At 45.9% G+C, this 101,942-nt stretch overlaps 4 protein-coding genes across 5 annotated transcripts; 3 read left to right on the forward strand and 1 right to left on the reverse strand.

The window, feature by feature from the left end:
• The first annotated feature begins 3,263 nt into the window (after window positions 1–3,263).
• Window positions 3,264–17,536, forward strand: LOC144124292 (uncharacterized). The gene is made up of 5 exons (XM_077656928.1): window positions 3,264–3,380; window positions 7,794–7,945; window positions 11,170–11,237; window positions 14,847–14,927; window positions 17,403–17,536. Exons 1-5 carry the CDS (start codon window positions 3,264–3,266, stop codon window positions 17,534–17,536), a joined length of 552 nt encoding a protein of 183 aa, XP_077513054.1.
• A 9,329-nt stretch (window positions 17,537–26,865) lies between these two features.
• On the reverse strand, window positions 26,866–29,003 carry LOC144123517 (uncharacterized). The gene is made up of 2 exons (XM_077656334.1): window positions 28,763–29,003; window positions 26,866–27,244 (listed from the first exon to the last, which is right to left on the reverse strand). The coding sequence occupies exons 1-2, from the start codon at window positions 29,001–29,003 to the stop codon at window positions 27,201–27,203; spliced, it is 285 nt and encodes a 94-aa protein (XP_077512460.1). The 3' UTR covers window positions 26,866–27,200.
• A 4,615-nt stretch (window positions 29,004–33,618) lies between these two features.
• LOC144125562 (uncharacterized) lies at window positions 33,619–85,446 on the forward strand. 2 transcript variants are annotated; one of them, XM_077659051.1, is made up of 5 exons: window positions 33,619–33,889; window positions 67,359–67,594; window positions 79,375–79,518; window positions 81,673–82,995; window positions 85,138–85,446. In XM_077659051.1, exons 1-5 carry the CDS (start codon window positions 33,801–33,803, stop codon window positions 85,287–85,289), a joined length of 1,944 nt encoding a protein of 647 aa, XP_077515177.1. In that variant the 5' UTR covers window positions 33,619–33,800; the 3' UTR covers window positions 85,290–85,446. The 2 variants fall into 2 exon arrangements, with proteins under 2 accessions (XP_077515177.1, XP_077515178.1); XM_077659052.1 differs by lacking the exon at window positions 33,619–33,889 and adding an exon at window positions 61,252–61,495 and having other exon boundaries at window positions 85,138–85,443.
• On the forward strand, window positions 54,494–57,086 carry LOC144123518 (uncharacterized). Its single transcript, XM_077656335.1, has 2 exons — window positions 54,494–55,164; window positions 56,500–57,086. Exons 1-2 carry the CDS (start codon window positions 55,153–55,155, stop codon window positions 56,914–56,916), a joined length of 429 nt encoding a protein of 142 aa, XP_077512461.1. The 5' UTR covers window positions 54,494–55,152; the 3' UTR covers window positions 56,917–57,086.
• Window positions 85,447–101,942: the final 16,496 nt, after the last annotated feature.

Genomic DNA, 101,942 nt, shown 5'->3' on the forward strand with positions numbered 1-101,942 from the left:
AGACACACAAGCGTAGCGCTGGCAAAAACTCTCGAGAACACTGTCACCTCGTCTTCGTCTTTTCAAATCATCAGACGCATCTTCTTCTTTAGCCTTACAATATTTACAAAAACTGGAGCTCTTTAAGGACAGTGACGACAAATAGTAGGTAGCCTCACTTAATAGGGTACGGCCGTCTAATAAGGAAAATACCACTTCCACGAAAGCTGAGCTTTCATAACTTAGAAAAAAAAACGAAATACAAAGACGAAATAAGTGCAGAGACTATGAGAGGTCAATCCATGTGCTTTTGTTGATGAGCGCTTGGTAAGAGTTTTTATAACCTGAGAATGAGCATGTGGATGTGTGGAGCTCTTTTAAACTGTTTTGCCGCGTGACGCAGATACGAGAGTGTGAGAATTAACTCAACCGCTGTTACAGAGAGTGGTTCATTGTGGGACCCGGTGCATGCTAGTAGCCTTAGATCTACTTTTAATGCAACAGCAATACATGCCTCACTGTACGAAAATCACCGCCGTCATCAGAAACCCATCGCCGAAATGCGGCACACAAATGACCTCATCGACCCTCCTGGAGCAGTAAATCGCTGGGTCCCCAACCCCACGTGCCTGAGAGCGCGATTGAGATGTCTGCTCGCCCAGTGATCCAGTTCCACTTGAAGCCCGCGGCCGAAGCGTGGCGCGCAAACGATGTCCTCACCCCCCCTTGAGCAGTAGGGCGCCAGCGTTGGGAACGCCACGTACGTACTTCATAGGGCGATTGATGTGTCCGCTGACATCGGAATCCAGTTATCCGCCTTTTTCTCCCTAAATTAACGGAATGAACGCCGTAATCTTGTTTTATGCGGGGGTTACTATAGATTCCTACCCAAATCAAGGCAAGTTGCCTAGAGGCAATCGCAAACGCGTACTTGTGCGAATTCTTATATGGATTTACTCATGCACCACCTGGTATAACAGTCGTTGATGCGATTTTGCAAAATTGCAATTGATGCATTTTTCAGAAGCTAATACCAAACAAATACTGGACAAGCGCCCTATGGTTTTACCCTGAGGACTCCAGCTCTGAAGCCAAAATCAGTGGGAGACTCCATTGCTCAGTGCGTATCCCGAACAAAATCCCGGAAGTTGAGCTAGGCCTTTCCGCCACCTGACGCCACCATGAAGATCCACGCAAGATACTTAAAGATGACATAAAACCTCTTACACTCATTGTCTTTATGCGAATAAAAATTTGTCACCAACACCGGCGCTGGTTTTGAGAAAATGAAAGGTGCATAACTTCCTCTTCTTGTAGATCGACGGCACCGAATACTCACAGCGCGATCGAAATTTCCACTCACTCAGTCAGCAGTTACACTTGCTCTCACATTTACATTTTTTTATTAATTGCATGGTTATCCTCATATAAAAATGAAAATTGGATTTTGAGGAAAGGAAACGACACCGCAATGTCTCACTAATCTCGGCGAACTCCCGAACCGCGCCGTAAAGGAAGGGATAAAGGAGGGAGAGAAAGAAGAAAGGAAGACGGTGGTGGTGGAAACGTTTATTGCCAACGATAATGTAAATGTTGGGGACGAAGCCTCCTGCATGGCACATGGATGCTTCCTCACTGTGAGGAGGTACCCCTACAAAGCGAAGGAGTAGCCCTTGTAAAGCAATCCTTCTCAAAGCGCTGGAGACGAGCCGGCGCTAGTTTTGAGAAGTTTCGGTCATAAGAGTCTCCCAGTAAGACTGGCCACGGTCGGTGATGGGGGATGAGGGGAGGTGGGGCATGTGAGCAGAGTGTGTATAAAGTCTCCTGGTTTGCCGAAAAGTTTGCGTGACGAGGGGATGGTCTGGGTATCGGGCAGGTAGTAATATGGGGTATGGAACAGTCCGAGTTTGTAGTCGTCGCCAGTGTGCGGCCTGCGCTATGGTGAGGGATGGGACTGGGGGTGCGTACTCCTTTCGTTGTTCCCGGTAGTACGAGAGAATATCACGGAAGAAAAGCAGGCGCTCCTCAGCCCGTACAAGGAGCCCAACTCCCGCCCGGAATGTGAGACTTCGGGCTAAGCAATGAGCCTCCTCGTTGCCAGGGAGGCTGGGATGTGCTGGCGTCCAGATGAGGGTTATAGGGCACCGGGACTGCCAGAAGCGTAATAAACGAGCAGCAGTTCGGGATATGTAGCCATTGGCATAGTAGAGAATGGCAGATTTAGAGTCAGAGATAATTTTTGTGGCAGATGTAGAAATGAGAGCAAGCGCGATGCCTGCCTCTTCTGCCTCTATGGTGGAATCGGTGATGATTGAGCTGGAGTTGAGAAGTTTTGCTTGATTGTCGGCTACCGCCAGGGCTATACGCGAGCCTGACGTGTACTCCGCTGCGTCCACGTAGACCACGTCATGGTCGTTGCCATACTGTTCGTGAAGGGCCCGAGCCCTTGCAAAAGTGCGGCCAGCCTCTGATTTGTATAGGCGGGATATTTGTGCCGGAAAGGTAGCTTCTGTGAGTTCCTCAAAGGAACTAGAGGCGCCGTATAGGAGGGGCTATTTCGGCTACCTGGGGATCATTAACGCGCACTGACGTTGCACAGCACACGGGCGCCCTTGCGTTTCGCCTCCATCGAAATGCGACCTCCGCGGTCAGGTTCGACCAAGGATACTGCGGCTCAGTGGAAGAGCGCCTTAACCACAGCCTGTCGCTCCTCATTTGCAGAGCACCACCTTCTTTGTTTCCCTCCTCGTAAGTCTTTAGCGAAAAAAAAACTCGCATTCTAAAACTTTAAAACCTCAATTCCGTCGCAGCTAACACTTGAGCACGTAGAAAACCGTCCCTTCGAAAGCCCCTCGCAATCACGTTCAGGACAGATGTCACTAGATAGAGGAACATTCGCGACAAAAATACGCCACAGTGAATTCGATAAATTTCTTCATTCCTTTTTTTTCTGTCAGAAACCAATAATTACCAAAATTTTTGCTATCGTTTTCGAGGCATGGTCTCGGCTATGGAACAGAAATGACAATCAATAAACGGCACTTCACAAATTGCCTTGCTAGCGCACCGTGCAGCAGGAAGATGTTGTAGAGACAAAAATGACAGCTGCTTTAATAGAACTCGCAAATGTCTACTACATCAATACACTTTTTACGACAACATATTTTTGTCACTGCAGCCCTTGTCGGGAGAAGTGGCGTTTTAATCCAAAAATCACGTCCCAGCCATTGCTGGACCATTTGTTGGATACAAAAGACACCCAGCTAGCACTACATTGGCTAAACATGCAGCTTATTCGTGTGGTTGCGCTTGCGCTTTCCTGCATTTCCTTCTTTCACATACTTTTCTGTGCTGGCAAACCTAAACATGAACTTCGTCATGAAACCGCAGAAGTTGGAAAGGTACGTGATAAGAAATTCTCATTTCACCTCTCTGTACTTCGCAACTTTGAACATGCACCAGACTTGTTCAGTTCCAGGTGGCCTGTCCCCTTTCCGGTGGCATGCAAATAGCTAGGGGCGCGGGTGTGACTCGTGACGCTTTCCTATTCTTGCGTCTCACTCTGCCCGCTTCCGGTCTCTTAACGTTACACCTATCATTTTTCTTTCTATGGCTGGCTGCGTTGTCCTTAATTTAAGCTGGACCCTTTTTTTTGCCTCCACATTTCTGCCCGATAGGTAGGTACCGGTAAGATACAAGTGTTGTATACTTTTCACTTCAGGGATAATGCTGAATTACCATTCATAATTTGAGAGAACCTACCATATGCACTCCACCTCATTCTTATTCTTCTAGTTATTTCCCTCTCATGATCGAGATCAGCTGTCACTACCTGCCTTAAGTAGACGCATTCCTTTACCACTTTCAGCACCTCGCTACCAATTGTGAACTGCTGTTCCCTTGCTGGAATGTTGAACATTACTTTGGCTTCCTGCATATTAATTTTTAGACCTATCGTTCTGCTCCGTCTGTCTAACTCAATGATGATGCTTTTAGTTCATCTCCTGAGTGACTCCTCAAGGCGATTCCATCATCGAATCGCAGATTATTTAGGTATTCTTCATTAACTCTTATCTCTAGCTGTTCCCAATTTACGCCTCTGAGTACCTCCTGTAAACATGTATTGAATAGCGTTGGCGAGAACGTGTCTCCCTGCCTTACGCCCTTCTTTATTTGAATTTTATAGCTAAATTTATGGAGGACTATGGTTGCTGTGCAGCTGCTGTAGATATCTTCCAGTATTCTCACATAAGGCTCCTCCTCTACACACTGATTACGCAATGCGTGCATGACACCTATGGTTTCCATTGAGTCAAATGCTTTCTCGTAATCATTGTAGTCTATACGTAGGTTTTCGGTACATTCTATTCATTTCTCTATTGTGAGTATTGTGAACAGTTCTCTAGTGTGAATATGGTGTATTGTGGAATATTCTTTACGAAAGCCCGCCTGATCATTTGGTTCATTGAAGTCTAAGGTTGCCCTGAATCTATCAGCGATATTCTAAGCGAATACCTTGTAGGCAAAGCAGACAGTAAGGGTATTGGTCTGCAATTTTTCAAATCCTTGACGTCTCCTTTCTTATCAATTAAGACAACGTTAGCGTTCTTTCAAGTTTCTGGTACGCTTCGAGGTCAATGCGTTGCGTATACAGGGTGGCTGGTCTTTATAGCACAATCTCTCCTCCGTCCTTCAACATATCCGCTGTTACCTCATCCTCATCAGCTCCTTTCCCCGTTTGCATTGCTCCTAAGGCATTCTTTACATCCTCTTTCGTTAGTGACGGGATTTCCCACTCCTGTGCGCTAGATTGCCTACTCTACAGATTTGCGTGGATCTCGGCGGCTTCTTTAACTATCTTATCTATATTGCTAACGGCATTGCCCTCTTTGTCTTCCAAGGCTTATTTCTGGTTTTTGCCTATGCCTAGTTTCCTCTTCACCGCTTTCAGCTTACCTCCATTCTTCAGATCATCCTCGACTCTCTCAATATTAAACTTCCTTATGTCAGCTACTTTGCGCTCATTCATTAACTTCGATAGCTACGTTAGTTTTATTCTCTCGGGAGGGGTAGACGCCCTCATAATTTAGCGTTTGTCAATAACATCTTTCGTCTCCGGAGGTAGCTTTCCGGTGTCCTGCCGAACCATCCTACCGCCTACTTCTACAGCGCCCTACGTATTGACAGCCGTGATATTATCGTTCATTCTGTGAACATTAAGACCGTCTTCCTGAGTTAAAGCCGAAATAAAACACAGTTATAGGATATATAGACCTGTATATTTACTTCATATCAATCGAATATACGGAATCTCTTCGGGCGGATAACGTACGGCTCCTTCGTGCGCTTCAAATTTTGAACCCACATTTACTCCTCCTACCGCGTCCTACAGTGCTCTCCTTAGAGGTGCACGGTACAATATTTTATATGCCTCCTCGGTGTAATTATCATACAATATTCACTACATGACACTGTAATGAATGTTCTGCGGGCCCACACTAGAGCTACGCGGCCTGCCATCGTAGCCAATATATCTTGTTCAAGAACCGACAATTCATAGACGCGCAAAGCAACTCGAAACAGTCGCATACAACAATTTCTATAGGTACCGCAAAAGGTAGGCCACGTATTTGTGATCATACACCGATCGCTATGTCCGGCCCTAAAAGAGATTTTAATAATTTACCCTTGTAAAGAATGCCGCCCAAAATTACTGAGCATAAGTATGGTAACTCCCCTGAAAGCAGGACTCCGAGTAAAGCATAAAGGTGACCAAGTTGATGCTTCGGCATGTTAAACTTGGCACGAGCGTAGAAGCAGAAGGCCTAGAATAAGCACACAAAGAGAAGGCTAGACAGGCCAAAAACAACAAAGTGTCTGTCCTTTGTCTTCGTCTTCTACGATGTGGCCAAGTTTAACCCTGGAAGCAGGTCTTCCTCATCTGTAACAAAGATGACGCAAAGAATTCAACACGTTGTTTCTATTTTGTTGTAATACATTTAATGCTGAGTGTACAGGACAGAAATCGCTACTGTATTTAATGTCTGTTTCCCGTAACTACGCAAATAACAGACAACAGATTAGGACTCAGATCCACAAGCTTCCGCTGAAGTACAGCGAATGAAACAGATGGCCGAACTTCTTAATTTCATTAGAAAAAGTAAGCAGAAAAGAACCACTAAGCAGATTGGGAAATAGAAAGTTGGCGCGTAAAAGTAAAACAGGATCATGATTACAATGCGCTGCAACGTATATTTTAGAGGTTCGATAGATTCGTCTACAGCGAACCGAGTGGCCCCTTAGCTGTGGCCACCGTCAGAAGTGCCGGCGGTAAAATTTCGAATTGCACCCCTTCTGTACGAAACGAATGTAAAAAAGAAACATTTGCAAAGGAAGGCGAAGCCGCAGCATGCAAGACATTAAGTTGCAAGTTATTCTGAAACAGACTCAATCCGGTGTATGAGTAGGCATATCCGCGAAAGTGTAAGTCTAAGCAAAGAACCTTGACGCGAAATCCAGCGAGAGTTACCTCGCATCGTGAGATAACGCAATAAGAGACAATCCATGAGACACAAAATTTGTTCATTATCGGACAACACCAAAGTTCATGATGTGTGCGAGATTCTCTTATAATAACTGCCTAAGGCGGGCTCCAATTACAAGGAAAATCCGTGGAAGAAAATTAAAAATGAATCCACAGAGGCTGAACATCGCAAAATACTTAGCAAATGCGACCTGCAGAAAGAGTAGAGAAGCGCCCAAGCTATCACAGCGCACATTCCGTCTCTTCCTTGTGCCCAGTGAAGCGCGGAACAGCGTGCCCAAAAATTGAATAACATCTGAGACGGGATAACCACATGATTTTAGGTTTATTACAATTACAACATTGCTGAGGGCTCTTTATTCTCATAAGAACCAATAATGGTGGAAGGCGTTGTTACACAGAGTGTTGAGCGCCAGGTACTGGACTCGGGATTATGTACCTGGAATCTAGAGTGTTCATTTAATTTCACTTGCGACACACAAAATGGCGGATCTCCTCAGTTAGATAGCACCGCTTTTTTGAAGTGGAATGCGATTGGAATAGGGCTTCCTTATTCCTCAGCACATAGCTAAGTACTAGCCGGCACTTTGGCTACATACGTTCCGATTGGGTGATACTTATATGCTGCCGTTCATAACCTGATAGTGCCTGCCACATGCATCTACACCAGGCTTATTCTGCTGGTAAGTAAATATGTTCCGGGTATGCAGACTCTGCCTGGCCTCAACACATGTGCGGTCAATCTGCACTTTACTAATATCCCTAGAATGTCTGCAGCCAGGTTGTTCAGCACTCAAGCATTGAATACGGTTCTCACGGGAGTGAAGGTACCGGCGTGCGTCTGTATAGCGCATACTGCCAGCAACGCCATCTGCAATACTCTAATACAGACGCGGCACAGTCTTCGTTGCTAGTGCTTTAAGTACCCCGACGCGATGCCAACGAGGCCGCCTCGCGTCTACGCTCCGACTGGGCGATTTTGAACGAGATTTTAGTCGACATTTTTGGCAAGCGGCTAAAAATTAGTGCTAACGCTAATCCTGTAGCATGCAGGAGCTGTCCATGACTATGACGTCGATGACAGCAGCGACTTCCTAGCAAGTCCTCCAGAAATGACAGGACTTCTCCACATAAGTTGAAAAAAAAATTATTTTCGTTTGCAGCGCATGCACTTGATCGAGAGAGTAGTGGGCCACCCCTTACATAAACAAATGTCAGGCGGGGTCAAATTTCACTATGAGCCCTAGCAACACTACATCTCTACTTGCAGGTTTTTGAGAGCTTCCCTCATCTTATTGCTATGTTTGACATCGACAAAGACGGGGACCTCGACTGCGTATCAGCGGTGGGGACAGACTACGACAGCAGTGTGCCACGATTGACATACGTATGGATGTTTCCAGGAGTCAATGGACACGAACCGTACGTATGGCTTCAGCAGAACTGGAAGGATAAAAAGTAAATCAAATAAAAACAACTATTTGAGCTCAATATACACGTCATTAAGATATTCTGAGGTCGTCGGTTCGCATCCAACCGGTGACATGTGGTTCTTTCTTCTGCTTTCTAATCTGCTATTCTCCAGAGATAAGTTACTGACGCTATTATTTCTTATTTAATTAACAAAAGCAAACCATGTAATATCAAGAGAGAAACATTCTCCTTTGGTACCTGGTTTCCGTGAATGTTGGATCCCGTTATGTGATTGAGATACTATGAAATCTCACTCGCTAAAACGAACTCGCCTTTTTAGAGCGTATTTGCAAAAACTAGAGCTCTTAAATGACAGTGACGGAAAATAGTAGCTAGCCTCTCTTAATTGGGTACGCAGGTCTAATCATGAAAAGGTAACTTCCACGAAAGTTGAGCTTTAATAACCTAGAAAAAAACCAAAACAAAAACAAAATACAGGTGTCGCGATCACCGCCTGATTTCAAAATTAAAATACCTGCGTCGAAGCGATTTTTTTTTTGCTTATCCCGAGGCAATACTATTCACTTCAAACAGTGGCAAAGTCTTCCTTTCATAACGGGCGGCGCTAGTTTTATTCGACTGGTGGGAAGTTATCAGAAACAACTTTCTCGCCCATAATTGCGTCCTTTCGCGCCGGACCGAGGGATGATTAGCGAAAACAGGCAGAGAGTCACTTCTTACTGGGAAATAATTGGACTCGGTGGTCGTCAATGTTTCTTAACTCGCAATTTTTCGGAACAGCTCGGTGTAAATACTAATTTACAAGAGCATAAGGCTGGAACGACCTGACTGCAGGTATTTTCAGCCTTCAGAAATGTAAGATATAGCGTAATAACGAATGAGATGGCAACGAACGAGTATCGATATGATGCAGAGAATGCAGCTGACTCTTTTTTTATTCTTACAATGCCCGCAGCGCATTGTAGAGGGGGAACGAAATTTCATAAAACAAATCCACGGTGTAGTGGCCAACCACATAATCTGCGAACACGTTCTAGTTGCTAATGGCACGACGAAGAAATGATTGTCTGAACTTATTTACGCCACATTATTATGGACGAACATTTTAATTCTGATCATTTCGTAAGAAATGTAATGCGGTTCATGTAAGTAAATTGAGGGTATAATTCGGTTGTCTTTAAGGTTCCGTTTATGGTTTATGGGGGTTTACCGTCACAAAGCAACTCGAACTGCGAGGGACGCCGTAGTGAAGGGTGCCGGAAATTTCGACCATCTTGGGTTCTTTAATATGCGTTAACATCGCGCAGTACACGGACCTCTAGAATTTCGCCTACATCGAAACTCGGCCGCCGCAGCCGGCATCGAACCCGCGTCTTTCGGGTCAGCAACCGAGTGCCATAACCACTGAGCCATCGCGGCGGCTTCAATTTCTTTATGATAAATGCTAAAGAACCACTCAAGTCAGATTTTTCCGGCGTTCATTTAATTGCTACCACCCAGTCTTCTTTTCAAATTGGCAATAATGAAAATTTTGTCGAACTGCTCAGTTACAGAGAGTACAGCAACAGATTGTGAACGTGCGGATTAGTCAGCACGCACACGATGGAACGGGACGCACTCGGGGCAGGCATAATCCAATATCGACCTCACATAAACCATATATGCTGCCTGTTTTACTTCCACGGACACATTCTTCCGGCCTTGCCAACGCTACGATAGATTTTATGAAAGCATTATTTATTGTCTAAGGACATAAAGAGGGTATGAATGATGGTCGCAAGAAATCTACTCAATATTATTCGCAGTAAGTATGGTCGTAGACAACCCTAGTGAACGACTCCGCAGTCGTGGCGATCTGTATGTTCGTGAAGAACTTCCTGTGGGTTGTAAGCTTACTTGCTCACGATTCCTGCTAGTGTGAGCCGTCGTGTGAAGCGCCAGCACAGTAAAAAAGCATGCTTGATGAGCTATACTGGCAGTTACTTTTTCATTAATGATTCAAATGAGAGGCCACTGTAAATACATGTGCAGATATTCGCAGATATTTTTCTTCATTTCTCTAAGCACACAAGCCTTTTCACTGCTCCGAAAACATTGAAGACAATGCGGTCGCATCGTGCTTCAAACGGTGACGACGTGCATAAGTCCACGTGTCTGCATGAGCGCATACTATAAGAAAAAAGAAACAGATATAATTGGCTTTTGGGGAAAGGAAAATGGCGCAGTATCTGTCACATATATCGTTGGACACCTGAACCGCGCCGTAAGGGAAGGGATAAAGGAGGGAGTGAAAGAAGAAAGGAAGAGAGAGGTGCCGTAGTGGAGGGCTCCGGAATAATTTCGACCACCTGGGGATCTTTAACGTGCACTGACATCGCACAGCACACGGGCGCCTTAGCGTTTTGCCTCCATAAAAACGCAGCCGCCGCGGTCGGGTTCGAACCCGGGAACTCCAGATCAGTAGTCGAGCGCCCTAACCACTGAGCCACCATGGCGGGTAAAAAATAAACAGACACTTTGCAATCTCAGAGGCCAGCAACAACAACGTCCGGAGCCCGCTGTATTAAGAACAAGACTGCTTCATGGCCTGACTAGCACGTACAACATAGCCCGAACGCCATTGAGAGCTTGCGGCTCTGAACTTGCGAGCAACGGCCACGAGCAGACTGAGCGGACGGAAAGCGAGGCCCAAGATTCAGCGCTCGTCCCATTAACGGCAAAATAACGTTCTGTCAGAAAAGGAAGGGGAGCTGCGAGCTACCAAACGAAACCGAAAATCAGATGCGGGAAACCATAGTGCGGGCGCGTAAAGAACGTGGAAGCAATGTTGAAACGATAGCGCCACTTAAAGTGGTGGGGTTTTAACGTACTTAAACCGAGTAAACGTGCGATTCGTACTTACCAGCGCAAAAAAAAAAAAACGAGGACAAAAGCGAACGACGAGACACAACACTGCGCTTGCGTTGTGTCTCTTCGTTCGCTTTTGTCCTCGTTTTTTGCGCTGCTAAGTATGAATCCACACCAACTAGCCCAACTTTCTGTTCTTATAGACGTGCGAAAGCATATAGCTCCAAGCGTAAAAGGTACGGCCTCATATCCAACCCTCGGAAACGTTCAGGCAGCCAAGACTCCAGCTTATGCAGCAACTGTTTCTATGTTGCGCATTTAAGCACGCTGATTTTTATTTGCAACATGTTTTGTTCACATTTCAGGAGAAATATTTCCTATGTTGTTGTACCCGGACCGAGTCCTGACACGTTCCGCTTCTGGGACAAAAATGGTAAATATGTTTCGGTCAAGAAATGTGGCTGCAAAGTTCGGAAGGTAGCCAGAAAGTTGCGAACGACACTTTATCATTGAGGAGAAAGAAGCACGAGCGCTACGTAAAGGAAGCAATAAATCTTTTGAGAAGTATTCGTTGTTCGGCATGTCATCGAGACGTGATGACGCCGCCCGAAGTACAAACATAACTGGCCTACCCAGGGTTGTTAAAGGAAATGCTGCTGCCACTAACAGTGCTTACTAAGTTCAAAGTAACCACTGAATGAACTTGTTGCACTCGCGGATTTTCCAGTATTTGTGTGAATATCGTTGCGGCAGTGCAACCACTTAAGCAGAGTTTGTTATGCACTCTGAAATATTTGCGCAGATAACACGGCAAAGAATGCTTGCATTTATTTTACAAGCATTAACATCCCGAAGAGACCCAGGCTATAATGGACGCCGTAGTAAAGGCTCCGTATAATTTCGACCACCTAGAGTTCATTAACCTGCACTGACGCCACACAGTACACGCTTCTCCGCCATTTCGCCTCTATCGAAATGCGACACAGCGGCTGTGATCGAACCAGCGTCTTTCGAATAACCAGTCGAGTATGATAACGACTGAGCAACCACAGCGGCTTGAGACTTCTTGATGAAGCGGTGTGTGGCGCACTCCATTATAAATTCAGATGAAGATCAAGTCAAGCTCTATGTTGAGCTTAATCGCCTATTCAAGTGGTGTAGTACGTGGCAGATGTGTGTGAATTATTCTAAGAGTGTTGTTTTCACCATCCCAAATAAGAAGAGCCCATTGAAGAGTCCATTGAAACACGGAAATCAACTTCTTTGTGTTTCTGAATACAAGGAACTATAGGTTTTCACATAGATAATGATCTGCGCTGAGACCATCATATTACCCACATTGCTAATAACGCCATAACAGATTTATATTAATTGAAGCGATGTCTTAAGCTTCTAGCATACAAGTCTCTCGTTTTGCCTCTTCTAAATTATGGTAATATAATGTGGGATTCATTTACTTCTGTCAATATCAGTAAAGAGGAAAGGGTGCAAAGGAAAGCCATGAGGCTCATCTTTAATCAGCATGCCATTACGTCAATTACTCAACTCCGGAATAGAGCAGGTTTGAGGCCATTATCCGACAGAAATAAGACTGCGCTCTTGCGTATCCCCTCTGAAGTTGTGAAAGGTGAACTAAAAAGCAACGCTGATGAATATGTCATGTTTTCGTGTGGCTGGGCTACGACATACATGAATTGTTTTACTTTGCTCCATTTTCAGCCAAAGAATAAATGTTTTCAAATACTCATTCTTTCCACTCTCGGTAGTTGAGTGGAACGTCCTTGACAGTATGTTGGTTGAAATGGATTGCGTGAAAGAATTTCAGGCGTTTGTTTAACTATGTGGTGGGTGGCGGAAACATTTATTGCCAAATACAGGGGGGGGGGGGGGGGGTAAAACACCCCAACATGGCACGAGGCAACTCTTAGGGGGATGCCCTTACAGGGCAAAGGACAGCCCTTGGAGGGCTATCCGCTTCAGGGCGTCGGTAATTATCCGGCGCTGGTAAGCAGCAGTGGAGCTGGCCAGGAGAGTCTCGCAGTATAACTCCGGTGTGGTTGGGGATGGAGGGTGTGGGAAGGTAGGACATATGAGGAGGACGTGAAGAAAGTCTCCCGGTTTCCCGCAGAGCTTACAAGAATAAAGGAATTGATTGGGGTAGTGGGCATGAAGGAGAGTAGGGTAGGGAGCAGTTAGGGTCTGCAGTCGGCGCCAGTGGGAGGTCTAGGTTAAGGTTAGGGAGGGAGCCGGTGGTGCGTAAACGCGCCAGGTATCTCGGTAGTAGTTAAGAATATCTTTGAACGTAAGCAGACGCTCCTGGAATGGTGGAGGAAGTCCAACTCCGGCCCGCAAAGTGAGACCTCGGGCGAGGGAGTGGACCTCCTCTTTACCCGGGAGGCCTGCGTGTGCGGGGGTCCAGATAAGGGTTACGGGGTGGGTGGGGTGCCAGAAGCGTAGTAGCCGAGCCGCGGTGCGGGATATCAGGCCTTTGGCGAAATTGGATAGGGCGGATTTTGAGTCGGAGATAATTTTGGTGGCAGAGGTGGAGGCAAGAGCGAGTGCAATGGCCGCTTCCTCTGCAATTTCCGATGAGTCTGTGGTGACGGATCCTGATGCGATTAGTCGGGCCTGAGAATTAGCGACGCCGAGAACCATGCGGGAGCCCGACGAGTACGCTGTCGCGTCCCCGTAGGCTACCTCGGAACCGTTGCCGTAGACCTTGTGCAGGGCTTTGGCGCAGGCTGCCCTGCGTTCTCCGTCGTGCTCGGGGAGCATGTTCTTAGGGATTGGATGGTTGATGAGATGGGGGCGTAGGTCTGGAGGTAGGGGAATCCCCTCGGTAGGATGGGAGATCGGGGTGATGTCTAGCTGACAGAGTAGAGTGCGGCCTGCCGCGGTACTCGACAGGCGAGTCAGCTGTGCTGTTAGAGTGGCTTCTGCCAGCTCCTCAAACGTGTTGTGGGTGCCGAGGTTGAGGAGCCTGGTAGTAGAGGTGCTGGGGGGTAGGCGGAGGGCAACCTTCGTGCAGCTCCTGAGGGGCGCGTTGATGCGGTCCCACTCCTTCTGCTTTAGGGGGAGGTAGGGGAATGCGTACGCCGTGCGGCTCGTGATGTAAGCTTGGGTGAGGCGGAGAGTGTTCCGCTCTCGCAGACCTGCGCGCCTGTTCGCCACACGCCGAATGAGACGGGTGGCTTGGTGGGCTTGGGCCTGGAGAGTTTGGATGGCGTTGCCATGCGCGCCGTGGGAGTGAAGGACGAGGCCCAGGATGCGAATCTTGGAGACCAGGGGAATGGGGTGGTTTCCTAGAGTGAGTGAGATGGGAGGGTTGGCGGGGTCGTGCGGTCTGGGGCGGCAGAAGAAGAGTTCTGATTTTGAAGGGGAGCAGGCTAGGCAGCGCGCGTGAGCGTATGAGTCGATCGCGCGCGCGGCCTAGCCTGTTCCTATGTGGAGCCTGTTCCTTATCGTTTAAAGTGTTTGAATGCTTTGCACTTCCATTCAGGTGCTTAGTTTTTTTATTTAGAGTATCGTTTTCAAACGTCGTCGTTTATTGTCAACTTTGTACCATCTCGTTGTTTACTGGTGTATTTCCCAGCCTGCCACGACCATTTCTTGGGGCAAGTAATATTATAAATTTAAAAAATAAAATAAAATAAACAAAATTTAGGCTTTCTTGCACATTAGTATTGGTGGTACGGTATAGTAGAGCGCATAAGCAAAAGGCAGAACAGCGTGACACAATACCTAAGATTTCTTAACAAGTGTATAGGCCTCCTTTCTGCAAACTCTGGATAAGTACCACGTGGGCCTGTGCTGTACGATGACGCTATTATTACCGCTACATCGCAAATAACATGTTAACAAGAGACTTCACTCTATTTTCGAGGCCACCATTTTTAATGGGCTCAACTAAGGAGCGACATTCACCATAGATATGAAAGCCCTGAGAGATGTTGACTCAGCCAGACAATTCGGCGACAGAAAAAGGCTATTTCCAAGTGAGCACCTGCCAGTATTGTTCCTCACCGTTATCATGACCTTGCAGGAGATGGGACTGTTCAGACCGGCAGATATGTTTACACGGACTACAAGGAGTGCCTCATTATAGACTTTTACGACATGAAAGGTGAGGAAAAAGCGACGAACCACTCTTCATAAAGCGCATGCTATCAAACTTAGCAGTGAAAAGTCAGTCTGTATTTTATTCTCATATGAACAATCTGTTGTGTTCCTTGTCTTTAAAGCATATGCAGCTTTACACCCACAGCACAGAAATGAGAAGGTGCACTGATATACGATGTATGATGTATTATTTAAGCTGTCCTCTGACAACATAAAAAAACTAAATGAAAGTAAGAGGAAGCCCGTACAAAAAGGCCTTTACCGGGCCTAAGCTTATGTTATATAAACGAAATGAAGAAACGCACTCAGAATGTAGATTAAATAGAAAACCATGTTCCGAAAAATCAAAACAAAACGACTGCCTTTCCCAGAGTTAAAAGCGCGAAGTTGCAGTTTAAAACAAATACAGAAAAGTAAACATGAAGACACAGCAAAAAGAACAAATATCAGGAAATTATGACACAAGCAAGACAGGGGGAACCAGCATATATATAGAACTGAAAAACATAAACAAAACAAAACACGGGCAAACGAAGCAAGTAACGTAGTTTAGTGTGGGCACACGGTGCTAACGAAGCAGTGAATGTGGCAAAAGTAAAATCAGAAGGAAAAAATCGGCTACTCAATAGGGTTAGAGTGCACAGACGTCATGGTAACTAACCGCCGAATTCGATTCAAGAACGCGCCTCGCTTCGATGCTCCAAATCCACTTTGTGGAGCGGAGGAAACAGCAGCTCCGGCAGTCGAGGGAAGGTTGGGATTCCAAAAACGCCGCTCGACGCATCCAACGATGAGCCTTCCTGCACACGAGGAACCTTCATGCTCAGGCCTCTCTCGAGGAGGCTTGAATTGCGCATGCAGACGAGATTATGACGGAAAGCTGGCCATAAGCCGGCATGTAACTGCGTAATGCATACATATTTGCATTTATTTATTTATTTATTTATTTACATTTTTTTTTATTTTTTTTATTTTTGTTTGTTTGTTTGTTTGTTTCGCGATACTCTAAATCTCATCAGGTATTTTTACTGGAGTGTGCTAGAACCGCCTGTATGGATTGCGATACTGGCCTTCGCATAAGTATGCGAAAGGGTAACGGAAAAGAGGTTTAAAAATAAATGACCTAAGTTACTAGTTGACTAGGAAGCGCAAAAAACGGACGAGGGACAGAGTAGGGGACACAAAAGCACGTTCACGAGCTTTTGTGTTTTTGTGTCCACGTCTTTTTGTGTACCCTACTCCGTCCCTCGTGCATTTTTTTGCGGCCCCTAGTATACAACATGCATCACCAACTAGCCCGGCAGCTTGCTCTCCTGAACTAAGTTACTAGCATTGCGTATGTCAATAAGACTGGATAAAATGCTGTTAGCATACATGCTGTTAACATAGGACCATTATTGGTCCTGTTGTCAGGAGTTAACAACGAACCAAAACGTTTTCGCGTCTGGCAACCTTCACCGTCCATGGAGCAGCGTCCGTGTGTTTGTGAAAAAATAAAAGACGATAGAAATAGTACAGGCAGACTCAACAAAGGAGGCACGTATGGGGCTATAGCAGACAGAGGTGAGATGTCGCACTTAGCTGTGATCCAAAACAGAGAGCGATAATTATGGTCACGTGGCCAAAAACTAATGAATACGAAAAGAGTCAAATACAAAAGAAGCTGTAAATAAAACTCAGAGAAGAAGAAGCTGAGCGAGTGTACAGGCTAAAGGTAAAATGTTCTTAATCAGGAGGGAATGAACAGAAAGAAGGAATGGTTGTTAAAAAAAAAAGCGAACATCATTGTCATAGTCCTGCCCAGTGGGAATAAGACTAAATTTTGCTGAAACAGCTCAAAAGAGATAAGACGCCAAAACAAGGAGGAAAACGAAAATAAAAAATAAAGTTGTTGCAGGGAACTTAGAGGAAGAGCTCCTCGAACGAAAGAATGTAGCCACGAAAATGAATGCAAGTAGCAACGGTGCGGAAAAATAGCGACGTCTATAATTTCTTCAGAATTATACAATTCAAGAAAATATGAATGAAAAATATTAGGGGAGGGGGAGGGGATAACAGAAGATATAGAAAACGCAAACTTAGACATGTATATACCCAAAAGCAGACGCTGAACACTAGCAGCAGGATGGAAAATGACCATATATGTATGTAAGCTTTAAGGAAAGGTGTGAATGCAAGGAAATAGCAGGGGGGGAATGAGACAACCAGGAAAGATATAACATAGAGCCGAATGTCAGGATCAAAAGAAAACAAAACGATTCACGATGAGGGAAGTTCAGAGTCCCAAATGGTTCCCGTCTGCACATATGGAAGGGAAGCAGCAAGGAATCCGGCAACTGCACAGTGACCAAAGTGCCTCCATTTGCGTGAATGACATCTTGGTCTCGACGTAGCTTTGAATGCGCCGACGCTGTGTGCGCGCCGTACATTTCTTGCCGTCCCCTCATTGCGCTGGTGCTGCCTTTTTTTTTATTCTCAGAATGCATGCTGTGGACTTCCTGGGATGTGAAAGACGCCTTCTCGCAAACATGCATGGATCAGTACGAAGATAACTGCGACGTCGTAAACATGCCGTACGACCAAGAAACGTGCAGCCCGTTCTTCAATGTTTAACAAGATATCAAGAAAGGATATGGTATATTCATAAACTAGCTGGCTTTGTCGTATTGGTGTTGGTGACATCTTTCACAGATAGTTTTAGTTGATATTTAACTCTTAGTGGAATGTCTTTATAAGAAATTCTACTGCTCGTCCGCGTTGGTTCATATAGCATTAAGTATTCCTTGGAATGTGTCGCAGCAGGTTTGGTGGTAACATCGAGAGTACATGACCATATTCGCAATAAAAATCAGTGTGCACTAATGCGTAGATCCATTCATGACCCTCTTGACACACTTGTCAGTAGAGCTAAGAACGCGAAAGAACAATGTCGATTCATTTATTAAGACGAATGCCAAGGAATCTCCACCATGGCTCAAGCATGGACAGGACATGGGCCACGCGCGAAGTTAAAGTTACAGATCACAAAATTTAATAAAATTCTCACCTCAGTGAACTGAAAATTTTCCTTCAGCTGGCGCGTAGCATATCCGGTCAAGAATATTCACCAGAAAAAAAAAATTCTTCACTCGCAATTCGGGGCCCATTTGGGGTATGGATCGAGCCAGCCATACCCCTAATTAGAAAGACTGTTCTTAATACATGTTCGTCTTGGGAGGCTTTCAATAAAATTCACTTCATGAAGTATACTTTGTGCATGAGACTGCGTTACCCTACGGCGAGCAAGCCATGAGGCGGGTCCGACGCGAAGTAAGAATAAAGAAGCCAAGGTTTCGAACTCGGCGCTCGCCGCGTTGGCGCGAAGAGTCGTCCCTCGTCAAGTCTTCGTGAAATGTCCTGTGGTATGTCGCATAAACTAATACGCGTCGTGGTCCATGTATGAAATGAAGCCATCATTTTTTCTTGCCTAGACTGCCATCCTTTTCGGCGCTCCATTCAGCAGTATCCCGTTGCGTTGTCATGCCGCTGATTAAATGCTGAAATTCGGCCATTCACTAAAAAAATAGCCAGACTTTTTTTTAGAGGTCAGACGTTTAAAACAATTAGAGCTACATTCGCTACTTAACGGCACGGACTTGAGCGTCAGCAGGCATTACTAAGTATGAAACCCGCTATGACACACATGTGGAACCACTCAGCTCGTGCATAACACCGCCTGCGCTCTGGTGAGGCACAGTCCTTGGCCTCGACGGTGAGCTCTTGTCCGGCAAGTACACAGCCGCTATATGAAGCTTGGAGAGGCAAAAATTGTGGGGGTTATTCTTAACGAGACTTAAGAGGCACAGACGCATGGGGTCAACATTTCGTAATAATTTTTTGTTATTACGCAGGCAGTTAGACCATAATACCTTAGGTGCATAAGAATAATGTGACTTGAAGCAAACAACTGCTCCGATAGGAAATATGCGCGGATCTCCACAGTTCCAAGTTCACAATTATTAAACAGCAGAGCTCCGCGTGTTAACTTTCTGGTGTGTAATCATGTGCGTCGTACGCACATTTATGTAGCGTACCATACGCTGTTTTCATTTTCATGGTGGTCATTGGAAACACTTCACAACTGTTGTGCCAGGCAGACTGGTAGCTTTTGCTTGAAGTGCGAACCATGCAGTGCGCAACAGTATGCAAGGCGTGCATAGTGGCCAGTTCGATCTGGATAGATCTTTCTGCAGGATCAAGACGCGCATTAGAGTAGTTGTTGAACTGCAGCATTTAACAAAAGTTTTGAGCCTGAGGGATTTGATTCCGTGCAATGATGGCTCTTAATGCACCGCCAGCGTTCTGGATCGCGTAAACACGAGGGGAACACTCAACCACCCACGTCTGGAATTTCGGACTTCTACGTATACTGCTAGTACTGCACTACAATTCTTGAATCCAAAGCTCCTCTTTACTTTCTCTAAGAATGTATTTCAACAGCCAAAAACACACTTGGCTCAATACAGAAAGAAAAGGTCATAAGCAATGAAAATATAGAAAGGTAGGCTAATGCTGGTGCGTACTATTGTTAGACCTCTTGAACGTTTTGTAGAAAAATGCTGTAAAAAAGCAATATATCAGCACCTTCGCCTTGCGCGCTCGAAAGTTGCCCCGTTACAAGCCTCGGAAGCTTATATGAGATGCAACAGCTGGGGGGGGGCATGTAATAGGCTAACACAACTCGCATATCGTTTTTACACTTTTCGAGTAAGATTGTACGAACGAAAAGTAGACAAGTTAATCTCTCTCGAAGAATACGATGACAGCGAAGAATGTTTAACAAGAACATCTTGCACATTTAAAAAATCGAGGTTAAAATCGGGGTGTCTTAGTTTATTAGATGATGAGATGTCGGATGAAGTGCCTAAAGTGGAAGGTGCTGCTTAAACGCTGCTCCGTTCCTCCACGATAGTGGGCAGAGTGCCCACTTTGGCAGCTGGCAGTTAAGTTACTGATTGATCGCTCGAGAAGCGTAATCCGGGCCGCACAATTTAAGGCCCACAGCTTGGAGCACCTGCCGTCGCAGGGCAGTGGCGCATCGCTTGACCGCTGCACCGCTGCCCTAGGAGGAATATGAGGACTCCCAGAGATCTATGAACGTAAATTAGAGAATGACCAATTCTGCATATATGTAAATTAAGCCACTACGCTATCGCGTCATAACCTTAAGGTGGAGCTTGAGTTTCCCCTCCACTTTTTCCGCACTTTGTGACAAGTGGTGTACATATAGGGTGGCTGCTGTCTTTTATATTCTCCTAATGTTTTCTTTTGTATAGGACTAATTTCGTTGACCGTGAGCGAAAAATCCCCCAGAAATCCCCAGAGAAGTAACCTAGGAGGCAGGTGACCTTGTGACGTCATCACAACCTGCCCTCCGGATTGTGAGAAAACAGCCCGCCGTGGCCGGTGGCAGTTAAATTAATGAATGATCGCGAGACGTTCCTGGCAGGAGCAACCTGGATCGCACAAGTTTCACCTGCCATCGCAGGGCAGTGATGTATCGCTTAACCGCTGCACCACTGCGCCAGGAGCGATATGAACACTCCCAAGGGAGTATAAATGTTAACTAGAGAATGTCTAATTCTGCACATATATTATCTATCGCGTCATGCCCTTAAGGCGGAGCTTAAGCATCCCCTCTAATTCTTCGTACTGACGTAGCGGTGTTCACAAAATAGTATGGTCATGCTGTGAGATACAGCTTTAACAACCAGAGAGCAAGATGAATAGAGGGAGGCTATTCAGTGAGCAGCTCCGTTTTCGTGTGCAGAAAACTACGTGCCGAAAACTAGATATGGAAAGGGGAATAAATAAACACAGAAACTAAAAATGCAGCAATCATGGCGTGCGTGCACCAGTTTTTACATACTGTGAGAAGTCGCTTCGGTACACGCTCCGCGGTTCACTAGCGGACAAAATATAGTAGTCATCTAAAACACGATATTATAAAAAAAAAACACGCCGACGAATTGGTTACATGAAGCCCGGAGGTCGCCTATCAGGTCCTGTTTTGTGGGGACATGTGTATATCTTTCGGGAGTGTCCGTTGTGGAAACGCAGACATAAAAGAGCTAAGTATACCTGTGCGCAAAACGTTGGCTCCCACTTGGTGACGCCAGCAGGAGCTCCGCTTGCTGTCCTGCGTTCGAGCGAACAGCTGTAAAATTAGCCACGGGTGTCACATGGCCAGAGAGATAGTTGAGGCTTAATAAATAAAAAAGCAGCAAGACATTTGTGTCACCAAACTATCTGTTTCTTTACGAGAACGAGGAAGATGCGTGTCCGGACCGGGGAGGCACGTGACTTTTATTCCTGTGCTCTTCTGCCTTTCGCGCTCTTTAACCAGTGTGCATGTGCACTTGTTATTACAAAAGGCTCTTTTTTTCCTCACAAATATCACGGAGTAGTTCAGTGGTTCTAGCGTCTGGTGTTCTTCTTTTTGTCTTTAGCTCTTTAACCAATTCTAGATGTATGATATATAAATACAGAATGAGTTTCTAGACAGCAGGGTATGGTTTCCATGCTGTAAATTGTTTCTCTAAGTAGCAAAATTAAGCTGGGACAGTACGTTATCTAGCGTTTTTTTTATATACAGTCTGAATCTTGCGGCTAAGAAAAATATGATGTATTCCAGGAAATAAGGGCACATTTGTCTATTCAAATAAGTTCGGCTAAAGAAATGATGAAAGATACAGCCGAGATGCAACCGTTCACGAAAATTAGTTATTAACGCACATTGGTGTTTTGATAATGTGATCAGAAGGCCTGCGAGACTCTTTCCGGGGGAAATAAAAAACAGCCAAGATCTTTGTGTTTTTACATCTTTAAGAGCGATATTCGCTCTTAGAGTTGAGAACCCTAGCCCACACCGCCGATAGTCCGCACGCTCCTTTGCACTGCGTATATCAAGCAATTCTGGACAAAAGCATTTTTGAACCGGAAACCAAATATGAATTATGAACACAATTTTTTCATATAATGTAAGATATAACTACAACCATAAAACACTACAACAATAAAAAACCATGTCATGCTGAGCCACCTGGTCTATTTACACCTCCGTTTATATGCAGAGGCCAATTATCCGCCCCCCCCCCCCCCCTATCTCCCCGCCGCCACGAGATCAGCTTCTTAAACCACCGGATAAAAGTGCCAAGCTAGTCGCAGCCTTCTTGGGGCCAAAGGAAATTATATAACGAAATTAAATTAAGCTCAATGAGCGACTAAAATGGGGGGCTTGGAACACGGGCGTTTTGTCTCATCACTCCAACATCCTTGTCAGCTGTGCACGCTCGACTAATCGTCAGAGTCGGCGAACCAGGAGTCGACTGCCATCAAGACTTACAAGGCGCTGTTTTGTTTTTCACAAACTACTGCCTTGATTGACAGATTGTGACTGTGTTTCCCGTCCCTTCCATCTTCCCTCTTTAATCCCCTCATTCTTTTCCCCAGTGCAGGGTAGCCAACCAGAAACCTTTCTGGTTAACATCCCTGCCTTTCCTCCCTCTCTGTATCTATCTCTGTACACGGGGGCCGTTCGCACCGGCAACGACTTTTATTCGACCATCACTCTATTAGCATTCCTCCGGCGCCGCTTGACTACAAGTTTGACAAGCTTACCGTGTTCCAGTCTGTAGCGTTACAAAACATCTTTGGTGAAACGTCGCTGTCCCCGACGCGCACCGTGCGAGCGTCTATACGTGACAAGCATTGCACACCTCTGAATAAACTGTACTCCGAGGTCCAGATAGGCGATGACACAAAGAATAAATAAAAAAATAAACGTAATCCACTTCAGAACGCGACTGTGCGTTTCCGGTGGGGCGAAGTAAATGGGCTAACGCATTTCGGCCGTCATTGCGGCCTTGCATCTACCTAGTAACACGAAAGCGAAAAAGCCATTAGCAGCTCGCGAGGAGAGGGCTTTCGCGCAGACTGCCTTTCCGCGCACTAGGAAAAACATAGTGGCACACAGACACAAGCGGTATTAGTCGAGACAGTTCCCGCTGCTTATAACGACGCTTACAAAACAGGATAGGAAGTTTGTCGCTGCACAGATAATCTGTTCTGCACACACAGCTCTGCTTAGAGTGATTTAGGAGACCAAATTAAGAGTACATAATCGTGTGAGCTTACCGTGAGTGGATAATTGAGTTGGATTTCGCTGAAAACGTAATCCACGAGAGAACACGCCGACTTCACCGGCGACGCCGAACCATCCGAGAACACAGCTGTTTGCAGTCTGAATGATTTTCAGCCGTACCGCGATAAAATGCATAAAATGTGTAACAGAAACCGATTTCACAGCCGTATCTTTACCATTCGAACTCTTGCCGTGTGCAGATAGACCCGGTATCCAAGGCCACACAGGGCAATTGATTTACAAATTCAAATTATCCACTCACGTACGTTTTAATACCCGTATTGTTTTCGCGAGAACAAAACCTAAATCTTTCCGCTTTGTTCAAACGCCCGCGTCTCTCGAATAGCGTGCGGCACACTTTTCGAAAAATAATAAAAAGTTGCATGGCATAAAGTCATTTTTTGCGTATGTGCTTAGAAAGCTGGCGTGGGCGACATCAGCGTGTCATCGGCTACGAAGCACTAGGTATATGGGGATGAACGGAAAAATACTCGCTTTGTGATAGTTTCGTCGCAGCTCTTTTTCGCGTGATTGCAAACGGCAAAGGTATAAAGAACAGATGTTAATCGCTCAGAGGACCATGCTCTTTGACACTCTCGTAACAATGTTTTCAAGAGGGGCACGTCCTTAAATTCTCACAGCCGTATGGCCCCCCTTTATTTTGAGGAAGTATTGAAGAGAAATGTGGAGTCCCTGATGAAACGATTCTGGGTTATGTGAGTTGCACAGTAACAATGAAAAGATGGAATGGAATTGTCTAGAACGATTCCTTTAAGGCAGACCGTGTTCGTTTGATGTAGAATAATTTGCGGGCACTCTTCCTTCAGGAGTGACTACCTTTCCTCGCTGTACTTGTCAGCACTGAATATTCGTTATTTGTGCTTACAATATACGTCACCGTATAACGAAAAGGAGCTTTTCAAGTATTGTAAAAACAATATACAGGTGGGAATTGCATTGTGCTCAACCAATATATTTTTTTTAATTCCTGAAACAACGAAGGAGGTTGAGGATTCTGGTCATATTTGCGCTCACCCGCTGTCGAGTTCTATCCGGAATGCAGTGAAAAACAAATTGAATTTTTTATAAGTTTAGTCGAAAGGCAGTGTATAGATAGTCGACATACAAAAAGAAACTGGGATTGTTGTAGACGTTGGTCAGTAGATAATCTATTGAATGTCTATAGACAAGAAAGCTAAGGCTATTATAAACTTTTGTCTGTAAATAGTATATAGGCCGTCTATCGACAAAAGGAAATTAGAGCTGTTATAGATTTTAGTCTATGGGTAGTCTGCAGACCGTCTATAAAGAAAAGGAAATTAATACCGTTAAAGACTTTGGGCAATAGACGGTCTATACACAAAGGAAAATTAAGGCTGCTATAGACTTTAGTTTATAGGTAGTCTATACACTGTCTATAGACAAAAGAAAATTAAGATGGCTATAGGCTTTATTTATATAGATAAGCTACAGACTGTGTATAGAGAAAAGGAAATTAAAGCGGTTATATACTTCAGCCTATAGATAGTGCATAGACCGTCTATAGACAAAGAAAAATTAAGGCTGTTGTAGACTTTAGTCTATAGATAATCTATAGACCGTCTGTAGACAAAAGGAAATTAAAGTGGTTATATACTTTTGTCTATAGATAGTCTATGGGCCGTCTATAGAGAAAAGAAAATTTAAGTCAGTTATCGACTTTAGTCTATAGATAGTCTATATACCGTCGCTAGAAAAAAAGAAATTAAGGCGGTTATAAACATAAGTCTATGGATAGTCTCTAGACCGTCTATAAAAAACGAAATTAAGGCGGTTATGGGCTTTAGTTAAGGTACTCATATACTGTCTGTAGACAAAAGGAAATTAAGGCGGTTGTAGACTTTAGTCTATAGATAGTCTATAGACTGCCTGTAAAGGAAATGAAAAGTCTAAAGGAAGTCTGTAGAGTCTATAAGAAGTCCAGAAAGTCTGTCGACCATTTTTATAAGGATATGCAGCCATGCCTAAGAAGCCAGGGCTGCGAACTTGGCGCTCGCCTCATTTGCGCGAAAAGTCGGCCTTTGTCAGCTGTATACAAAATGCCGTGTCGCATGTAACATAATCTAGGTTGCGTCGTTATACACATATGAAAAGAGGGCATTATTTTATCTTGCCAAGACTGCCATCCTTTTCGTTGCCTCATTCTGTACTATCCAGTTACGTTGTCATGTCGTAATTAACAGCCGAAAGGCAGGAAATCGCACAAAATTATTAACGGTTCTTCTTTAGCTGTAGGCGCTTAAAACAATTACAGTGACACTCGCTTCTTAGTGGCACGGGGTTCAGCGCCGGCAGTCACTAGTACGTATAAAACGCGCGACGGTTACGCATGTGGAACCACACAGCTCGTACACTACACCCCCTGCCCTCTCGTGACGCAGAGTCGTTGGCCTCGACGGTGAACCCATGTCCGGCAGTTACGGCTGGTATATTAAGCCTGGAGTGGTCGAAATTTGGGATTTATTCTCAATGAAACAAAACAGGCATTGACAGATGGGGAGGGCCCTTAGTATTTCTTAACAGTTTCTTATTACGCAAGCAGTTAGACAATAATACTTTAGGGTCATAAGAATAGTATGACTTCAAGCAAACAAATGCTTCAATAGGAAATCTGTGCGGACCTCCATAGTTTGAAGTACACAGTAATTAAATAGCAGTGTTCCGCTCATTAACTGCACCGTATATAGGTACGTGCGGTGTGTGCAAATATGTGCAGCGTCCAATACAGTTTTTTTTCTACGCACATAAGTTTTTTGCTATGTACACTTTTTTTGCCATGTACATGTGCAAGTCACGCATTGCTCGGAAGTACAGAAGATGTACATAGCAGCCAGTACGCTCTGTATATAATTTTGTGCATCATGAAGACGCGCATTAGGGTAATCGCTGAAGTAAAGCCTTTATCAAGTGTTTAGAGCCTGAGGGGCTTTATTTCGGGCAATTCTGGCTCTTAATGCATTGCCAGCGTCCTAAATCACTTAAGAACCAGGAAAACTCTCCACTATGTTCCTCTTCAAGTTGGTACTCCTACGAATGCTATAAATTCTGCACTACATGACCTGAAACCAATGCCTCTTCATTTTCTACAAATGCTCGGTCTGAACAATCAAAAACATGCTTCGCTCTATAGACAAAGCAAATGCCACAATAAATAAAAAAAATTATAAGGTACGGATAATACTGGTGCACATTATTGTTCAACCTTTGCACGTTTTGTTGACGAATGCTGAAAAAAAAACATAACAGATTTGCCGTGCGTACTGCAAAGTTCCCCGTTGCAAGCACCAGGGGCTTATATGAGACTCCACACCTAGGGGCATATGATAGGCTAACACTATTCGCATATTGTTTGTATACCTTTCCTATAAAATTATGTGAAGGAGCAACCACCAAAGTAATCTTATTCAAAAGGTATAGGATATCAGCCAACAATGTTAAACAAACACATATCTTGCAAAGACAATCATACGAAGTTAAAATCTGCGCGTCTGAGCCTGAATGATGATGCGATGTCGGATGAAGGGATCCAAGTCTAAGAGGCTGGTTAATCGCTGCTGCTCAGTACCCCTTGAAAGCAAAAAAGAATGAAAAAAAAACGCAAAATAAAATGATGTTCCGAAACTTGAAATATTGGTCTCGTTGAGACGGTCCACTAGAGACATTTTTTAGAACCAGACATTTAACTGCAGCAAACTAAACGTAGTATTTGTCCCTAGCTTGCACACAGAGAAGATGAATCCCTATACATGTGTTCAAAAACAAATAAAATTATTTTTGCTCATCATATCACTGAGGACTGCAGCACAAGGTAAAATGATTCGCCAGGCATATTCTTTTTGAAATGGCTGTGCCTTCAACATAGACGGCATCCGCACCGTACACATCGATGACAAGAATGCGCTCTACGCAGAAAGTTACAATGCGTGAACGAGAAAGTAAGGACAATGAGCAGCAGCTCAACTGCCAGCCGCCTGGAGAGCGTAAGCTGTTGGTGACACTCTGTCCCACGAGGAGGATGGCGTCTTTGAACGCCGTTCTCCGGACAGTTCCTACTCATCACGGCGAGTGGCGCCGCTCACGGGTTCCGCTCGCAGATGAACCTGCGAAGGAAAAAGAAAGAACAAGCAACCAACTAATCTTATTACCCTCGCCAGCTATGATATCTATGTGGATACTTAAAATGATATGTTCAGCGCATAATCACGACGCTGCCCACGCGGCCATGAAGAACCAGTTTATAAGTACTGCCTTTATTAGTGTTCAACGTAACGTTCATGGAAGTTAAAATGTATGCAGCGAAGTTAGGGAAGAGAAAACGTTTATCGCATGGTCCACGTCCGTGTTGCTGTCTAAAGTAGGTGAGTTTGGGTTGAAACTTGGCGCGGTATGGTTGTTATCCAGCACGTAGGAGACAAGGGAATCGAGCAGTGGATGCAGTCGTGGAAATATTTCGAAACAAGTGGCCTCAACGGCGCTACCTCTTTTTTTTTTTGCCGGAACAAAACCAACGCAGCTTAACATGGTGATGGAACGTACTGCTTTATATCTGTTTTCATTATTAGAACATTCCATTGCAAAAGCTTTGGTCTAAAATGAACATTTGGTAAAGGCAGCGCTCACGTTGGCCGCTTTTAAGCAGTATTGCGACCCAAGCACGGCACCAAAAAGTAGCTTTTTCCTCTTCAAGCCTGGCCGATCGAAGGCGGGGATATAGACATTACGGAAATTATAGGGGCAAGTAAATGTGTTCCAGAGTTAAAGAACAAGATCCGACGGGCATTTATAGGCACGAAAGTCGAAAAAATAGAGCACTCTCGCCTTGTAGTTCATGGCGCCAAAAGAGGAGGACGACACGCAAAAAGTAAAGTAAGAGAGTCCGGAACTCGCACAAGTTGTTGGTGACTGTGGGGGCAGCTACATGGTCGTACAACTTAAACTAACGGAAATTAACTGCTCTCTACGTGGTCTGCGGTCGCAGGTGCACGACTACGGGCTCAACTCTTCCTGTCGTTCAGGGCATTATGGTATAGGATGAAGCATGACCCCAACATGCAGTTCATTTTGCACGACGGATTCTGGTCGATATTATTCAGTAATTTGCAACAACCTGCCGACCTCTAAGCTTTTCGTCATAAATTTTTGGTATATAGGATTTAACGTCTCAAAGAGACTCGGGGTACATTAAATTTTTCCTCCCATTTTGTGCCATCCGGAAATTAGGATCAACAGCGATTTTGCCAGTGAGATTCACCAGCATATCTGTTTTATACTGCATTCGATAGGATTCTGAAGCATATCGAAGCTTTGAAAAAAATTGGGCATTGTAATATGACCCAACAACCGCCGCAACAAGCTTTCAGACGCCGCCTCACTGATAGTTTCTACCTTTTTCATAGCCTCGTATCACGCTTCCTTTTAATGGCAGATAGATAGTAGAGCTCCATATTACTACGTTTTTGTATCAGGAAACTGGAATGATGATTACTATATAACTTACTCCTTATCCACTGAGCTATATACAATGCTTGCACTTGCCTTATGCGCAAGACGAAAAGGCGAGGATACAAATAAGATTCAGTATGTTCAAATCTCTAATGATAATACAATTCTATCCTCACCTTGCGAATCTTCCGACTTCGATGCTGTTTCTTCCGTTTGCCGCGTACGGCAGGCACGGCTCATACGCTCGAGGTCTTGGCTCGTGGCCAGAATCAGCTCGAACGGAAAACCAAGGCCCAGTTTGGCACCGCGCGAAACCACCCGCAGGCTCGGCAACACTTCTACCGTGAGCTCCAGCGGCCCCAGCTCAGCCAGCAGCCGCGACGCAAGAGCCAGCCAGGCAGCGGCCAACACCGCCATCGCTGCCCCGTCGGGTGTGTGCTCGGACGGAGTCTTCTCTCGGGCGTGGCAACGAGCGACGCCATTGTCAATGGACTGTGCGACATGTCGTGCGTGAGAGAGGGACTGAGAGAGAATGCCACGCGACGCATGAGAGCAAACGGGGCTAATAGCATCGACAAGAGCGCCCTTTTGGAGGCCAGGCCTCCCTCCGGACTCCTTGTACCGTAACACTGCCGGCATGCTGGCTCAGTGGCGACGTAGTGCGGCCGCCATTGGGGCGCCTGACGTGCGTGACCAAAGTCATCGCACGCGGATGCCCCTGTCGCTGGTGCACGGCACGCATGCACCGCGTGCTTACTGGCGCTGAATTGAGTTTCTAGACTATAGGCCTTGACAGCGTTACCTCAGCTACCCTTCGGTCCTCTGAAGAATGTCGGAAGAAGGAGGAATAGTTCAAGGTTAATTTTATCTTCGCCAAAAACTTAGCCTTGTGTGCTTGTCAAGTAGCAAACGATGTTATTCACATCAAATGAACACTTTCCCCAGTGGAACGCACTTGGCGTAGCATTTCTCTTTTCCTGACCGTACTTGTTTTGCTCAGTCCCATTGTCCTGAAAAGCGTCAAGCCATAATTAGGCCGCGAATACTGAAAGATCCCTTGACATCAATTAGCATGTTTTAGCAAAGAAAACATAGAATAGGAAGTGAATCGTAAACCATTTGTGGTAAGCAAAACACATACTATGATGATGCATTGACCGGTGCCGCGAATACTGGAAACACTGGGCAAACCGATTTTTACTTCGAGCCTCACTTCTTGAAGGTGCGAACCAACAAACTGCTCATTAAAGATATAATTTGCTCTGCAACATTTAATACCTTATAATGCAGACGTCCACATGAGGGTGAGGCGTCAAGGCTAAATAACATTAGGTTTATATTCCATGTATTGCCCATTTGAATGCATTGACTGAATATTCAACTTTCCCTCTAGAGTTCGTACATCAACATTATGAATCAAAATGCACCTTTTAGTACAATATGGCTTCTGTGAAATCCTTTCCACAAAGTGCTGTTGCATGCAGTAGCCACAACGCGCGCATGCCCCAAAGATACAGCATTCGTCTGCTGTTTTGTTTTTTAATAACTACCTGAACTTACCCCAGTGGTCTATGTATCTTGGTTAAAAAGTGTATGATGCTCACGTGCGCTTACAAACGTGGCCATAAGAAAAAAGGAAGCGATGCAGATAAGGAAATGACGCTAAGACCGTACTGAATACGATCCATGCTTAATATAGCCGCGCGAGTAACTCGAGCGTTTCCCGCCACGGGTTTCGCGGCTACTCTTTGCTTCAGTGCGCACCGCGCCTACACGCGTCCGCATTCGCCATTCGTACGTGGCTTTCTTAGCAACCCTGCGCACCGAAGTATGTTCAGTGTGGAAAAGGAAGAGGCTCATATAACAAAACGTGAGCTGCGCAGCCAGCAGGTAAAGTTTGCGTGCATCATACAAAGGAGTGCCTCAGTAACATCTTCCGCGTGTTCCTTGCACAAGAAAAGGCTGTTTGTCCTTGAAAGGACGTGTGTTGTGACCCTAGAGCTTAAACTCAGTCAGTTAGGAATATCATGTGATGGATTGGACTCAACAAGTTGGTTTTACACTCGAGTTGATGTTGATTCATGATCTACTACAGTTTGAGAGCTGAGAGCGGAATGAAGACACACGGCGCGTGTGACTCCCGAAAATGACATAGTCTCGAAGCGCTGAAAATCGTCTTCGGAGATTATTAAACGAAATGACAGATAAGGAAACGTTGTTCAGAGGGCGACTAAGACTGATATGAGACTTAATTTTATCAACTAGTTCTATGGCGTCGGACGCTGTCAGCCTTCTTCGTGGATAAAAACAGATATATACGTCGTTTCACCATGCAGTAGCATGGTTGGGTTTCCTATTTGAATTTGCTGCTATTTTTCTTTTCTTATCAGTTCATTATCATTGTCATCTTTGCTGTGTGTGATAGTGCAATTACACAATTGTTCAACTCTTGCATTCCTAATGTTGTCGCCTGAAACATTATGCGCCTCCTTGCGTGACAATGACATGTACTGCGAATGGTTTGCACTTTTATTAGCCAATTATTAAAACAGTTGTTTCAAGAAACTGTCGTGTAAAGGAAGTCGAGGCTGAATCAACCTTGCCTGAAAGCAACTTTTGTCTCCGGTTCTTGCATTTTTTTTCTGCACAAAAATGCCAGAGATAAAGATTGCATCGAAATGAATGAGTGAATCGATTAAAGAATGCAAAAACAAAACCGTGGTTAAAGTTCGTAAAACAAAAAAAAATTGAGGTTTTCTCAAGACAGTTTCACTGTTTGCCCTATCAGTCCAAGGCCAAAGCAGCAAAATCCTTCATGGTTGCATGGAGAACTGTAGGAGCCTAATATCGCCAACAGCAGTTTTATTGTTTCACTCTCGCCTCCTTCATGATCAATGCATCACCAGAACAAGCAATTCAAGCGCTTCTCTACACCTCTGTTCAGCTCTTTAGCTTTTCTGCCAATCGCAGCATGCGCTGCTGTCGATGGCGCCGCCTGCCTGCGCCGTGCGCGAGGGTGGCGGGATACGCCGCGCGGCGCCGCAACACGGGCGGGGAATTGTCACTGGATATTGGATTGTAAAACTTCATTTGTTCAACAGACGTAGGGAAGGTTTCAACCTTCCCAGCTAGTCGACAGCCCGCAGTCTTGGGCCGTAGCAACGGCTTCGGACAGTCGGACGGTCTTCAATTGAATCTCCTAATCGAAGTTGAGTAAGGTCTCCCATTGGTCTAAAGATATTATGCTTCTTCCCTCAGAGGGCATTCCGAGAGGATTTGATTCAGATGAGCTCTAGCTTTGATAGCTTACACTGGCTAGAGTGCTGACCCTGGTAGTAGAGGTTGCACGACACCGGGTTCGGTAATGAGTTGACTTGCAAGCGACGCCAAATGGTGGCCTGGTTCGTGTTTAAGGATGTATCTGCCGGGCCTCTAGCATTTCGCCTCCATCGGCCGGGATCGAACCTGCGTCTTACGGGTCAGCAGCCCAGCACCATAACCATTGCGCCACCACGGCGGCCTTTGTTAATTATACTCGTTTGTCGAGGTCCTCTTCAGTAGCCATGGCAGACGCGGGTTCGATCCCGGTCGTGGCGGTCGCATTGCGTTGAACGCAAAATGCTGGAGGTCCGTTGGCTGACGATGTCAGTGCTCGTTAAAGAACCCCAGGTGCTCTAAATTATCCGGAGCCCTCCACTGCGGCGCTCCTCATAGCCTGAGAAGACGAGAACTTCTTCACCGCGATCCCTCCTGGGTCCTCCTTTATTAAAATAAATGTTTATTCTCTCTCTCATAGCCTAAGTACCTATGGGACGTTAAGTCCTGAAAAAAACCAAACCAATGTCCAGTAACAATGATGGCATACCGACCTCGCTTCTATTGACCACCTTCCACGCCTGTTTTCTTAGCCACACTGCGCACGTATGCCTCCAGCGTCAAGCAAATATGAGGGAAACCCGTCGGAATTTTACACGGTCGAAAAGTTTCTGAGTAAGAGTACTTGGGAGCAAAGCGATGCTGAAGTCTGTAAGCACCGCCGTTTTGGCAGCTGAGCCAGAACGGGAGTGCTGGGACAGGAGGGCTTTTACCCTCCACCGTGATTAGGGCCCCCCGTGATTAGGGCAGACAGGAGGGCTTTTACCCTCCTGTCCCAGCGAAGAGCGTGTTGCGTTTATCCCATGAGTCTACCGATGATTGGCCCTTCCGACGCCGTCGTATCTTGTGTCTAGGTAGCCTCATAGAGTAGGGCACTGTCGCCCTCGCGCTGCAGCGCTCCCCATGTGAACACTATCAGCGGGCAGTTTCTTCCGTGGCGGGAAGTAAATGTCAACACCAAAATATATTCTCACACTGTTCTCTTACCCATGTCAATAAATAAGTACTGACGCTCTAAAACTGCCGTCCGTCGCCCCAAGCAGGCCGTAACTATTTCAAGAAATAAGTTCACTTGGAGACTTCTGTAGTGCACCAACCATACTCGCTGGCGCATGCATTGTGTATGTTGGCTTGAAAACTTCGCTGCACTAATTTCCATCGATGAGTTTCGAAAGAGGGAGTACTTCTGCGGGCCATTTTTCTAGCGTGAAACGTTGCAACGTCGGAACTTCACTAGTTAGGCAGCCCACCGTGATTAGAGAAGAAAGTCTCTAGGCAGCGGCCGCGCGTGACTTGTTGTCGTTGCTTCACAATCCACGCAGCAGCTGCTGGTTGGGCCATTTACGCCTTTATCATGTTGTTGTTGCTGTTGCGACTGAAGGAAGAATGATAATGAAAGTACACGAGCCTGACCACTGGCTCGAGTTGAGCCACAATCACTGCCACGTGCAGACGGAGTAGAGTTGACAAAGATGTGATAGGAAAGATTGAAAGAAGAGGCAAGCGTCGTAACAATCGCATTCGCTGAAGCGACGACGACGGCTTTAGGAACAGATGCCCCCTTGTGGCAAGGAACCCTAACCACAATCGGCGAGAGGCCCCATAGAAACGGCGAAGTGCAATTCTAATACCAGCGGGAGCCTTTCAATATCTCTAGATAAGCAAGTGCACACACAGCTCCACCATGCTACAACAGCCACTTCACCACCTACTGCTGTTGCCGAATGACAGCTGTTGCCGAACGGCAGGAAAGCAAGGGTAAAAACAGTTTTTCCTAGGCACGTGCTCAAAGAGCTGCGCTGCTTGGGTATAGTTTGCGCTTGAATATAGAGCACATGCATGTGCAGGCCATGCTCGCAACAGGAACAGAATTCTACAAGCTTTCGCTCTGCTGAAACAATATGCTTGGATGCCAGATTTCATTCAAGGTACGTAGCCTTTTGCTTCGGACATAGTTAAGCAATCAAGTTGGAGACTTAATCGTATATCGTGTGACTTATTCATAATTTTAGGGGGCTTTGTCGAGGATTGGTCAAATATTTCAGTAAAACTTGTATTTAGACTAGTTGGTCATTCACAGCGCAGTTATGTCTTTATGTCGCCCGTCTATTGAGACTGCGTAATCTGTACTATCGATATATTCATAACACGGCTTCTGTATCGTTGTGATCAGCGCGAGGATGGTTAGCTAGACGACCTATGTTAAATGAGGAAGGTAGTATAAGTGACAAGTTGCTGTTACCTATTAGGCTGATTATGATCGTCAAAGTAAGTTCACTGCAGGACAAAGGTCTATCCGCCAGATGGGGGTTAGCTATGCTCGCAAACTTCCTAATGTGAAGCGCCTACCTGTCTTTATGCCACTCCCTGCTATATTCACCGTGACGGCACAAAGGAAGCAGCAGCGACAGCCCGGATAATTCATCCTGTTCATGTTAGTTACGTTTCGTCTTGTCGCACAGTGTCGATAGTGTTTGTCGGGCCCCTTGACTCAGCGTCATGGTGTCCCATTGTCTGAAGACATTTTTCTGAAACTTGACTGCGGCTCGCGTCTTGGCAGCAGAATGGAAGCTACTCGAGCGCGACACGAAAACGGCACTGGCTTATATGTGTAAGCAGAACTGCGGATTTATAAACTGCCGCGGTGGCTCAGCGGTTATGGGGCCTAGCTGCTAATCCGAAAGACGCGGGTTCGAACTCAGCCGCGGCGGTTGCATTTCGATGGAGGCGAAGTGCTAGAGGTCCGTGTTCTATGCGATATCAGTGCACGTTAAAGAAGCCCAGGTGGCTGAAATTATACGAAGACCTCCAGTGCGGTGTCCCTCACAGCCTGAGTTGCTTTAGGATGTTAAACCTCATAAACTAACTTGGATCACCTTCACACTTTCATGCTTCATCTCCAGGAAACCTCGGATGGCTTAACTCTCGAAGTAGAAGTTTCACCACAGCGGAATGTGATTACAACCCATGTCGTGTCAAAGTAGCCGGCTCACCTGCGTACTGTCGTCGTTGAATTGTTTCCGGGGGGAGCGCTCCGTTACAGTGTGAGCATTGTTGTAGTCGCCAAGGGTGCTTTATTACTTTACTAGAATCAGTGGTAGGTGTCTCCAGTCGCGTTCTTCTGCAAATGTTTTCGAATTTTTACGCTGGCAACCACCACAGGCACGTCAAACTTACTGCTGCTTTCCTGCCTTTCTAAGCACTTGAAGATAACTGGCACACGTCTCTAACGTCGTGCTACGACGCACCGTTACCTGCAATGAGTGCTAAGATCTCTTTTAAGATAAAAGCCTGATCGCGCCAGCGTTCCACGTTACAAACTTGAATAAGCGGTCTTACGGTGCCCACAGCGTCGAAGCATTTGTGATAAGGTGATCACTCATATCGGTGTTAGTGTTTGCCAGGTCTTCCGCAGACAGCGCTGGAAGTGCTTAGATAAAGCACGCCCGACTAGTCGCGAGGAGCAAGGAATATTTGCAGTCAGTTTGAAGAATTCCCTATGGTGTTCCTGCAAGGCATCCAAAAAATTTTCATTATTATTAAAAGATATTCCCCTCTTCATCATCTAGTTTTCTATAGAGCGGTAGAGAGAACCCAAAGCAAACCTGGTCCGGTAATGGTAGTTGGTATCATGGTGCGCTGTCTTGGATGGAGAGGAGGATGGAGAATGTTTACGATGGAGAGAAGATTTTCACACTATTTACAATGCGTATATACACGTGTCGAAGAGATGCTACAAACCGCGGCCGGCCCAGCCGACCATTGAAAGTTGATGCCAAGAACGCGGCGTCCAAACTTCGAAGTCTGGCGAGCCCGCGCCAGCCCTCCCCGCGCTCGGCCTGCGCGAGCTCGTGACAGACAGAAGGGAGTGAACCGACATAGAGAGATAGTTCCTTCGTTAGTGGTGGTGATAGCGGAAAACATTTATTGCCAAGCAACATAGACGGGGGTAAACCCCCCTGACATGGCACGAGGCAAAGCTTAGGGGCTGCCTTTACAGGGAAAAGGACAGCCCTTGGAGGGCTATCCACTTCAAGGCATCGGTAATTATCCGCCGCTGGTTAGCAGCAGCGGAGCTGGTCAGGAGAGCCTGCGGAGAAGACTCTCCCTCGTTAGTGTGCGGAGCTTAAGTAGACCCGCCACTCTGTCGGAACAACAAAAAGCAAAAACCAGTAAACCCTTCCCCTCTCTGCATTTTAGAAGGGACGGAAAAACCGCTAGGGACACTGAACCCCCGCGTCAAGGATATGACGCGATAGCGTAGTGGGTTGATGCCGATATATGCAGAATTCTCTACATTACATTCATAGATCCCTGGGATTCCTCATACCACTTCTTGCGCAGTAGCGCAGTGGTTAAGTGATGCGCCACTGCCCCGGGGATTGCATGTGGTGCGTGAGGTGGACCTTGTGCGACCCAGATTGCTCTTCCCAAGCGGCCAATCATTAATTAAACTGCTACCTGCCACGGTGGGCAGTTTTCTCACAATCCGGTGAGCAGGTTGTGATGGCGCTGCAAGGTCACGTGACTTGGATGGCCCACCTGCGTCCTAGGCTGCTCCTTAGGGTGATTTTTCAGAGATTTTTCTTCAAGGTCAAGGCCACCGACGACAACGTCGGATTTTCTGCAACACGAGCTCCTTAACGCTGTCACCTTAAAGCGGAGGACAGGAAGGAGAGTCCAATGTAGTTGCACCATTGTGCTGCAGCCCCTCAAGCCTGTCACATGCAAGCTGAAATGTTAGCGAATCCTGCCGCCGAGGCGGAAAAACCTGTTTCGAGTCGTCGCTGCGATGAGCGGAGAGGTTCCAAGTTGGAAATTTTCTCTGGGACGCGCCGCTCAATCACGCAGACGCTTGCATATGAAACAGCCTCAAAAGGGAGTCATCCCTCGCGTTTTCGAGCGCGCGATGAACCGATTGCACCCCGATATGTAAAGGACACGGCCAAACATGTGCCGTGCTTTTGCCACACACGTGCCGTGCTTACATCCTGTTTGCTTGAGCGCCTAGTCGGGTACCATGACTGCAGCTTACAGCAGCTCTTTCTTCTTACTCACTGGCATAGATTGACCTCCACAACCGCCTGTACGCGCTCATTGTCGGGCACGGGTCTTCTGCCACTCGAAAAACACTTACGATCGGACGTTCTTACTCGCCTGCCTTCGCCTTCGTATTAGGGTAGACGGTATAAACGCACGGATTCAAAACGAGAGAAGCCAAGGATGGGACTCTTGAATCCTAACCCAAGAGTATTCAATTCAATTTAATGTTTACTTTCCAGAAAGTGTCTGGAGTTGTCTCCTTGGCTAAAAGCTGCTCATGCAGCTTGACTAAGGCCAAGAAGAGCGTTACATAGCAATATCAGTAACATCATAATATATTTAAAATAGACATGTTACCTCTAATTTGCAACAGTGAATACAAGTTTTATACGAGATTCTGAGCACTGAAGTTATAGCAGGTAAACAATGTAAGTCAGAAATCATATCTCCCAAAAAAACACACATTTAAAGAAACGTGGCAAAAACGTTGTACAATCAATTTTCTGAAATGAAGCGCAAGAACAGAAAGAGAAAAACATAATAAAGTGTAACAACACAAAGTATTACCCGAGCATAGCAATTACAAAAAGGGACCTCGAACCTCTTCTATTCAATCCTAAAGTGTGTGTATTTTTGTTTAGTCCAAGCGGGAGGTTATGTGATAACGCTTGACACATATAAATTATATAAAGTGTGGTTGAGGCGACAGTATGGACGGCGACAATTCTGATAAGCTGGAGGAGGCCTGGAATCGACAGCGGAACGAGTTGACGAGGAAACCAATCGCCCAGGAAACAGACGAACAGCACGCCGAACGACTGGCTAAACGCCGCCATGAATATGCCGCCGCGAGACAGGCACGTTTAACGTCCCGTGACTCGACCGCTAGCAGCAGCGACAGCAGCCGGAGGAGAGACCTGAGTCCTGCTTCACTGAATATGGCCCATGATGAACCATGGAATTCGACCGAGACTTCAGCGGCGGGCTCAAGAAGCCGAAGAACAACGTGCCGTTAGCCTAGAGAATAGGCGTAAGAGTGACGCGACCCCTTTCAATTCTTGGATAGCCTCGGTGTTGAAATCAAACATGGACCTAAGGGTCATAATGTACGTTTATGCTTGTGCTTCATACGTTGTGGAATATGTGAACAAGGCCAACCGGGGAGTTTTACACTTGCTTTCGCTACATCTCTCCTGACATAGCCGAGCTAAGCCACTGCCATTTTTTAAGGCGAAAGCCTTTAATGGCGCATACTTCCGGTCGAGGTTCTGTCCGTCCATTACATCCTGGAACAGCCTCCCCCGCACTGCCGCACGCCTTCCTCGCCCCTCGGCGAGAGGTGGCGGCACCAAAGCGCATACCCTCCCCCGCACCGGCGCACACCTTCCTCGCCCCTTGGCGAGAGGAGGCGGCACCAAAGCGCGTGCCCTCCCCCGCACTGGCGCACACCTTCCTCGCCCCTCGGCGAGAGGTGGTGGCACCGAAGCGCATGCGCAGCTGCACATAGCAGCAGTGACGTCACCTGCACCTGCAGTCGCAGTGAGTACGCGCTGCGACAGCGCTCCTTCGCCAGGCGCGTCGTTGTAGTCGAGTGAGTGAGTCGGATGGCTCCCAAGCGGCCCAGTGATTCCGCACCAAGCGGTTCAGACAACCGCAGGAAGGCGGATTCCCCCAACACCAAGCGGAGGAAGATACATGAACGAATGTGTCAACGGCGGCTCGTGGCTTCTCCTGGGACTAAGGCGAGAGAGGCCTGGCCATTCGACTGTTGGCGCCATGCACAAAGTCATTTAAATAGGCAGTGTAGTGGCCACAGGTTTTCGCCGAACACATTTTAGAATTTTCAAAGTGTCCTCCTAATTTTTTTCATTCTTCTTACGCTGGACACTGAGAACGCGTAATAGCCTTTACCGCGTTTACTCGAAATGTGCCACAGGCAGAAATGAGCCAGAGGTTTTTTGATAACTGCATATTGATATTGTTACTCCTAACATGAAACCCTATAACCCAGGCAGCACAAGAGCATTGGACGAACGCCAGGCGGTCATTGGCGAAAATTGGCATGAACGGAGGCCCTACACTGGCATTTAAGCAAAGCGCTACCACTTTGACACATTGGCCGTACTTTCAGGCCAGTTTTGCGCCAATGTTCGGCCGATCGAGCGGCCAACACAGGCCTGCCGTTCGTTCTGCGACATGGTCCAGTAAAGACCTCGGACTGGCTTTCCAGCTTTCGAACACTGGCATGCAGCTTTCGAACACTGGCATGTAGCTTTCGAACACTGGCATCTCGAGATTTCGAACACTGGCATCTCGAGATTTCAAACACTGGCATCTCGAGATTTCAAACACTGGCATCTCGAGATTTCAAACACTGGCATCTCGAGATTTCAAACACTGGCATCTCCAGATTTCAAACACTGGCATCTCCAGATTTCAAGCACTGGCATTTCCAGATTTCAAGCACTGGCATCTCCAGATTTCAAACACTGGCATATCCAGATTTCAAGCACTGGCATCTCCAGATTTCAAACACTGGCATATCCAGATTTCAAACACTGGCATATCCAGATTTCAAACACTGGCATCTCCAGATTTCAAACATTCGCATCTTCAGATTTCAAACATTCGCATCTCCAGATTTCAAACATTCGCATCTCCAGATTTCAAACATTCGCATCTCCAGATTTCAAACATTCGCATCTCCAGATTTCAAACACTGGCATCTCCAGATTTCAAACATTCGCATCTCCAGATTTCAAACACTGGCATCTCCAGATTTCAAGCATTCGCATCTCCAGATTTCAAACATTCGCATCTCCAGATTTCAAACATTCGATCGCATCTCCAGATTTCAAACACTGGCATCTCCAGATTTCAAACATTGGTATCCTGCTTTCAAAAATTGGCACATGCAACATTACAATCCACTAGCCAGTGAATGGCACTGTGGATGTTCCATCCTACTGAGGGTCACAAAGAATTCAGGAAAAAGACCGGTTTGTTACAAGGATCACGCTTCTAACGCACGCAGCATGGCTAGCGCTACCACCAGCCATCCTGGGAATTACAGGAAAGGAGGACCCAAGAGTATGGTGGCAGAGGCTGTGGGAAAATCATTTATTTTACAAGTTTGCTGCGTGCCGATGATTCAGGTTGGAGAACGCAGCTCGGCAAGCTGCCGTGGCACGGCTAAGGCATCCATAGAGTGCTTCACGGAGCTGTTCTCCGGTGAACTGAGCAGTCATATCGGAAGTAATCGTTGCACTCTTCTTGCGCGGCATTCAAGCAAATTCTTCGTCCAGCTCTTGTACAATGACCTCACGTTGCATCGAGACTGCAAACAGATGCATTATGTCATGATGAGCCTAAATATGGCCGTAACAGGACAAAACCAAAAAGGATTAAGTAACACTGAATTATGTGAGGCATAGTCTGCGTGAACACAACGCAACACACTTTACTGGACAATTTGTAATGTATGCTTGAGAAATAAGGCCGCATTAATTGCCCAAAGTGGAATTTAATTTGCCTCGTACCAAATGCTCGCACCCCCAGTAAACCTATTTAAAGAGGCTGTCAAGAGCACAGCTCATAGATGCTAGCAACGGAAACCTGCAAGAGTATATATATTCAACATTTATCCCTATAACAAATGGATTGTTTTCATATGTCAGTCTGTAAAAAATACTGTGATTATTTCGAATTGAAGTTTAAAGAGCCGAGAATTTGATTCATTGCGCACAGGTATATACTAACACAAATAAAACATGTTTCGCTTATACACTTCGCCAAGACCAAACCTAACGAGCTCCTAACCACGCAGCTCGTACTAGTCCGATAGATTCAAAGAACTTCTATTTGGGCTAGATGGTTCATTTTGATCCAGAAACGAAAACAGTAGCGCCGAAAAAACACACAGTAGAAGAACGACGTAGAACAAGCGCTAACTTCATCTGACTATTCCTTGAAAAGCGAGCAAATATAATGAAATCCAGGCATGCGCAGACAGAAATCTCACGTGCAATCAACAAAACCGTTCAAGATACGAAATCTCAGCTTTAACAAGGATCAGAGATGTATCGCTGACACACCCTTTCCCTCTTTTTCTGACGTGGTACGCCTCTAAAACTTCTCGTGCCTTACTGTCACCGCTCGTGCCCAGAATCTTTATCTCATTAAGTCGTAGTTTGCACTTTCTGCAACGATTGCAATTTTACCCCGCCGAATGTTCAGCCGCTCGGTGACACACCTTGCACTCTGCGCAGTGTTTGGGTAGATGCGCTCCTCCTACTTTTTTGAGCGAACGCGCATGCTCTGCTGCACGGTCATTGATGCACCTGCCCGTTTGGCCCACATAGGCCTTCCCGCAGGTCAGTGGTATCTCATAGACCACACCGGTGCAGCACTTCGCAAATTGTTTTCTATGTGTTTTGCTGCAAGCGTTCCTCATTCCATCGCTGGCTACGCGTGCCCAGAGCTGAGCAAGCTTCCGTGGAGCCGAAAAGACGACTGGCACGCCATGCCTATTAGCCACCTTTTTTGCGTTGTGGGCGACCCTGAGCACATACGGAACAACTTCAGGTTTCGCAGCTTGCTTCTTCCGCTCCGATGACCGCTTAAACATGGCGCCCTTGTCTTTTTTGTAGGACGGCTTCAGCAACGCCTGTGATTACCGAGCTTGGGAACCCGGCCCCACCAATCGAGCCACTTGCGTATCAAAGCTCCCTTGCATACCATGCTGACACGACTTCACGAGTGCCGATTCTAGGCAAAGATTAGCAATAGCGCGTTTAACTGTCTTTGAATGAGCCGATGCATACGTCGTTCTTCTACAGTGTGTTTTTTCGGCACTACTGTTTTCCTTTCTGGATCTAGTCCGATAGTCTCTGATATGTTGGCGCCTTGCAAATTAGTCAGTTGCAGCTACGCCATTCCAGAGACGCTCAGACTCCGCAGACTTCTTTTAGCCTTTGGAACCTCCAGCAGCCAAAACTGGTTCTTAGTCCGACGAGAAATTACCTGCATGTGTCAGTCACGTAGAGTCTAAATTAAAGTTGAAAAGTCAGAACGCACTATTGTAGACCAAAGTCACTTATGCTGACAGCAAAATCTGCGAGTGGTTTCAAAGCCGGCCATGCAAAGTCAATAAAGGATTTCCTCGAGAAAAAGGCAACAAGTGCCTCTGCTTTTCTTTTCTCCCTCAGTTCCCCCCCCCCCCCCAAAAAAAAATTCATATTTCCATAGGGTATATATAAACTTTATATCAATCCGCATTACCACAAAACTGATGCGCCGCCCAATAACCGGCATACATTTTCAAGGGTGGAAATTCGGGGGAGTCGATATCGATGACCAATGAATGAATGAATGAATGAATGAATGAATGAATGAATGAATGAATGAATGAATGAATGAATGAATGAATGAATGAATGAACTTTATTTCCGTCATCATGAGGCCTCACGGTCGGGGCGCAGCAATTAGGAGGGGATGCCTCCCATCCGGCTCTCAGCACCGGAGACCGCGGAGAGAGTCTTGTAGTAAGCTGTCTCCGCCTGACGGATGATGAGTGTTTGCTGATCCGGGTCGTGGCTCCGGATCAGCTCTTCCTAGGTGGCAAGGTCTGGGAGGCTTTGTGATTTAGCCCCAGGAGAATCCTGACACTCTCAAATTAGGTGATTTTGCGAAGTCATTTTGTGACAGCTACTGCGGAGCTCAGGCTCCCCAGTGTCTTCATCGTGTAGTATAAAGTACGGAAATAATCTGTTGACCTGAATCCTCCTCCAGGCCCTGCACTCCTTCGGAGTGAGTGACGTATCCAGAAGTGAGAGTGTCCTCCTATCCAGTCTAGGTGTTTCGGTTATTTCTTTGTACGTTATGAGAGGTTCTTTATTCTCACTCAGGGGCACTTCCAGAGCGGCCCAGATGAATAATTGTCGGGCGAGGCTACGAGGAGCCTCATTCCCCGGAATGCCCCCATGAGCAGGAACCCATATGAGCGAGACCTCTCTGCTTGAGGGGTATGTTCTCAGTAATTTGGCGGCTTGACTGGACACCACCCCCTTACAACAGTTGTGAACAGCTGCCTTACTGTCAGCGAAGATGACCTTGGCTTTGGTACTGACGCACGCTAAGGCAATAGCAGCCTCCTCTGCCACTAACGCATTCCTAGTGTTAATCGATGCTACAGTCCCTTTCTCCCCATTCGCATCAATGGCGGCAATGACGGAGGCGCCATCGGACCCACAGGCTGCGTCACAAAAGGCTATGTTACCCGGCGGGTCCCGGCTAAGATTGTTCCTTATTGTTCGAGGATGGCTGATGACAAAAGGGCGCTGTGTGTTTTTCGAAAAGTAGCGCGAAAAAACGAGGACACAGAAACGAGGACACAGAGGAGGAGAAAAGGCAGACGCATCACGAGCGCTGGTGTCGTGTCTGCCTTTTTTTTTTGTTGCTCAGTGGGTAGAGCGCCTAGTTACCGATCCGGAGTACCCGGGTTCGAACCCAACTGCGGCTGCCGCGTTTCGACGGAGGCAAAACGCGAAGGAACCCGTGTGCTGCGGGATGTCAGTGCACGTTACAGATTCCCAGGTAGTCGAAATATGCCCCGCCGAGGTGGCTCAGTGGTTAGGGCGCTCGACTACTGATCCGGAGTTCCCGGGTTCGAACCCGACCGTGGCGGCTGCGTTTTTATGGAGGAAGAACGCTAAGGCGCCCGTGTGCTGTGCGATGTCAGTGCACCTTAAAGATCCCCAGGTGGTCGAAATTATTCCGGAGCCCTCCACTACGGCACCTCTCTCTTCCTTTCTTCTTTCACTCCCTCCTTTACCCTTCCCTTACGGCGTGGTTCAGGTGTCCAACGATATATGAGACAGATACTGCGCCATTTCCTTTCCCCCCAAAAAAAACCCAATTATTCCGGAGCCCTCCACTACGGCACCTCTTTCTTCATTTCTTCTTTCACCCCCTCCTTTATTCCTTCCTTTACGGCGTGGTTCTGGTGTCCGCCGAAATGCGAGAACGATACTGTGCCATTTCATTTCCCGAACAACCAATTTTCTAAACAGGTTTCCTGCGCATCGAATGATATTTCGCCGAAGCGATTTGACCGAATGTAACTTTGCAGGAATATTCAACCATCACTTCAAGTTTCTAAGTAGTTTGCAATCACTGTATATGGATGTTTCATGCGTGCAAGCTAGTTTAAACACACCGATCGGTTCACATGTGTACTGGAGCTTTAAACATGTAATAGTGCTAAAGACGTTTGAGTAAGTACGGAAGATGCGGCGCAGAACCGCTAGGTCTTACCTAGTAAAATGAAAATGGGTCGTCAGGAAAGGAAATGGCGCAGTAATTGTCTCACGTTTCGCATCCATCGAAACGCGGCCGCCACGGTCGGGTTCGAACCCGGGTACTCCGACTCAGCAGCCGAGCGCCCTAACCTCTGAGCCACCGCTGCGTGTACCTTGGCCTGCTCTAGTTAATGAGGTCGAGCCCGTGCAATGCGGTAGTACTCCCTTCCAAGCGGGCACATTTCTTGAGGGTCCAGATACTCTTCCCTCCTTCTACGTACGTTGTAAGCTCTCCATGATGAAGAGCGCATCTCTCGTGGCAAAAACACGGGAGAGGTACAAGAGACACCTGATGTAATGAAATTCCCTAGTTAATATCAACATTGCCTCCTTGGCAGGATGCTTTCTGATCATTTCGTGTCTTGCCATACTCATGACGAATCATCAGTAAAAAAAGTTATGTTCTACATCTATTGAAATTCGCACCAATCGCATTTCGCGCTTCTTATCCGACCTTTGTTTCAGGAACGAGCTCTATTTATTCCAATATAGATTAATGTTCTCCATTTCTTCTTTTTCAGGCCTACCTGGCCCACTGTAAAGGGATGCGGTATCACATCGCTATTTTCTGTCTTCTCTGTGCCTTGGCCACTATCATCCTTACAGTGACCTATACTGGTCTAAAACAACCCGACGCGACACCAAGCGCATACCTAAAGGAGGCTGGAGGAGAAAACTCGCGAGAACCTGTCAAGATCTTAATCTGGACGAAGGTTTTCGAATCCTGGGAAAAGCATTTATCTTCCACCAGTCGCGGCCTAGTCCCTTACAACGGCTGCAAGGTTCCGTGCTTCCTGACAAGGGACAGATCTTTGATCAGAGCGGTGGATGCCATCGTGATACACGATCGGGACGCCGATGGGAACGATCTTCCGAAGTATCGGGCCGCACAGCAGCGATGGGTGTACTGGAATTTGGAGTCACCCGATAATAGCCGAATCAAGGGAATAGGTGCACTCAAGGATGTCTTCAACTGGACCTACACATACCGGCATGACTCGGACGCACACCACCCTTACATCACCGTCCGACGACGCGCGCATACGGACAGCAGTGCGCCACCTTTCGTCACGTCGACGAACCGTTCCAAGCTAGCGGTGTGGGCAGCGAGCAACTGTGCAACTCGTAGCGGCCGAGAGAAGTTCGTAGCAGAACTCCGGAAGAACATTCCCGTCGACATTTATGGAAAATGCGGCGATTTGAAATGCCCGCGAGGGCACGAGTGTCTGGTGCATTTCGGAAAGACGTACTTCTTTTACCTGGCTTTAGAGAACTCATTATGTCCTGATTACGTCACTGAGAAGTTTTACAATGCCCTTCATTATGGAATGGTTCCCGTAGTGCTGGGAAACTATTCCAAACTCGCTCCTGCAGGCTCGTACATCAACGCTCTTGAGTTTCCTTCACCCAAGCACCTCGCTGCGTATTTAAAGATAGTGGCGGCCAACTCAACAAGATACAAGCAGTATTTCGCTTGGAGAAGATACTACGATATAGACGTGCACCGCAGTGTCGAGCACTGCCCGCTATGCGAGGCGCTACATATGGCGGGGCCAGAGGACCGGAAAATGTACAAGGACATCATCCACTGGTGGCATGGCAATGGGTCTCTGTGCACAACTTGGAAGCCAGTAATGTGACCGCCGGAGATAACCGCAACGATACAGTGCACTCTGCGCTATAACTGGAATTATCTCCAACATAGACTGTCCAGCAAACCTCTCGTTAATAAGCCCAGCCAGCATTTCACAGAAGAAGCGAGATCTGTGACTAGAAACAACAGTGGCCCTCGCACGCCAGAAACGCGTTCGTATGAATAATCCTAATCAGACGCGCTCGGACACTACAGTACTCAGCGCCACAGTTAGCGAAGAAAGGTGGGACACACTTTTGGTGGACATAATGGGTTCACAAACGTGGTTCACATAATGGTTGACAAACGTGGTTCACATAATGGGTTCACAACGGAGGTAAACGTGGGAAAAGTGTTACCCTTTTGGTAATATTATCCCTAGTTCCACAGACTGTTTTGTCTAAATTTACACATTAACTGGTGGCGTTAGCGACCAGGCGCTGTTTAAAGAGATTATCTCTAAATACAGACGCGATGGTTTTCGCAAAAGTAGCGCCCAGCCTCAAACACACCACTGTTACAAAAACTAGCCTCTAAAAACTGAGACACGCCGAGCTGGGTGCGGGCTCCGCTAACGTAGCTTGGCGGAGGAATGAGATTGGTTTTTCATAGTAGTACCGGCATTACTGCAACCACTCGATGTTTTCAAAGGAAAAGCATCCGCAGCGCATTCAAATCGAAATGAGCGAAAACAATAATACTTCTTCACTACAACGTTATTAATTTGAGAGTACTTTTCAGAGTAGATTGAAATGGCTTTATTCATTGCTCGTAGGGAGATTCGCCTTCATGATAAGCAACGAAGTCGAGTTATAGAATTCCCCCCCACAGCGGTTGTATTTCGGTGGAAGCGGAATACAAATATACCGCTATGTTGTGTGATGTCAGTGCGTGTCGAACAAGCCCATGTTGTGAATACAAATTTGTACCCCTCACTACAAAAGTCTCTCTCCCTCTTTTCATCTCCTCCTTTATCCATTCCTCATGTCGCGGCTGATGTCCATACTTGGTGAGATGATTAGTGCTTATAAATTACGAGGCGAATCTTTAATTTATTTTACCTTGGCTAATTGCACATTCTTGAAGAAAATTATCTCCATTATTATTTGAGAATAGAGTATGTAGAGCAAACGTTATTTATTGCTCACTGTGAGCTGGGAATTTCGAAGATCTGGATGTTACCATCCAGAAGTTGGCCTTCCTTCAAAACTCTAATTACAATAATCGCTTATTTTGTAAATTTAGAATATATTTTCAAACATACGTAATAAATTTATTGTACCAGTCGATAAAAGAGACTTGTTCAGAATTGAAAAACATTGATCCAAACACATTTAGTTCAGTAGATACATTACTGATGTAATAAAATGTGGCGAAAAAACAAAGGCGAATGGTGTCTCTATTGCGGAGAAATCTTCCTTGCATGCTCAAAACATTGTGTTTTCAGACATTGCTCTATGAAGTCAGTAGACGCGATTATAATCCTGACATGTGCCTGGTGCATAGCCTTCTGCGTTGTATTGAAATGCCGCATGAAGCCCTTGCTGGCAGCTGGCGTACCACGCATGCAGGGCACCGGTGGGAAGGGGAGATGGAGGAGTCGCATGGTCGGGGCCAAATGGCAGTTTATTCCTCCTCCTCCTGACACATTCCTTCAACTTCGCTTTCTTCTCGTTTTCACCACAGGCCCGAAGGTCTCCCCTTGCTATCAGGGTGTTGTCATGCGTTCCCTCCTATACGTTCCTTCCTATAGAAGAGACTACACGCGCAGTCTTTGCCAGAAGTGACCGGGCAACGGTGGTTTGTTTCTTAGCCGCGTAGGAGAGCACTTATGGCAGCCCTCTACTCTGCGTTTGTCTAATGTAAGGTGAACTCTTGTCCTCACGTTATGACGCCTTTCGGTCTTAAGAGTTGCCGTAACGGCTCCGTTGTACGGTTGAGAAGCAAAAACCTGTGGCTCGGTTACTTTTGGGAAAGGGGGTGCATCGCTTGATTATGTGGGCGCATTCCTAACACACGGCCTTCCCGCCTGCCTGGAAAGCACTGGAAGAGGCTGCGGCAAAGTGCATCTGGCGTCACTCATCGCACTCGCACAGCGTCGAAGTGCAGAATTAAGTGGCATCGTCGTTGCTATGACTCACCCATCCAGTCTGGTGCTCTCCTTCTGGGCGTACACAGTCTCGGCTCAATGGCGCTGGAGCCGATTGACGGGAGTTGGTGATCCGCTGGACCAAATGGCTACTCCAGCTCTAGGCGGGTGAACGTTATAAGACGTCAGGGCGTCATGACTCATCGATAAGATGGAAGACGAAAGATGGCGAACGGTGCTACGAACACGTTATGGCCAAGCGAAGGCGATGTTATGGCAGTGCGCGTAGCAGTATCTATAACCTTTTCTAGAATGCGCTCACTTGATCCTGCAGAGCATTTCATGACAAGACTTACTCTTAGTGACGACACAGAGAGTAACGATTTTGACCATTTCGTTTATAACAGGATCAACGCGGCAGTGAGTTTGCATTACTTTTCTAGTATTCAGTGCTTGATGTCTGGCTCCATGGAAGGAGGGTGTCTAGTTTTCCAAGCACAAGTGAAGAGGGAAATAAAGAGATACGAAGAAAAAGCTTCTTGTGGCCTGTTTTGCACATCTTTTTATACAAAGGGTAGAAATCAGTTTTAAAGATCGTTGTTTGTTCAATTTATGATACAGGCCGGAAAGAAGCGATCCACAAAATCTGCTATTGTACTCGTTGTTGTGTGTGGTTGTTGTGTAGCCTCGGAGCTGAGTAGTCAGCTCTGGAATGATTCGTGCTAGGGAAACACTGGAGTCCCTTTTTCTTTCAGCCTTTCTGTGGTACTGCCGACTTTTTATTTTTTTTAGTCTCGAGTTTTGGAAAACATGGTAATAATTCTTACTTAAATCACAATGAAATTTTCGAAACTATATAAAAGAAATGTTCCGACCGCCACTGACAAGAAAAATAAACAATTGTTCCTCTCTTCGGATTCATGCAGTCTGTACATTCTAGCATCGGGGGTCTTAGATCCTTTGTCAGTACTGGTGGGAGGTCTGAGACCTGCCGAGAACCCCTTAGCTGACCTTGAGCCCTGGCTGTATTCTTTGTTTTCTAATATCTCCCACATTCTTACGCTTCCTTTCTATTTCAGCAAGTTTGGTGATAGGCTTAACTAAGGTCAATGAGTGCAATGAGACAAAGCGAAAATTCACTTTGAAAGCACGATCTACTTGCAACTTTCTCAGAGATGGTGGCTGGTACTTAAATAGCAGATATTTGCTTCGAACCGTGAAACACAGCCACCACAATTAAACTATATTTGAACGGCAGTTGCTCTGAAGGAGCAACATATATTGCGCCTTTCTCTAGAAATCGATCGAAGCCCGAATTTTTACGAAATCGAAAAATTTCAAGCCAAAGCATCCGATGTGCGTGCTGACGCTTCAAAATTTCGCGAACTGCAGCCGAATACGATTTCTAGAGCCCCTATACAGATGCAACTGTACTCAACGTTTTATAAATAGACCGCAAGGTAGCGCGATATGTCCATGTATTCAAAGTGCAGAAAAATTTCGGAGGAAGCGGTGAATCCCCTGAAACATGCGGAAGCAGATATGGGGACCAGCACAGGAAAAAATAAATCGATACATTGTCTTCGGACTAGTAGCACTCTTTACCATTTGCGACCGGAGGCCAAAAGAATAAAACGCTTTACGATTAGAAAGCTGGTGCTGCTGGATAGTATGAATTGATAGTAAAAGCGCTCCTTAACACAAGCGCAGTACACAAGCGCAGTACCTCTTGAATGATAATCACAGGACTCCTTTCTAATTTCTCTTTTTGCTCTGTAATTCTTCCATGGTCGGCTTCTCGTGAAAAAAGCGTCGTGAACGTCTTTTTGTGTCCTCTCCTCAGTCTCCTTACCCATCGAATTAACACAATTCTTACCTTCTACCTCTTTGACCATGCTTTTAATACTCTTTATCATTCCGTTTTCGTATCCTCCATTCTTACTGGCTAGGTTTTTGTTCGGTGCCTTCACTCTGAGACGACATGCGAAACACAGTGCTATCTCATTCGCTCATAGAGCTGAATCCGCCATGTTGGTAGGATTGAGAAAACAAAACCGCTGCGTGGCGTTGGGTCTTCGCGAATTGACCAATCGATGCGACATGTATGTGGCGACGCAGGCAGTAAACGACGAGTGGAGATTCAATAGCACGCCCTCCTCGTCAGCCGATAGGAAACCCGTTAGCATAGCGCTCATGGAACTGAAAAAAGAACGATAAAAGCGAACAGGAAACCAAACCTCCACGTTCCGTAGTGCTTGTCATCACAGTTACATATTTCATAAATCGGCTTCATGCTGTAACGATCGGATCGGAGGATTGGACGCATTGCGAATCTCCGCCGTGGTAATATTTCGTCTTTCCTGGTATCTAATGTCTCCTCTTAAGTTGCAGCTCTTGTGTTGCTACTTGCCGTTGCTATCGCAACGTCGGCGCACATAAACAACGGTTACAGCTTTGATCAGACAGCATTTCAAGCTCATGTTACTAAGTTAAAGCCAACACTAAATGCGCGTTGGCTTTAACTATGACTGTCGGCATTCTCGCCGCATCTTTTATTAACAGGCCAGCGGCTCCGGGCTGAATCTTAGACCGCGCGCGTTACTGCGACAAAGGCCAGTTACGATCGTTCGCCTGTATGGCCGTTCGCCGCAGTGCAATTTTATGCAGTTGAAGCATGAATCCCCTATTTTACACGCGTGGGCTGCGATGAAACCGACGCCAGGCCGACACGACAACCGTAGCAAGCATTTTTATTCTGAATAAGGTCCGCTAAGGGTGCACGCCTGGCAGACGAGCCCACACAAACAACGGCGGGTAAGCAGAGACGCGCGCTGGAAGGTATGCGGTGCTCGCTCGCAAGGAGGTGCCACGTTGGCACGGACGAGCTCCTTCTATAGTTCATATGCGTCCACATGTGTCAACTAGAATTGACAGTTTTGTCGGCAGTCAGACTAGTGACAACAATCGGCGAGCTGAACGCCCCCCAGTTCCGTGTTTTTTTTTTTAATTATGATTCGTAGAAAAACTGTCCAATCGGCGGTGACAATGGCCGCTTGTAATGGGCTCATTTGGTCAAATGTTTGCGTGCTGTTCATATCTTATCAACTACAGAAGTAGAAGTAAATAATAAATTACACGCAACACGTCGTATCCGGAATTAGTCAGCCTTTAATAAAACAAGGGCCATTTGGATAAGCCCAGATTTTAATCTTATGATCTTGAGCGCCGTTTATGCGCCGTTCATCAGTCTTGCACAGAGCGTACTTCTAGGTTGTTTTACACAAATGATATATCCTGAAGTAAAGATGAAGTAAGCTTCGCACAGTAAGGAAACGGTATAAAGAAAATGAATGACTGATTTTACACATATTACCATCTCTGCTGCCATCATAAAGGAGCGTATAGACTTTTTCAAAGTGATACTGCATGCCGATATGTCACAGAAAACTGATGCGCCCAACCTTCCTTAAGTAGCATACCTAAGAAGTCATTTGTGAACGTTTTCCTCGATACCTGGCAATTAACTGTGAAGAACGATTTGCAGCTGCACTACGGGCTGTCAACCACAAAACAGCTGTCAAGCAGAATACGATAGAGTACCCGAGCAACCTCGTGCGGCCAATCATTAATATAGCCGCAAACTGCCAGGATGCATGAGAACGCCATCTTTTATGGTGGCACGATCGAGTGTTCACCCATGTGCACACACACACGCACACACATAAAATTTTGCTCAATGGTGCAAGTAACGCATAAACATTGAAAAAAGAACATTTATGGCAGAGAAAATTGAATTTAATGAGTTCACGCCACAGATCTAAAACGTCCAGCCCGAGAGCGACTGGTTTCCGCTGCTTTGAAGTGAATGGCCGTGTAGCATTGCTTCTTGTGTGCACGCACACAGTTTTCTTACAAAATCGGCAGGTGATGCTGGCTCCAATAGTTTCCTCTTTTGTTCTTTTAATTATAGCTTATAGAACCTCCGTTTTTGGCGAGAGTGCCCTCTATGTTAGAACACACTAGTCTATCGATACAGGTTAACTTCGATATCCCATCAGGATCTCTTTGACGGATAATCGTAACCAGGACAGGAATTTATCAACAAAATAAAGTTCGGTCATTCACCTCTCAACCAATACTTTAACGCGCGTCTGGACTCCACCACAGTAACCGAACGTTAAAACAGTTGCGTAAAGAAAACCACACACCTTGAAAAGCGTTTAAATATGCGCAAATATTTGAAATATTTAAGTAATGTCGCCAGAAAATGATGACGTGTGCCCTACTGGGAAAAAATAAAAAATAAAACACAACACCAAGTACCCTGGTAATGAAAACTTGTGACTCAACGTTGACATAAGGCTGCCATTCAATTTGTTCACAGTTACGGACAGCTGAGCTGCTCACAACGAGCAACGGCTTCGTACCGTACGATGTCATTAGCTATAGTTAATCTCCGCTCTTCAACTCCAACCTCAGCTGACTTCCGCATTCCTAACTCCTCCCTCCACATACCGAACCTGTCGGGACACGCTTTCCGCTCCAGGCTTCCACACGTGGCGCCTATAGTGATGAGATGGCTCGGTAAAAAAAAGAACTTTTTTCTGTATTTTCTTTTTCAGGAAAGCAAAAGTGGAAAAAACAGACATGGTCTAGAAGGTCTGTAGATGTGGTATTGAACAATTATTGCAATGAACAATCGAACTGCAAAGAAAGGACTAAACGACCAAGGCTCCGCAGTTCTGTTGTACATGAGAATGCAGATATGGCGAAAATTTTTGAGCATCATTTTTTATTAAGCTGCTATTTTCTTGTTAGAGAATATATATGGCTAAGAAATTTTCTTCCTCAACAAACAAAAAGTGAGCGTGCACTCTTTTTTGGGCCTGGCAACTTTACGACACTAAATTTCTCATAAATGAGAAATTTAAGAAAAATTATTAGCCACTAGGGCTAATTGTAGTGATGATAGAGAAAAAAAGTGTGATTACATGAGAATCCTCCCCTTTACTGCAACATGTGAGCATGCGACGTGAGATACTATTTTATCATTTGTTCTGCTGCATTCCTCATCACCCCTTCAAATCCAACAGCCGAGAGTCGCCCTCTTCGCCAGTGCAATTTACGGCAGCCCGATTGCGAGCCTTCCAGGCTCGAATGACTATATCGTTTAAGTCCGGGAATCATCAAACACTTTCGCGGACTCTGGTGCCACTCAAAAAATGTTTCTGAAACGAACTCTATTCGGCATCTCTGTCAGCTTCCATATTTTCTTTGCTGTCGTCAGCTTTAGAAACTTTCCCCCGCATGATACAACTTCCTTAGATCGGCTTCTTAAAGACAGCAGCCAGACGCGATCCTTGCAACATCATCGTGTGAAGACTGAACAGATGACCCCCCGGTGGCCATTTTTCCTACCTTACAGAATTGCTCCGCACATGTATTCTTTCGCTCACAGTGGCTCCTCCGAGTGCTGAAAAGAGTATCCTGCACCGCTACCACACACCAGCAAGTGGCAGTCCTTGGAAACGCCTGGAAACAGAGCACATATGCGAAAAAGAACCAAGGAAAATGTATTTTCCGTGTCAAACTTTCGGTGTATCTCGATATAATTTGTCTGCACATTCTCGTTCTCACTGTGTCATCCTAATGTTTCTAATATTTCCAGAAGCAACTTGTTACCTCGTCTTTCTCCTTTCATCATTCAAAATATCGCTAGCCCTGGCGCCCCCCCCCCCCATTCGCGTTCTCTGCATGGCCTAGATCACGAAAAGTCTCGAGAGAGGTCTTCTTTTCCAGGCGTCTGGTTTAATACAGTGAAATGAAAGTCAGGGTAACATCAATTGGGAAGAATTCAGCAGGCATGCGCCCCGCATTGTGATGCGAGCGAGCGCAGGTTATCCAGATGCGCCTGTCCATTCTTGCAGCAGTGCGTGATGCAGACAGCGTCCCCAATGACACCTTGCGTTTTCATATGTCGGACTGTCACTAGCGCTGTGAAAGAAAAAAGAAACGCATGTGCGATATACTTCGCCATCACGAACAGTATGTGACTGTGACAGCTGTGAATAACGTCGCGAAATCTGTGCTTGAAAGGGTCTTGAAAAGAATGCAAGCCGATCAGGTTTCCACGAAGGCTACTTACCTCGACGCGAAAGCACACCGCTTAGTGAAGTGCGCAGTACTTTTACGGTGTGATAAACAAGAAAATAAATTGAACGACGAAGATGTGTGTTGTCGTAAGCATCTTTTGTTGGCTGCGAACAAGAAAAAGAAACTTTTCGACTAATACGTGGGTGAATTACCCTACTCAATTTCATGCAGTAGGGTGATCCACACCAGTCTACCGGAAAGCGCATGAAATGCGGAACGGCATTTTTTGCACGGTAGGGTATCTTTTAACTGTGTTTCTCTTACGGTAGCGCCCATAGAACAACGTCTACTCTTCTTGCCAGTCTTCGTCCTCTATTTATTCTTTCTCGTCATATGCTTTTCCGATCTTCACCTCTACAAAAATTAATAGTCCGGTCTCTTCAAGAGGTAGCCATGCATGTAGTGCACGCTATAGTTGGTCATGTACACCTTCTGTATTTATGAAGGCGTAGGTCGCATTCATTTTTTTTTCGTGGGGCGCTGTTTTGTAACTATTCATTTCATGTTCCCATCTTTTGATCTTAACGTCGGTCGTAAGAAATAAACACAATTGGAGGGAAATTCGTGAAAAAAACATAACCGTTAGGGCGAAAGTTCTCGAGCAAGAGTCTTTGTGCTTGAAGAAAATGCCTGCCATCCGGTTGAGGCTGTGACTTGTCGGTCACCAGCCCGCTGAATCGTTCCCATGCAGGAAGTGGTTTAACGGGGACTCCACGCAGACGCGTGAGGCTCCTAATGACCGTAGAAGGACTGCTTTTGAGGGGAAAGGGGGCAATGTGGTTTTGTTTGTTTACGCAACAAACCCTCCCTGGCGCCGCCTCTTCTCGCCTGCCTCCTTCCCCTCAGTGAATCGCTTCTCCTGTATAAAAGGCGCAGTATCCGTTCGCAAGTCACCACTGGTCTGCATCAGAAGCCATGCGACAATCGGTGAGTAGGCACAGACACCTCTGTGACGTCTCGGTTCTGTCGATGCGAGGCGCATTTGAATGGTGCGGTTAGTTAACTCAAAATCTGCATACGCACTGCCTGCATATATGCGACAGCTTGTCTTACGGGACCTCGGTGCAGCCAGCTGTCGCATAGTCCAGATTTCTGCTAATAATCAATGCAGCAGGATGTTCTATTCTGAATGAGATGGCGATGAGGGCACCCATATTGAAATAAGGTAACCTTGTCGGTTTCTAGAGCTTTGCTGACTGTGATATAAACCCATACTCGTGACAGTGCATATTATAAAATAAATGCGCTTATAAACTGCTTGCTAAAAATAAACGTCTTATGATTCGTTGCTTAACCTGATCTTCTGCAAAAGGACATTCTATTGACAGTAGGTGTTTTTCCTGCACAAATATGCATGCTGCAACGTAGTGGTGACGGCAGTATCTAGAGTAAAAGAGCAGCAGTATACTTTCGAGACAGCCTTTCGCATTCTCTTCTCCTCGTCTAATAATAACTAAGGGCTTAAATTTCCTCAGTATGTTTATAATCTTGAGATACAAATGTGCATAGTTCTGTAGTTTACTGGTAATTATGGCTTAAAGTGGCGTTCTAGAAAGCGCAGTCTGAAGCACTTTGACCGCACCATCAAGTATTCAATGGAGGAAAAACACCACGCGATTCTAACGGGGATATATTCCAAGCCTTCCTATATTCCACACTGCGGGAGGAAACAAAGGGTATCGAAAGATGGAAACACAAAAAAAAACTTAATGTGGTCGGGCCTTGATGTGGAAAATCAGACATGCTAATCCTGCCGCCAAACAATTAGAGTGACGACCTCCATTAATTTCCGAATATTTTCTTTTCTTTTTGCGGTGAATGATAAAAGATCAGCAAAAGTCTTCTCCCAGTGTACGAATCGAATGAAGGTTGTTGCTTGAGAGTAATCGGAGTTAGTGGCACTAAAAACATGAAGTTCTAAGCACCAGAGCATAGCGGCACAAGAAGCCGATGGACGCACTAGTTTTTTCTTCCACCTATATACAATTGAACTTCGTTATAACGAACTTGAAGGGGCCCGGTCATTACTTCGTTATAAGCGAAGCTTCGTTACAGCCAGTGTTTACCGGACTTCCAGGGGGAAAGTCATTTTTAGTTATATCCATCATTTCATTATAAACAGTTTGGTTGTGACGAGGCTCGACTGTATATAGAGTGCCTTCGCGAGGAAGTATCACGTGCGTCCAAACGCAAGATATCCGCTCAGTCCAGACATATGGTCGTTTGCATACCGATGACAGCAAGTTCTGATTTTTGTTCCAGATTCTCATAATCTTCGCCCTCACGGCGGTTGCCTCCGCTGGCTTGTTGGGCGGCGGCGGAGGCGATTATGGAGGCGGCGGCGGCTTCGGCGGCGGCGGTTTCGGTGGCGGAGGTGGCTTCGGTGGCGGCGACGACATCGGCGTGGCTTCCGTGTCGTACGTGAAAGCGCCCGTCGTGAGCGTCAAGTACGTGGCCAAGCCGGTGGTCAGCTACGTGGCCAAACCTGTGGCCACAGTGTCGCATGCCTTGAAGCCCGTGGTGACATACACGACCATCTCGAGCGGTGGCGGAGGAGGATTCGGCGGCGGCGGCTTCGGTGGAGGAGGCGGTGGTGGATACGGCGGCGGTGGTGGATACGGCGGCGGTGGTGGATACGGCGGTGGTGGTGGCCACGGAGGTGGTTGGCCCTGGTCATGAGGGCGGACCTTTTGCGCGGCCGTGTTCATCTCGTGATCAAGTTTACGAGCAGCCCGTCGACAGCCTTTGATTACGACAACGTCAAGACACTGCTGGTAGTGACTGGTGCCGTCCCTGCAAATCAAACGGGGAAGAACGAAGACTTACGATGGAAAAAAGTTCATTTTGAAATAAACAACTGGCTGTTTACATTTTCTGTCTTTCCTCCTTTAGCACCAAAGAACCACTTTGTTAATGGCTGCAGATTGCTCTGTAAATGGTGAATTAACCATAAAGTTAGCCAGCTTGTGAGTATGATTTCAATAAAAACAGCCACAAAAGAAGCGCACTAAATGCGCCAACTTAGATATGTCCTTCAGTTGTAACATACATTTTCCGAGGTTCGCCGCCTGTTCTGAGCCCCCTACTTCTGAAAGATTAAATAGCGAATGTATAGAACGCTAACGTGTGCAGGCTGCTATCATATATAATTGCATGACGGCCGAAGGATACGTCGTAACCACAAGAATCTCGGCATAGCGAGGGCTTTTAAATGGCCGAGAAGAATAAGTTTTCTTACACAGTAGGTTTACAAAACCTTCGTTACTACAATGTGTATACAGAAAGAGGAAACGCCAGGAGAATGAAGGTGAACACAGGCACGATGCTATTCATGCTGGTTCTTTTAAAACCACTGGCATGCAAGTGATGACTTTCAAATATGGCAACCTATCCCGACGGCTAAACAGGTGGGGCGTTTTGCTCCTGAGAGTGACGATGAGCCCATGAGTTGGATACCAAACATTACGAATGCTGCCGATGCAGGTGAAATGCAAATTTTACGAAAACGCAAATGATTGAAACCTGCTGTCGACCTGTACTATTTTTTTCATTCCCTTTCCGCACTGCAAAACGAAATAGATAATATGGAAGCCACACAATATTTTCAACTTGAAACAACAAAAACGGGCAAAGTTTTTTTCGTTTCAAACTTGCTCAGTTGCACCTTATTCGCTTTGAGCGAGTGGATTGTGGTCCATCTACAATAATCCGGTAGTTCGCAGACTGGAACTAAGAAATATTTTTTTTAGTTGAAATATAAAGAAAGCCAGGAAATCGGGAAGAATGCACCAAATTGCTCAGGTAAAATTAAACTAACGTAAAAATTATAATGCTTACAGGTTGCAGAGGTGAAATTACTGCTTATTATCGCTCTTAAATAGTGCTCAACGAACTCCATGGAACACTAGCCGATTTTCTGCAAACATTGATGGAAATAAATACTCTCATATTATTCTGCCTTGTTGACAAATCAAGGTGACTGAACGCTTTGCAACACTGCCTTAAGTTAAAACAGGAACTCTCGGGAGGTCTATGGTGGGTCATTTGAATGCAGTAGCATTCTCTATTGCTCCTGATTCTGTCATAGCTCAATCTTCTGGGTATGACGCGATCGCGTTATGCGGAATTGGTCCTTATGTACGTGCTATGCATTCATAGATCGCTGGGAGTCTCATAGCAATGCCGCGGTTAAGCGACGCGCCACTGCCCCGGCAGGTGGCTGTTTCCACAACACAGCCACCGGTGGGCTTGTGAGACCCAGGTTGCTCTTCCCGAGCAACCTCTTGCGCCTCATCATTAATTTAACTGCCATCGTCGTGGTGGCCAGCTTGCTCACATCCGGTGGAAGGTTACCTCCTGCCCCTTTGGGCAAGTTATGATGACGTCAGAAGATTCGCACCGCGTCACGCGTGACGGCGGTCGATATTTCTGCCTCCACAGATCCTTCGAATGCTAATTAATAAATATCGTGAAGAATTAGAGAGAAGCAGATGGCAGACCATTTGGCTTTTTGGGTTGCATATTTCCTTTTCTCTACGTATTCTATTTCCTGCAGTGTCTGAATCACGAAATGTCACCTGAGCGTCAGAAGGCTGTTGCTGCATGGTTCCCGTAGAAATTTTCAAGCAATTGACTGATGGTCAATACGGCAGGACTGATCGCGTCGCTACCGCTACGCTTCTTGCGATTCACCTTTTTTTTTCTTACAAGCCCCCATAGATCATATGGATAGCGTAGCCTTTATACTACGCCGCCATTACTGACAGTTTACCAATATCCCTCAAGAGAAAAGTGTACAACAGCTGTATCTTACCGGTAATCACCTACGGGGCAGAAACGTTGAGTCTAACGAAACGGGTTCAGCTTAAGGACAACGCAGCAAGCTAAGGAAAGAAAAATGATAGGTGTAACGTTCAGAGGCCGGAAGCGGGCGAAGTTGGTGAGGGAACAAACGCGCGTTAATGACATCCAAGTCGCAATCCAGAGGAAGAAATGGGCTTGGGCAGGCCATGTACTGCGAAGGCAAGATAACCGCTGGTCCTTAAGTGTAACGGAGTGGATTCCAAGAGAAGGCAAGCGTAGCAGGGGGCGGCAGAAAGTTAGGTGGGCTGATGAGATTAAGAAGTTTGCAGGCCTAGCGTGGGCGCATCTGGCAAAGGACAGAGTTAATTGGAGAGACATGGGAGAGGCCTTTGACTGAAATGGGTGTAGTCAGGCTGATGATGATGATGATTCTGCGCTGAAATGAATGAACAATAGAGTATATGTGGTCGTCTGTACAATGTGTGCCAATGCACATGTGCTTCCTCTTTATTGTTGGGTTGAGTTTATGGGAATTCTTTGTTATTCAGGTCCGTCGGTGGACGCACGGGCGGTCGAACGAAGGGACAAGAAAGAGAGGCCTCGCGGATAGCGGTCATATTGAGACCTGACACCAGGAAGTGAAACACAGCCATATGCATTTCGTGCATTCAGATATGTGGACACGAGTGAGGGACAGAGAGAGAATAAGTCGTGTTAATGCAGGAATTCATTTCATGGCTACACTTTCCCCTGTCTTTATCTGCAGATTTCTGTCCAGTCGTCCACACCACGAGAACACGAGTATTTCCAACTACGCCACTCTCACTAACCACGTCCGCCAAAGCAAATGCCGCAAGGTTTTGGGTGCCCCTCCAGAAGTTGAAGTTGCTGAAAAGAAAAAAAAAGCCAACGACTCAGATAATTCGTGCCCCTTACCCTCTAAAAAGGACGAGGAACTGAGATCGGCAAATGCACCCTATGCTACCCATCTGTGGAGACACCACTGTTTCCACGATGACAATACTGCCGAGAATCTTTGCAGTGTTTGTTCGTTTTTCAAATCTGCCGCCACACCACTTTATCGCTTTGTTTGCGACGCAAGACGCGACTAGATTTATCTCGATTGATCGCAGCCAGGCATGGCTGATTCTACGGTGTTCCGGAATGTTCTAGTAACTTTGCACGCATTATCTCGAAAGTTCGCTATCAGCTTTAAATTGAGCAAGGCCGACGGCGGCGGGCATTCTGTTCGACGACCGCTGAACACGCTTATTGCTACGCCGCCGCCGAGTGATTCAGGGAATTCTAGGCGCAAGTCAGCCCAAATAAAGAGTTTTGTTTGGAGACCATTTTCGCAGCCTTTCTGCTCTCCGGAGTGCAGTCACCACTTTGTGACAATACGAATGGGACATCGTGTAAATTGTCTTTTGCCCATTGTACATGTTCCTGGGCCTCCCGAATCGAATTCGTTTACGTACCAGTGCACCTATCCCTCTGACAGCCAATTCAGTCTGATGTACCGAATGTATGTAGCACGTCTTCAGAGTCAACTATACGGACTACAGGGTCAATGAGCCTCCTCATTCACTCTGCTCTCACCACCGCGGTGGCCTAGTGGTTTCAGCACCCGCCTCCTACCCTCGCTAGCCTGTGCCGCCAGGTACCCACCGTTGCGTGAATGGGCAGAAGCTTCTCATAATATTCTGATGCTCGGCTTCTCATGAATGAAATGCTTGAAAAATGGGTCTATGACCCTGCCTCGTGTAGACGAAAAATACCTTGTGTCAAGGCGCTCTTTCGCCAATATCTACAGAGTTGATGTTGATGAGCGAATTCACTCATCTTCATCAACTTTGCTCTCAAATTTTTATCAAAACGACTGTCCATCACTACACGCCAGACTGCAACAATTTCACTAAATAACGGTCTGCAGATTTTTCGCAGATTTTTTCTCTACTCGCTGGCACATAGATACTCTTGCGCATTAGGTTGAAAACTTGGTTGCGCTCATTTCTTTCTATCTGTTTTGAACGCGATTCGCGCTGCATCGTGACTCAGTCAGAAAGACTTCCGCGGCTGCACGTGACTTTCACTCGGTGTGACACATTCTACGTGGCAGCTTCTGGCTTGGTTGTTAATGCATTTATCATGCCTGCCGGAAGCTTTCCCGTTCAGGCAGCTCTATTCCGTGTTACTAAAGTCGCTTCGCAACCTATCGGCACTGGAAACGCTGGCGGAGCGCACCAGCGGTGCCTAGATACCAGACAGTTGGCGCAAAGCAGGCAAGGACAAAAAATATTTTTCCCCACGCACCTGCAGAAAGAAGCGTATTGCGGGAGGCCATGTATCGGCGACTATAGAGCACAGATGTAGGCTGTGCTCACATCGGGGACCGAAATCCAAACGCTCGCACTCTGCATGAAGCGCCATATTTGGACGACAGATTTTATTCAAGGTAGGTAGCGTTTTGCATGGTGCTTCGTGCGTCGCGATAATAGTTCTTTGGGGCTTTGGCTGAGGCATGAGTGAATATTTGTAACTTTTCTTATTGGCTCAGATATGGCCCAAGTATTGTTGTGAACGTGGTAACTGATCGATAACTGATAGATGATTGAGGCATCCTCCCTTAATTAGGTAACATGAGTGATAAGTTCGCAAGAGGTATTAGGCTAGTCATCGTCATCAGCCCTACTACGTCCGCTGAAGGACAAGGTCCTCTCCTACTAATCTCAGAGTCCCCTTATCCCGGCAAACTTCTTAATCTCATCTCCCGACCTGACTCCCTCTCGCTCCTTGTAACGCTGGCCTTCCCTACGAATCGAATCCGTTGCCCTGAGCAATCATCGATTATAATTGCTCTCGCTATGACATGCCCAGCCCTTTCCCATTCCCTGGTTTTTTATCTCAGCTACGATGTCATTGAGTCGCGTGTCCTAGCTCGCTCTGCTCGCTTTCTGTCTGTTCACGTTACGCCTGCAGTATTACGCCTGCATTGTCCATTCCGCAGTTCGCTGCGCTTTCCTGATTTATGCTGACTGGCGTTAGTTAAACTCACGCATCTGTTAGTGAGTCTGGGCGGTCCAATACTGAGAAGAGCTGTCACAGAATTGCAGGGATCCTTATTGTTTTAAAGTTGTGCAAAGCATCGTTGTAATTTTAGTAAGTTGACCGCCCCCTCAACGTTTTCCCGCTGTTGCTTTCTCTCACACATACGGGATTGTTGCCCCACCATCATTTGACCCGCGCGAGCGGGACGGTCTGTGTGACGGTCGCTGGCAAAGTCCTGTAAGCTGATGCCTGCACTTGTCATTGTGTAACCACGTTGTATCGTAAGAAACTCAGAAGACAGTCTTACCCTGAGTCAAGGAATGAATCCACGAACTTCCGTCAATTATTCTGCGGCTCCAAAAAAGCTGTTTTAGCGCAGACCGAGCGAAATAAGAATTTGGATCCCGGATGCCAGATTAAGAAATTTAGTATGTTATCTGATCAACTGTAGTTTTCAGATCGCGGGGCGAGCCAGCTTCTCCAAACGTTTCGCTGGATGTCTTGGAATGTATAGGGCTTCTTGGCGGGCTAGTTTGTGCATGAATTCGAGGGAGGGAAACAGCGCAAAAGAGAAAGACGTGACACGACAAGCGCCTGTGTTGTCCCTCTCTTTTGCGCTGTCTCCCTCCCTTGAATGTGTTGAGTATTAACGATCATGTACGGGTGCTCTCCCATGCCATGCATGTTTAGGCCAGTAGCCCGCGCAGTTCGGGCACGAAGGGTTTAAAAGTTGCCGCTGTGCGGGTGTTGGGGCTCAGTGGCCGTTAGTGTTCGATATGAGGCGCAGCTTAATTCAGCGTTCTTTATGCATGAATCTTACAGTGGCGAGAAACAGCCGCAGTGCGCTTGCGTAGCTCTCGAACACTAAAAGCAGTTTACTAATTAGTTCTCCAAAGACCGTATTTCTTACCAGGACCATTACGTTCCAGTTGCTACAGTTAAAAAGAAGCATTACAAAGCATAATGTGAAGTTTTGAAGATTGTGCCTACGCTTTGTATGCAAGTTACGTCCACTTCTATTTTAAAATTCAGTTTAGGTTTTATGAGGGACGCCGTAGTAAAATGCTCCAGCTAATTTCGACCACCCCGGGGTTCTTTATGATGCACGAACGCCGCACAGTACAAGGACCTCAAGGATTTCGCCTTCTTCGAAACCCGACCGCCACGGACAGCAACGAAATCTCGTCTGTCCGGTAGTAAGCCGACCACCATAACCGCTGAGGCTTCACGGCATCTCTAAAATACACTGACGCGCTACCATACTGCTAGTATTTGAACAGCGTATAAGATAACGCTTCCGCAATAGTTTTAAATGTTTGCTTATTTGGTCTGAGTTGTACTTCACGTACAACACAGACCAATTGTGAACTGTTAACTGAGGCATCAGGCGGCATAATTCAGGAGGGTAGGTGCGCACAATGCGTAGACACTGCACGCTACGGCCAGAGAAACGCGGCGACGAAGAGCCCCGGCACAAGTATACTCCTACTGCAACTTGAGGCATCCGCTGCAACAGGGCATGTCTGCACACACTCAGCGATTCTCGTGGTGATGCCCATAAGGCTGAAATTTTTTCTAATTTTTTCTGCGGTTTCCAGGTTGGTAATAAGACGCGAAAACAGCGTTTCGATCGACTGTCTCCATATTTTTATTGTTACTTTGTTCCGACTGCTGCTCGTGGCCGAATAGGGTACACTAGCTTGAAATTAAAATCTGAATTAGGCTTAAAGGAGGACAAACATGGAGGACAGACATGGTGGCCCGCTTTTTTACTTTACAATGATGCGGAAGACACTACTGTGCATGAATCACCATGTGGTATTCAACGGCTCAATAACTTACAACCGCTAGAACCGCTCAAAAATTTATATAATCGAATTTTTTTGTCACGCTGTTCCGGTTTCCGTTTCAATAACCGAAAGTTGGCTGTGATGTCAAAGTGTGGTTGTGTCACGTGAGGCATAAAAAACTGCGATATAATCCCGGTTGTATCGTTTTAATTCACCACAGTGCGAAGCCAGCCTTCATCAAGAGCCAGAATGAGAATTAAAGCAAAATAACAGATTGTATTGCAGTTTTTCACGCCTCACGTGACCTATAACCTCTCTTTTACGCCACAGTGATCGTTGGGCTGTTGAAATCGAAACCGAAAGAGCACGAGGTAAAAAAAATTGATTATAAATTATTCAACGGTCGTAGGAGAACACCAAGGGGTAATCCATGTGTAATAATACCTTACGAATAATTACGAAGAAGAAAACACGCATGCTAAAGATAGGTGTCTATACTCCTTTAAGTGGAAGCAGACCTAAGTCTCCAAACGGCTTTTTTTTACTAACGTCATGTAAAAAATAAAAGTTAAGCATGGGAATAAAATCTAGTCATATTACGCAGATGGCGCCTCAATTGGCGGCGGGTATACAATAAGTAGATAAACCGCGTTTATTTCCCAGAGACCGAATACATGCGTAGGCCATGGGCGCTGAAACAGTGCGTGTACCTTAAAAGCACCATTTCAGAAGATTCGTGTTTAGGGTCTAGATATGCCGGGGCATGCCTGCCCCGCATGCCCCCGCCTCTGTGCGAATATTTCTGTCTTAAAGTTGACGCCGTTATCTCCCTCGTAAGACTATGTTCCACAACGCGAATCAACTGGCGGAGTCACGGCGATGGAACGCCGGCATGTTGCTCTCTTTCCTGTAGCGCAACTGCAAGTGTGGCGTGTCACAAAAGCAGAAGAACTTGCTTTGGGGCTAGTTGGTTCATGATAGAAGTTCTGAAAGGCGCAAAAGACACACACACAGGAAAAAAGGGGGATGTGTGTCATCCTCCTTTTTTCCTGTGTGTGTATCTTTTGCGCCTTTCAGAACTTCAGTCACAAAAGCCGTCGGCGTTTGCGGGATTGCGTCCCCGCTGAACAGTATTCCCAGCCATAACGCAATCGGATGCATTTTTCCTTCGTCGCGGTCATATGGTGGCGCAAATACACATATTTCAGTGGTTCTGTGTCCATATGACGTGGCAGCAGTGTGCGAATATATCACTGTACTAAGCTTCTCCGAAGCGAACATTCAAGCCCCGTACGAATTATGGATCGCACGTGTAAGTTGACCACGCTCAACTCTCTGCCTAGCGCAGCGAAACCCGTGTTTTAAGAATGCGCGCTTTCTTAAATACTTTAGCGTCAAATGAGCTGTCAAAAACATTCTTCAATATCTGTGCGCTCATTATGCTGCTTTTATGATGAAGCACAGGGAGAAACTTGTTTACATTTAGATCTGTAGATAAAAGAGTAGAGGCGCTGTATGTCACAAGAGCGGCGCTTGCAAGCATTTGCATTTATTGAAAAATTGTATTTATACCTCTTATTATCCATTCTTCTCCGTCTCTTATGGCCCACTTTGAATAAAGTCAATTTTCTAATTATTTTCTTTTCAACTTAACAAAAACAGTGAAGCTCATGCTATTTCTCAGTAGCTTTGCTAATCTTCTCCCAAACAACGAGCTCTGTGCAGCAAGAACTTTCCCTGGGGCATCCATTGCGAAGACTTTACAGTAGCAACGAATCTATACCGAATTTCATACCAACGGTGGGCGCTAATGCTCGATACGTTATACAACGTCATCTTGGTGTTAACATTGTTAAATATTTCGCGATACCGCGACAAAGTGATGGCCTTGAAGTGCAGGGGTATTCCTAGAATATAGCGCAAAAAGAAAAACTAGGGGTATTACATTTCGTCTTTTTTCGCTAGCAGCACACCATATAAAACAATCCTCCTCTTTTATGTCAGTTTCTATGCAGTTTTAAGCATATGGAGTAGTGTACTTAAAGAAAAAGAGAATTGATTGGAAAATAAGAGAAACAAACCTCGGAGTTTGCAGAATGTAGGTCCAGAGAAACGTAGCAAGCGTTATATATATATATATATATATATATATATATATATATATATATATATATATATATATATATATATATATATATATATATATATATATATATATATATATATATATATATATATATATGACTGTCCTTGCGAGATTCTGCAGGGTCGCATACCCTGCCAGTTTTAAATTTCTTACGACCGACAAATCGAGCGTGAAATGAAATGAAAAGAAATTGTTTTTTATGGAAAAGAAATGACGCAGTATCTGTCTCACATATCTGCGGACACCTGAGCCACGCGAAACCTGTATCACTTTTGATGTGAAGCTTATGACAGGTCTGTGATATGAGCTTTGGTATGTTTACTGAATGTATCTACTTTGTTGCTGCCTTTCTATCTTGATGTTGTCTACACTGCCTGACGCGATTTACTTCTAATAATAGGTAGATTTTGTTGAGCATGATGCCTACTCATGTGCTAGGCACGAGAGAAAAGCGAAATTTTGATCATGATATAAGGCTTAGAGTTTCGTACGCAGTGAGGAAGCAATGCCTTTAACTTGCACGTTGCGTACAATTAGCACAGTATCGGGCCATAGTCCGCGGTATAGTCTGTGCTATATAATGCGTCTTAAGGCGAAAGCCTTACTCGCCCCATTAGACGAAATTCTGTCGGCACCGTCGTTGTTGAGGACGAAGATCGTCGCAAAAAGATGGCGCTCCATTTGGTCATACGGCATAACTGGGGGTTCTTAATCTGGCTCCAGTTTTCCCCACTTTCGTACCAAAATTTCGTCGCACACGACTCACGACGTACCTCCAATTGTATGCCTTTCCCAACATTAGTATGAAAATTGTGGCGTAACCATGCGTGCTGTAATATCATTTCTCGTTGCACATAGCATACGTATCTTAGTGAAGTTGCAGACTAGTTCTTGACGGGGATTCCAACCGATACCTGTAGTAGTATGCCCTTCTCCCCGACTTTCGTTTCACTGTTGTGACACCACCATTCATCGTAGAGTGCTCCGGGTGGTGTCGTATACTACTTCTCGTTGCACATAGCATAAATCTGCCAGCAAAGATTGAGGTTAGTTTGCTAAATGGATTTCAACCAACCAACTACATATAAACTCACGATGACACATTCATGCTTTCGCCTTCGCGGCAAGGAAGCAGACTTAAGTTCCCTCGCATTTTTTTAAACAAACGTTGATGCTTGTTTTATTAAGGTGATGGTATACGTACAGGTTCAGTAGATTTTCACCATTGGCACGACACATATACGACTGCAACTGACCAGTGATCGAAGCTTGAAATTAACTACCTGCGTTAAGGAAATCCCTCATGAGCAACACGAGCCTGTTTTTTCCTGCAGGGTGCACAGCCGAGGCTTAAATTTTCCATCGCATTCACCAAATAGCCTGGAAATGAGGAACCGTGTGGACGGCAGATGGGACGTGGCTGTTGTTGCACTACTGGCTGGTACGTTCGCCATAGCGACTAACCGCAGCATCGGCTGGTTCTACGTGGCCTACATGGACGAGTTCAATGTGGACCGCCAGACAGCCTCCTGGCCAGGCTCTGTTCTGCTTGCTGTGTTTCGGGGCGCTGGTATGTATGTGCGGCCTTTCTCAGAAGAATCCGGGTAATGGGAGTTGCGTCTAAACTATGAAGCACAGCTCATTTTACATCTTCAAGTGCCGTAAATATTTTCAGGATTAGACGAACTGTATTCGCTGTCAGTCATCTAGAGGTCAGAAGCTGAGGGGCGTCACTAAAGACCCGGAACGTGGGCCTTCAGTGGGCCGTGTGGCGTGTATATTTTTTTGCGCAGCTTAACCTGATGACGTAGGCTATTTGGTAGCCGAAATTAAGTCTGCAAGCGTCGTACCAGCTGGGCTTATATTTTGTGATAGAAGCTGATGGGCGCGCGCTTCCGAATGCGCATTTTTGATACTGTGGCTCACAGCCCTGCACAAGAAAATCCGTACATTCTCGTTGCCCCAAGATACCAAAGCATTCAAAATGAACACGAATCCGCACAAAACTACTCACGACAAGACAAAAATATGTGGATAAAATCCACGCTGTGAAGGTGGTTGGACAGCGAAGCTGTAAAACGGCACCCAATTACCCATGGCGACGTCACTTGAAAATTCACACACGTGGCTCTAAGCATAGTGAAAGCAGAGACAAGTGAAGCGTGCTTATGTTATCCTTTATTACTTCACAACGACATTAACCACTGCTTTATAATCAGTATGATATGCACTACGATTTTCAATTCTAACTGTACAGGTATTCATTGCTAAGGTTAAATCAATGTATGAACTACGAATGGTGGTTGTTAGAGCTGCATTGGTGAAACGGTGTTCCCATTGTTCACACGCACCTTATCATCCATCATGTGGTTTTGATGCTTGTTTTGTGTTTTTTCTTAATGAAAACGAGTGCTCAGCTGTATACCGTATGCCTGATTTCAAAGAAGATTTACCCTTTATATGTTTTATTAGTAATGTTTTATTTTTATTATTTTTATTTTCTTTATTTTTTATTTTTATTTCTGATGTTCATTTAATTTTATTTCTAATTTCTTTTTACATTACGCCTGCTTTATGAGCAGTATAATATACTTTTTGTATGCTCTTGAGTACTTTTGCACTCGGAGTAGCATTCAGTTTTAAGCCTGGCGTTTTTCCTGACGACGCCGAGTACATGAAAATTTTCTTGATCTCTGATCCTATACGCATGGGCTGTTGGGGGACCCCGCAGGGCTCGGCACCCTCGCCGTTCTTATTTAACCTGGCCCTCGTAGAACTACCGAAACACCTCGAGGCCATCCCTAATCTCAGACACACTTTCTATGCCGACGATACTACCCTCCGGATTATTACCCTCCGGAAGGAAATGATGGGGAGATAGAAGAGACCCTACAAAGGGCCGTCGATACCATAGAAGCCTACGTTAAAACGGTAGGACTAGAATGTTCTCATCCCAAATCGGAGCTCTTAATTACAAGAGACATTCCGAGAGGACAGAAATCCAGCCTCCCGCCAGCCAACATAAGCATACAAGTGCAAGGAAAAGTAATTATACAAGTGAGTTCCATCCGAATCCTTGTAATGATAATCCAAGAGAACCGCCAAAATACCAAAATAATCGAAACATTGAACGCCTCAGTTCACCAAACCATTAGACTGATCCGACGCATAGCGAACAGAAAAACAGGAGTTAAGGAAAAAGATCTATGTCGGTTGGTGCAAGCCTTTGTCATCAGCAGGATGAATTAGGCCCTCCCCTATTTACAGTTATACAACGCTGAGAAACTCAAAATTGAAGCCCCGCCGCGGTGGCTCAGTGGTTAGGGCGCTCGACTACTGATCCGGAGTTCCCGGGTTCGAACCCGACCGCGGCGGCTGCGTTTTTATGGAGGAAAAACGCTAAGGCGCCCGTGTGCTGTGCGATGTCAGTGCACGTTAAAGATCCCCAGGTGGTCGAAATTATTCCGGAGCCCTCCACTACGGCACCTCAGTCTTCCTTTCTTCTTTCACTCCCTCCTTATCCCTTCCCTTACGGCGTGGTTCAGGTGTCCAACGTTATATGAGACAGATACTGCGCCATTTCCTTTCCCCAAAAACCAATTATAAGGCTCATCAGGCAGGCCTTCAAGGCAGCCCTAGGTCTACCAGTCAACACTTCCACTGAGAAGTTACTGCAACTCGGCCTACACAACACGCTAGACAAATTGACTGAGGCCTATCGTAGAATGCAAGAGCTCAGGCTCACTAGAACCAATGCGGGTAGAGTAATCCTAGAAAGGCTCGGAATAAACGCGGAACCGCTCAACGCGGATACTCGAAAAATCCCGTCTAACCTCCGAAGGACCATCACGGTAAAACCATTACCGAAAAATATGCACCCCGTCCATCACGAAGGAAGACGCAAGGCCAGAGCAAAAGCCCTAGCTAAGAAACTTGAGGGCCAACAGGACGTAGTCTACGTAGACACGGCAGCTTACCCAACACCCGAGAAAGCATTCGCGATAGCCGTGGTGACCGAGGAAGGCCAACTCATAGCAAACGCGACGGTACGGACTAACTCTTCAGAAATAGCCGAAGAAGCTGCAATCGCCTTGGCGTTGACAAACCCGCGAGCAGAAGTGATTGTCAGCGATTCAAAAAGCAGCCATTGGCAATTTCGCCAAGGGCAGAATATCTCCCATCTCCTTGGGAATTCTCAGGAATTACCCGAAAGACAGGACAGACGTGGAATTGGTTTGGGTACCGGCTCCCTCGTCAAACCCGGGGAACGAGGCAGCCCACGATAAAGCTCTAGGATCTATCGGCCGAGCTGTGGACGTTAACTCGGACGTCGAAATGACGAGAGACGGCCTTAATACCTATCATGAGATTACTCGGCATTATAGGCTAGAAAGGCTAACCTTCCCTGCTCCGCATAAAAGCCGAAACAAAGAACAGGAGGTACTGTGGAGACAACTTCAAATAAAAACGCTCCCTAATCCAGCTGTCCTAAGTCTTGTGTACCCTGATAGATTTAAGCGGAGTGCTGCAAATGCGGCGGCAAAGCCACCGTAGACCACATCTTCTGAGACTGTCCGAGAGATCCCCCACCAATATCGCTCAAGAGGCTCGCTCTCCCGGGCCCGTGGGAGACCTTGTTGCTCAGCTCCGACCTGGAAACCCAAGTACAGGTGGTGACGAGAGCCGAAGAGGTCGCCGCCAGTCTCCACTGACGGCCACCTAACAATATCAACAAACCCATTTATAACTTAAGCCGATAATAAACGTTTTCCAATCCAATGGACGGTAGGGGTATACAGTTTCACTGTAAAACCCTGACAAAAACATACGCGGCGTGAACTCACAACTGTTTTTTACCTTGGCTTTAAATGGCGTAGTGAAGCTATCGCTTCAAAACCTCCTTTGATTGCGTTCCACACATTCAACACATCGGCTACTGATCCGGTGTACCCGGGTTCGAACCCTACCGCGGCGGCCGCGTTTCAATGGAGGCGGAACGCAAAGGCACCCGTGTGCTGTGCGTTGTCAGTGCACGTTAAAGATCCCCAGGTGGTCGAAATTATTCCGGAGCCCTCCACTACGGCACCTCTTTCTTCCTTTATTCTTTCACTCCCTTCTTTATCCCTTCCCTTACGGCGCGGTTCAGGTGTCGAACGATATATGAGACAGATACTGCGCCATTTCCTTCCCCAAAAACCAATTATTATTATTATTATTATTATTATTATAACGAACCGGACCGTGTGGGAAGAAAAATGAAATGAACAATTGCTTTTAAGGAAAGGAAATGACGCGTGTCTCACATTTCTCGCTGGACACCTGGATCGCGGCGTAAGACAAGGAAAAATCGATCGATCGATCGGTCAATCAATCAATGATCCATCAATCCTTAACGCTGTCGCGTTAAAATTCCCTCGGTTACGGCGCGGTTCAGGTGTCCACCGAGATGCGCCATTTTTCGCTCACGGCCAAAGACGCCGAAGCCGACAACACCGGCTTTTCTGCGACACGAGCTCCTTAACGCTGTTGCGTTAAAATCAGCGGCGTCTAGAAAGTTGTCAACGCCAACGCCAATGAACACAATGAACGCTGCTGCTGTTGCTGTTTCTGTCAGGAAGAATGCCAAGTTAAGGCACTGCTAAATTTTCCATCATTCATAGGTCGGGCTATTGATTTTAGCAAAAAGTTTGGTTGGGTACCTTAAGCACCGATATTTTACGGCTTGACGTATGATTTCATTTTGAACTTAGCGATCTTTTTTCCTAGAAATTCTAGTTTACCTGGCGCACTTGTCCCCGCTCGATACGAAAGCATTTGGTAAGGAAAACAAGCCGCTTGGTTCTGCTAATCGCAGTCTGTGCCGTGCTGATTCTTTTCGCATCTTAATGGCTGGAAATTTACGCCGAAACGTCTATAATCTTCAGAAGCACGAACTACGGCCAGCGAATCTACTGAAGCGATGATGGGCAGGAGAGGCACGCCGCAAAGACTCCTCTTCAACATAGAATTCGTCAATTTCCCACGATTTTGCAGTCTGGTCCTCGGCGGGAAGTATCGGAATGACGGAATACCAGCTACAAACCACGGCCACAGCAGTGGATAAAAAGAATGGCAGTGCCTTAGCTCAGCTATGCCAGGATATACGTAGCGAGAGCTGTAGTTCCCCGCTAGTTACCCATGTTGTCGAGTTTGTTGTGACTAAAATGTTAAGAATTGAAGAAGTATTCGGTGAGACACATTATTTATTCAATTGGTTTGACAGAGATAAACACTACCCGATGATTGGTAAAAAAACACGCAGTTGTCGCAGTGCTACCTACACAGTATTTAGACAGGTTGCTTTCTCTCAGATACACAAGGTCAATCCTTGCGGTCCAGGATCCGGAGCACCCAGGTTCGAACCCGACCGCGGCGACTGCGTTTAGATGAAGGTAAAACGCTAAGGCGCCCGTGCGCTGTGCGATGTCAGTGCACGTTAAAGATCCCCAGGTGGTCGAAATTATTCCGGAGCCCTCCACGACGGCACTTCTTCCTTCCTTTCTTCTCTCAGTCCCTCCTTTATCACGCCGGTGCACTTTGATGCGTTCAGCGGAATGGTAGGTGTGATCCATGCGAGGCCTGCCGTGGAGACCGACACCACGGACCGCGGCCGTAAGGTTAATAATAATAATAATAATAATTGGTTTTTGGTGGGAAGGAAATGGCGCAGTATCTGTCTCATATATAGTTGGACACCTGAACCGCGCCGTAAGGGAAGGGATAAAGGAGGGAGTGAAAGAAGAAAGAGAGAAATAGGTGCCGTAGTGGAGGGCTCCGGAATGATTTCGACCACCTGGGGATCTTTAACGTGCACTGACATCGCACAGCACACGGATGCCTTAGCGTTTTTTCTCCATAAAAACGCAGCCGCCGCGGTCGGGTTCGAACCCGGGAACTCCGGATCAGTAGTCGAGCGCCCTAACCACTGAGCCACCGCGGCGGGTTAAGGTTAATAATAATAATTGGTTTTTTGGGGGAAAGGAAATGGCGCAGTATCTGTCTCATATATCGTTGGACACCTGAACCGTGCTGTAAGGAAAGGGATAAAGGAGGGAGTGAAAGAAGAAAGGAAGAAAGAGGGGCCATAGTGGAGGGCTCCGGAATAATTTCGACCACCTGGGGATTGGACGGACAAGAAACGTTCGAATGCGAGTAGTACGAGCTAACGCTCTTAAAAGATGCACTCAGTCCCATTGCCATATATTCATAGGATAACTCATGGACTAAGAAAAAATCGGCTGCACATACAATGTACCAGTTGTTCTTACAGCTCTTTCAAAAGTTTATCATTATGGCGTCTAAAGTCAGTAGAAATTAAGAACAAGAGAAAAGCACTAATGCGAAATACCCCACAGAAACAAATATGTAAAATGCGAAAAACGCATGATTCACTAATTTTAATCTCATGCGGCCAGTATTACATCGGCCAGTCAGAAAGGGGCATTAATAAAATAATCTGCGAACATTCCAGGCACTGTGCGCCAACACGCACCACGAAAACATGGCAACGCACTGTGCTTGGCACAAGTGTAATCGATTGTTTGGAGATGCCAGCGTAACAGAACACAGAAATGAAAGAATAGAAAAAGATTTTAGAGAGTCGTGCACAACCTTCGAAGTAGATCCTGAAAAGATCGTTAGTTACCCTTCCATTGCCTTAACAGAAAGAGAGATCGACGTACACAATCAAGAACGGATACATGCGGAGCGGCAAGTGCATCATTCATGACAAAATCGCCGGGCACATAGTGCGCTGCATAATGTATAAAAATTGGCGGTGGTTTAGCTTTGGTTAATTCTGGAGTTACGCGATAGCTACAGCTGGCCGAGTGGAACTTGGTCGCGTGACCAACCACGTGACGAAATACGTGATCAGCCACGGCGCCGCGCCGCCGTCAGATGCTCCGCACCACGTGACAGTGTGGCGGCGCCGCCACGCTGAAGGCTCGAAATGCTACCGTAATGTAGCTATCGCTACAAAATAAACCACTACATGTGTTTGGTTTATGGTTTATGCGGGTTTAATGTACGAAAGCGACTCAGGCTACGAGAGACACCCTAGTGAAGGACTCCGGAAATTTGGACCACCTGGGATTCTTTAACGTGCATTGACATTGAACTGTATACGGGGCTTTAGAATTTCGCCTCCATCGAAATTCGACCGCCGCGGTCGGGATCGAACCACCTACTTTCGGGTCAGCAGCCGAGCGCCATAACCACTGAGCCACTGCGGCGGCCACTACATATGTAATAAATATTTGTGAGCACGCGCCTGGTATGTACTTGTCTCCTTCTTTGTCTCATCGTCAGTAGCGTTGCTTAGTAACGCGCAGTCAGCCAAGATGCAGAGCAAGCTGGCCCCTGTTTTAGCTTTGTCTGGATGCTAACAGTCAGTGTGGACTGTGACCATCTCGTGCTTTAGGAGTCCCGTGCGAACCGTGGAAGAGAACGCACTAGTGCATTTGACGAAACAGCTATCATATAATTCCCTTCCCTAACTCCGGCGCAGCCAGCGCCCGTCGACTAACAACGTAGGTACCCTCCAAACTAATTCGTGCACCATACAGAAGGCCTGTGAAGTTCAACACAGCCTTGGAAATGCGTGCCAACAGCTGCATTCACATTCTGCATTTTCTCTGTTTGGGGAAAATACGGGCAGCTGCGGAACGCCTCCATAGAAACACCAGAGTTTTCAAACCTTTTGGAGCCGGCGCACTGAAGAGTTCCGCTGGTGCCGCACACGAGACGAAATATATGTATATCTTACCAGCGACAGCAGATATGTACGATCACCAGCGACATCGACCTAAATACGCCCACTGCAGGACAAAGGCCTCGCCTATACCTCAAAATTAATCCTGTCCTGTACTAGCTAGCCGCGGCCTCCTTGTCTCCGCAAACTTCTAAATCTCAACAGGTCACTGAACTTTCTGTCACTCCTTGCTATGCTTGCTCTTAATCGGAATCCAGTCCGATACCCTTAAAGGACATAGGTTATATTCCCTTTGCATTACATGTCATTTATTTAAAGGCATTACAGGCTTTCTTCGTTTCCTCTTTCATAACTAGCGCAATGTCCACTTACTCTGCACTACAGTGTAATGATAAATGGCCAAATAATACGATGGGTCCGATCGTACAAGTTTCTAGGTGTCATAATCGACAGGGACTTGTCATGGAGCCCACACATATCATACGTGAAAAAACGGTTGACAGGCATCTGCCACCTGTTCAAGTTTTTCGCTGGCAAGACCTGGGGAATGTCGCCTAGCGTCATGTTACAACTGTACAGGGTGCTTTTTCTAGGATTTCTGCGATACAGCTTGCCAGCAATAAACAACACAGGCAAAACGAATCTACGCACAATACAAAGTCTCCAGGGTCAAGTGCTCCGGATCTGTCTAGGCCTGCCTCAGAGTGCTTCAACAGTGGCTACGATAGCAATCGCTAGAGACCACCTTGTCAAGACCCGCATTGAAATTGAAGTACTCAGGACCCATCTAAGGCATCTAGCCAGGAATCCTCGTCACCATTTAGCCTCTCTACCAGCGGACAGGCCACACACATCTTTCAGCCAAACGATAACTGCATATGAAGAATCATTGCCAGCTTGTTTCACTCCGGCTGCGAGACCTTCGATCCCTCCATGGTGCCAAAAATCCACCTCGCAATACCTGGTATCTCGAAAAAAGCTGATCTGTCATCACCAGCCCTTAGACAGCTCACGCTACTACATTTGTACGAGAACTACCGTGACTCAACACATATTTACACTGATGGATCTGTCCTTCCAAGCAGCTCCGCGGCGGATATCGTCATTCCAGCGAAAGCTACAACAATCAAATTTAAGACGACCCACGCGACAACATCGACGGCAGCTGAGCTCGCAGCGCTCTAAAGTCCCCTTCATCACATTGCTGATGAACCGCTACACAAATGGACAATATTCTGCGATTCGAAGCCGGCACTGCAGTCTCTACTGTCATCTCTACGACGCGGACCGCACGAACAACTAATCTTCCATATTACAGCGACGTTACACCATATAAGTGATGCCGGCCATGAAATAACGTTCCAGTGGCTTCCAAGTCACTGCGGGATTATCGGCAATGAACGGGCGGATCACGCTGCCCGCTCAGCCCATACTGAGGAGCGCCACGTCCCAATTCCTCTTTTTAGAACTGACGCGGCACGGAAGCTCCGCCTACTTGCTCGGCAGTGCACCGAGTCGCAATGGGATGAGCCACATTTAAGAAATACGCGACTGTACTCACTTGATCCAACATTAAGTCTTCGAGCGCCATCACAGCTTCGCCGTAGAGACGCCACGCTTTTATATCGACTTTGGTTGGGTGTTGCCTTTACTAAAGCCTATGCCTTCCGCATAGGGATGACCGACACCCCAACCTGTGACCACTGCGGCCATGAAGAATCAATTGGCCATATATTGTGCTCCTGCCCGCAGTACAGTCCACAGAGGGCATGCCTTAGCCACGAACTTGACCAACTGGACGACCAACCGCTATCTGAAAAAAGAATTCTACAACATCGAAAGGACCTACCGTCGCAGAAGAAGGCCGTGCAAGCGCTTTTGCGCTTCTTACAATCTACCGGCTTGTGTGAAGGACTTTAACTGGAACGCCTTGTGTGTGTGTGTGTCTCCATGTGTGCACGTTCCTTTTTTTTTTTGGCGTTTTCCTCTCTGTCATCTTTCTAAACCCTATCCCCCATCCCCAGTGTAGGGTAGCAAACCGGAGACTCACATCTGGTTAACCTCCCTGCGTTTCCTTTTCATTCTCTCTACTCTGCACTACTGTCTCTTACATGAACGTCCTGATTACTTTGGGTCCTGTATAGATTTGTGTAAAACTCATAGGCTACTTTGACTATCTTTTCCAAATTTCTAATGGAATTACTCTCCTTGTCTGTTAGTGCATACATCTTATTTTTGCCTATATTACAGTTTCCTCGTGACCGCTTTTAGGCTACCTCCGTTTTTTAGTGCATACTAGATTCTCTCCATACTATACTTCCTTACGTAGATGACCTTGCGCTTAACGATTAGCTTGGATAGCTCTGTAAGTAGTATTCTATATGTGGGGTTAGAGGTTTTTTAAGCTTTGTCGTTTCTTAAACAGATGTTTCGTCTCCTTGGAGAGCTTTCGAGCATCCTTTCTAGCCGTTCTACCGCCTAACTCTATGCCGCACTCCGTAATAATAGCGGTGAGATTGCAGTTCATTGCTTCCACAATAAGGTCGTCGTCCTTGGTTAAAGACATTAAAATATCTGTTCAGCAGCTTGATCCTGAATTTTCTCTCCTACTACTAAATTCATCATTGATGGGCTTCTGCCCCACTAGTTCCATTCGTTCGTTCTTCAAATCTCTCAGCTCATTCGAGGCCTTACCACTTTATTGTCTGCATCGCACCTTTACGGGAGTGTCCACATCCTACAATATGCCAGGGAGAGGACACAATGTAAAGTCTATTTCATTTTTAGTCACGCCACCGCGGCTGTTCCGCGTCCACTTCCTGTTCTGCCGTTTGCGAAAGGAGCTCTTCATGATCCGTAAATTATTCCCCTTTGAGAAGTGTACTAATAACCCCCCCTCTGTTATTCCTCGAGCCACTGCCGGATCTCCAGCCGCTTTTTGCCTGCCTTGGTATCGAATTCTCCCATCATTACAGTGTTCTGTGTCTACTTTATTCGTTCTCGCGATTCCGCTTCTTCATAGAAGCTTTCAATGGTCTGGTCATTATGGTTGTATGCAGGCGCGTAAGCCTGTACCATCTCCAGTTTGTTCCGCTCATTAGGCTTCATTAGGACAACAGCCACCTTCTCGTTAATAATATAAATTCATCTATGTTCTGAAATATATAACTTTATTGATGAGAAATCCCAAACCTATTTCTCGACTATCCGCTAAACCAATATGGCATAGTACATGCCCGCCAATTAGCACAGTATGCGCCTCATCTGTGCTCCTAACCGGCAAGTTCCTCGAACTGCGCGCTATACTCACCTCGCTGGATGATTTGCTGGCGTTAAACGTTGCCAGGTTAAGCTTCCAACATCATAATATTATCTTGCTCTGGACAAGCTGCCCTCTAGAAACTACAACATGATTACCATGCAGGTACTTCTTGAGGGTACAGTGCTACATATAAAATCATCTCAAATTCAGGGTTGTGGCTTCATAAAACGGCGTGCCAAGTTTTATGCCGATACCATGTGCATATGCGACCTTCGCATTCTCAGGCTGCTGCTAAAAAACATGAGCGACACGGTTTTTACTTTAATATTCTTAGAATTTCTAGCCTTGTGTGCGAATTGATGTTACCATCAGCACTGTTTTGTCTTATTTGAGAAATATTCTGGCATTGTAGCGTTTCTGTGAAATCATATGTGCTCACGGTAGCGAAACATAAAAATTCAAAGGCATCCAGCCTCCCAGCACGTGTACACTCGCGGACAGAATAATATGGACCACGCGCCCAAGTTTAAACTCATCGATCGCTCTGCTTAATCAATCAATCAATCAATCAATCAATCAATCATTTTATTCAGACATGAACTTGTATGCACAGTACATGCCCACGAGATGAGACAAAAGGAAGAAGCTGCTGGCATTCTTCCTGGCGAGGCCTCACCCCGGGTCACACATCAAAGGCAGAATGGTGGTTACATTCATTAAAACTCAACAAGCTCTTTAGTTCAATTTTCACAGTAGTTGAAAGTTAATGAAGGCACATAGGATAACAAAGAGAAAAGAAAAAGACCAGTAACGCTACAGTTCGCAACACAATAGAAAATATGACAGGAGTGATGGAAGCATAAATGTATGTAAATGCATAAATGTATGTAAGCATATGATGGAAGCATAAATGTATGCTGCCCTAAATTATGTGGAAGACCAAAAGTACATATTCCTGACATATGCATCAAACATCCATTACCTTTAGCTAAGTAACGCGACCGAAGACTTCAACCATCAAATAGTTGTCGACAATCTTTCGTACAAAATTGTACGTCAGGCTGCCGCGGTGGCTCAGGGATTACGGAGCTCGGCTGCTGACCTGAAAGATGCGGGTTCGATCCCGGCCCCGCCGGTCGAATTCAGATGGAGGCGAAATTCTAGAGGTCCGTGTACTTTGCGATGTCAGTGCACGCTAAAGGACCCCAGGCGCTCGACATTTCCCGGAGCCCTTCACTGCGGCGTCTCTCATAGCCTGAGTCGCTTTGGAACGTTAAGCCCCATAAACCAACCATAAAATTGTACGTCAACAAAATCTCTTCTCATGTCCGTGCAGGTATTCTCGTCTCCGTACTCCACAGGCGCATGTCGCTGTACAGGATCAGTTTAATAAGCAGCTGTCTGCTTTGGGGAGGCATAGGAGCATCTGTCTTTGCTCCCAGCATAGCATGGATCACTTTTACCGTCGGGTTTCTGCATGGTAAGTTCAAAAATGTGCTCTAGCCTGCAATAAGTGCACTTGTGTGTGTTACTGTTCTGTAATGTAATTGTAATGTGTAATGTAAGTGTACTGTAATAACTGAGGATGAAACTAGGAAAGCAGTTCGTCCGGCAAAATTTTAAGGCAGGAAAATACTGGTGTGAAATAAATTTTAAAAATTATTGCTCGTGTTGCTTACGACGGAGCAAGCTTGCGAAAATATCAAATCTAAGCAGAGGCTCGCTAAGCCCGTACTTAATATTGAGCTTTCCGCAAGTCTCCTTCGGGGCAAAGCGCAGGAGCACAGAAAAGCGGCTGTCGCGCACGCCAGCTAAAGATTTGGCTGGCTGTCCATGTCTTTATACTGTCTGCAAAGGCTCACAAAACAACATTCTTTGTACAGCAGAGAGGCGACACGGAGGATTTACAAATCAATCAAAAGTATTAAGGAAGGCAACCGTTACCGAAACCAAAGAAAGCATAGCGGAATATGTGTTTTGATATAATTTGCAGTAGAATTAGCGGTATGAAAATTACCAGTGTATTCACATTATGGAAAGTAGAACGAAGGAAAGCAAGAAGAAAATAAAAAGACGTAACTGTTGGAGCACCAGCGGCGTCATATGTGCTAAACGCAGAATTAATCGCCTCAAGAAAGCTAAGTTAAAACAGTGTGCGAAAGCAAGGACCAGTTTTAACACCTCAATACAAATCATGAAAAAATCAATAAACGATTCTTAATTGCACTACTTTACTAACACCATCAAAAACTTTATAGGAATACCGCCATAAAAATTTTTGTGTTACCTAAATCCGAAAAAACAAAATGGTAACCCAGCCTCAAAAGAACAGAACTTTAATATAGCTAATTCATGGAGTAATTATTTTGCGTCAGTTTTTACTAATGGTACTGATATAATTCCTCCCCTGAGCCGACGAACAACGAAACAAATTCAATTACTTATTTTGATCGAGAGTCGGGGACTTAACCTGTTAATGAATATGGACAAGAAAAAGGCACCAGGATCAGCGAAAATCCTAAAGTATTTTCTAGAAAGACAAGCCAAAGGGATGGCTAAATATTTGTCTTTAATTTTTAATAAATCACTATCAACGCATACTCTTTCATGGGAATCTAAAATAGCCGAAACTATCCCAATACACAAATCAGGAAACATGACTATTGTTACTAGCCACAGATTCATTTCAATCACCTGCGTAGCGTCTAAAAAATTTATACACATAATTATTAAACAAATAATTTTTATTAAAAATGAAATCTTTTCCTCCCCTTTCCAACACTGCTTCCGTCAGGGCCTTTCACTGGTCACGTAGTTATTAGAATTAGTCCACAAACCAAAAAGAAACAAACCTAATGCGACTACATTTTTCGAAAGCATTTGAGACTACCAGAAACAAACAGACCTCATGCAACTGCCTATTTCGAACGCATTTGATCAGGTTACGCACAGTAAAGTAATTATTAAACTTGAATAGATACTAGGACGTGGCTCTGTAATTAATTGGATTAGAAGTACATCTTATCAGAAATTAACCATCAAGCCTCCCATATTGTACAAGTTGTGTCTAGTGCGCCAAAGGGCTACGTGATGTTGCCTGTTCTCCTTCATTTTCATATATGATTTAGCGACCAACCTTAACTTTGATATACGGCTCTCAGCAGATGATTGCATAATTTATTGAAATATTATTGCAAAATATGATCATGAAGCCCTCAACAACGCACTAGAAACGGCAACTATGTGGTGCACCTACTGGCAGAGGGCACTTAATTCTACTAAATCTGCTGGTGTGACTATCTGCAGAAAGAAGAATGAATCGTACTTTAAATACACTATTAATGACACATCCCTAAATGCAGCAAGGGACCATAAATATCTTGACATAATAATAACCCACGACCCCAGATGGAATGCTCTTGTGGATAGAATTACCTCAACACCTCTAAGACGACTCTTAATCATTAGACGACGCCTGAGATTAGCTCCTTATCAAACTAAGCAATAGGCCACCGCAGTGGTAAAAATCGGATTATTATTTGTTGCTACAAATGCAGATTCCACACCACTATGCTTCATACTTTAGGGTAGTTCAATCCTCATTTCGTCATGGTGATTCATTATTTCTATGCAGGAGTTGGCTGCGGATTGCTTCTGATCTCCCATATGGTGCTGATCATGCAGTACTTTAAGAAATACCGTGGCCTTGCAACAGGCGTCCGGCTCACAGCCAATCCACTCAGCGGCCTAGTGTTTCCTCCTGTGCTGTCAGCGCTGGGAGACTCCTATGGTTTCCGTGGAGCGATGCTCATCTACACTGGCATCATTATGCATGTGACCGCGCTGGCCTTATTCCTGAAAGAGCCACCTTGGCTTGCACCGAGGAGAACGAAGGAAGACGAAATGGATCCATCAAAGAGCGACAGCGAAATTGAGTCAAGAGATGACACCGGATGCGACTCCTCTGCACTCTCAAAAGCAGATGAGCCAGCTGGTGCTGCGTTTTCTATTCACGTCGTGATTGAAGAATCGCGTAAACGCAGCTCCTCTATCTTAGAAGCGGAGGCTCTGCTTCAAAGCAGCCCAGATGAGCTGGGCGACGCGAAGAGCAAGAGGACGGCAGCTGATGTTCCAACGTCAAGGGACGAAATGCATATAGAGGCTTCAGACTCCAAGAACTGCAGCGCGAGGGAAAAGGTTAGCAGTTCTAGGAACGAAAACTCATGTGACTGCTGGTCATCAAGAGAAAAAGCAGCTCTCGAGCAACTGTTACCAGTCATCCAAAAGGAAGACAAAAGCCTCGACATGAGGTCTATTAGAAATGGTAAGTGTAACGTGAAAAAAGACCCCTTGCTACCGGCTTCCGATAAACTCCAAGAAATTGCAGGAAGAAACGGAAGCATCACGTTTGGTTCCGACGGCACTCAACCCAGAGTCTCTAGGGCTAAACTTCCAGCTCTGACATCGCGGTGGATACAAAGGCAACTGCGGCGTGCGTTACCAGCGAGGACTCCGTTACCGAGATTTCTTACGGGTGTTCTGGGTTCAATGTTACTGGACTACGTCAACTCCGTGCACCTCTTCACAATGGTGGACTATGCCAGAGACAAGGACGTCCCACGCAGTCACGCTGCTATGGCCCTGACTTATGCGGCAGGCCCAGAGATCGTGGGACGTGTGTTTCTTCCCTTTGTTGCTGACCTTGGCTGGGTGAGCCGGCCGGCTATGACATGCGGAAATTTGTTTGCGCTTGGGCTGCTGTTAGCAGTCACACCTCAGACGGGTGGCGCGATGCATGTGGTGCTTCGGGCCCTCACTTCGTTATCCATCGCGGCGCTGCTGACCATGAAGCATGTGCTGATAGCTGACTACTTGGGTTCAGAAGCCGTCTCCCTCGTCTCAGGATCGTCTGGCTTGCTTCTTCTTCCTGTAATCTTCTGTAACCCGTTGATATTTGGTGAGCATGACTGCGATATCATATTTTTTATTGTATGCATTCTTCATAGTTCCTGTTTTTTTATTTTTTGAGAGGTAGGTGGTGAGAAAGAAGTTTATTGGTCCCAGAATATATGCAAAAGATCATAAGTGTACAGACGATGGTCCCATACTGAAAGACTGTACCGGGACCCTCGATAGATCAATAATACAAGAAATAATTACAGCACATTCAGCGTATAATTATAAAATATAGAAAATAACAAATCAATATCTCGAAACAGAAACTGTCTAAAAGCACAATAACCCAGGTAATATACATATACAAAGAGAATGAAACATCAGCATTCCAGCAAAACTACCCTGAGCTTATTCTAGAATGCAGAGTGGGCGGCAATGTATTCCGAAATGAAATTGCTTTGAAAGATTTGTTTTTTGCTCCAAATCTGGTAGGGCTGTGATTGATCAGCAGGATGGGGTCTACAAACTGAAAATGTAGGGTGCCATATAGTAATCTAAAGAACATGATTCCAAGGTGATATAAAAAAGCTGGCGGACTGGTAAAATATTGTGCTCATGCAATAAAGAACGATCATTAGTAGAGAAAGGGATACGGGTAATAATGCGGATGGCCTGGTTTTATAAGTGTTGCAGAGACAATAAACGGCAATGATAAGTATTTCACCATTCAATAATCCTATAAGTGATGTGACTATGTATGAAGGCATAATACAAAGATAGGAGTAGGTTGCATGGAAAATATGGACGCGCCTTAATTTGCGCTCTGATGCCAAACATAGATCTCTTTTTTTACGATCGATATGGACGAAAAATTTAAGAGCTGTATCAAGAGTAACGCCAAGAAATTTCGTGTTACCAGAAGCCGGAAGATTACAAGAGCAAAGGGTTAACATAGGAGGACACGAAAGAATTTTCTGGCTACTTTTGAAGACTATGAATTTCGTTTTCGCAGGATTAATCACTAGCTGATTATCAGAACATATTCAAAAAATTTTAGCTAGTACCTTTCATCAAGAGAACATTTCATTTAAAGTTTTATTATCTTAAACTAGATTCAGTGTACAAATTAGGTTCATGGACTATAACTGCACAATCACATCTGCCCCCTCCCCCGGTGTCAGTGCTGAGATAGGTGTCGAAAGGAGGATGGGACGCGCTGTACTTCTACTGAATGCTGCATTTCTTGATAATTCCACATGCCGATCGATTTATATTTAGAGGTTATTCTTGCACCTGTTGTAACAGAGGGCTTCGTATTCATATCTGTCTGCGGATTACTCGGGCCTCTAGAACTGAGTCAGAACCAAACTTGTCGGATGTGATTATTGGCTATACTCTTAGTTTATTATTAGGAAAGTAATCAAAACAGAACAAATTTTTTTATCTATTTATCTTCCTGTCAAGATTCAGATAAGGTGTAGAAGAACATGAACACACCTGATAGTGCAGTTCTCTAAACAGTGTTTATTGTCTGAGAGATTCTTCTACTCTCCCTATAGCGCCACAAACGCCACATGTCTGCGTCTCAAGTACTTCGTTCGCACTTCCCTTGCTCGGGTGGCTATCTCACTCTGGTCATTGCCATACCGCTCAGAATTTGCCGTTGAAGCACTGCTATGAGCTTGCACTAGCGGTCTAAGTCTTTTTTTTGATTGAGGCATTGAATACTTTGTTGAAAAAGAAAGAACAGAAAAACTTTCAGGGCGGAGGTGGTGTGATCGAACTTGTGCCAGAGGTTTAGGACAAAGAACCACTCAAACTGTTCCCCTTCACCAGCGGAGTAGATTGTGGTAACATCTTTACCACATCACCTCCCGTTTAAGTATAACTAGTATTCGCATATTGAAATCAACACAAATGGAACGTTCTTAAAGAAGTTTTCGCCTGCGAATTACTGTGACGCCGCAAGCGCTTACCCCGAAGGAAATACATCTTGCATCTCACGCTGTAAAATCTGCAGCTGGGACAGCCTGTTCAGTTCTTCCAAAGACTAGCCTAGTCAAGTAGAATATCCGAAAAAGCTTCTCACGGAAATAATGCGGTTTCGAGAGGTCACTGGCAACGCGCGTGCAGTTTTTGTTTCATAACTTACGGCGAGACCATTTCAAATATCTAACTGGCATCTGGTTTTTTTTTCTTGCAGGCTATTTTCGCGATACTATGGGGTCCTACGACAACCTTTATCGCATCTCTGGAGGAATCCTTCTGTGCGCGGCATTCGCAGTGTTTGGACGCTTGTTGTATATAGGCAACACCAGAACAAAGGTCACAGACACCATTGTAGACGAGAAATAAAAGTGTTTGCAAATTTTTGGAACTTCACTTTCTCTATAGACGCATACCACTGCCTTGACAGTAAAAAACAAACATTATTATGCACAAGAGTGACCTGAAGGACCTGATGTTAAAATATAAGCGAAAGTGACGACCTTCAGCGATTTTCCTGGACAGTGTTGACTTTTTAATTATTTATTCATACCTCAGAAGCTCTATGCTGCGGTATTACATGAGGTGAGTGTTGTTTTATGTTATTTATATATTTGCTTTTCGGGATGAGTCATTTTAAGCGAGTGGGGGCTAACGATAAGCTTTAGTGCACAATACAGGAAAGCAACACCGGAAAGAAAATAAAGCCTGTCAACCCCAAATTACCGACTGTTAGCTAGAACATTTCGAAATCGCTCATTATGATAAACGGCAAAGATGAGTTTATTCGTGTGATGTTCGAGATAAAAAAAATAATGATGGAAGCTCTTTGTGTTATGGGGTCAACAATAGGGTCAACACGACGAGAAATAAAATGCGGCTGCAAAATAAATTGATCACCGAGGACCAGGGAGTAATAGAATCTGTGAAATAAATTTAAGCAAAACGGCTTACTGCGCACTGCCAATGAGGGAAGGAAAATATTTGATTTCATAGGCGTTAAACTGGAAGTGCTGTTTTAACATGTTAAGATTAATTGAGTAAGTTCTTCAGTGCCAGTTGAATTAAAGTTACGCGTGGGCGATTACAGAGTGGAGATGATTTATTTAAATAAATGACTTGAAATGCCCAGGATATTAGTAGTGTCCTCGCGCATTTGTAGCACGCAATACAGAACTCGCCACTGTAGTGCTCGCCAAAAAAAAATACAGCAGTGAAATAAGGACAGTGAAGCAGTTATGCGTATTGCACGTCATTGTTCTGCTTCACGAGGCAGCCTTCATTCTTGACATAGTGTTTTTATCGGTTGGTTTATACGGGTTGGACGCGGTTCGGGTGCATACAGGTTTTTTTTTCCTTTCTTGCTTTCTTTATTTCTCTGACTCTTGGGACAAACCGATGGACTAGCTGGTTACGCTTGTCGATTTCATCACAGCGCATAATAAAAAAAAACAAGGACCGACTGAGTAGACACCACAAAGCGCTCAGACTGCAACTAGTTTTTTGCCGCGCATAGCGCCTGCATATACAAGTCTATATATATATATATATATATATATATATATATATATATATATATATATATATATATATATATATATATATATATATATATATATATATATTAGCCCCTCGTTGAAATTGATGATGAAATAAAGTTAAAAGAAGCCGAGGAAAAAGAAACAACCTCCATGAGCAATGACCTTGATAAAGCGCTGTTTTTTTTTCGCCCACATGCTCGCCTGTGCGCATTGTTAACATTCGTGCATTCTTGCTCTTTTCATTTTTATTTTCTAGCATACTCAGCAGCTGTGACTTGGCACGAAAGCCTAATAAAAAATGGCCAGGCTTAGCTTGGTTGAGCCAAGAATGCGTTGCATATCTCGATGGAGTTCCGTGCTGCTCCGTTGACTCGATAGGCTGTTGACTCGATCGCCATTGAAACTGTCCGTGTAGCAGCGCTCGATCGCCTTTGAGTCGATAGACTATCGGTTCGAGGGCCCTCGAAATGCCCGTGTGACAGGGGTATAAGACTGTCCCGGCGAAGGAGCGCAGCTCTTTTATACATATGCCATGACGTCAATCATAGCGCAGCGCCCCTAGCGGAAGGAGCCGGAGTCAGGTGGTGGCTGCGGCCGCGCGCGACCGCGCGAGTTGGGGTTCATCTTTTCCTCCGTGACGCCATGCGCCGGCGCAGCGCCCCTAGCGGGAGGAGCGGGAGTCAGGTGGTGGCTGCGGCCGCGCGCGGGCCCAGCTTTTCCTCCGGCTGTCGTGACGTCACGTCACGTGGTTTGGTGGCTGCCCGGCCGCGCCCAAGGGCTGAACTGAGTGAGTGCAATATGCAACGCATAAAAACATCCTCAAATGCGAGGCTTGTCAGCAGCCACAAGCTCCTGACCGAATGTTCTATTTCTTATGCAGCGTTTGTACCGCTATCAAAACCTGAAAACTTTTCGGCATCTACGGCCGGTACGCATCACTATTAAAAGCAATGAGTGTAGGATGAATGGCCTGGCGTTTTTTTTTCACTCTCGAAGAACCGTTGCGCAGGTGTGGCGGTAGTTTTTTTGTGTGGGCACACACTACCCGATTGGTTATGGAGTGGTCACCTAAACGATGGGGGAACTGCAAGGTACAATGACTCCTAGATGTATTGTTGTTCATACAGTGTCCACACTGGGAGCCATGCTTCATACAGCACGCATGTTTCACTAAGCGCTTCGTATGCTCTCTTCTTTGGTCGTCCTTGTCTTTTTGAGCGCTTTCACTGTTAGAATGTAGTAAGGTTACGCTACAATGACTCTCAAGTCGTGGTGTACCGTTCTGAGAGGAGGCGTTCCTACATTGAACGATATATGGGACTTGGTAAAAAAAATCATAAAAGTGGTGACTATTTACGCGACACGAAATAGTCTGCGTATCAATAACTGCGGGAGCCTCTTCGAAGACCCCACTCTTCGAATACAGTTGATCGCGCACTCTAGGACACGCCGCGGGTGCTGCCAGCACCAGTCTCACCAATCGGTTTCCCCAGTCTACATTGTTAATCTTTGTTATGAGCACGTCATTCTTTCATGTCCATTAAGCACACGGCCCCGTCGTTATGGTGTTACCGGTCGCTTAGCATTTTCAGTCTTCCCAATGCTACTGGTTTTCTTCCTGGTTTTCTGGTTGCTATTCTTACTTCTGCTTTCGGTGCTTAGCGCGGTAACCGCTATGTTAATTGGCGTCAAACACTCGACCCGCGTGGCCAAGGGTATAGACCAATTGCCTTTGCTCTTTCGCGCACGTACTTTTCTGAACCACTGAAGTTTTGAGTTGATAAAGCTTTCGAGCAAAAGGCGCCCGCGTGTTTTGAGATGCCAGTGCACGTGAAAGATCCCCAGGTAGTCGAAATTAATCCGGATACCTCCACTACGGTACCTCTTCATGCCTTTCTTCTCTCAGCCCAACACTCTTCCTTATTTTGTGGGGATGTGCGGTCAAACCAAACAATCTGCAGACGGAAAACAGGTCTTGTAAGCGGTGGGAGGCGCTGCTGACCGGCGATAATTTGGAGGACCAATGGGCTCTCATCTAATAGTTCCGCAGGGCAGCTCAAGCTAAAGACCCCTCGAATAAAGACCCCACACATTAGCTCGAACAACTCCACTTCTTTTTAATAAAGTTTTCCTCCTCCTCCTACTCCTCCTTCTTTATTCCTTCCGTTACGACGCGGTTCACGTGTCCATTGAAATGTAGGACAGATACTGTGCCACTTTCTATCATCAAAAATAATTTACTATTATCAACATTTAAATCACAAAATATGAATTATAGCGTCTGCCTAACGAACTATAGTCGGCAAAAGCCTTATACAATGTAGGCGGGCCTTCGCACTTGAGCTGGAACGTGCCTGGCCCGACGAGTCATCGGAGAGCATGTTGAACATCGGGGTGTCCACACTGGCGGTGCTAAAGGCTAGAGACCGGATACCTACACTCTAAACAGAAAGTAGTAATAACGGTGTAAACGGTCCTCTTGCGCACTCCCTTTTACAAAATGGTGTGCGCTAGAAGGCACTTTACTCTCTTATTACTCCCATATAGGTGTATTCGTGCTTAGAGTGTAGGAGAGCGCGGTGCCGTATCGTGAAAGCACCGCCCCGTCGTCGCCAGTAACACAGTTCTTAGCACCACCTCGACCTGACGCAGCATCCGCAATGCCTGGAAACTGAAACATTCCTGTTAGCAATGTTAAGAAGGCAGAACTATGTACACATATTTCCACAAGGCTGCAACTGTAACACAGTCCCGAAGTCGCCCGGCGCATAAATCTTAATCTTATTTTCTGTTTCACTGCTTGTTTTCGCAATATCAAAAGCTCAGACGTCCGGCCAAATGGATTTAGATTTTCAAAGGAGTGTAAGACCGCACAACCACTCAAGGTTTCTCTGCGCGTTGCCAACTGTGACATAATGTTCCTGCGTACATTCCATTTGTGTTTGTTTTTTTCATGCTTCCTATAAAAGCTTCAGTGTTTAACCAGAAGTTACCAAAGCTGGATCCGAAGCTCCTGTCCGTAAAGTTCTAAAGACTACTTTACTTCTCCCTGAAGTGAATTTCAACACTCAAAAGAATCCGCTTGGGCTGCTTAAGCGTTCGTAGGAAGAAGGCTTCCTAACGGGGCGTACCAGGAGGCAGACCGAAGTAACGACAGACGCTGGAAGCTGCATGACGAAAAGTGCCCGCACCAGTGTGATTAGTCCACGGACGACGACAGCAGAGACAAGAGGCGGAAGAAGGCGGAACCGAGAAACACGACGAGCTGTCTGGGATGGTTGGCCATGGTGAGGCAGAGGGGGTCAACGTTGGTCCTCACGCGATGAGCGAGAAGCGCACGGGATCGGCCGCGGTCATTGCTCAGCACTACGCTACCGCCGCATTGGTGTCCCACGTTTCTAGCTTTTACTATGCTTACTTAGATTATTAGCTTTCCAACAGGTGTTCTATCTTCCATGCAAATGTGTTCCCTGTACTTTCTTACAGTTTGCGCACTCTCTTATCGTCTTTTGGAACAAAAATAAAAGCCCCGACATCAATGAGTTCCGTTTCTTTCTTAAAGCCGTGAAATTGGCGGATCATCGTACTTTCTAATTTTTTTTTTCAAACCTGCTACTATGCCTTGCATGTCAAGTAAAAAAGAAAGGTGCATACGAAGACAATGAAGAATTAAGGTGCATGCGAAGCGGGTGATAAAAACAAATCGCGGCTCCCTCTAATGATCGCAGTTCTGAACGAAAACACTTTGGAACCATACAGCAGTGTGCCATAAACATTTCCTTTCTTTCTCTCAGCCTAGGATTTTAGTCAATCTATAAAAAATAATTTAGAGTATTGGGAAATTATAAGGTACTGTTATGAATATATTCCAGGTAATGATTCATTCTTCTGATGCGTAGCAGTATCGTCTAATGTTGCTGTATTGGCCGCATTGAGCAGTTAAGACTCCTATAGAAAACCAAAAGGAAACGTTTTTGAATATGTAAAAACCCTTTAAAAAATGCAATCCTGACGACAGGAGATATGCGGGCATACTGGTTGTTATACTTAAATCTTACGATATATGAAACGACTGAGTTTCATAAACCTTTCCCATTGAAAAATTGCTGGATATGAGAGAGAGAGAGAAGAGGAAGACGAAGGCCACAGAGAAGGCACAGGTTCGCTGTCCTAACCAAACTTTGCAAGGCCACCCAAATCTCCGCAGATATTCGCGACCCCAACTCCCAGGTTCCTCCTTTTTAGGACAGATCCACCCCGACAGCTGAACATCGGTTGTTTTCAAACTCGATGGACACCGAAAGTGACCAGTCCTGCGAGCCCAGGGCCGACAGGAACTTCGGTCGCGCTAATCTCGATCCCCTGTATCCTGCAAAAGATAGGTTTGCCAAGCATCGTGCACTCAAGACCTGGCTTCTGGTCCTGTAGATTCAATGCACATGGTAACTGCGCTAGAGACACAGACAAAGTGCACTTCCTAAAAGTGATCCAAGAGCTCGCAGATTACAGATCCTGGTGCACGTCCTGTCTATCTAAGTGAAATTATGCATTGTTGCAAAGACACTAAGGAACGCGTATTACTAATGTATTTCGAGTTGCAAATGGAGTGTATTTTTTGGCTAATTCTCTCGGCGGCAATGATCGCATCCAGAGCATAAAAGAGAACGTGATGGTTCACTGGATATTGCCACGAAGCTATGTACTTTTGTTTGTTTGTGTTGAATAGACAGGTGTGTGGCTTTATCACTTTGTTTGCGACTTGAGATGCGCCCAGTTTCATCTAGGATTGTTGCGGTTCGCACCACCACTCGACAATAAGAACGGTGGTGTAGCCAGTCGATACCCATTGAGCCATCGCGTTTTCGCTGTTTATACGCTGGAGATCCTTAAAGAAAAAGTTCTTCACTTCGTCGCAGTTTACTTCTAGAAGTGCCCTGTGGCAGCGATTCCTATAATTACATTTATTTTGCCTTCCTGAGATCAAAAACATGATTTGCCAGTGAAAGTAGCCTTTTTCATTAGATAATGCTAGTCGATCGAATAATAATAATAATAATAATAATAATAATAATAATAATAATAATAATAATAATTGGTTTTGGGGGAAAGGAAATGGCGAAGTATCTGTCTCATATATCTTTGGACACCTGAACCGCGCCGTAAGGGAAGGGATAAAGGAGGGAGTGAAAGAATAAAGGAAGAAGGAGGTGCCGTAGTGGAGGGCTCCGGAATAATTTCGACCACCTGGGGATCTTTAACGTGCACTGACATCGCACAGCACACGGGCGTCTTAGCGTTTTTCCTCCATAAAAACGCAGCTGCCGCGGTCGGGTTCGAACCCGGGAACTCCGGATCAGTAGTCGAGCGCCCTAACCACTGAGCCACCGCGGCGGGGCTCGATCGAAGTAGCCAAACTTCTATTTGTCCTGGATGTCTCTTTAAACATTATAACCTCATATGTAAGAGAACGTTTGATTATTCCCTTATCACACCTGGCATGCACTGCACATTTTGTATGAATTCCCGGAGACTAGTTCTTTGATAGGTGCGGCGTAACGCCTATTATATAGTTCGTTGTATATTGAGTGGTAAATAAAAATAAATTAAGCATTACCTGTCTAAAACAAAAATTAGATATTGTTTCTTAGGACTCATAATGGAGAAAATTCTCGCTGACTGAGACAACGATTCTGTCCCTCAACTAGCGGAGGTGCCATGTATACAAGAGATTCCGTGCCTTAAATTCAGCTGTTACTACCCAGTGCCCTCCCACTATACAGGAATCTGCCAATATAAGACTTCTAATAGGACATGTGCTATCTAAACTCCCCTTGCTCAAAATAGGAACTCCATTCCACAGGAATATGTCTGAAACATGCTGTCACCAAATCGTTTGAGGTATGTGACAAATACAAAAGCTACATCATCTGCTTTCATCCCCTTTTTAAAACGTAATAAATTTCCCCTAACTCTCCGTGGGAGTTTATTCAATGGTCGCTCCTCAGGCCTATCTACTTGAAGTTGGTTCCATATTATTTATGCGTAAGTGTGAAAGGAAAAAAACTTAGCGCAAAAAATAAGGACTGAGGAAGACGAACACACATTGCGCCAACTAAGGTAATCATAATATCATTGTTGGAAGTTAGCGCTGTGTGTCAGTCTTTCTCAGTCCTTGTCTCTTTTTTTTTTGGGGGGGGGGGCTACGTTTCTTTCTCCTTTTTAATTTACCCATACGGTTCGCATGATGCAGGGAAAAATTAACCAATCCATGGCACCCCTTTGAATGATGCCACGTGTTCTCAGAGTCTGTCATTAATGCATATTTCAGTTTGGCGGATACAATACCGCCTAAATAGGAACGAAGTCATGTATATTATATACGCCCTCTTAACACACACAGAATTGATTCTGGTGTTTATTCGAGCAAGTGCGACGAACGCTGCTCTTGTTAACTACGCGACACTTCGAGTAACCCTTGTTAGGGTCAACGAACAGAATTTTACCCCGAGTTTTGAACCTATCTTTTTTAAGCTGTATGCGATCCCGAGCTGACGCCAATCAAGTTACGCACCAAACAGGTAAGACCCAACCCTCTTACGAAAGCAGCCCTTCGCAGAGAAAATTTATATTGATGTCGTTAGAGAAATAGTAAAATAAAGTTCCTCTCATTGGGCTCGTCATATTTGCGAGCACGGAATAAATATGGGAGAGCACTTACCTATATTATTTAGCAGTGGAGGAAAGTGCATCTGGCATCAGCTACAATAAGCTTCAAATTTTTAAATGATCCCAAACACGCTTACGGAGAGAAAATTATAATTTACTCTGCGGAAACGCAAAGCGCAGTTAAGGACCCGTTCACACTTGTCTAAAAATCCGGCGAGGGCGATTGAGCTGGACCTAAATTTTTCGCGTTCGCCGCCGCCGCGGCGACAAACATGGCGGTGCCCTTCGACGCAAGACACCTCGCCTCGGAATGAATTCGTCGTTGTGGCGGCCTTTTTCAGCGCGTTCACTGGCCATAAATCGAACACCGGTACATCGCTTCGTCTCATCTCACTTATAAGCAAACCTATAAATGATTAATTTGCTTTATTTTTTATTTACAGTAAACATTCTTCCGCTACTAGGCTTAAAAGGAGAGGAGTTGACAGTACTAGTTCCCGTCCTGACAAGCAGATGGCGCCACCAGGCTGGGCGTTTAGTTGTGAGTCTGTTTGCATACTCTGAACTAAAAAACACGGCTAAGCTCAAAGGCGGTAGCGGAACCGCAACCGAGCCTGTAATCTTCCTCATTGCTAATCACTACTGTCTTCTAAGTCATGCGCCCAAACACGTGCAGCTGCTGGCTAGAAAGAATCTAATGTGCCAGTCCCATCCGGAACCGATACGAAACATACCCATTAAATGTATTAGAATCATTCAGTAACGGTTATGTGGACGAAAACACTGCGTCCGATATGTATGTTCTAGAGAGCGTGAGGAAAGATGTTCTGGCGGTTTGGCATTGCTAAGCACGAAATAGCGCGCGACAGCACATTTTTTGCAGCTTGACACCACTGCCAAGTACCTGAAAGCGCGACTGAGGAGTCCACTTACTCAGGCAGCCAATTTATGCGCGTCTTAAACTTTTTCATCGTCAGTGCCAATTTACACAATGTACGCAGGCGAACAAGGATGGCCTGAGGATTAAGCGGAAGTCGGAGATTCAGGTGAGGATTAGCATGTCTGACTCCCAAACGAAGTCCACCAGGGCAGTGAGCTTGCGTTTGGTGTCTCCACTGGAGGGCGTCCAGTGGAGGGCAGTGATTAGCGGGCAGAGATTGGAATGTAGAGGGCAGAGATTTAGCTGGCGCGGAGGCTCGCCGCGCTTGAGGAGGGTTCAGATGGGGTGCCGTAAATCGACCTTGCAATCAGCAGCGCAACTGAGGGAGCCAACCCTGGTTCGGCGCCATCGACTCAGGGCGTCCAGTGTTCACTCTGCACTGGCTCTTGCCTTGTAAGCGAGACCCTGGCCCGAGCGGGAAAGGCAGAAGGGGTAGGAGGGGTGATGCCAGCGACACGGTCCCGCAACAAACCCCTGAGGTCGTGCTTTATGCGGGTGATGGTTGACTCAGGTATAATGATGGGTGTGGAAAAGCAATAAGGGCGGTAACAGTACATGTTAGATTTGCCTATGGTAAGGCCTCGGCCGTAATCAACTAAACCTGAGGCGCCTAGATCCGCACAGAATTTGCGACAAAAAGCAATAGCAGGTCATTAGTATCTGTGGTTTTCTTACCGAATCACACGCTACTTGTATTCATCGTGGTTGTTCGTTCGACCGAAAAGCATGCAGCACGTGTTGTTAATCCATTCTATGGAACATTCCTAAAGCTAGCCGGCGAACAAAAAGTGCGCGCCAAATACCTCAATATTTTTGTACATCAAGTGCCTCGCCTGGAGGACGCCGCTATGCGCATTTGTTGTACCCCGGTTCGCGGTCCCTTGTTCATGATGTCTGGGCGTCCAATGAATCCGTACCGAGACCTGGGGAGTCTCCTACAGGTAGTGGCAGTGCTCTTTGATGTGGTATGACACTGAAGTCTCTCAAGAATGGGCAGTGAGAGACTTGATTGCCTCTTGACTACTAGCGTAAATGTGGATGGTAGTACCTGGCTGTGCGCTGCAAAGCCGAAGGGCCTCGTCGATGACTGTTAGCTCAAGTGTGGTCCTAGTCCAGTAGGGCGATCACTGCGGCTAGTGAAGTGCAGTGGAGAGTCCTCCTGATAACAGGTAGCGGCTGCAAACATGGTGTCAGTGTCGTCCTTTGGTGGCGCCGCAAATCCCTGGAGCATGCGCTATATTCTGTGACTGAACGAAGAAGGCGTCAAGAGTCAACGCTCTCACGCATTGAGAGCCCACCTATTAACACATTCCCCTCCGCATTAATCGCATTGATCACCAGTGAATTTTATCCACGAAAATGTAAGTCACCTCCAGAAGATCTCTATGTAGAATAAACCAATTCAAAGTCAACAAGAAGCACGCAATAGCGCAAACCGGTGCCCGTTTGTATGCGAAGAGCGCGATCATCACTGCCTATAGTGGAGAACGCTGGGCTGCAACCTTGCAGGCCACCTTCGCACTGGAAGAAGTCGTGACAAGCTCCAAGTTAATCCTTTTCGCTTTCTGAGCTGACTAATACATGTTGGATTCGCTAAGGCCTCGGCCGTAATCAACTGAAAATGGGGCGCCCAGCAGCGCACAGAATATAATACAAAAAGCAAATGCGATTCATTAGTACCAGTGTTTATCTTACGGTAACATACGAAGAAAGAAAATACCCCGGACCGGGACGAATTTTTCTTCAACTGCGAAGTCTCTGAGAAAACTGTAAAGCTTTCCCTTTGTAGCCGTAAGGCTGCGCTTGGGTGGATCTAGTCCACGCTGGAGGGTTCCCTTAAAGCATTTGACCAAAACGCTACTTCTATTAAGCGTGATTGAGTGTTCGACAGAAGAGCAAATGCATCACCATCATCATCAGCAGCCTGAATACACCCACTGCAGGGCGAAGGCTCTCCCATATCTCTCCTACTAGTCCTGTCCTTTGCCAGCGGCCACTCTATCCCCGCAAACTTCTTAATCTCATCCTAACTTTCTGCCGCCCCCTTCTACGCTTGCCTTCTCTTGGAATCGACTCCGTTACACTCAAGGACCAAAGGTTATCTTGCATTCGCATTACATGCCCTGCCTAAGCCCGTTTCTTCCTCTTGATTTCGACTAGGATGTCATTAAGCCGTGTTTGTCCCCTCACCCACTCTGCGCGCTTCCGGTCTCTTAACGTTAGACCTATCATTTTTCTTTCCATGGCTCGCTGCGTTGTCCTTGACGTAAGCTGAACCCTTTGTAAACTGCCATTCATGATCTGAGAGAACGTGCCATATGCGCTCTACCCCATTCTTATCCTTCTGGTGCAGCAAATGCAGCCCGTGCTCTGAATTCATTCAATGGAACATGCCTAAGCAAGCCGGCGAACAAAAAGGGCGCGCCAGAGGCCTCTGTATTTTGTAAAGCAAGCTATTCACCTGAAGGCCGCCATTATTGTCATATGTTGTACCGAACTACTAACCGGAAAGGGTTTGAGAGCCCGATTGCAGTGTTGCCAGAGCACAAAGATTTTGGTCGAAAAGTGGGATAGCGAATGACACCCGACCGCTATCTGTGGCTTTCGCGGATCCCGCCCATAAGATACCACAGATGAAAACGTCACGTGACCAGTGAGGTGCGGATCATCCGGCAGCAGCTTGCATGCACACGGCGAACCGCAAGAGCATACGACAGAGTGGATGGACATGTAAAATTCTCGAAAACACGGTCTTTTTCGCCCCCCTCGTGTTGCCCTCCTAGCGTCTCTTATTTCGAGGAAAGATGAAGGTACCCCCCCCTCCTCCTCCACTCAATTCCATCAGCACAAATGATGAGGGCAGTCGAGCGCACCATGCCGATTTCTTGACACAAAAGCGGCCTTAAAGAAACAAAAAGAAGAAAAGAAAATACCATTGTTGCCGCACTCAAGAGTTGTACTTCTAAAAACGCAGCACACCACCGCCAGAATTCACGAGGGAAAAAGCGCTTGCTTTTTTTTTTCGCCTGCGAAGCCTGGGCCATCCGCGTGCGAATAGGGGCCGGTGACGTCAGGTTAGGTAGTGCGTCGTCCACTATCGGAACTGGTGATTTCCTCTGTCGGATGGATCCGGCATGGAGCCAGCGTTACTTGAGGAACGGTCCCCGCATATCTGATAAAAGATACGCCTAGTATAAACTGGTTGAAAGGCACCGGAGAGCGCTGCTTAAGTGGAGGCGCTGTATCTGATAAACTGCCTATCGGACGCTGTTCGCTGATGCACACTCATGCAATTGCAAGAACGACGACGCGCCATATCGGAAAGGTTATCAGGTGCCAAAGGGCAAATTGATGGGACAGAGCAAACGGGAGGCAGATTGCGTCTTTTCCGTAGTAAACGCCAAGATTTTTTTTTTTTTTGCCTGGTGCTTAACGCGTTGCTTTTCTGCTTGGAAGCCACACTTTGTTCCTATTGATCAATGCACTACACCTGGAAGCAAAAAAAAACATTTTTCATAGAGGTCAATATTTTGTCATTGTTTACCACTTAGCCCCTACTAGCGGCCCAAGGAAGAGGTATTGATTACACAACTTACTGATGAGCTCACTCGTGAAACTTTGAAGGCATAGTTGCAAGCCTGTTGGAATTGTCGCCTGCCTCTGTCCCTTCTCTTTTTGTGTTTTTTTTTATAAGGTCTCTCCTGATTTTAATAACTGAGGACCGAGGGCCCACGCTGAAGAAGTCCCATGTGCTTATATTTCCTACGCGTACTCACCCGCAAAGTGCAGGTGTTAATAGCAATGGTTGATGTTTCTATGCATTTTTTTATAGAGGGGGGGGGGGGGGGGTGCATTGGTAGAGGATTGGTATCCAGATGCCAGTAACTTGGTGTAGATTGAAATTATGGGAGTAAGGACTGCAAATTTTCGTTTGAATGTTTCGTACACATTTTACCCTAGAACTGGAATTTCCCTAACTGGAATTTACTTACCAACACTAAAGTTCTTCAGCCATCCTTGAAATTGTTTGAATGTCATCTGAATGTTTTCAATAAGTTTTTGTCATTACATGTTTTATTGTGCTTCTTTTGTTGATTGCACAGTTGAAACATGCCTTTGTTTTCATTTATCCTCCCGCCCTTGAAGTGTATTCTTTCTTTTTCTCCTGTCTTCCCACCCTGCTGAAATCCCTCCACGGGATTGCAGTATGTATAGAAATAAATAAATAAATAAAAAATAAATATGGGTCACAGGTCTGATAATGAGGTGTTAGTAAATATAGAATTGCATTTTTTGAACCTTGTTGTAGAAGAAGCGGTTAAGATATCGCTATTTTTTTTTTCAATCTTTAGAGTAACTTAAACTAAACAGTTCCGTCAAAATCACTGTTACGCTGCCGAAATTGAAGCAATTTGAGAGAAAAAAAAAGGAGTTATAAGTGAAGCACCGGGCATAGACGAACTTCACGTGGCGATTTACGTCCACCATAATTCGCTGTCCCTGCTCTTTTAAGGCCAACAGCGAAAGTCAACTGTTCTCTGGTCGGCTCAAGCCGGTGTATCTCGAATTCGATGTCGCTATTCAAGAGCCGTACCACCATCGTCACCGTCAACCTGACTACACCGCAACATGGCCCTGGCCTGATGGCGACGTGGGAATGTGAGCCACTCAGGGATGTCACGGTATAGTTTTATTATTATGATGACAGTGAATTTGCGGAGGCCGCAAATGCCCAAGGGCATCTATGGCCAAAGAGCGCCACGGCACAAGGTGTTTTCGTTTTGCTCAAGGTGGCGCCAGGGACCCATTCCCCAGCATTTCATCCTGAATAAGCCGAGCACCAGGTAAGGAGAAGCTTGTACCCATTGTATCAGCGGTGGTTACTCGGCGGCACTGGGGATCAAACCCCGCACCTCCCGCATGAGAGGCGGTTCCTCGCCCAGTAGGCAACACTGCGGTTTTATTAGTTGGCTTACAAATCACCAGCTGCCTTCTGCCGCCATGTTCATTTTATTTCACAGTACTGAGGAAATCGCAGAGATAACAAATAACCACGAAACATTTGGGACGAGCAGACAAAGCTTAGGTATAGGACTGATAAATAATAATATCTAGGAAAAGTATACAGAGTCGCTCAAGTTAAAACCAATCATGTGGCAAAGCAAGTAGTGAAATTGAAACTCAAGGACACTCGCAATTTTTTTCACATCGGATGAAAGGCTAGGCAGCTATGCAATAGCAAAGAAGTAGCACCACAAAAAGGCCCTTTTTACAACCAAAAATTCTAAAGAAAAAACCAAGTTACAATGAATTATTTCGTGATGGAGGAGGACACAACAAGCATAGAACACGAAGCTCAATTCTGAAGACAAGGCGGCCTCACCGCTACAGCGAAAATAGCTGTCAGAATTTTTGTTTGGCTTTCTTTTGTGAAGTTGCTTAGTATGACCGCTTCACCCAGGACTACTGCGTGGCACGCAAAGCTAGCGACGCTTTGTATTTTCATACGGACCACCTTCGCCGCGCTGCATTCCTCTTGTTTCGACGGAACTTGCCTGTTGAAATAGAGTCGCACGTCAAAACGCTGAACAACTCGATGCCGCCCGAGAATTCGCTTTATCAGACCCAGTTATAGGAATTCTTGGCGAATGCTGCTATATGTCTGCCGCTTTTATGTAGTTTTCAGGCTGCCCCAAGCGCTGCTATGGGCAAAAATTGCGTTGCAGTCGTGGGGCACTTAATTTTCACCGCAGGTGGACTTAGTATTCCCCTTCGATCTTCCATTCAACTCTGATCATGTCAATATTACACATATCTAAATGTGTATTCCCAGCCATATTTTCCTTCTTCGTATTTGTTTATTTTTCGGATGCGCTTAGTTCGTCTGCTCTTTGAAAGCTATTAGGACAGACAACTGCCCATAAATTCCAGTTATAAAATCAGCAGAGCACAGGAAACAGCGAGCGGTCTTATTCACAAGCAGAAACTGTCCAGAACTTAAGCTCAAGTTTCAAATTAACTGCCTCGTATTGAACCTTGCAGCAATTAAGAGCAATCCTTAACTCATCCATGTTATTGCCGGCACTATCCGTCTAACGTGAAACATACTCAATTACTCTCGCGGGCCAACATTCTAGCCACGGAATTTCATGGGTTAACGCTTTCCTGGATATATAAGAATTTATTTGTCCTTGCCAATGGTGTCAGCGTACAAGTATTCACAGCTGGTACGGATGCTGTTGATCTCCAGCGTTGAGAGTAAATTGCGGGAGGCACATCCAGACAATGTGTGGTACGGCTACGGTGCAACATAACCCCCGTGTACTGAAAGTGACCTTCCTAGAACTGGCCATTCGAGAGTACATGGCTTCAATGCGTGATATGAGCGACAAGATTATGATTTATATTTTTTGTCACTATATTCGCTTTCAAAAACACACGTGTGCCATGCTTGGGGGCTTCGGGATGCGAATTCCCAATTGCGAATGCACTATCGCGGCTGTCTCCGACAACGCCCTTTATTTAGCCTGTGAGCTGTCATTCGATAAGTCGATCGTTTTATCGCACTCGTTGCGGCAGAATATCGGCGACAATGAGAAGTACTGCATTGTCAAAAACCGAATGACGTAATTAGACGAAATTATTGAAGGCAAATTAGAGCCCCAGGGATTATTAGGGTGTGACTTCCCGGTCGGAGGCATTGCGTGTGAAATAAAAATGAGGTACCGAAGCAATCGACTCTTCCTGCTGCAACCTGCTACATTTACTCTACAGTTACTTATTGTTATCTTACAGTTACTGGCGGTGGTCGCGGTTGGGCCCTTTGACTCGGCGCCCAGTAAGCGATTGCCTTTTGGTCTTACGGGCTCCATCTCACGACTTGTTGACAGGGGAGTGGATATCACAAGCTCAAGGCGATGGCATCCTAGATTGTGCATTTGGTTACGGAGCACGCGGAAGCAGCTGGCTCCTCGCACCCGTACAGCTTCCATGCCTAGTTCAACAAGTTGAGAAACGGAACACGTGTATGTATTAAGTGGAGCCCACTTTTAACGGCCCCAGTTTTACCGCACGCTCGCATGTCAAGAACGAGAGGCGATGTTATCGCCGACATATGCATTAGGGGAAATATAGCAGGGCCTCTCAGATAAAATGAACAACCACAGCCATACTACTCGGTAATGGCGAACGGGGAGGCACCAAAAAGGGCCCACCCCGCGGTTGAAGAAACTCGCTCTTCCCGCCATCACGGAGAACGCCGGGCGTACCCGGTCATCCTCCCTCCCCCCTTCCCTACCATTGAAAAACTTCGTGAAAAAAAACAATGAAAATAGCGGGATTGTAGCTATAGATAACCGCCTGCCAAGTGTGCGTTGATGGAATGCACTGTCAATCAATGCGTGCGTTTCTGCCAACTCGCCCCGGCTGAGCAGTATCGTAAGTGGAAGCAGAATCGTGGTGGCCGCGGAACAGAGGAGGCTTTGGCACTGAAACTACTGCACGCTTTGGCAATCAACCAATGGCAGCGACTTGAGAAGTTCGCATACAAGGGCCTCATTAACCCAGCTGGTAACGTGGCATGCGTCGCCTGCCCATTCGGCTCATCAACTTGTGCGCTACGTGCCGGCAAGATTTCAGACAACAGATGATACATGCTGATCGCGCATACGCTACGATAGCTACATCGCTTTATCCTTACAACTTCGTCGAGAATCGGAGACACCGAGGCCATAACCTACCGCCAAATGTCCTAATTAAACGCTGGTGGTGCTTACCCAAGCCATACTTACCCGGGCGCCTTTTGGGTGCTGACCTACAAGTGAAGCTCTCCGATCCCATACAAAGGAGTGCAGAACTTGCCTTGTTACATGCTAC

Source organism: Amblyomma americanum, chromosome 3, assembly GCF_052857255.1.
Source record: "Amblyomma americanum isolate KBUSLIRL-KWMA chromosome 3, ASM5285725v1, whole genome shotgun sequence".
NCBI lineage: Eukaryota > Metazoa > Arthropoda > Arachnida > Ixodida > Ixodidae > Amblyomma > Amblyomma americanum.

Coding starts and splice junctions, on each gene's coding strand:
- LOC144124292 (XM_077656928.1), top strand. CDS start 3,264: ATGCAGCTTATTCGTGTGGTTGCGCTTGCGCTTTCCTGCATTTCCTTC. Junction 3,381..7,793: donor AAACCGCAGAAGTTGGAAAG/GTACGTGATAAG, acceptor CTCTACTTGCAG/GTTTTTGAGAGCTTCCCTCA. Junction 14,928..17,402: donor AGACTTTTACGACATGAAAG/GTGAGGAAAAAG, acceptor TTTTATTCTCAG/AATGCATGCTGTGGACTTCC.
- LOC144123517 (XM_077656334.1), bottom strand. CDS start 29,003: ATGGCGGTGTTGGCCGCTGCCTGGCTGGCTCTTGCGTCGCGGCTGCTG. Junction 27,245..28,762: donor GAAGTCGGAAGATTCGCAAG/GTGAGGATAGAA, acceptor TTTCCTTCGCAG/GTTCATCTGCGAGCGGAACC.
- LOC144125562 (XM_077659051.1), top strand. CDS start 33,801: ATGTGCAGGCCATGCTCGCAACAGGAACAGAATTCTACAAGCTTTCGC. Junction 33,890..67,358: donor GATGCCAGATTTCATTCAAG/GTACGTAGCCTT, acceptor TTTTTCCTGCAG/GGTGCACAGCCGAGGCTTAA. Junction 79,519..81,672: donor TACCGTCGGGTTTCTGCATG/GTAAGTTCAAAA, acceptor ATTTCTATGCAG/GAGTTGGCTGCGGATTGCTT.